Source organism: Callithrix jacchus, chromosome 17 (assembly GCF_049354715.1).
Source record: "Callithrix jacchus isolate 240 chromosome 17, calJac240_pri, whole genome shotgun sequence".
In the NCBI taxonomy this organism is placed as follows: domain Eukaryota; kingdom Metazoa; phylum Chordata; class Mammalia; order Primates; family Cebidae; genus Callithrix; species Callithrix jacchus.
Window position 1 is genome coordinate 76,209,228 of NC_133518.1, and position 142,572 is coordinate 76,351,799.

The 142,572-nt window shown below is 46.7% G+C and overlaps 2 protein-coding genes, 1 long non-coding RNA gene and 1 other non-coding gene across 13 annotated transcripts; 3 read left to right on the forward strand and 1 right to left on the reverse strand.

Annotated features, from left to right (window-relative positions):
* The first annotated feature begins 2,821 nt into the window (after window positions 1-2,821).
* XYLB (xylulokinase) lies at window positions 2,822-78,357 on the forward strand. Of its 10 annotated transcripts, XR_013528756.1 has the most exons (27): window positions 2,822-2,954; window positions 4,558-4,640; window positions 15,890-15,959; window positions 18,679-18,759; window positions 20,876-20,962; window positions 21,287-21,415; window positions 22,741-22,806; window positions 24,115-24,187; window positions 25,940-26,058; window positions 28,529-28,610; window positions 30,243-30,283; window positions 30,867-30,982; window positions 31,839-31,954; window positions 32,632-32,705; window positions 34,954-35,050; window positions 45,338-45,396; window positions 46,859-46,946; window positions 49,797-49,891; window positions 67,629-67,794; window positions 71,271-71,371; window positions 72,189-72,209; window positions 72,428-72,550; window positions 73,016-73,212; window positions 74,339-74,443; window positions 75,516-75,858; window positions 76,702-76,749; window positions 76,952-78,357. XR_013528756.1 is itself a non-coding variant. In XM_078354657.1 (20 exons), the coding sequence occupies exons 1-19, from the start codon at window positions 2,898-2,900 to the stop codon at window positions 67,779-67,781; spliced, it is 1,686 nt and encodes a 561-aa protein (XP_078210783.1). In that variant the 5' UTR covers window positions 2,822-2,897; the 3' UTR covers window positions 67,782-67,794; window positions 71,271-71,396. The 10 variants fall into 10 exon arrangements, 4 of the variants coding, with proteins under 4 accessions (XP_078210783.1, XP_002759782.1, XP_078210784.1 ...); XR_004736092.3 differs by lacking the exons at window positions 72,189-72,209; window positions 72,428-72,550 and having other exon boundaries at window positions 74,226-74,443; XR_013528757.1 differs by lacking the exons at window positions 72,189-72,209; window positions 72,428-72,550 and having other exon boundaries at window positions 28,556-28,610; window positions 74,226-74,443.
* On the forward strand, window positions 67,468-67,546 carry LOC118149057 (small nucleolar RNA SNORD45). The gene has a single exon (XR_004736223.1). It is a non-coding gene; the product is annotated as a small nucleolar RNA SNORD45 (small nucleolar RNA).
* Window positions 78,358-101,409: 23,052 nt separating the features above from the next.
* LOC108588886 (uncharacterized) lies at window positions 101,410-102,916 on the reverse strand. Its single transcript, XR_004735667.3, has 2 exons — window positions 102,704-102,916; window positions 101,410-101,686 (listed from the first exon to the last, which is right to left on the reverse strand). It is a non-coding gene; the product is annotated as an uncharacterized LOC108588886 (long non-coding RNA).
* A 4,563-nt stretch (window positions 102,917-107,479) lies between these two features.
* Window positions 107,480-131,832, forward strand: ACVR2B (activin A receptor type 2B). The gene is given in 12 exon segments (XM_078354663.1): window positions 107,480-107,753; window positions 125,716-125,923; window positions 126,294-126,403; window positions 126,573-126,724; window positions 126,807-126,950; window positions 127,528-127,671; window positions 128,062-128,210; window positions 129,721-129,835; window positions 130,590-130,728; window positions 130,822-130,952; window positions 131,528-131,645; window positions 131,648-131,832. Coding segments are annotated over 12 exon segments (1,629 nt in total). The 5' UTR covers window positions 107,480-107,638; the 3' UTR covers window positions 131,752-131,832.
* The last annotated feature ends 10,740 nt before the right edge of the window (window positions 131,833-142,572 follow it).

Genomic DNA, 142,572 nt, shown 5'->3' on the forward strand with positions numbered 1-142,572 from the left:
GCCACATGTGGCCCATGGGCTGCAGGCTGGACTAGCTTGTTCTAGTGGCTTCCACCACTATGCCCTTCTCAGGGTCTCTTCCTGTGTCTTTGATGTCCTTCACAGCTCCCTATGGGGGTTCATCTGTCTACTCTGAGCCCTTTCTGTGCAATCTAACCCACTCTTACTGGGGGCTGGTATCTCCTGTCAAAAGACAAAATTACAACAAATCTAGTTTAAAGATCCTAAATGGATTTTATTTGTGATTCTAGAATTGGGCAACACCTCATTCCGTACAAAAGAAGGAGTGTTCCAATGAGCTGAGCGAAGGAGGTATAAGCACCCAACAGGTTCACCTTGCCCACTGTCTAGACAGAGCCAATTTATCAAGTCAGGGGGACTGCAACAGAGAAAGAGTAATTCACGCAGAGGCAGCTGTGAGGGAGACCAGAGTTTTATTATTACTCCAAGCAGTCTCCCTGAGCATTTGGGAATCAGAGCTTTTGAGGATAATTTGGTGGGTGGGTGGAGGCCAGAGAGTCGGGAGTGCTGACAGGAATTTGAAGCTATCTTCTTGCGCTGAGTCAGTTCCTGGTTGGGGCCACAAGATCTGATGAGCAAGTTATGGATCTGGGTGGTGCCAGCTGATCCATCGAGCGCAAGGTCTCTAAAATATCTGAAGCACTGATCTTGGGTTTTACAACAGTGGTGTCATCCCCAGGAGCAATTTGGAGAAGTTCAAAATCTTGTAGTCTCCAGCTGCAGGATTCCTAAACCTTAATTTCTAATCTTGTGGTTAATTTGTTAGTCCTACAAAGGCAGTCTAGTCACAGGCAAGAAGGGGGTTTGTTTCGGGAAAGGGCGGTTATCATCTTTATTTTAAACTATAAACTAAGTTCCTCCCAAGGTTAGTTCGGCCTCTGCCCCGGAATGAGAAAGGACAGCTGGGAGGTTAGAAGCAAGATGGAGTTGGTAAGTCAGATCTCTTTCACTGTCTCAGTTAAAATTTCATGATGGCAGTGTCATTAAGCCGCATTAATTCACTTCTCTACCCCTCAGTTTCTCTCGCTGTAAAATGAAGACGGTAAGTTATACAAAGTTCAAAGTGAGTTTATACTGGTAGACATCAGAATAGTGATTGCCTTGGGAGTTAATGATTGGGAAGGATCATGAAGGAAACTTCTAGAGTGGTGGAAGTGTTCTGTCTCGATCTCAGTGTTTATATGGATATATACATACATTTTTAAAAAGTCATCAGCTGGGCGCGGTGGCTCACACCTGTAATCCCAGTACTTTGGGTGGCCGAGGTTGGTGGATCACATGAGGTCAGGAGTTTGAGGCCAGCCTGACCAACATGGTGAAACCCTGTGTCTACTAACAATACAAAATTAGCTGGGTGGTAGTGGCGTGCGCCTGTAATCCCAGCGACTTGGGAAGCTGAGGCAAGAGAATCCCTTGAACCCAGGAGGCGGAAGTTGCAGTGAGCTGAGATTGAGCCACTGCACTCCAGCCTGGGCGACAAGAGCAAAACTCAATCTAAAAAAAAAAGTCATCAAGCAGTTAACATTAGTGTACTTCATAAACTTTACTGTATTTTATACCTTCATTTAAAAGTTTTAAAACGTGTAGATAACAGTACCTATCTCCCAGATCATTGTGAGGATTAAGTGTGGTCAGCAGGTTGCATAATTGTTTCTGATCTCAAGAGTATCCAGTATTTGGCTACTGTCACAGGTGGTGACTGACGGAGGGGCTGTGTCCCCAGTATGCTGCGAATGTCTTGGAGGACAAGTATGTCGGCCCCTTCTTGTTCCAGCAATGAAGAGGATCACATCTAGACTCCGAGCAGCTCAAGTTCAGCAAGGGATACAGATCATTTCAAGTGCGTAAGAGGGGCACTCAGGTGGACTGGGAAGTTGGTCGGAGGGGCCTCTCACATGCACATGCTGGGTTTGGAAGGAATTCTGGAAAGCAGTCAGTCTCAGGGACAAGAAGGAGACCGCTGGTGGGACAAGGTGCCCTCAGCTCCGTGAATAAACGGAGTGGGTCTGACTTTGGTTCCCATTCCGCTTTACCACACCGGGAACACATCAGGCCATCAGTACCAGCTGACTCCAGGAATGAGGGCCCCTCCGGGGAGGCATCAGGAGCTCTGAGTTTGAGTACACATGTGGGATGCAACACACTGGCAACCTCTCAGATTTGCTGGGGGTTCATCTGTCCTCTCAGCCCTTTCTGTGCAATCTAACCCACTCTTACTGGGAGCTGATATCTCCTGTCAAAAGACAAAATCACAACACATCTAGTTGAAAGATCCTAAACGGCTTTTGTGATTCTAGAATTGGGCGACACCTCATTCTGTACAAAAGAAGGCGTGTTCTGATGTTCTGAGCAAAGGTATACGGCCCAGCAGGACAGGGCTTGTCAGAGCCCGGTGCTTCCAACCCAGGGAGCATTTCCCTGTGGTCCCTGAGTCAGCCGCACGGGTGGACAGCTGCTCCGGTGCCCGAGACACGGCCGCAGAGGACTGCAGGCCCAGGGCCTCCAGCGGGTTAGGCAGGGTCCCTGTGAGGGACAAGCCGGCTTAAAGCTGAAACCTCCGGCTGAGGGAAGCCAGGCCACCAAGGGGCAAGGCCCACGCAGAGAGAAGACGAGGATGGGGAGGACCCGAGGCGCTGCGCTTGGAAGGAAAGCGGGCGGCGTGGGGGCGCCGTTGATTGCGCAGGACGCGGTCCCGGCTCGCTTCGCCCAGCAGGTGGCGCCAGAGCGCAAGCCCGTCTCCACTCGGGTCCGCAGTCCGGCCGGGCGGAGCGAGGGGCGGGCCCCTGCGTCTCTGGGCGCTGGAGGGCGGTGACAGCCACGCTGCGGGGCGCACGGACGGACGGACGGACGGACGGACGGACTCACTCGCCAGGGCCATGGCGGAAAGCGCCCCTCGCCGCTGCTGCCTGGGCTGGGACTTCAGCACGCAGCAGGTACAGTCGCGCCGCCGTGGGGCCGGGGGCCTCTTCCTCCGCTGCCCCGGCGGTGGAGGGCGGTCTGTCACCCGGACGCTGGAAAACATGGGCCCAGCAGCGGGCGCGCCTCCCTCTCGGGCTTCCCTGGGACCCCCCGCCCCTGCCCCCCGCGCGGCCGTGGGGCGTCGGTGCCCTCGTCTAGAGATGCCCTGCCAGTGCCACCCGCTCGCAAGAGGCGACCTCGACCCCGCCTGGACCCCGCTACCCCGGGAAACTGCAGGCGCCCCTCGGCAGGACCCCCGTGCCCTGAGGGGCCGGAGGACTCGCGAGTTCATGCGCGAGTTCATGGGCACCGAGTGACGGGGACCCAAAGGAAGTCAGCTGCTGTTAAGGCTGGGGAACAGACAGGCGGGTAGCCGTGCGCACGGGCAACCAGTGACCTGGAAACAGATCCAAGCCCAGAATCTTTGCCGGGCCTGGTGGCTCTTGCCTGTAATCCCAGTGCTTTGGGAGGCCGAGGCGGGTGGATATCTTGATTCCGGGAGTTCGAGACCAGCCTGGGAAATGGAGAAACCACCGTCTCTACCAAAAAATAAAAAAATTAGCCGGGCATGGTGGCGCACACCTTTAGTCTCAGCTTCTTGGGAGGCTGGACTCTCGCTTCAGCCCAGGAGGTGGAGGTTGCAGTAAGCTAAGATGGCGCCATCACTCTCCAGCCTCCGCGACAGAGTGGGACCCTGTCCCAAAAAAAAAAAAAAAAAAAAAAAAGAAATGCGTACATTGTACAAATGGACTTTACCCTGTGACCGCCCTTTGTTGGCACCAACTTTCCAGGTCTACAGACCCAGGACTGCTGGCCAGAGGAGCGCTGTGCTGCTGCCAGGACCCCACAGGCGGGCGAGCCAATCAAAATTTGCCTTCAAACTGGGCATGGGGTGACCAGGGGCACCTTTTCCTTTAAAGTACTTGGGAAATATCCACAGTTGCAGTCAAACCCCTCTTCTCCAATGGGTCAAGGGAGGCAGGCCTCTGGCCAGTCCTTGAGGGGAGAGTCCTGTGGGACTCTGGCTGACTTGCATTGCCTTATTAGACCTCAGTTTCCCCATCTGTCCAGGAAAGGGGTTATACTCCCGAGCTTGGAGTTTGCTTCAGTGGGACATTAACGTCTCTGGACCGCAATCGTGGCCTGCGGGAACAGCCCATGGCCTTGCCTGGTGTCAGGTCCCTGCAGACATGGACCCCCAGAGATGTTTCCAAACCTTGCTTCCCATTCCTTCCTCTCTGGCACTTTCTCCCACCTCCTTGCCAGGTGCAGGAACCAGCTCATCTGTGAACACTTCCTCTAGAGGGTCTTGGCTTTGGCTGTTTGGAGAACAAAGATTCCTTGAGACATGTTGGTGTTTCTACTTAGCCTCAGTTTCTTCATTCTGCTAAATCTTTGAGTATCACCCCAGATGAGTCCTCTGTTACCACGATTACGGTGAGGCAGTCCTGCCTTCAAGGAGGTCTCTGTCTGAACTACTTCTAGGGTGTGGGGCCTCATGTTGTGATGTTAGTACCCCCTGGACCAGTGTAAAAGCTGAGGAGGATCCTACACTTCATTGTAAACAATGCCTTTCAGGTAAAGGTTGTCGCTGTTGATGCCGAGATGAATGTCTTCTATGAGGAAAGTGTGCATTTTGACAGAGACCTTCCAGAATTTGGGTATGTACCCGATGTGCATGAGTGTGTGATGGGGGTGTTAGTTTTGGGGTCCTCCTGCCATCTTATATGTTCACAGACTGCACTGTTCGGACTTCGCCAAACTACAGGAGTGGTGGTCTTGGCAGACCTTTCAAGCATCTTTTTTCCTGTACGTGAAGTGCCGTCTCCCTCACTTCTCGCTAATTCCTTTCATCCATTCATGCAGTAAGCATCACTTGAGACTTACTTTGTGCCAGGTCCAAGACTTGATGGTGAACCAAAGGTCCTTGCTCTCCCAGAGCTCCTACCGAGTAGAGGAGACTGGTATCAAATGAAGAATCTCACAGAAGAGTGTTTCATTATCAACTCTGAGAAGGCCTCTGTAGGAAAGGATCTCACTTCTTCAAGTGCTTGTTATAAAGGAAAGTGACTCAGACCTGGGAGGGGAAGTCCCAGAGGCTCTCTAGGAAAGTGGTGCTTAAGCTCGAGATCGGAGCGAGTGAAGTCAGCCAAATGATGGAAGGGAAGTTGGGCAGGTGATGGGAGCGCATTCCAGGAAACAACGTGTGCAAGGGCCCTGTGGCGAGAAAGAGCATGGTTCGTTCCTTCACGGAACTGAAGAAAGCCAGTGAGGCTGGGGAGCAGAGAGGGGTAGAGGCTGGGCAGAGCTTGATAGGCCATGGTGTAGAGTTTGTCTTTATTCTAAAAGCTGTGGTCTGCCACTAATGGCCATAAAGGGTAGGGGTGCGGTATGACAGGTTGTATTTGTGTTTTGAAATGATCTCTCTGGGGCCAGTGGGAGAGCGGAGTGGGAGCATGGCTGGAGTGGACGTGGGGAACTATTGAAGAGGTTGCTGCAGGTCATCCGGGTTAGAAGTGTTGGATAGGAAAGAGCTGGGTAGTAAAATGGACAGGTCTTGGTACAAAACTGAATGTGAGGTGTGAGGGTGGGACTTCTGGCTCTTCTTCGTGGTGGATGTTGGATTGTGGAAAAGAATGGGTTTTGGAGAGAAAGAAGATGCGTTCAGCTTGGGCTGCCATAAGAAGGTCCCACACACCGGGTGGCTTGAAGAGCAGAAGTTTATATTGTCACAGTTCTAGACGTTAGGAGTATAAAATCAAAGTGCTGGGAAGGTTGGTCTCCTCCGGTGCCTCTCACCTTGGCTTGTAGGTGGCCACTCTCTTGCTGTATGTTCACATGGTGGTCACGTCGTGCAGGAGAGCTTGGTGTCTGTGTCCTCTGTATGCTAATCTTACAAGGACATGAGTCATACTGGGTTAAGGCCCATTCTTATGGCTTCGTTTTAACTTAATTGCCATTTTAAAGTCCCTATCTCCAAATAATCACAACCCAAGGCCCTCGGGGTTAGGATTTCAGCATATGAGTTTTGGGGGCAGAGGGGGACACAATTCAGTCCTTAACACTGTGGACTTGCTGGTTTTGAGGCACCCTTATGAGGTCCTGGTAAAAGTGTCCTTCCCTGTCTGTTTTCACTTCCTCTCTGAAGCCTTCCCAGCTGGCCCTTTGTGCAGCCTCATTACCCATCACATTGTGTTGCCAACTCTTTCCCCCCAGCGAATGTGGCCCCTCAGAGCTGAGGTTGGAAGCCATCTTGCTTTCTCACATTTTTTATTATTGCAGGCCTTGCGTGTTTGCATTTTGGTAGTTAGTGTGTTTCAAGGAATTTTTTTTTTTTTTTTAAGAGGCAGAGAGAGAGAAGACAGCTCCTACGCTGTTGTGGGAGGGGAACCCAGAGCTTAGATGATTAAGATATTCTTTTCTAATATATACATGTAGTGCTATAAATTTTTCTGTAAGTCAAATGCTTTTTACGGGACACATTAGCAGCATCCCATAAATTTTGATAAGTCATAGTTGTTTTCTTTTTATTCAAAATATTTTTTAGTTCTCTTGAGACTTCTTTGACTCATAGGTTATTTAGAAGAATGCTGTTTAGGCTGTGTGCAGTGGCTCACACCTGTAATCCCAGCACTTTGGGAGGCTGAGTGGGCAGATCACTTGAGGTCCAGAGTCGGAGACCAACCTTGTTTCTACTAAAAATACAAAAAAATTAGCTGGGCGTGGTGGCAGGCACCGTGTATGGTGGTGCACAGCTGGAATCCCAGCTACTTGGGAGGCTGAGGCAGGAGAATCACTTGAACTCCGGAGACAGAGGTTGCAGTGAGCCAAGATTGCACCACTGCACTCCAGCCTGGGCAACAGAGGGAGATCCTGTCTCAAAAAAAGTAGTATGGAAGTCTGTTGTTTAATCTCTAGATTTTCCAGCTTTCTGTTATTAATTTCTAGTTTAATTTCATGTGGTCTGGGAACATACCCTATATGAATTCTAGTCTTTCAAATTTTTAAAATTTCCTCTCCCTCTCTTCCATTTAATAAGTCAGTCAGTCCTCTCCACTGGACATTTGAAATAAAGGTGTCCATAACCAAAATACAGGATTGCTTTTTTTCCATTATATTTTTAAGATATTTTAAACCAGATACCTGTAGATTTAGTTCGTTCATTCCCCATCACCTCAATTGCATTGTGGGTTTTTTTTAACAACCATATTGAGGTATAACTGATATACAATACTGTATGTATTTGAGGTATAACTGATGTACAGTACTATACATAGACAGAAGTTTTAACATCTGTATTTTTTCATGAAAATATCACTAAAATAAGATAATGAGTGTTTCTGTGTCCTAAACATTTCTTCCTGCCTCTTTGCAAGGCATCTTTCCTTCCCCATACCCTACCCACTGGCAACTGCTGATGTGTTTTCTATCACTAGTCTGCATTTTCTAGAATATTGTATAGATGGAATCATAATTACGTTCTCTTTTTACGAACCTTTAAAATTTCACATAACCATTTTGAGATTCATCCATGTTTTTTTTTAAATATATTTTTTTATTTTTATTTTTTATTTTGAGACGGAGTTTTACTCTTGTTACCCAGGCTGGAGTGCAATGGCGTGATCTCAGCTCACCGCAACCTCCGCCTCCTGGGTTCAGGCAATTCTCTTGCCTCAGCCTCCTGAGTAGCTGGGATTACAGGCACGTGCCACCATGCCCAGCTAATTTTTTGTATTTTTAGTAGAGACGGGGTTTCACCATGTTGACCAGGATGGTCTCGATCTCTTGACCTCGTGATCTACCCGCCTCGGGTGGCTTCTATTATTGCCAAGTAGTATTTTATTGTATGATGTTGTATGGATGGACTACAGTTGGTTTCACCTGATGAGGGATATTGGGGTTGTTTCTCTCTTCTTTTTTTTCTTTTGAGACAGAGTTTTGCTCTTGTTGCCCAAGCTGGAGTGCAATGGTGTGATCTTGGCTCACTGCAACCTCTGCTTCTCGGGTTCAAGCGATTCTCCTGCCTCAGCCTCCCGAGTAGCTGGGACTACAGGCCTGTGCCACCATGCCTGGCTAATTTTTGTGCTTTTAGTAGAGATAGCATTTCTCCATTTTGGTCAGGCTGGTCTCAAACTCCTGACCTCAGGTGATCCGCCCACCTTGGTCTCCCAAAGTGCTGGGATTACAAGCATGAACCACCACGCCCAGCCTGTTTCTCTTTTCTGCTATTACCAGCAATGGGCTATGAGAATCACGTAACAAGTCTTTTCATTGACATATGATTTCATTTCTCTTGGAAATGACATACCAGGAGTACAGTGGCTGAGTTGTATGGCAGGTACTTGTTTAACTTCCTAAGAAATTCTCGTCCAAAGTGGTGATTTTAATAAAAAATATTTTGTATTGTTAACAGGTATTACATTGCACTTGGTATGTAACTCAGATGAAAAGTCTTAATCCCACCTATGGCCTCATCTTTCCCCTGCGTCCCTTCTCTACAGATGACTTTCATTTGTTGTGTATCCTTCCAGTGTTTTTTTTTTTTCCTTTTTAGACAAAGCCTGGCTCTGTCCCTCGAGCTGCAGTACACTGGTATGATCTTGGCTTATTGCATCCTCCACCTTCCCGGCTCAAGCAGTCCTCCCACCTCAGCCTCCTGTGTAGCTAGGACTGCAAGCGCACGCCACCACACGTGGCTAAGTTTTGCACTTTTGTGGTGGAGACAGGGTTTCACCATTTTGCCTAGGACGTTCTTGAACTTCTGGACTCAAGTGGTCCACCCTCTTCAGCCTCCCAAAGTGCTAGGATTCCAGGCTTGAGCCACTGCACCAGGCTCCTTCCAGTGTTTTTACATGGAAATATAGGAAGATACGGATATTCTTATTTTCCTCCTTTCACGCAAGAAAAAGCGTAGTGTACACACTGTTCTGTACGTTGCTTCGCTCCCTCCACGGTCATGTGGCTGTGTTTATATGTCAACACATAAAAACGGCTGTGTTCTCTTTTATAGGTGTGTAGTGTTTTATTGTGTAGATGTACCATTTTCTAACGCAGGACATTGCCTTATTTGCGGTGAAAAATAATGTGATACATTACCTTACATATGTCACTGCAGATGTGTGCCAATTTATTTGTTAGTTAAATTTTTGGGGAATGGGATTGCTAGTTCAAAGAGCAAATAGATTTATAATTTGGGGAGATGTGGGCAGATTGCCTCCCATAGGTGTTATACTGATTTTCATCCTACCACTAACACGTGAGACAGCCTTGCCAACATAGCGAGATTATGGAGTTTTTGATTCTTTGCCAACATGATAGGAGAAGATGTTTTTTTCCTATGTTGAAGGGCTACTTGAATTAATTTTTCTGTGAAGTTGTTTTTAATGTCCTTTGCCCATTTTTCTGTTGGGTTGGTTATCTCTTTCTTATCATCTGTTGGGGTTGGTTGTCCATTTCTTGTAATTTCTGGGAGCTTTTCATATGTTGGAGGAATTCTCTCTCTGTTATTGAATGAATTGCAAATACGTTTCCCAGATTTCGTTTGATTTTCAACTTGCTCTGGGTTGTTGCTGTTATTGCCACACACAGATATTTACGTCATTGAGTGTCTCGGTCTCTTTTATTGCTTCTAGATTTTCAGTCAGTTTAAAAGGCCTTCCTCACTCCAAAATTATGAAGGAACTTACTTATGTTTTAATCTAGTTCTTGTAAGATTTCCGCTTTCTGACATAAAAATATTTGGAGTTTATCCAGGTACATAGTATGACATTTGTATCCGACTTTAATTTTTCCCAGATGTCTCTTCAGTTACTGTAACACCAACCATGTTTTTATTTTACTTATTTATTTGAGACAGGAGCTGGCTCTGTCACCCAGGCTGGAGGGCAGTGGTACGATTCAGCTCAGTGCAGTCTGTGCCCCCGGGCTCAAGCAATCCTCCCTCCTTAGCCTCCCAAATAGCTGGAACTGCAGGCGCACCCCCACCATGACCAGCTAATTTTTTTGTAGAGATGGGGTCTCACTCTGTTGCCTAAGCTGGTCTCAGACTCCTGAGCTCAAGCAATCCACCCACCTTGGCCTCCTAACGTGCTGGGATTACAGGTGTGAGCCACCACACCGAGCCCCAAGCGTGTTTTTAGAAGTCCATCTTTACCTTTGGGAGGCTGAGACAGACATATTACTTGAGGTCAGGAGGTCAAGACCAGCCTGGCCAGCATGATGAAACCCCGTCTCTACTAAAAATACAAAAACTAGCCAAACATGGTGGCGGGTGCCTGTAGTCCCAGCTACTCAGGAGGCTGAGGCAGGAGACAGAGGTTGTAGTGAGCTGAGATCGTGCCACTGCACTCTAGCCTGGGCAACAAAGCGAGATCCATCTCAAAAAAAAGTCCATCTTTACCTCCATGATTTGAGGTATGAGCCTTATCATGTGTTCACTTAGATCCGTTTTGGGGGCTTTTTCTTGTTCCATGGGTTGGTAGATCTGTTCATAAGCCAGTAACACATTGTTTCAGTTATCCCAGCTCTGTAATATGTTTGTTTACTTATTTATTTTTGAGATGGAGTCTTGCTCTGTTGCCCAGGCTGGAGTGCAGTGATGCGATCTTGGCCTGCTACAACCTCTGCCTCCTGGGTTCAAGCAATTCTTCTAAGCAAGTCTTCTGCCTCACCCTCCTGAGTAATTGGGACTACAGGCATGCACTACCACACCTGGCTAATTTTTGTATTTTTAGTAGAGACAGGGCTTTGCCATGTTGGCCAGGTTGGTCTTGAACTCCTGACCTCAGGTGATCTGCCTGCCTTGGCCTCCTGAAGTGCTGGGATTACAGGCATGAACCATTGCACCCAGACTGTAATACATTTTAATATCTAGAATTGTTGGTCTCCTCTGATTGTTCTTTTCCAGTTTTCATGGCTATTCTTTTTTGATCTTTTTAAATATGTATTTCAGAATCAGCTTTTCAGGTTCCAGAAAGCAAAATTGTTCTTTTTTTTTTTTTTTTTTTGAGACAATCTCACTCTGTAGCCCAGGCTGGAGTGCAGTGGTGCAATCTTGGCTCACTGAAACCTCCACCTCCTGGGTTCAAGTGATTCTCCTGTCTCAGCCTCCTGAGTAGCTGGGACTACAGGCATATGCCACTACACCCGGCTAATTTTTGTTTTTAGTAGAGTTGGGGTTTCACCATATTGGCCAGGCTGGTCTCGAACTCCTAATCTCAGGTGATCCACCCACCTCAGCCTCCCAGAGTGCTGGGATTACAGGTGTGAGTCACTGCTCCCAGCCAGTTGTTGATATTTTTAGTGAGATCATATTATCTTTATAAATTAACTTGGCAGAATTGACAGCTTGATGAGATTAAGTCTTCCGTCTGAACACGTTAGGACTTTCCATCTGTTCAAGTCTTTTTTTTTTTAATACTTCACATGTGTTTTAATATGTTTCACATAGGGATTTTGCCCATTTTGGTAGACTGCAAAAATGACCGAAATGCTTCACTCCTCCCTGTTCCCACACCCTTTGCAACGTGACTGCAGTTCCTTCCATTGAGGAGTCGTTTCCCTGCCTGTTGATTTGCTTTATCCAATAGAACAGGGGAACTGACATTGTGCCAGTTCTAAGCCTAAGCCTCAAGCAGCCTTACATGCTTCTGCTGTCATTCTTTGAACTCTGCCCAGCCACCAAATGAGCAAGCTTGGGCTACCCTGCTGGAGAGTTGGACATATGTGGCCTTTTTGCCCCAACTTCGCCTGAGAGCCAGCCAGCCCTAGCTACTGTTAGCTACCTGTGAAGCAGAGCCTTCTAGCTCCTGTTAGCTGACTGCAGATGCATGAGGGAGCCCAGCTGAGCCCCATCCAATGACTGGCAAGTAGAATTGTGAGCTTAATGATTTCGAGCCACTAAGTTTTGAAGTGGTTTGTCTTAATGATTTCGAGCCACTAAGTTTTGAAGTGGTTTGTAACAATGCAGATACTACCCAGTGTAGATAATTATTTTTAAGTTTATTTCTGTTTTATCCTTTTACTACTGTAAGCAGGGAAGGGATATTTCTAGCAGAAACTTTTCAGCTGTCTTCCGAACCCATTTCCCTTTCTTCCTAGCCACACGCCTGTCTTCCTTGTAGTTATAGTCAACCACGTGACTGTGTTCTAGCCAGTAGACCATAAGAAAATGTGAACAGTCCTCTAAAAGACCTTGTCCATCAAAACCTCCTGCTCTGACCTTTCTCCCATTTTCCGTCTGATGTGGGTACCCAGAGCAACCTTGGAAGCACATGTGGAATATGACAGAGCCACCTGGTTCCTGAATGACTGCATGGAGCAGAACTCCTCGCTCCCCACTTCTGTTCATCACCACCTATGATTGTGCTTTACGTGAGTGAGAAAGAAACTTCAGCTGCATGAAGCCGTAGAAATGTGTTTTTCCTTAACAAACATAATTTTTCCCCTCATATCTTTTTTTTAAAGAAAATACTGGCTCTATTGAAATATAATTCACATGCCATAAAATTAATTCTTTTAAAATGTACAATTTGAAGGTTTTTAGTGTATTCAAAGAACCATGCCACCATCGCCAGTCTGTAATCTTAGGATGTTTTCACCACCTGGAAAAGAAACATGTATTAATTAGCATCCACTCCATAGTCCCTCTCCTGCCAGTCTCTGGATTTGCCGATTCTGGACGTTTCATAGACATGAATATATATGATATATGGTGCCATGTGACAGCTTTCTTTTACTTAGCAGAATGTTTTCTTTAAAAACATTTTTGTAGCTTTTTCTTTATTTCAGATACCAACTCAAACCAGATACTTAGCATAGTGTTTTCAAAGTTCATCCACATCATAGCATGTCAGTACTTCATTCCTCTCTGTGGTTCAGTAATGTTCCCATGCGTTGATATATCACAGTTTGTTTATCCATCCAACTGATGGACATTGGAGTTGTTCTGCTTCCTTTGCTATTGTGAGTTATTCTGGTTTGAACATCCGCGTATGTTATGGAGTGAGCTGTGGCCCTCCAGAATTCCTGTGTTGGAAGCCTACCCTCATCATGACAGTATATTTGGAGGTGAGGCCTTTGGGTAGATAATTAAGATGAAACGAGGTTGTAAGGGTAGGGCCCTAGTTCGATAGGACTGGTTTCCGTATAAGAAGGAGAGACACAGGCCTGCTGTGGTGGCTCACGCCTGTAATCCCAACACTTTGGGAGGCTGAGGCAGATAGATCACGAGGTCAGGAGATCGAGACCATCCTGGCCAACATAGTGAAACCCTGTCTCTACTAAAAATACAAAAATATTAGTTGGGCTTGGTGGTGCATGCCTGTAGTCCCAGGTACTCAGGAGGCTGAGGCAGGAGGATCACTTGAACCTGGGAGGTGGAGGTTGCTGTGCGCCGAGATCTCGCCACTGCATCCTACGTGGCAACAGAGTGAGATTCTGTCTCAAAAAAAAAAAGAAAAAGTAGAGCCTCTTCATGCGTAGATGCGCAGTGGAAAGGCCTTGTGAGAAGATGGCTGTCTGCAAGCCGGGAAGAGAACCCTCACCAGAAACTGAATTTGCTGGCGTCTTGATTATTAGCCTCCAGGGCTAGGGGAATAGATGCCTGTTGTTTAAACCATCTAGTTTACGGTATTTTGTAGCAACCTGAGCAAACTAATGCAGTGTGTAAGTGTTTGTGTCATCGTATGTTTTCATTTCTGTTGAATGTTTCATTTCATTACTTCAAAGTGGAATTGCTGGGTCATGTGGTAACTCTTTGTTCAACATTTTGAAGAATTGCCAAACTGTTTTCCAAAGCGGCTGTGCTGTTTTCCAGTCCCTCCAGTGGTATGTGAGGGCTCCAGTTTCTCTATATCCTTGCTTAACATGTAGTGTTGACTGCCTTTTTAATTGCAAATGACAGCCATCCTACTGGATGTGAAATGCTATCTCACTGTGATCTTGATTTGCATTTATCTAATGATGTTGAATATCTTTGCCATTTGTATATCTTCTTTAAAGAAATGTCTATTAAGATTTTTGCCCATTTTTTAAAACTGTGTTATTTCTCTTTTATGATTGAGTTGTAAAAGTTTTTTTTAATATATATTCTGGATACAAGTCCCGTGTCAGATACATGATCTCACGATTTTTGTCCCATTCTGTGGGCTGTCTTTTCACTTTCCTGATAATCCTCGGAAACAATGTTTTTAATTTTGAGAAAGTCTAATTTTCCTACTTTTTTCCTTTTGCTATTTGTGCTTTGCTGAGGTACTGGTTAGGTTTTGATATCCACTTTATATTTACTTCACAAATAACTGGAAAAATTTTCTTTTTGGAACAACTTAAGTAGTACAGAAATACTCGCTATTTTTTCTGTGAAACCGTTTGGGACTGGTGCTTTTGGGGCGTGGGGTCGCTCTGGTCTTCCTTCTTAGCTAGAAGTGCCAGTTTCGTTTTGTTATTTTTTTTGAGATGGAATCTTGCTCTGTCGTGCCCAGGCTGGAGTGCAGTTGTGTGATATCAGCTCATTGTAACCTCCATCTCCTGGGTTCAAGCAATTCTCCTGCCTTAGTCTCCTGAGTAGCTGGTACTACAGGGCCCTCCACCATGCCCAGCTAAGTTTTGTATTTTTAGCAGAGACGGGGTGTCACCATATTGGCCAGGCTGGTCTCAAACTCCCGACCTCAGATGATCTGCCCACCTCAGCCTCTCCAAGTGCTGGGATTATGGGTGTGAGCCACCATGCCCAGCTGAAATGCCAGTCTTAAGTTATTAAATACATGGTAGAATGTCTGGTTACAGTTTTTATCAGTTTTGTAGAGGCAACCCTTTTTGGTGGGCTTTTTTTGTCTACAGTAAAATTTTGTTGCTCTCTTCCTCTTTTTCCCTGATAGTATCTTTTTAAAAAATCCCTGTTATTGAGTAAAATTTATGTACAAAAAATGACATCCATTAAAATATACAATTAAATGTATTTTGACAGATATAGACCTATAGCTATGAAACGACCACCACAATCAAGATATGAAATGTTTGTATCACCCCCCCAAAAATTCCCCACTAGACTTAGGCAACCACTGACCTCCTTTTCTCAGTATAGATGAATTTGCGTCTTCCAGGCTGTTCCTCAGTAAGTTATAATTGTGTGCATATCAATAGTTCGTAGTTTTTCTTGCTCTGTAGTATGATATTACATATTTACACCACAAATTATCTTCGCTTGTTTAGGGACACCTGGGTTGACTCCAGCTAATTATTACAAATAAGGCTGCCATGAACATTTGTATACACATCTTTCTGTGGACTTAGACTTTCATATCTCTTGGCTGGATACTTAGGAATTGAAAGGCTGGATCACATGGTTATCTAATAGCATCCTGGTGTAGATTCTGAGCTTGGTTTTCTCTTTTTTAACACATAGTTAAAAGGGTTGGATTTTATCAGGTCAGCTCTTTGCAGTGGGGTCTTACAGGGGTGAGGAGGGTGAGAAGAGGGGGTTCCAGGCAAACTTCCAAAGCCTGTAGTCCAAGGACGCTTGGTCTGTTGTGACTAGAGGTGTTCTTCCCTCCGACGCACCATATCTGTGTGGCCACCCCTCCTCTACCTCTCCAAACCTATGGGGCTTGAGAGGGCTTTTATAGTCCAATCCTGCACTCCCCCAGGGTGAGCCTTTCTTGCATCTAGAAGGCTTCTTTAGAAGGTGCTGTCTGAGAATTGCCACCTCTGGGTCATTCTGGGGCAATATGCCTGTCTTCTCTTTCCATCTTAGCAGCCCTCGTGCCTGTTCGGTCAACAGTTCCCACTTGGGGTTGGGGAGGATTCTTCTTCATATGGACATTTCCAGGGTTATGTACCACAGGGCCTCTCCTGGCTTTGCAGGCTCTGCCTGCCCTGAGGCTCTGGCCTGCATTCTCTGTTGTTCTTGCAGGACTCGGGGCGGTGTTCACGTGCACAAGGATGGGCTGACGGTCACTTCTCCAGTCCTAATGTGGGTCCAGGTAAGTGTAGGGATTCCTGTTCTCTTTCTGTCCCCAGCCTGTCTCACTGGGAGACTCAGTGATTTGCTAGGAAGCCCAAAGGTGGCAGCTGATGAGAGCCTCTATTGAGACCAGGTCCTCATGGGAAAGTGGAGTTGGCATGGCTCCTGGGACCAGGCTCAGTCTCAGCTGGTGCCAACACTCCCAGGCTGAGAGGACTCACAAAGGACTTTCAGGTACTGGAGCCACAGCAGATGGCAAGTCCTGCTGTAACCACTTTAAAATACCACAGAGCAAATTGTTTCCCAACTCTGCAGTCAGGCCCTGTGGCCTCCCTTGTACCATGAAATACAAACATAGGCCGGGCGTGGTGGCTCACGCCTGTAATCCCAGCACTTTGGGAAGCCTAGGCGGGTGGATCACTTGAGGTCAGGAGTTCAAGATCAGCCTGGCCAACATGGTGAAACCCCATCTTTGCTAAAAATACAAAAAATTAGCTGGGGATGGTGGCACACACCTGTAATCCCAGCTACTTGGGAGGCTGAAGCAGGAGAATTGCTTGAACCCAGGAGGTGGAGGTTGTGGTGAGCTGAGTTCACACCATTGCATTCCAGCCTGGGCAACAAGAATGAAACTCTGTCTCAAAGAAAGAGAGAAAGAAATACAAACCCATTAGGGTCTTAGTGCTCAGCCTCCGAGATCCCTTAGCTCCCTGCTCACTCAGAATGGTGAGTTATGGCCTGCCCAGTCAGACTCAGCTCAATCCCAAGCCAGGCCTCCCTGCTGAGGATCAACAGGAAAGGAGAATCCCTGTGGCAAGATCTGGTGACCTAGGGGGCCACTGGAGGGGATGTGGATAGCACAGACAGGCATGGTGGTGCCAGGGGCTACCTGAGCACATGCTGCAGGGTCCCCAAGTCCCTGAAACTGGAGGCCAGCCAAGTTTGTGTCTGCCAAAAGCTTTTTTCAGTCCTCCAATACCTATCTAACCAATTCCCTGTATTAAACTCTTTTTGTTAAAAATAACTAGTACGATTTTTTTTTAATGGTGTAACCCTGACTCATACACTGTAGAATTAGGGTGGAGGATGGATTTTCTCCAGACAAAGCAGATAGACTGCACTCCGGAGGGCTGGGTTAGACCAAGGGGCAGAGTGGGAGGGTTCAGGGTTAGAGGCAAGGGTCAGTGTCAAGAGGTCCCAGTGATATCAAGGGCATCTGATAGGCCAAGGCCTTCACCTGGGGAGGTGAGCAGTGGGTGAGAGCCAGGCTTGGGGTGGGGCCAGGGTGATTTCTGATCTGACGCAGCCTTGTGGACCAAACTTGATCCTGTCTCTGCCAGCCCGTGCTCCAGCTGTGCCCCACTCCCTGCCCAAGGTCTGGTGGGCGTGGATAGAGTTGGCAGCCATAGCCAGGGTTGCAAAGGCTGGGGATGGTAGAATCAGGCAAAAGTGGGAGAGGCTTCTCTGCCCTCAGGAAAACACAAGTCAGAGTGAATCTCTAAGTCCTGCCATGAAATCTTAGGAGGGGTGATGTCAAAGTCTGCTGGGCACCACCATCCATTCTCACTCATTGGGTTTTGCTAGAAAGAAGAGTCCAGCCTACAGTGGAGGCTGGAATAGGGGCCTGGAACGGGTGGCCACCATCTTTACCCACTCCCTCCAGCCTCCAGCTCCTGGACACAGGGAGTCTGGGCCTGGTGCTCTGCTGTCATGGGAGCTCTCTACTTTGCTGTTCACTTCCTGTTGCAGTGAAGCCAGATCACTAATATAGTGGGTTGAAAATGCAAATTCAAGAAGCCAAAAGTTGGCTGCCTTATTTTGTTGTTTGTTTTTGAGATAAGGTCTCTTGCTGTTGCTCAAGCTGGAGTGCAGTGGGGTGATCGTGGCTCACTGCAGGCTTGATCTCCTGGGTCAAGCATCCTCCCTCCTCAGCCTCCTGAGTAGCTGGGATCACAGGCTTATGCCACCACATCCTGCTAAATTTTTCATTTTTTGTAGAGATGGGATCTCACTATGTTGCCCACGCTGGTCTTAAACTCCTGAGCACAAGTGATCCTCCTGCCTCGGCCTCCCAAAGTGCTGGGATTACAGCTGTGAGCCACCTCGCCTGGACTGAGCTACCTTATTTATGCTCTTCCTGAGTGTTTGGAAGTCACAAACTGGGGAAGCAGGGCTGCGTGTGGTGGCTCATGCCTGTAATCTTAGCACTTCGGGAGGCAGAGGCAGGTAGATTTCATGAGCCAGGAGTTTGAGACCAGCTTGGGCAACATGGCAAAACCCCATCTCTACAAACAAAGAAACAAAACAAAAGAAACTCCCAAAAATTAGCCGGCACCGATGGCATGTGGCTGTAGTCCCAGCTACTCAGGAGGCTGAGGGGGAAGGATCACTTGGGCCTGGGAGGTTGAGGCTGCAGTGAACTGAGATTGTGCCACTCCATTTTAGTCTGCGAGCCAGAGCAAGACCCTGTTTCAAAAAAAATGGGGAAGTAAAATTTGAAGATTGGTTGTTTTTGACTCCATTTATTTAAAATATTTTTAGCATGGTTGACCTGATTCGACTGATGCCTGTTTGTTTAATTAATGTCCTCTAGCGCTCACACCTCCCGAGTCATCAGTTTCTTCATCATCTGCCCAGTCCTCTGCTGCAATGGCAGGCACTTGCCTTTCAGTTCTGAGGCTTGCGTGTCTGATCTGGTGCTTCTGGACAGTCACGGTGGGTTCTGCTTCTCTTCTCAGGCACTGGATATCATCTTGGAGAAGATGAAGGCTTCGGGCTTTGACTTCTCTCAAGTCCTAGCTTTGTCCGGGGCAGGCCAGGTTTGTCTGCAGCAGGGTCTGCCTGCCATGTGAGGGGTGACCTGGGCAATGGTGCGGGTGTCGAGGAGATGGCTCCCTTTGGAGGGGGGAGGCTCATTCTTGACAGCCGCGGCACAAATTTCACTGTGAGTAAAAATCCCTACAACTGTTTTACCTTGGAGACTGTATAGCTGTCTTATACAGTTGAGATCACAGGCTTATGCCACCACACCCTGTTAAAGCTGAGATCGTGGTGAGAGAATGGAGGAGAGGTCCTCTGAAGGGCATGGAGGAAGCAATTGACCTGGATTTGTTATGACTGCTTGGGGGCACCACAGTTGTTGCCTTTCTATTTCTTGAAAGTAAAAGCAAAGTCAAAAATGATACTAATAGTGATAGTGGTTTTAGCAGTGAAAGAGTATTAATAACGATATCAAAAGACCTTGACCGAGCGTTTAGTGCATGCCAGATGCAACTCTGAGGGCTTTCCAGATGTCGCCCAGCTCAGTCCTTAGGATTCTCCAGGGTGGTGCTGTGGAGGGCTAGGTACACACTCAGGGCGTCCTGCCTGGGTTTATCCTTGGCTCTGCCATTTACAAGCAGTGACCTGGGATACATATTCTCATCTGTCATAGGGTCATTGTGAGTGTAAATACATAGCACAGTGCCTCCTATTAATACGCGGTAAACCTTAGTAAAGCTCGGGCTACTGTTATTATCACTGATGTTTGCGTGAGGCACGGAGAGGTGATGCCACTTGCCCAAGATCACACAGTGTTGGGAGTGGGAGTCGGGACTGAGTCCATCTCATCCGGTCCCTTGGCTGTGCTGAGATCACTTTTCTCCATGCTGGATTACCATCTTTTCATATCCTCCCTGGAATACGACTGGTTTTTCTGAAGCTGCTTCTTCCTCCGTGGCCTAACAGGAATTTATTGTTCCGGTTCTTGTTAAACACAACAGAGATTCCCTGGGTGATCTTGTCCACTTCTCTCACCTGAACCCCAGGCCTGGGCACCCATCTCCTTCTTAGATATTCCCTGACCCCCTCAGCTGGATGTTCCACAAATGCCTCAAGCCTAGCATGTCCCAGACTGAGTGCTGTCTCCCTTCAGACCTCCTCCTTTCTGGGTTCTCTTTCTCAGGGAATTCTCCCCATCCACCCAGGGCATACCTCAAGCATCATCTCTGACTCCTCCACCTTCCCACCCCACACCCAGGGGTCTTCATGTCTCACTGATTTGCCTGTGACTCTTGACTCTACCATCTCTTCTCCAGCACTGCTTCTGTCCCCCAGGCCACCTGCTTGTCATTCTTCTCCAGGTCTCTACCACAGCCTCCCCACCTCCAGCCTGCCTTCCCCGTGACTCCCACAAGCCTTTCATACGTTCAGCTCCGTCCTGGTAATCCAGGGTTCCCGCCACCTCCAAGATGAGCCCTGGCCTCCTGAGCATGGCTTCAGGTTCCCAGTGCTCAGGCTGCCCACTCTCTTTAGCCCATTACCCACCCCCGACCCAGGCTTAGGCCCACTGCTTAGAATGCCATATAGATTCTCTGCATGCAGCACACACTGGGACCCTTTCCTGATACGACCACTTCCACCTATCTGTACCCAGTCGGTTAGGGGCCTCTGTTCCCACGGCCCTGTTGCTGCAGCTCCATAGGGTTTTGTAATTGTACATTTGTGTCCCTTTCCCTGACTCAACTCCATTAGCCTGAAGAATAGGGGCAATATCCTATTCATCTGCCCCAAGCCTGGCATGACCTATGTGCTTAATAAATGTTTGCTGAATGAATGAATGCATGACTGAAGGCAGTGAGTGAATAAATAAATGAATTTCAGATAATATTACGAGCAATGTGTTTAAATGCAGTTTACAAAAGCCACCAAAATCCAGAACAATAATTTGTTCTTGGACCTTTTCTCTAAGTTGTAGGGTAGACAGGGCAGACTTCCTCCCCATTTTCTTGAAGTGGAAACCGCGTCTCAGGAAGGTGATGAGCTCTGTGACTAGGAAGTGGCAGGGCAGGTGGTGGAGCCTGCTTCTTTGGCATGTGGTCTGGGGTCTTCCTGTGTCTCCAGGAGGCTGTACTCTAGTGTGTGGTCATGTGAACATGCTATTGGGTTTCCCAACAGCAACACGGAAGTATATACTGGCAGGCTGGAGCCCAGCAGGCACTGAAAAGCCTCTCACCAGACCTCCCGCTACACCAGCAGCTGCAGGTAACTGTGGCCACATTGTGTGATTCTGAGAAACTTCTGCAAAGCGGGGAGGAGAGTCCCAAGTCCTGTGGGTCCTGAGGCCTGCTCGACTCAGTGTTGGAGCTGTGCTCGGGCGCCCTCAGCAGAAGAGCCTTTCAACCTCAGGCGTTTGGGGAGAGGCCCCACTGGGCCAATTCTAGCTTACAGCATAGAGGGTTGGCCCATGTGTCTCCAACCAAGGTTACCTGGGAAGAAGTGTCACGACTGCTATGATGGGCGGTGTGACCAGCAGCTCTCCAAGTCAGCGGATGGAGCTCAAGCCAGTGCCTTTGCCCTCCTTCCTAGGCCTGTTTCTCCATCAACGACTGCCCGGTGTGGATGGACTCCAGCACCACAGCCCAGTGCCGCCAGCTGGAGGCTGCTGTGGGCGGGGCTCAGGCTCTCAGCTGCCTCACAGGCTCTCGAGCCTACGAGGTATGCTGGGGATGGAGTTGGGTGCAAGGGGTGGTCTGGTTGCAGGCTCTGGAGGCATAGTGGGTGACCTGCCTCTGTGGGGTTCCTGCAGAGCCAGGAACAGACACTCTGGGCCCTGGGTCCTGATCCAGGCTGCCTGCCACGCTATGTGTTCCCAGACCAGGCTGGGTGTGCACGTGACTATGCTCCTGACACGGAGTTGCTGTGCATGGGGGTGGGGAGGGCACCTCCTCTCATTGTCTGTAACCTGGGGATTATAACAGGATTACGTTTTGGGTAGGTTTGAAGCTAAAAGAAGTCAGTGCATATAAAGCACTTAGTGCAGTGCCTGGCAAAGTTTTTTTTTAAAAAAGAATGTTGGGCCAGGCGCGGTGGCTCATGCCTGTAATCCCAGCCCTTTGGGAGGCTGAGGTGGGTGGATCACGAGGTCAAGAGATTGAGACCATCCTGGCCAACACGGTGACACCCCGTGTCTACTAAAAATACAAAAAAATTAGCCGGGCATGGTGGCACACGCCTGTGGTCCCAGCTACTTGGGAGGCTGAGGCAGAGGAATCGCTTGAACCCAGGAGGCAGAGGTTGCATTGAGCCGAGATTGTGCCACTGCACTCCAGCCTGGTGACAGAGCAAGGCTCCGTCTCAATTAAAAAAAAAAAAAAAAAAAGAAAGTCTCTGTTCTGCTGGTTCAGTCATGTCCCCAGGGGTGACTGTGATTAGGCCAGCCTGGATCACATGACCTCACTGGAGAGGAAGCTTGGGGATATGGCCAACCCTACTTGGGCCCCCTGAAATACGAATATGTGCATGAGGAAGACACCCAGATCCTGCCTCTAGTGCCTCGGTCAGAATAGTCACCATGCTGTGTGAAGAGCGAGGGTTATTCACTCAGCATTGTCCAGTCCTGATGTGGGAGAGGCCCTCCAGGAAGGCCCAGAAGTTTCTCATTTCTCTGTCCTGTGGGTGCAGAGCCATTGTTTACTGCCTGGGTCTTTGATTGCTAAGGACATTTTAAGGATTCAAAGGCCAAATTCGCATTGTTCAGTAGATATGAAACATTTAATGCTGACTTTAAAAAGACGCATTTATTAGAGGTGAGGTCTCACTGTGTTGTCCAGGCTGGACTCCTAGGTTCCAGAGCTCCTCTCCCTTCAGCCTCTTGAGTAGCTGGGGTTACAAGCACTACTGCCCCCGGTTGGGGCTTACTTTTAAAAGCTTTTATGATAACTGCTCCTATCCAGAGCATGCTACATTAAACTCACTTTATGAGGGTGATTATTCATTCTGTGTAGGATTTGGGTTCCTAAGAATTTATATTCCTTTTCCAGCGATTTACAGGAAACCAAATTGCAAAAATTTACCAGCAGAATCCCAAGGCCTACTCACACACAGAGGTTGGTTAAATGTTCCTGTTTGATTGAAAGTCACAGTTGAATTCCTTTCCTAATACGTTAGAATAGATGCATCTTATGTGCAGTGGCTAAAAACATTGATAAGCACACACTAACAAATGGTATATTCAATTTGCTTTTTTTCTCATTGTCGGGACATTTCCAAAGAGGAAGGGAAGAATGGAATGTGGGAAAGAGAAACGGGTTCTCCTGACCAAAAGGGCGAGGGTGAGGGTCCAGGTGGGAGCACTGGGGACTGACATGTTCCTGAGACCACCTGAGGAGAAGATCTGGGCGTCTGAGCAGGCTGTATCTGCTCACTTTCCTATGTGGTTAACTCAGGAGGACTGCCAGGCACATGATTGACATGGATTCAGTGTTTTCTTTGGAATTGTATAGGGCTGGGCCTTTGTGTCCCCAGCTGTGGCCCTTCAGCCAGAGCCTCTGTCACAGGAACCCAGGTTCATTCCTGGCTCCACTGTTGCTGAAGCCAGCCCTTAATGCTGCCTGAGAAACAGCCCCACACCCTGGCTAGGGATTTTCATCTTGTGATAAGAAAATAATCAGCTCACTTTAAACCAAAGAACCTTTTTAATCTTAGAAATTATTTTTCAGTGATTCGAGGTTCCAGATTACTCTGTAGCATTAGCTACATTAATGAATATAGGCTTTGGGTGGAGCGGTGAAAACCCTCCCCAAATTCTGTATGTGGAATGAAGTTGGCCTGACAGAGGACAGGAGCTGCTAACAGTCTCTCCATGGTTCCAGAGGCCCACGATGCTCATGTGGAAGTACAGCCCCTCAGGGTGGCATTGAAATCCATCCTCTGTTTCTCTGGCTAGTGCTCAGAGTCTGTGGCTTCTGAGGAGCCAGCTTTCCTGAACTCCTCAGAGTGTCCTGGTTAGTTCTGAGGCCACACATCCACTTCCCTTGTGACCAGAAGTAAATGCCAGAGAAATAGAGGAAGGAAATGAGGGCACACATTCCCCAGAACGTTGATTCTGGATGGAAAGGCAGCTTCCCTAAGCCCTTTCTCATGGGGCTTTTGCTTTTTGTCTCTTCTGAACTTGACCGTTTTATGGCTCATCGGAAGCTGCAGAGAATGAACGCTCTCCTGAGGAGTCTGTTCGTGGTATTCCTGCTGCCCTTATCCGAGATGCATAGTCTCCACTATTACTTGGGCCTTTTGCTCAAAGTTTCCACTTCCCTGTCCAATTGGAAACCTTTTTTCTGTGTTGTGTGTGTGTCAGAAGCATTCAGTAGCGTAGGGTGTGTGGAAGTGAGTTGCCTCACTGCTTCTTTCTTTTACAGAGAATTTCTTTGGTCAGTAGCTTTGCCGCTTCCCTGTTCCTTGGCTCTTACTCCCCTATTGACTACAGCGATGGTGAGCCTCGGGGTCTCGGGTGGGTCCCTGGGCAGCGTGCATGTGGCATGTGGGCATGCAGGCAGCGGGAGCCCCATCTACCCCAAGTAGGTGCCAGTCTTGTAGCCCTGTCATCTATTGCCAGGAAGGGAGTGTATTCATTATTTTTTGCCACATAACAAATGACCCTAATACTTAGCAGCTGAAGACCACTGTGTTTATTTTCTCACCTGGTGTTGGAGAGCCAGGAATGTGGGGGCAGCTTAGCTGGGAGATGCTGGCTCAGGATCTCCCACAAGGTGGCAGTCAAGCCAGCAGCCGGGGCTGCAGTCATCTGAAGGCTCAACTGGGGCCGAGGATCCACTTCCAGCATCACACACAGGACTACAGGCAGGAGGCCTCAGTTCCTCACATGTGGGCTTCTTTATGAGGCTATTAGTGACACTTCAGAGAGGGAGGGAGGAGATGGGGAGAAGCCATGCAGAAGCTGCCGAGTCCTATCTTACTAGTCACACACTAGGTACACTTGAGCCAGTATGGTGTTGTGGGGAACCTCACAAGGGGTGAGCACCAGGAGGTGGGTATCAGCAGGGGCAATCATGGAGCCTGGCTCCTGCAAGGAGCTAGTAAAGTTTTTGTGTCACATTTGGTGAACTCCAGAGATTTGTGAGCTTCTAGAATCAAAACCCCGAAAAAAACAAATTGCAGATGGTGCCAGTGAGGAGGGAAAGCTGGGAGGAGGTTGCTTCAGGAACTCTTGGATGAGTCTAAGAGTGAGAAGAGTGTGGATAGAATGTGGGTGGAGGATGCAGGGCTGGGGCCCAGACCCGTGGATGTGGCTTTCAGAATGGAGCCCGGGGTGCTCTGAGTCTCGTGGGAGCTCATGGGAAGTTTTTGAGAGCTGGTGTATGCCAGGCATTATTCTGGTTTCAGGAGAGAAAGTGGCTAAGGAGCGGTGCTAAGCTTCCCTCACCGTCTGGAGGAGGCGACAGGGCTCCCTACAGCTCGCTCCATAGAACAGTAGACTTGGAGTAGGCTGCATGTCCACCTGTGTTCTACACACCTGCCCCAGGACTGATCACCGCAACAGCTGCTCCAGGGGGCATGGCAGAGGTTCATGTTCCTCAACCACAGCTGGGCCCTCCACTCTACTCCCCTTCACTCACTTGAGACGTCACCTCCTAACTTCACCTGGGCAGGTGACACCATCAGCATCCCAGTCCACCTCTGCCTGCCTCCACCTTGGCCCAGTGGAGGAGGAGGTCTCTCCACCAATACTCTGGATTTTCTCTCCTTTCCCATCCTTAGGGAAGCCTTGGGAGAGGGAGGATGTTTTGGGAAAGAGCTAGCAGGTTGATCTCAGTGACCAGGAGGAAGTTTAGAGGAATCTGAGAGCTTTTTTTGGAAAGTCAATTAGACCGAGAAATCCCTGGGGGCTGACTTGGAAATCTAAGGGACATGGAGAGTGGTTCCTGGTCAGTGTGTAGTTCCAGCCCCGCTGGGAGGTCTTTGAGCAGCAGATTTCCAAGCTGACTGTAGTGTTTGAGCCGATGAGGAATATTTAGAGGAGGTGCGATGCCATCTGTTGCCAAGAGCCTCTCTGGCCTCTGGTTCTCTGGTTCCAGAAAAACACAAGCGTGCATACATTCCATGAAGGGAGAGCTCCAGGTACAAGTTGTGGCAAGATAATTATCTGCCCTCTGCCAGATTTGTGCATTTTCACAAAAGGTCCGTTTTCAAGATGTGTCTATCATCTGTCTCCTTCTTCCTCAGGATCTGGAATGAATTTGCTGCACATACAGGATAAAGTCTGGTCCCAGGCTTGCCTTGGCTCCTGTGCACCTCATTTAGAGGAGAAGCTTGGCCCACCAGTGCCATCATGCTCAGTTGTGGTAGGTCTCCTTTCTGGTGATGTGGCTGATTTAAGAGTAGGCAGCTACCTGGGAAGCACTGTAGCACACACGTGCACACACACACAAACACATACAGGCGGCACACTCCCTTGTTTGTTCATTCACCCACAGGCATACACATGCAGGGTCTTCAGTTTAGCCTAAGATATAAGTCACTGTCTGGATCAGTGCCTTGCACACAGTAGGTACTCAGGTGCATGTATAGATATGTATAGATTACTGTCTTATGGTCGGGGAGACTTTGGAAAATTCCTCTAGAAATTTATTAGAATAGGGATAAAAATGGCAAGTGATGGCACAGCTAAAGAAAAAATGCAGAGTGCTGAGGTTCTAGGACTAGGGACTACCAGTGAAGCTTGAAGGAGGCAGCCTTGGGGAAAATAGAAAGAAATAACAGCAGGGCTGGTGCAGCACAGACCCTGGCACTGGACCGCCTGGGACTGAGTCCTGTTTCCACCAGCTCTGTGACTTTGTGTGATTTGCTCATCTGGATCAAAGGGAATGATGCTATTCATCTTATAGGGCTGTTGTGCAAATTAGGTGAGTTAATATGTCTAAAGCCCTTAAGACAGTGCCTGTTCCCACGGGTAATGGAAAAACACTTACCCATCACAGCGGCCCCATCCGTTTGCAGTGGACACGGGCTGTGAATGTCCTGGTGTATCCTGGTTGGCCAGCCCTGTTCTTGGCTGTCCTGTGGGGACAACGGAGTGGAGACAGAGAGAGACCTGGGTCCTGCCCCTGGGGCCCTTTGGTGGAAAATGCTTGCCACAGAGCCAGAACGACCAGAAAGAACTCTGGGTGGGACAGAGTGTTGGTGTGAAGAAGGGACAGGGCACCCTGAAGCCTGGAGGGAGTCGTGGAGCTGGGAGTCTTGGGCCATATGGAGGAGGGGCTGCTGTGAGTACCCTGCATTGGGAGTCTCAGCCACGGAAGCACTTTTGTTTTCTTATTAGAGGCAGAGTCTCACCCTGTCACCCAAGGAGTGCAGCGGCATGATCATAGCTCACTGCAACCACCAAATCCTGCGCTCAAATGATCCTCCCTCAGCTTCCAAGTAGCTGGGACTACAGGCATGCACTAGCATGCACGGCTAATTTTTTTATTTTGGTAGCGACAGGGTCTCACTATGTTTGCCCAGACCGGGCAAATCTCCTGCCTCAGTCTCCCAAAGTGCTGGGATTACAGGTGTGAACCACCACGCTCAGCCATTTTTCTTGTGTGATTCACACTGACATGCTGAAAACTGCCTTGGCACCATGCGGCAGAACATCAAAGCCAAACCATCAGCATCCAAAGTGTGCCATGAGGCCAGTGCATGGAGCTGGAGGAAGAGCCACGTGCCATCAGCATCCAAAGTGTGCCCTGAGGCCAGTGCATGGAGCTGGAGGAAGAGCCAAGTGCCATCAGCATCCAAAGTGTGCCATGAGGCCAGTGCGTGGAGCTGGAGGAAGAGCCATGTGCCATCAGCATCCAAAGTGTGCCCTGAGGCCAGTGCGTGGAGCTGCAGGAAGAGCCACGTGCCATCAGCATCCAAAGTGTGCCATGAGGCCAGTGCGTGGAGCTGGAGGAAGAACCACGTGCCATCAGCATTCAAAGTGTGCCATGAGGCCAGTGCATGGAGCTGGAGGAAGAGCCACGCGGCCCTGTGGAAGCTGACAGCGCAAGACCCAGACGGAGGACAGCTCAGAAAGACAGAGGAAGGGCAGACAGAAAACAGCCAAGCCACCGGGACTGGCAAGTCCACACATGGCTTTTAGTTGAATGTGAAATTCAGAGCAGGCTTTGCTTGCCTTATGCAAGAACACATGCCTCCAAGAAGGAGCCTGTGCAGACAAGCAGCGCTGACTCTGAAAAGGCATTTTCATTTGTCACACAGGTGTCGTGTGGGGGGACCAGGCAGGACCCATGTTCTTCGTCCTCCCTCTTTTTGAAGGTGGTACCCAGATAGCACTCCCTGCACACCGCCTTTTCGGTTACTTTCCTTAGAACACTGTTCTCTGCACTTCACGCCCGATTGTTGTTAATCCAGGCGCGGGGTGATAGACCGAGTGTGCGAGGCGTGATCTGCTCCCATGAGTTTGCTTACTGGTGTCCTGTTACCTATTTTTTTTGTTTAATGCTATATCTGGAATTTGGAGCTTATAAAGCAAGCACAAAGTTGGGGTTGGTCTGTCCCTACTACCTGAAATCTCAAGATCAGCAGTTTTTGAGAGGAGCTCATGCTCATGGTTCCAAACCTGCCCTGGGCTCCTCTGGCGAACTGTGAACAGGAGGGACACTCCCAGTTCATGACAGGGCGTGATGTGACTCCTGGCTCTGCAGAAGATTCCTTCAGCACTGGTGGCCTGGAGCCTGTAACATTCTCGTGGCCTGAGGGCTGGGTGGCTGTGCTGGGCAGGCAGGGTTCACCTCAACAGAGCACCCTCACTTTGTCCCCGTCCCTCAGGGAGCCATTTCTTCCTTCTACGTCCAGCGCTACGGATTTCCTCCAGGATGCAAAGTGGTGGCTTTCACTGGGGACAACCCAGGTGAGTATCTCGGGGAGTTTCCCTCTCCAGGGAGCCTGACTGGGTCAGGGCTGGACGATTGAGAGTTCCAGTCCAGCCTCGTGGCGAAGCCTTCTGTGGTCATCCCCACCACCGCACCCTGCCATCTCACGCCTTGTGCCTGCCCCTGCTTAGCTCTGACTCTGCCCTCAGGAGCTGGTCAGCCTGCTCTCTCCGGGTGAAAACTGCTCAGTGATTAAGGAAGGCAGTCATGCCCACCCCGCTCCTAACCTGTCTTTTCTGTTCCATAGATGAATAGCTCAGTTCCTCCAACCCTTCCTCTAGGACGTGGTTTTAAGTCTCTGCCCTGTCATTTGATCTGCAGCAATGGCTTGTTTCTCATCTAGACACCTCATCTCCTTCCCTAGCCTCTTCTCTTCCTCCTCCTCTCCTCTGGGTAGTCCTGAAGCCACTCCTGGAAGGGCCCTCGGATCTCTGAAGGAAGGCCAGGTGGGCTACACTGAATAACACCTTAACTGCTGCCTCTCAGCCCTGCCCCAGGAGAAGTCAGTCTTTCAACTCCACCAAGTAGGGTAACATTTAACCCTAACTAGAAGGGTGAATTTTAACGGTAATTAGAAAGGTTAATTTCTGTCCTTTCAGTCTTCTTTCTGTGCTCATAGTAAGCATTGTTTCTTCTAATCAACATGGGCAGCACCTTCCTCATTTTAACAGTTGTCTAGAGTTCCGCCATCCCAGCATTATCTCACTGGTCCCTTACGGATGGCGGTTGGTGTTGCTTCAGTGTTTGGGTAGTGCAGACAGTGTCGAGATGCACATTCGGTCTTGTCTCTCTGTTGTTACAGGGTAGGTTCTCAAAGGTGGGATCTCTGGATCCAAGGCTTCTGACACACACGCTGCTGATGGAACCTCAGTGGCAGTGTGTGAGTGCGCCTGTCCTCACTCCCGTTTCACCTTTGCTCACATGATTAGTCACTCGGCATTTAGTGAATGCCTCTTATGTGCCAGGCCTTCTTTCGGCGCTGGGGCACTTCAGCAAACAAGGCAGAAAGAGATTGCTGTTGTGAGCCAGGTATGCTGGTGTGCACCTGTAGTCTTAGCTACTCGGGAGGCTGAGGTGGGAGGATTGCATGATCCCGGAGTTGGAGGCTATGGTGAGCTATGATCATGCCACTGTACTCCGGCCTGGGCAGCAGAGTCAGACCTCACCTTTATATCTTTTTTTTTTTTTTTTTTTTTAAGACTCCTGCTGTGGGCCTCGTGTCTAAGGCAGGGCACAGACAGGGAACATAAGCTAAGCCCCGGCTTTTCCATCACCACCTTTATCTTTTCCTGCTGTGTATATCCTTGGGGTCTTGGCCTCCTTGGTTCTCTACTCCCGGGAGTACCTGACAGTGGAGGGACGTTTGGACCCCTTCAGGGAAGAGACTTCACAGCTCACATCAGAGGCCCTGCTCACAGAGACTCCACCCCCTGACCTCTGTGACCTCTTAGGGCCTCCGGGGCGCTCAGCTCCCCTGCTTCTGCCTCCACCCTAGGGTGTGGGTGGGAGTTGGAGGTGGAGGCTGTGCTCCTGCCTAGAGAGCCCTGTGGTTTGCTTTGTGGTTCCCACGTGGCTCCCCAGCTAACCAGGAGCTCCCCTCCCATTCTCAGCGTCGCTGGCAGGCATGAGATTGGAGGAAGGCGACATTGCGGTAAGTGACTTCCCATTGGCTCTTTCGGTTTCCACACTCACACCCACACTCTGAAAAGTAGCACCAGGATCTGGGTCCCAGCAGCATGTCTGCTACTTATCAGAGTGTCTGCTGGCCCCAGAGGCAGGGGAGGGAGGGGAAGGGGGTGCACATCTTTCTCAGAAGGTCATTGTTCTTTGCTGCATGGGCAGGACCCCTGCCTGCTTCACAGTGGCCAGTCTTAGTGAGTGCAGCAGCAGAGGGTCAGACGTGGGGCCAGAGGGCTAGGAGCAGCCCAGATTAATAAGGAAGACATAACTCAGGCCTTCCTACTTCTAGTGGGAAAGTCGTGTGGGGAGCCAACTATCACCCAAATCGTTATTTAGATGCAGTTGTGAGATCAGCACAGGAGACCCATGGGATCTGCACCTGGGGAGCTGGCTCCTGGTTCCTCTGGTGTGGAAGGGTCAGAAGGGGCTCTGAGAAAGTGGCCTTGCATCTGAGGTCTGCAGCATGAGGAGCGAAGTGACGGGGTCAAGGTGGGCAGAGGGCAGCATGTGTGGGCAAAGCCCAAGGCGCCTCAGCTCTGCCCATCTCTTTCCAGGTCAGCCTGGGCACCAGTGACACCCTGTTTCTCTGGCTCCAAGAGCCCATGCCCGCCCTGGAAGGCCACATCTTCTGCAACCCGGTTGACCCCCAGCACTACATGGCGCTCCTGTGGTGAGTCTGGGTGTTAGCTGGCACCATTCACTGGGTGAGGAGATGCAGGCAGATCTGGCGCCATCTTGAGGACCCCAAGTCATTCCACTAAGCTCTGGAATGACTCCCTCCACTTTTCCAGGCTCTGTTGGGCAGCTGAGACCCCCAGGGACTCACTGACTCTTGCTGACAGCAGAGCTGCGTGAGGAATAGTCCAAGACCCTGAGTCCTCCCAACCCAGGTTCAAATCCTATCCTCACCACCAATACCTGTGTGACCTTGGGCCAACTCCATAGCGTGGCATGTCTGAGCCACACTTTCCTCATGAGATGGGGGGGGTAAGAGCATTTACCTCACATTGTTGCTGTGGCCTGTCTGCCATGTGGTGGACCCTCAGCAAATGGCGGAGAAGACGTCCTGCCTTCCAACGGCTCTCATGGAAGGGACATGCTCTGTGCTCTGACCACAGGCCTTTGGAGACCCATTCAAAGCTCCTGAGGGAGATGGTTTCTGAGCTCCTACGCCCTAAGAACTGTTGGCAAATGTGGCTAGTTAGTCCAGCCTGCCCTGTCTCATTGTGCATATGGTAGAATGTGCAGAACCCAAGCTTTCTGTCCCTACCTGGGGCTCCTCTATGTCAGCTTCCTCTGTAAACAGCCCAAGACAAGGATGTTTTTGGCACCTCCCAGGGACATTCAGGGACCTGGAATCTGAGGAAGAGCCTTTGATGCCTAAGTTTCAGAGCCTGCTGTGCACTGCCTGGGGGTTGTGGTCCAGCCTGACCTGCAGTTCCTCTGCCTGGGTCTCCTCACTGAAACTCATGGGTCCAGTCAGCAAACACCAGCTCCCTTACTCAGAGCTGTGCCCTCTTCTGCAGCTTTAAAAATGGCTCCCTCATGAGAGAGAAGATCCGCGATGAGTTCGCGTCCTGTTCTTGGAGCGAGTTCTCTAAGGCACTGCAGTCCACAGAGATGGGCAACGGTGGAAACCTGGGTAGGCTGGCTGGGGATGCCCAGGCCTGTGAGGGGTCAGCAGCTACTGCTCGAGGTGCCTGGGGCCCCATGAGCTGGGGGAGAGGAGGGCCATGGAGAAGTCCAGCGAGTTCTGTCTGTCTGCATTGCTGTTACGCAGGTCCTACAGTCTGGTATGGACCCTGTGCTCTGAGCGAGGGTGGGGCTGTACGGCTGTCCTTGGCTTCCACTCTGAGCAGAGATTAGGCCATTGCTGTATCTTCTGTCCCCTCCCAGCCCCTGGTGACAGCATCAGAGAGGGCAGCCTCTACCCTGGTGCATCCCCGTTCACAGCCCTCTGCCCCAGGCACAAGGAAAAGTGCCCAGTGTCTAGGCAGGCCTGAGCAGGGAGGGGCCGTGCCTCCCTTGGTCAAACCTGTGTTGGACTTTAGGATTGGCTGGGCAGCTGCTTCTTGTTCCAGGCTGCCAGGTGAGAGCAGGAAGAATTGTCTCTGAGAAAAGCTAGCTCAGGGCTTTCTGGTTCCCTTCTATCCTGTTGGAGAAAAGGAACTGGGAATATTCACAGGTCTCATCGGGGGATGAAAGAGAGCCAGGCAACCCAAGGATATGGGGTCATTTAGCCCTGTTCTAAGTCTGTTGAAAAGCCGATCTTTTGTTTTTTGACTAATGACAGCTGATATCTTCCTGGTTTTATTTCAGGTTTTTATTTTGATGTAATGGAGATCACCCCTGAAATTATTGGACGTCATAGGTTTAACACAGAAAAGCGCAAGGTACGTGTGCTGTTGGTATTGGAGTTACATTGGCTCCACTTGTGAGGTTGAATTTAACAATTGCCTATCAAATTATGTTACTTGTAGGGACTTCATTCATTCACTCATCCACTGATACACACACTTGTGGTGTGCCAGGGTGCATTCCAGAGCCTGGGGGGCCTTCAGCAACTAGGATAGGCACTGCCCTTTCCCTCAAGGAGGGATGCAGAAAACCTGAGAGTTCTCTTCAGCTTAACAAATGCTAACGCTGAAAGAGCTTATTTCCTTGGGAAGTTTTATCCTACACCCATAAATAACTCATGGATTTTGAGATCCTGAATTTCCTCCTGGTTGAAAGAGCCTCTGGGACTGGGAGGTACTCACATTTATTGAGGCCTGTTTGGTGCCAGGCATTGTGCTCGTGGTTTTCTATACCTTCCTCATTTACTTTTTTTTTCTTTTGAGACAGAGTCTCGCTCTGTTGCCCACACTGGAGTGCAGTGGCACAATCTCGGCTCATTGCAACCTCCACCTCTCGGGTTCAAATGATCCTCCTGACTCAGCCTCCCAAGTAGCTGGGATTATAGATGTGAGCTGCCACGCCAGCTAAATTTTGTATTTTAGTAGAGATGGGGTTTCTCCATGTTGGCCAGGCTGGTCTTGAACTCCTGACCTCAAGTGATCCGCCCGCCTCAGCCTTCCAAAGTCCTGGGATTACAGGTATGAGCCACCATTCCCAGCTGTCCTTTACTTTTCAAAGCAATTCTTTGAGGTAGGCACTATTGATCCTCTTTCCAGACAGAGAAGTCGTGATACAGAGGGTCAGGCTAAACAATTTGCCCAGAGTCACAAGGTCATAGGTGGTGGAGGGGCTCAACCCAGTTCTCTCTGGCTCTGAAGCTGCTGTTTTCTTTCTCCTCCATCATGCGACCTTTCCCAGGAAGGATTTAATTGGTTCTTGCTGCTCAAAATTGACATTGCTGTTAGGTAGTCACTGGAGAGTCATCACCACGTTTTGGGTTGTACCTGAGAGATGTTTCTGACCCCAGGAAATGGGGGATTTATGTAAGACCCTCTGTCTAGGAACTGTGACCGTCAGAGTTGGCGTTGGATTCAAGGGCAGATGATGGCACTACATGTTGGATTTTGAATGAAATGCTTTGTATAAAGTAGGAAGTTCGTCTCAATCTTCTGATGGGGGACCAGTTTGCTTTCTTTTGTTAGAGTGAGAAGCAATGCCTGCTCTCTCTTTTATACATGTGAATCCTAGATTTGTCAAGGAGAGAGTAGTGTTCTTCATTCATTCATTCAACCAACAGATATGTATGATTGGTGCCAGTCACCAGGGACACAAAGGAGAACAAGACATCAGTGGCCTTGCTCTCCAGAGCCTGCTGTCTAGGAGGGAGAGGGACAGTGGACAGGGGAATGAGCACGTACATGAATGGAGCAGGTGCTGAGGCTAGGGAGCAGAAGAACAGAATGCCACAAGGGAAAGCGGGGGTGGGCAGGCTGGAGACATACCCTGGGTGAAGGGTGGTCAGGCCTGGGTCTCTCTGAGAAGGTGGTCTTTAGGTTGAGACCTGAATGTACTCAGCATCTCACCATGGAAAGAGTAGGATGGACTTCCAGGCAGGGGGAGCAGCTTGGGAACTAGAAGAAGGTCAGTAAGGTTAGAGTGCAGCTGTTCATGAGGGGGCAGTGGCAGGTTCTGGCATTGGTCTCAGGTGCCAGAGAAGCAGGGGTGAGCCTGGCATTGCTGGTCATCAGTGCTAGCTTGGGGGACATGCCACAGGGGTGAGATCTCAGGATACGCTCATGGCTCTCACTTATCTATATGTACTGCATTTTCCAGGCTCTGTTGTCTAATCTGATCATTATAACAACCCTACAAAACAGGCGCCACTATTACCTCTGTTTTATTGAGAAAAAGAATGATAGTAAGACTAATGTAACTTACTGAAGATTGCAGAGCTGAATGGTAGACAGAACTTGAATCCTCAGCTGCCTAAGACTGAATTCTGTAATGTCTCTGATTCTTCAAAGTGACAGGCATGTGAGGCTATGAGCTGTGTGCTTGGGTAGTGTGTTTGTGTGAGTGTCTGTGACAGGCAAAGGTAGTGGTTAGAGAGCCCGGCTGTGAGTTTCAAATCTGGGCTGTTGTTTAAAAAGATCATATGCGTGCATGCACACACACACACACACACACACACACACACAGATAATGAGAGTTCCTTATTCTGTGCCCACCTTTTCCTGGAGACAGGTCTCAGCATTCCCTGGGGATATGGAGGTTCGAGCACTGATTGAAGGACAATTCATGGCCAAGAGGATTCATGCAGAAGGCCTGGGCTATCGAGTCAGTAAGTGAGCCACTGGCGGCGTGTGTCCTGGGATGGCGGCTCAGGACCAGCTCACACCGAGGGGCCAGGGCTAGCGGGGCAATGTCTACTGAAGTTTTCTTCCTGGGGACCTTGTGCAGGAGGGAGGTGGAGCCTGCCTTGGGGGTGGGGTGAGAAAGCGCAGGCAGGCATAGACCAGCAGGCAGGTTGTTCCTGCTTCTCAGCTGTGTCCACAATAGCCTGACCTTTTGACTAGGACCTGAAGGGCTTGGGAAGCGTCTCTCTGTAACCCTAAGCTCCAAGCTGCAAACAAGCTTTTCTGAGCTCTGGACTCCAAGGACATAGGCAGTGGAAGGTCTGGGGACATGACTGAAGCTTGGCCTTCCAGCCTGACCACATTCCATTGCCTCTGGGACATACTGTAGGTCTTTTAGCTTGGACAGGGAAGAAGGTGAGGGCGATTTGGTACGACTGCCAAAACTCAGGAGACTGATGTCTTAGTTAATTTTCTATTGCTTATAACAGAATACCTGATCCTGGGTAATTTATAAGAAAAGGAGTTTATTTTTTACAATTATGGAGGCTGAGAAACCCAAGGTTGAGGGGCCATATCTGATGAGGGCCTGCTTGCTAGTGGGGCTCTCTGCAGAGTCCTGAGGAGGTACAGGGCATTGCATGGTGAGGTACAGGGCTAGCTTAGGTCTCCCTTCCTCTTCTCATAAAGCTACCAGTCCCATTCCCATGATAAGCCGTTAATCCATTAACCTATTCATCTGTTGACCTATGAATGGATTAACCCACCCATAGAGCCCTCGTGACCCAATCTCCTTAAAGGTCCCATCTTTCAATACGCCACATTGGAGATAAAGCTTCAACATGAGTTTTGGAGGGATACATATTCAAACCATAGCAGTGGCACGGAGAGGGCAGACCCACGACTGGGGGAGGCAAAAGGAGGAGAAAGGGATTTCTGAGAACTTGAACTATAGAATAATCAGCTTTAGGAGGTCAGTGAGTTCCCCTTTCAGATGGCGTTGGAATGGTCTGGGGATCTGTAAGGAGTTTGGACTGGCCACCCATAGAGTCCAGGTTTCTAAGATGTATTTGTCCCTCTGGGATATAGCTGTTGTCACTAGAGAAGATAGTGAAGCTGCTTTGCTTGAGGGCCTTCCTATGATACTATATGGACAATCCAAGTTCTATGTAATATATTTTTATACCTTTGAATCCACTGAGTAAACAGATACTGTAAAAGTACCCATTAGGCCGGGTGCGGTGGCTCAAGCCTGTAATCCCAGCACTTTGGGAGGCCGAAGCGGGTGGATCACGAGGTCAAGAGATTGAGACCATCCTGGTCAACATGGTGAAACCCCGTCTCTAAGAAAAATACAAAAAATTAGCCGGGCATGGTGGTGCGTGCCTGTAATCCCAGCTACTTGGGAGGCTGAGGCAGGAGAATTGCCTGAACCCAGGAGGCGGAGGTTGCGGTGAGCCGAGATCGCGCCATTGCGCTCCAGCCTGGGTAGTAAGAGCGAAACTCCGTCTCAAAAAAAAAAAAAAAAAAAAAAAAAAGAATGTTTTCTGTTGTGGAATTCTAGGTTGGCACTTTTTACTTTCAGCACTTCGAAAATGTCATTTCATTGTTTTCTAGTCTTCTCATGTTTCAGATGAGAAACATTAGCCGTCATTCTTAGTGTTGTTCTTCTCAATGTAATGGAGTTTTCTTCTCTGATTTAAAATTTGTCTATTTACCTTTGATTTTCAGCAGTTTGATTATAATATACCTAAGTATGGGGTGTTTTAAATTATTTTGAATTTTTCCTCCTTGTGATTCACTGAGTTTCTTGGATTTGTGAGTTTATGTATTTCATCAATTTTGGGCAATTCTTAGCCATTAGTTCTTCAAATATTTATTTTTCCCTCTTCCCTCTTTCCTTTCCTCTGGACGTCAGTTACACATTTGCTGTTGCCCCATGGGACTTTGACTCTCTGTTCTCTTATTTTTTAAATTTTTTCTCTCTCCCTGCTTCAGTTGGACTCTTTCTCTCTCTCTCTTTTCTCTTTCTTTGTTTCTTTTGTCCTTCCTTCCTTCCTTCCTTCCTTCCTTCCTTCCTTCCTTCCTTCCTTCCTTCCTTTCCTTCCTTCCTTCCTTCCTTCCTTCTCTCGCTGTCTCTCTCTTTCTTTCTTTCCCAGGATGCAGTGCAGTGGCGTGATCTTGGCTTACTGCAACGTCCGCCTCCCAGGCTCAAGTGGGATTCTCCTACCTCAGACTCCTGAGTTGCAGGGACTACACATGAACACCACCACATTCAGCTTATTTTTAGTATTTTTTCTAGAGACCAGGTTTGACCATGTGGGCCGGCTGGTGGTCTCAAAATCCTGACCTCAGGTGATCTGCCTGCCTTGGCCTCCCGAAGTGATGGGATTACAGGCATGAGCCACCACACCCAGCCTTCAGATGGACAATTTCTATCACACTTCTTTTCATTCATGCTTCTGCTGTATGCAGTCTGCTATTAAGTCTATCTAACAAATTCATTTTGGATATTATATTTTTTCTAGTTCTAGAATTTCCATTTCATTCTTTTATATTTTCTTATTTCTCTGCTGTAATTTTTTTGTATTTTAACCATTTTGTCCATCTTTTCCTCTGACTTTATATTATAATTAATCAGAGGTCTGCTTCCATTTACTATTTTACTTCCATTTCCTGCTTCTTAAAATGCAATTTAATTTTGGTCGAATGCTGTACATTGTGTTTAAAAGTACAGTGTTGACTAAAGTGGCTAATTTTCAAAATTACAGATTCACATGCACTTGTTAAATAAATAGCCAATGTTTACCTGCAGGAAAGGCTTGCCCTTCTATCAGGAAGTAAGGGTGAGGTGTTGGTCTTTTTTGTTTAATCAGGGGTTGGATCAGTACTGGGTTGCCACTCTAGTTAGGTTTTTTTTTGAGATGGAGTTTTGCTCTTGTCACCCAGGCTGGAGTGCAGTGGCGTGATCTCGGCTCACCGCAACCTCCGCCTCCTGGGTTCAGGCAGTTCTCCTGCCTCAGCTTCCCTAGTAGCTGGGATTACAGGCACGCGCCACCTTGCCCAGCTAATTTTTTGTATTTTTAGTAGAGACGGGGTTTCACCATGTTGACCAGGATGGTCTCGATCTCTTGACCTCGTGATCCACCCGCCTCGGCCTCCCAAAGTGCTGGGATTACAGGCTTGAGCCACCGCGCCCGGCCTCTAGTTAGTTTTAGTTCAGCAGCTGCTGCAGTGTCTTGAGATCAGGATCAGCAGGATCAGGCCCCTCCCTCCACCAAGTCTTTGGGACCTAAGCACTGAGAGTACAGAGCTTTTTCCCTGTTTTCCAGCCCCTCCCGCACTTCTACATCACTGCTTCCACCGTAGGTCATTGGAGACAATCGGTGGGTGAAGGCACTAGCTCTATATCGGGCACTCTTCCAGATTTCAGTCCTCCACGCCAGCCTAAACGTGGTTGCTTTTCTTTTCTAGAAAAGTTTATCTGCCCATAGAGTCTTACTTCTTCATGTCTCCCATGCTGCAGGTATGAGTCAGCACTTAAGGGCTCGTCTCATTCTGGAATGTATTTTATTTAGACTTCCTGAATTTATAATTTTTTGATACCTTCAAACAAAAGGATGATGCCTGGGTTGTGGTTTATTCCATTCTGTCACTCTTACAGCTCAAGTGTGTTCTTTCTTGACCACCACCACCTTAGCTGGAAGTGGAACTGTCTTTTATTACACTAAGGTTTACTGTTATTATTTTACTATTTATTTTGAGATGGAGTTTTGCCTGCTCTGTGGCCCAGGAGGGAGCGCAGTTGTGCATTCTCAGCTCACTGCAGCCTCTGCCCTTGGGGCTCAAGCAATCCTCCTGCCTCAGTCTCCCGAGTAATTGGGACTACAGGTCCCACCATCACACCTGGCTGATTTTTGTATTCTTAGTAGAGATGGGGTTTTGCCAGGTTGTCCAGGTTGCTCTCAGACTCCTGACCTAAGGTGATCCTCCCACCTCGCTTCCCCAAGTGCTGGGATTACAGGTGTGAGCCACTGTGCCCAGCCTTATATATATATATTTTAGAGACAGTCTCACTTTGTCAGGCAGAAATGCACCCAGGACAGAGTACAATGGAGTGATCATGGCTCACTGCCGCCTCGACATCCTGGGCTCACGCAATCCTTCCACTTCAACCTCTCGAGAGCTGGGACCACAAGCATGCACCATCACGCCTGCTAACTTTTGTAGGAACAGGGTCTTACTATCTTGTCCAGGTTGGTCTCAAATTCCTAGGCTCAAGCAATCCTCTTCCTGTCTCGGCCTCCCGAAGTGCTAGGATTACAGGCACGAGCCACTATGCTTAGTCAGTTTATTGTGAAAAATATCATTTATACCGTAGAATATATGTATCTGACAGCTAATTATAAAACAGATCAATAAATCAACATTTGATGATTAGCACTCAGGTTAAGAAATAGAACATCAGCCAGGCACTGTGGCTCACACCTGTAATCTGAGCACTTTGGGAGGCAGAGGCAGAGGCAGGCAGATTGCTTGAGGTCAGGAGTTTGAGACCAGCCTGGCCAATATGGTGAAACCCTATCACTACTAAAAATACAAAAATTAGCCAGGCATAGTTGTGGACGCTTGTAGCCTACTCGGAAGGCTGAGGCGGGAGAGTTACTTGAACCTGGGAGGCGGAGGTTGCAGTGAGCCAAGATCACCCCACTGCACTCCAGACTGGGTGACAGAGCAAGACTTTGTCAAAGAAGAAAAGAAAAGAAGAGAAAGAAAGAGGAAGGAAGGAAGGAAGGAAGAAAGGGAAAGAAGAAAAAGAAACGAGAACATTGCTAGAACTAGAACCTTAGAAGCTTGCTGTGCTCCTCTTCCACTGTATCCTCATCTTCTCCTCTGCCAATATAATTTCTATCTCGATTTTTATATTATAATTTCCCTGGAGTTCTTTATGGTTTTGCCAGCTGTGTATACATTCCTTTAAATACATTGTTTCATTTTGCCCTTTCTGAACTTCATAATATATGGAATTATACTACATGTGTTGTGACCTGCTGCTTTAGCTCAATGTCATGTTTATGAATTCATCCATGTTAATGTGCCTAGCTGTTAATTTTCATTGCACCATGGTATTCTATCACATGATTATATGACAATTTATCCATTTGCTATGGCCTGACCGGGTCTCCGCAAATTCACGTTAGAAACTTAATCCCCAATGTGACAGTGTTGAGAGATGGGCCTAACAGAAGCTGTTTAGGTCATGAGGGCTCTTATGTATTAATACCACAATAAAAGTGCTTTCAGGAGTGAGTTCACCATTTTCTGCTTTTGAGCCATGTGAGGACATAGCATTCCAGGGATGCTGCTGAAGATTCCACAATATGCGGAACAATCCCTCATGAAAAGAATCAGCCAACCCAGAATAAGCAGGGTTTTAATCTGGTTGGAAGAGGAATCCAGCTTTTCCTGTGATGAGTGGAGCTACTTTCCATGTTCGTCTCCATGCCTGCTGTGGGGGCTCTGTCATTTCAAGTTCCTTTCTCTCAGCCCCCCATGCACCCTCCGCAGCTAGTAGCTCACTTTCGCTAATGAGCAAGTCTTTACTTTAGCCTGGGGACAAATTCTGCTGCTGCTCCAGTGTCAGGGATGGAGGGAAGGGGCTTGAGACCTGTACCCTGCTGTCCTAGAGTCAGCCGTGTACTCTTAGCAGCACTTCATGAGGGTTTCTGTTTTCCCATATCCCCACCAACTCTTCACAGAAACCACCTTTAAATCTGTTGCCAATCTGATGGGTGCAAACTGGCATCTCAGTGTCAGTTTAATTTGTGTTTTCTTAATTAATGATGATTTTGTTTTGTTTTGTTTTGTTTGAGATGAAGTTTTTCTCTTTTTGCCCAGGCTGGAGTGCAATGGCACAATCTTGGCTCGCTTCAACCTCCACCTCCCGAGTTCAAACGATTTTCCTTACTCAGCCTTCCTAGTAGCTGGGATTACAGGTGCCCACCGCCATGCCCAGAAAATTTTGTATTTTTAGGGGAGACAGGATTTCACCATGTTGGCCAGGCTGATCTTGAACTCCTGACCTCAGGTGACCCACCCGCCTTGGCCTCCCAAAGTGCTAGGATTACAGGCATGCACCACCGCTCCTGGCCAGTTAATAATGATTTTGAACAGCTCTTTGTAACTCTGGTTTCTTCCTCTGTGAATTGGCAGTGCACATCCTTTCCCGTTTTTCTGTCTTTCTCTTATTGATTTGCAGGACTTTATTGTAAACTTTGGATGTCAGGTTTCGACAGTTCTCTGCGTTGCAGCTATCTTTGTCTCTCATTTGTCTGTCTCATTTCTCTATCTCTCATTTGTCTGTCTCATTTCTCTATATCTCATTTGTCTGTCTCATTTCTCTACCTCTCAGTTGTCTGTCTCATTTCTCTACCTCTCAGTTGTCTGTCTCATTTCTCTATATCTCATTTGTCTGTCTCATTTCTCTATCTCTCAGTTGTCTGTCTCATTTCTCTACCTCTCAGTTGTCTGTCTCATTTCTCTGTCTCTCAGTTGTCTGTCTCATTTCTCTGTCTCTCATTTCTCTGTCTCATTTCTCTACCTCTCAGTTGTCTGTCTCATTTCTCTATCTCTCAGTTGTCTGTCTCATTTCTCTATCTCTCATTTGTCTGTCTCATTTCTCTATCTCTCAGTTGTCTGTCTCATTTCTCTGTCTCTCATTTGTCTGTCTCATTTCTCTACCTCTCAGTTGTCTGTCTCATTTCTCTATCTCTCATTTGTCTGTCTCATTTCTCTATCTCTCAGTTGTCTGTCTCATTTCTCTGTCTCTCATTTGTCTGTCTCATTTCTCTACCTCTCAGTTGTCTGTCTCATTTCTCTGTCTCTCATTTGTCTGTCTCATTTCTCTGTCTCTCAGTTGTCTGTCTCATTTCTCTACCTCTCAGTTGTCTGTCTCATTTCTCTGTCTCTCATTTGTCTGTCTCATTTCTCTACCTCTCAGTTGTCTGTCTCATTTCTCTGTCTCTCATTTGTCTGTCTCATTTCTCTATCTCTCAGTTGTCTGTCTCATTTCTCTACCTCTCAGTTGTCTGTCTCATTTATCTGTCTCTCATTTGTCTGTCTCATTTCTCTGTCTCTCAGTTGTCTGTCTCATTTCTCTACCTCTCAGTTGTCTGTCTCATTTCTCTGTCTCTCATTTATCTGTCTCATTTCTCTACCTCTCAGTTGTCTGTCTCATTTCTCTACCTCTCAGTTGTCTGTCTCATTTCTCTACCTCTCAGTTGTCTGTCTCATTTCTCTACCTCTCAGTTGTCTGTCTCATTTCTCTACCTCTCAGTTGTCTGTCTCATTTCTCTATCTCTCATTTGTCTGTCTCATTTCTCTATCTCTCAGTTGTCTGTCTCATTTCTCTACCTCTCAGTTGTCTGTCTCATTTCTCTACCTCTCAGTTGTCTGTCTCATTTCTCTACCTCTCATTTGTCTGTCTCATTTCTCTACCTCTCAGTTGTCTGTCTCATTTCTCTATCTCTCAGTTGTCTGTCTCATTTCTCTACCTCTCATTTGTCTGTCTCATTTCTCTACCTCTCAGTTGTCTGCTGCTTATTTATAGTGTCAGCAGTTTAACAGGATTTAGATTGAATTCATCAATTTTTCATCTTATATTTTATGCTTTTGAGGTATTACTTAAGAGATTTCCTCCCTGCTCCAGGATCATAGAAGTACGGTTTTATGTTTTCTCCTGTTAATGTTATAATTTTACCTTCCACATTGAGGACTTTAATCCATCTGGAGTCTTGTGAATGGTATAACTTGGGATCCAATTGCATTTTTTTCCACATGTTGATCCAGTTTTCCAAAAACTGTCTACCAAGTGGCCTCTTTTACCCCTTCACTTATAGTGCCCCCTTTATCATTTATCCAGTTCCTGTATGTACAGGGGTCTTTCTCTGCACTCCCTTTCGTTTTTTTTTTTTTGGACAGGAGGTCTCACTCTGTTGCCCAGGCTGGAGTGCAGCAGTGCGTTCTCAGCTCACTGCCACCTCCATCTCCTGGGCTCAAGTGATCCTCCCACCTCAGCATCCTGAGTAGCTGGGACTACAGACACATACTACCCTGCCTGGCTAATTTTTAAATAATTTTTAAACAGAGTCTCGCCATGTTGCCCAGGCTGGTCTCAAACTCCTGGTCTCAAGCATTCTGCCTGCCTTGGCCTCCCAAAGTGCTGGGATTACAGGCGTGAGCCATGGCACCCAACCTGCCCTCCCTTTTCTATTGTGTGGGTTCATTGGTCTTGTTCTTGGGGCAGAAAAACTGTTATATTATTGTGGTTTTGTAGTATGCTTATATTAGTCGGCAAGGGCTACCATGAGATCATGCCACAGAATGGGTGGCTGAGACATAAGGTCTGAGATCAAGGCGTCAGCAGGGTTGATTTCTTCCTAGGCCTCTTCCCTTAGCTTGTCGACAGCACTTTCCTCCTGTGTCTGCACATGGTCTTCTCCTGTGTGCCCCTGTGTCCTCCTTTTCTCTTCTCATGAGGACATCAGTCATACTGGATTAGGGCCTGTCCTGATGACTTTATTTTTACCTTAATTACCTTTCTAAGGAGGTAATATCTGTCTTTGTCTTTATCTTCAAATACACTCACGTTCTGAGATACTGGGGTTTAGGACTACAACATATAAATTTAAGGTAGACAGAGTTCAGCCCATAATAATGTTTTACTATTTAGCATAGCAATTATCCCCTCCTTGCTTTTCTTTTTAAAATATTGTCTGAGCTGTTTAAAGATCCTCATTTTTCCATAAATATTTTATAAGAAATTGGTCCAGTTCCTTAAAAGAGTCCAGTTAGAATTTATATTTAGGTCGAATAGGATTTATACATTAGTTGGAAAAGTGGACATGTTTATAATGTCAGTTCATATTCACTCAAGACCCTGGAATAGCTTTTAATTTATTTATTCTCTTTTTGTCCTTTAACAACAGCTGGCACTTTTTCTTCAGAGAGACTTTTGAACTGTTTTTTAAGGTATGCCCTTACATGTAAGGCTACCTTGCATTTCTGGGTGCCATCATGAATGACAATTTATTTTCTGTCACATTTGCAAGTTGGTTATTATTAGAAATGTCTTGGATTATTATAAGTTGATTTTGTATCTGGCAACCTTATTAAACTCTTGTTAGTCTTATTAGTTTGCTTACTGTTTATTTTTTCCAAGTAGATGGACTATTGTCTGCAAATGACAGTTTTCTTTTTTTTTCTTTCAATACTTAAACATTTCAGTTGTTTTTGTTGTCTTAGGGCATTGATTGGTAGATCTAATACTGTGTTAAATAGTGACTGGATACTGTGAATCTCTGTTTTGTTCCTAGTTATATTAGCTATCTATTGCCATGTAACAAATTATCTCAAAATTTAGCAGCTTAAAACAATAATAAATGTTTACTCTCTTATACAGTTTCTTTGGGTCAAGAATTTGGGATCAGCCTAGGGTGATTCTGATTGAGGATATCTCCTGAGTTTGCAGTCAAAATGTCATCTGGAGCTGCAGACATTTGAAGGCTTGACCGAGGCTGGAGGATCTGCCTCCAGGCTGGCTCACTCACGTGGCTTTTGGCAGGAAGCCTCAGTCCCCTGCCATGTAGACCTCTCCCTAAGCCTGCTTTAGCGTCTTCAGGATGTGGCACTTGCTTCCCGCAGAGTGAGTGATCCAAGAGAGAGTGACCTGTGTCAGAGCGAGGTGGAAGCCTCAATGTCTTTTATCTTCTAGTCTTAGACTTCATACTCCATCATTTACACAGGGTTCTATTGGGTATACAGATCAGCCCTATTGGATGTGAGCGGGGACTACATGAAGCTGTGAGTATCAGGAGGGAGGGATTATGTGAAGGCCATTTTGGAGTCTGGTTGGCACAACAGTCTGAAGAAAGTGCTTCTAAATCTCTGTTAAGAATGATGTTTGTTATAAATTGTGGATATGTGGCTTTTATCATTTAAGTAAGTTCCCTTCTGTTCCTGTTTTGTTGAGATGTTTAAAACAAAAAAATTATTAAAGGCAGTTAAGGGGGTTGGAAGAGCAACCTCATGAGCAAATGAGCATGACAGGCCTGCACACACAGAGCCAGCTCTGGATCTCTCCCATAGTCCTGAGTGATAAGCAGGGGGCATTGGCCCCTCACAAGCCCTCTGTAGCTGAAGAACTCCATAGAAGCAGCCTTTTCTGCCTTGGGAGAATTGGCTAGCTATTTCACTTTTTCTCTTTTCCCTTTCAGTGTCCAAGACAAAGATTTTGGCCACAGGAGGAGCATCTCACAATAGAGACATCTTACAGGTAAGCGTTTGTAGTGGGCCCTACACCATGGCCTCTCCCATGTCTGTTGCATCTAAGAGCCAGAGATTCGATGGAAAAGACAGCCTCCATTCCCACTCCTGCAGGAAAAGTGAGCTCTTAGCTCATACTCTCCAGGAAGCAGCTCTGTTGCCTTACAGCTCACACTGTGAGTGGGGTCTGTCTCACATGCAGGTGAGTTCTACTGCCATGTACAATCCACTTTCTGATACCAGCACTGGCCTCTGGAGTCACATGGAAAGTGCCTGCTCTTCCTCATGGCAGACCTTCTCACATCTAATGCCAGTGTTCTTGACTTCCTCAAGGCCTCTGCCTTCCAATTTAACTGTCACCAATTCTCCAGCCAGTCCTCTTGTAACATGGTTGTCAGACTGTCACTGTCCTTCTGGTCCTTCATTATGCCAGAAACATGAGTGAAAGTAGAATCAACCTGCAGATGTCCGACACTCAGACTGTCACCTTGTGGGGCTGTCAGATCCTATTATGGGACATTGTGCATTTCTGGGTGTAGCCTGAGGCTGCCTTAACTGTTAGAGTTACTGTATTAGCTGTTCACTTGTGATTACCTGTCTTAGGTAAGACTTTCAAGAAATAGAGCCTGCAGTGGGAATTCTTCTATAAGCAGCTTGTTGAGAGAGGAGGACTCCCAGGGGAAGGAAGTGAGGGACTCAGGGCAGAGCAAAGGAAGAAGGATAAGTGAGACTATGGCCTTGCCCGGAGTCTGCTTCAGCTCCCTCCCGGGGGGAGATGCTGCTCTGGCACATGAATCACACCACAGAGCTGGTTTTACCTTGGGACAAGGGGCCAACGGGTGAGTGGTGGCCTGTGCTCAGCCAAGGTCAGTTCTCTTGAGGAGGTAGTGTTGCAAGCCATTAGTAGCCAGCACTCAGCAGCTGGGGTGGGGCACACAGTGGTCCAGTGAGGGGGATCTAGGTAGGTATCAGTGGCACCTACTACACTATCTCTGGTCAACTAAGACCTCCCCCTGGTTTTTTCCATGTGAACTCCTCTTAGTACAGGTCCTCCATTTGAAATGTATGCAATTTATTTTTGAACCTAAATGGGAGACTTCACCATTATCCCCATGAAACATGACCTTGTTAGTTTGCGTTTGTTTGGGCTTGTTAATATTAGTCTAATACCCAACTGTCTCCAGCCCTAGGTCAGTGCCATTTGCTCAGCATAGTTTCTAAATCTTCTGCCTTGTCTTTGGTGAAATGGCTAAAAAGCACAGAGACAGCCTGGGGAGCTGTGGCCCAGGTCATCTGACTCTATTTAATCACCTTGGTAGCATGACCAAGCGTACTCCCCTTAAGGCAGTCAAGGTGGACTGGAAGGGGTCAGAAGATATATGAGGGAGAGAGCCTGGAAAATACATCCCACAATGCCTGTGTTCCCTCTGAGGAACAGGCTCACCACAGTAGAGCCTCTGTATCCTTTCCAGGTGCTTGCAGATGTGTTTGGTGCCCCGGTGTATGTTATAGACACTGCCAACTCGGCCTGCCTGGGTTCTGCATACCGAGCTTTTCATGGTAGGTCGATGGAGGGGGACAGCTGTCTCCAGAAGTGGCCAGGGCATGGGGTGGGCTGAGGAGGGGAAAGGGGAGACTGCTGAGGTGTTCCAAATCTTTGGGTACATTGGAGTCTTGGGGACTTCAGCTTCATTGTTCTAGTTCCCAGCAGGTGAGAACCAACCCGTACCCTCTGTTCCTTCATTCTCTGCTTAAAATGGAGAAAAAGAGGCTGGGTCCTAACTGAATGACGTCTGCTCAGAGTCACGGTCAGCACAGGAGCACGGGAAAAGAACTCAGGGCATGGTTGAGGGCATGTGGGCATGGGTCTGGATAGCTAGAGGGCAGGAGAGGTGGACAAAGTCCAGATCCGTCTTTTCATCAAGGACAGAAGTTGAGACAAACAGGAAGACTTCAGGCCCAAACAGTCCAGGACCCTGGACAGCTCCGTGGAGCCCTGATAGAGGCCTCACTGTAACTCTGGATATTAAGGGAAGCTCCCTGCTCTAGGCAAGTTCTGGCAGGAGCAGCACATACCGCCAAGGGCATTTGTCCTTCAAGTTGGATCAATTTGCCCTGTCTCCTGCCTGCTTAGGGAGCTGCTGTAGCAGCCCAGGTGGTTGTATTATTTTCATGTTCACTCTTAACTTTTAACATACCTATGTAAGCTTCTATTTCTCTGTCAACATTGAGAATTAATCAGGGAACATATCCTTCTCTTAATAATTAACCTCTTACTCTTTTATTCTCTCCCCATCCCACCTCCTTACCCCACCTCCTGCCACATCCTGTATCAAGATCACTTGGGAATTTATTTTCAGATTCTTGTATTAAGTACATTTAACATCATATTGGCTTTTATTTGCACTTACCTGTGAGTCTGCCTTCCTCCCTCTCTCTTTCCCTCCCTCTCTCCTTCCCTCCCTACGTCTCTCTCTCTTTCTTTCTTTCTTTCTTTTTCTTCTTCTTTTTAAACTTCCTGACATTTCTTTCTCCTTTATTTCTATGCTGAGGTTTTTGTATTATTATTATTTTTTTGAGACAGGGTGTCTGTTGTCCAAGCTGAAGTGCAGTGGTGCAGTCGTGGCTCACTGCAGCCTCGACCCCCTCAGCTCCAGTGATCCTCCCACCTCCACCTCAGTCTCCTGGATAGCTGGGACTACAGGCACACATCACCATGCCTGGCTAATTTTTGTAGAGATAGGGTTTCACCATGTTGCCTAGGCCAAACTCAAACTTCTGGGCTCAAGCGATCCACTCACCTCAGCCTCCCAAAGTGCTACGATTACTGTGCCTGGGCTGTACGCTAGTTTTCCTGGAATATACAACCTAAATAAATATTTTTAAGAGAATTCAATAGGTGATTATTTTGAGGCCTGAAATGCCCAACAAGATCTTTGTTTCACTCTCCCAAAGACCGGCTGGGTAAAAGACTCTATGTTGTAAATACTTTTCCTGAGAGCTTTGAGGATACTCTTCCCTAATCTTCTGGCCTTCAGTGTTGCTGATGTGAAGTCTTCGGCCTGCTTCATAATCCTTTTGAAGAAGTTGGGAAGGAGTTACCCGTTAGGGACTTCACTGCTGTGCTGCACTGTTTTGTTTTGTTCTTTTCCCCTTTCCGTGCTTGCCAAAGGATTCCTGGGTCACTATCCTTCTCTGCCCTCCAAAACCAAAGCCTGAGTCAAATCCTAGCTCACCAGTCCCCACCAAGAGGGATACTAGCTACTTCATTTGGAGATCCCTTCTCCCCAGCTAGTTCTGGGCATGACTATCTTGTGTAGCCAGTCTGCAAGTATGAGTGGAGATGGGACCAGCGTCTTTTGATTAGTTTCTCTGCTGTCCACACCACCACCATCCCAGTCCCTCTTCATTCTGCTCTGAGCTGGCATTTGGTTGGGAAAACTGGTTCTCACTTCTTCACGCCGGGTGGTGCTGTGTTTCTCTGTCAATCTGATGCTATTACTTATCTTGCCTAGAAATTGCTCATTGTTTCTTGCTCACCAATGGCAACCCTCTCCCTGCCACTCATTTGCTTGGTGAGTAATTACTGAGTGCCTTCTATATGCCAGATGGTGTGCTAGGCACCCTGGTTATAGCACTGACCCAGAGAGACACAATGTCTGGCCTCATGGACTCTACAGCTCAGCAAAGGAGGGATCTTAAACCAAGAACCACTGAAATATACACAAGTTGGGAAAAGTGCTCTGGGGAAAAGCAGATGCTGCTGAGGGCTAGGGAGGGCCGGCCTCCCGCGCAGGTGATGGTCCTAGGTGCAACTTAGCTGAGGAGACGGGAGAGCATCCGTGCAGCCATCACTAGAATCCAGTTTAGCACAGCTTGCCACCCAGGGAGAGTGTCCATGCAGCCATCACTAGAATCCAGTTTAGCACAGCTTGCCACCCAGAGAGAGCGTCCGTGCAGCCAACACTAGAATCCAGGTTAGCACAGCTTGCCACCCAGGGAGAGCGTCCATGCAGCCATCACTAGAATCCAGTTTAGCACAGCTTGCCACCCAGAGAGAGCGTCCGTGCAGCCATCACTAGAATCCAGTTTAGCACAGCTTGCCACCCAGGGAGAGCGTCCGTGCAGCCATCACTAGAATCCAGTTTAGCACAGCTTGCCACCCAGGGAGAGCGTCCTTGCAGCCATCACTAGAATCCAGTTTAGCACAGCTTGCCACCCAGGGAGAGCGTCCGTGCAGCCATCACTAGAATCCAGTTTAGCACAGCTTGCCACCCAGGGAGAGTGTCTGCAGCCATCACTAGAATCCAGTTTAGCACAGCTTGCCACCCCAGTGAGAGCATCCCTGCTGTTACGGTCAACATCTTCGTTTGCAACATGTGCTAATGTGAAGCGACTTTTCCCTTCTAGGTCTTGCAGGTGGAACAGATGTGCCCTTTTCAGAGGTTGTGAAGTTAGCTCCAAATCCCAGACTAGCTGCTACCCCAAGCCCGGGAGCTTCTCAGGTGAGAGACCATCAGCATTTGTAGCATTTGCATTATGAAAGCCGGCTACGGTTTTTTTCCCGTTACCAAAAAGCTCACCTACATTGAATTTGATGTGTTCAACTAAAGGAGAAATTCTGCTTTATTGAAATTATCAAGAAAATGGAGCAAAAGAGCCAGGTTGTCAGCTGTGAGTCACAGATACTGCTGATTTTATAGCCAGGGTCAGATGGATTGCTGGGCATTTTTTTGTTTTGAGGTGAAGTTTCACACGTCACCCAGGCTGGAGTGCAGTGGCGTGATCTTGGTTCACTGCAACCTCTGCCTCCTGGATTCAAGCACTTCTCCTGCCTCAGCCTCCCGAGTAGCTGGGGTCACAGGCAGGCGCCACCACAGCCAGCTTTGTATTTTTAGTAGAGATAGGTTTCTCCAAGTTGGTCAAGCTGGTCTCAAACTCCTGACCTCAGATGAGCTACTGAGAGGGTGTTTGAGGTTATACTTGTATCCAACGGTAAAGGGTTCCATGAGCTGTCAGTGATTCGGCTGCGGGCAGGTCAGGGAGAGTGACGGGCACGTACAGCTCAGAGGATTTCACTCCATACTCTACCTGGGGCAGACGCTGCTGTGCTGCCCTAAGACTTTCCCCAGTTATCTTCCTCCCTGCTGGCTTTCTTCTAGATAGACTGAAAGAGCCAGACCCTACCCTAGCCTTGGCCTCCCCCAAAGTGCTGGGATTACAGGCATGAGCCATGGCACCTGGCCCTGCTGGGCACATTTTTATTGCTTCATATGCCTCACGGTGGGCTCTTCCATGTCACTGGGCTATAAAAGCTACTGAAAGAATCTGTCACTGAAGCTCAAGACAAGCACTTCAGTACTCACATCTCAAGTCTGGATCCAATAGAGCTGTGCCGTCACCCAGGCCAGGAAGTCCCTGTGAAGGCAGACCTCACTTGTTGCAGGTTGGGTCAGAAAGCAGAGTGTGAGATGGCAACTAAGATGCATAAGGTTTATGGGAATGGGGGAATCCCACTCCCTCTTGGAATCTTCAACTATAGAAAGGAAAGGGAGCAGGCAGGATTGGACGGAGGGAGAAGGGGAGCGGCAGTGCAGTATCTGGAGCCTAAGCTAATCCCACGGAAGCTCCGAGATGACCTTTAGGGTTTTACCCATTTGGGCGAAGGGGCTGGGCCTTTATGCCCCATGTCAATCAGTCATGGCATGTGGGCCACCCCAGGCTAGGGTGAGGCAGCTCTTTATAGCTAAAGCGGTCTCCAAAGGGGGCTGTCAGCTGAGGGCTGTCTGCCAACAGCACTCCCAGCAGTTGGGAGAATAAGTTCTTCGTTCCCAAGGTGAATCTGGATGGCACACACAGCACCCACGACACCACTGTGCCTGTTTGCAGGAGGTTCTTGCAGCCCAGCAGCAGGGGTGGGTGGATCTTGTAAGGGCTTTGAAGGTTCTGAGATTTACCTAACTTGCAAGCTAAGAAATGAGCCTGCCATAGTTTCCTAGGCAGGTAGAAAGCACAGTACTCTTGGATCAGAGACAAAAGGCTTTCTTGCTCATAGTACATCAGGAAGCAGGAGCTTCATGCTCATCAGTTTCCCTTGGCCCCCAAATTCCACACGGTGTTGCAAAGTGGGCCCAGGTGGTTACTCCGCACGTAATAGTCTGTGATAAACCAAATGATCCCGAGCATAGAAAACTCTCAACCTTTTAAAGGAACTGCAAGCAAACCTGCCCAAACTTTGCCTCCAAAGGGGACATTTTCCTTATTTTTCCTGTCAGCAAACAAATTTTCCCTCTACCCTGGAGAGAGACAGTATCTCTGTGTCTCTGTGCTTTACAGACACCCTTGAAGAGATAGTATGAAACAACAGCTGTCACAGACATGTAGAAACACCATGGAGAGCTGCCTCCCGGCACATCCTGGAAGCAGGAGACCAGACAGACCACACACACAGGTGTGCCCGAGCATCTGTAATTTTTCTGTGTCAGAGGCCATGTTTCTCTTATGTTTGAGAGGCCGCCTGATACACTGGAAAGATTCTATGTTGAGACAAAGGCCATTTATGTTCTGATTCTTATTCTGCTTCTACTTCACCATGTGAGCTTAGGCAGTGCTCCTTGGCTCCAGACCTCTGTTTATTTATATGTGAAGTGGGTACAGCATCTGTCCTGCCTCCTTTTAACCTGCTAACTGTGAGGCCTAAAAGGAATCCTTGACCAGAATGGCTTTAGAGTGTAACGGGAAATCTGGAGGTAGAACTGGTTCGGTGGTTCCACAGAAGGGCCCCAGTCATGTTCCCTGCGATTCCTCAGGCCAGCAGTGGGCAGTGGGAACATAATGTGAGTCACATACGTCATTTCAAATTTTCTGCTTGTCTCATTTTTTAAAGTAGAAATAAACAAAAAGAAATGATTAAAACTAATATATTTTATTTAATCCACTATATCTGAAATCTTGTCATGTCAACATATAATAAATTAGAAAAGTTACTAGTGTGGGGCCGGGCACAGTGGCTTATACCAGAATCCCAGCGCTTTAGGAAGCCAAGACAGGCAGATTGCTTGAGCCCAGGAGTTTGAGACCAGCCTGGGCAGCATGGCGAAACCCCATCTCTACAAAAAAAAAAAAAAGAAAATTAGCTGGGCATGGCAGTCCACACCTGTAATCCCAGCTACTCAGGAGGCTGAGGTGGGAGGATCACTTGAGCCCAGGAGGTGGAAGTTGCAGTGAGCTGAGATCACACCACTGCACTCCAGCCTGGGAGACAGAGACCTTGTCTCAGAAACAAAGTTACTAATGTGATATTTTACATTGTCTTTATTGCATGAAGCTTTTGAAATGTGGTGTGTATTTTCTGCTTACAGTTCTGGGCATGTCTCCAGTGCACAAAAGTCTGCATGGCTTGTGTCTACTGTACTGGATAGTGCAGCTCTGGGTGTGTCCACATGGGGAGAGGATGCTGCGGCTGCCCCAGACACCATGTCCTCCCAGCCCTATTCAGAGGCAGGGGTCAGCGGGTGGCACTGGGCAGACAGTCTCTCCTCATACACCTCCTGCTCATCAGGGAGAAAAATACTGGCCTATCCCCCCCTGCCTCACGCCCCCACAACAGGCCGTCACTTGGTCATATGGTCAATTCTAGTTGTAGGAAAGGCCAGGGTAGAGTCTGGCTCTTTCAGTCTATCTAGAAGAAAGCCAGCGAGGAGGAAGGTAACTGGGGAAAGTTTTAGGGCAGCACAGCAGCGTCTGCCTCAGGTGGAGTACGGAGTGAAATCCTCTGAGCTGTACGTGCCCGTCCCTCTCCCTGGCCTGCCCGTGGCCGAATCACCGACAGCTTGTGGAACCCTTTACCGTTGGATACAAGTGTAACCTCAAACGCCCTCTCAGCAGCTGTTGCAAGCGGTGACCATCTATATGATTGTCAGCATATGTGACTTACGTGCAGCCTGAATTTGTGGTCTGGAGTTAAACTCCTCGAGAGCAGGGCCACATCCGTCACGCTCTGTGTCGCACCTACAGCAGTGCTTGTGCTCAAGGGGAAACTCCAAGCAGTAAGAACGTTTTCTCCCCTGGCTCAGCTGAACATTGCAGTTTTCTCCATTAGGAAAAATCAAAGCCCTTTACCTTTGTTCTCTGACTCCTGAATGTCCAATACAGGCTAGGACAACCTTAGGCCCCTTACTGTGGGCCTCTTTATAAAGGGTCACCTGTTATCTTCTGCTTTATTTTACTCATGGGGTCTATTCCCAAGTACTTCACAAAGGCATAGTTCACAGAGTAGAACCAGAAAGAACATTGGCTGTGTCACCCTCATTTGGAAGAGGAAAGGAATTTATCCCCCTAAGCCCTTCTAGATAGCACAGACTCGTGGATTTAGAAGTCAGCAGGCTCCTGTCTCTGGCTCTGACACCCCGTGCCACTGTCCCTGAGCCTTCTCAGACAGAGCTGCTCCAACTGCATCAAGAGTAGGCCCCGGTTGCATACACTGTTGTTAAAATACTTGATTTCCAGCCAGGTGCGGTGGCTCACACCTATAATCCCAGCACTTTGGGAGGCCAAGGTGGGCAGATCATAAGGCTAAGAGATCGAGACTATCCTGGCCAACACGGTGAAACCCCATCTCTACTAAAAATACAAAAAATTAGCTGGGTGTGGCAGCAGGTGCCTGTAGTCCCAGTTACTCGGGAGGCTAAGGCAGGAGAATCGCTTGAACCAGGGAGGCAGAGGTTGCAGTGAGTCAAGATTGCGCCACTGCACTCCAGCCTGGTGACAGAGTGAGACTTCATCTCAAAAAAAAAAAAAAGTACTTGACTTCTGGCTGGTGGTGGTGACTTACACCTGTAATCCCAGCACTTTGGAAGGCCAAGGCAGATGGATCACATGGGGTCAGGAGTTCAGGACCAGCCTGGTCAACATGGCAAAACCTCATCTCTACTAAAAGAAAAAAAATACAGAAATTAGCCGGGTGTGGTGGCACGCACCTGTAGTCGCAGCTACTTGAGAGATTAAGGGATGAGAATCACTTGAACCCAGGAGGCAGAAGCTGTGGTGAATCAAGATTGCACCATTGCACCTCCAGCCTGGACAACAAGCAAGACCCTGTCTCAAAAAATAGAAAAACAAAACTTAACTTTGGAGCAAATTAAACAAATTAAGAAGGAATGGGGTTGGCCTGAGCTCCTACTTGTGTTTACTTGGACGAGTCCCAGGAAAATCCAGGTGCCTTGGTCTTCAGTGTTATCTGTGAGACAGCATGTGCTCACCTGCAGTGCATCTGCATTTCTCAGGTGAGACGGACAGCCCCAGGGGAAGACTGTTTAGAGTGATAAAATAAGGGTCAGAATTCAGGTTGTGTTTCTTTCTGGTCCTTTTTCTCTGTTGGGCTCTTTGCTTGTTTTGGCTTATTATATAGCATGCTGTATGTATAATTTTGTAGCTTGTTTAAAATTTCTACAACATAAATATTTTCATTCTAAAAAATGTATATGCATGTCATTTTTAATGACTGTATAATATTCTGTCTGGCTAGACCAGGCACAGTGGCTCATACCTGTAATCCCAGCACTTTGGGAGACTGAGGCGGGAGGATCACTTGAGGCTGGGAGTTGGAGACCAGCCCGGCAAATATGAGATCTTGTCTCTACAATAATAATAATAATAATAATCTGGCAAGTGAACCACAGTTTACTTGAGCATTTCCATGTCTTAGTGCAGTTGCTTTTTGTTTTTCAATTATAATTAAGTCTTTGTAGATAAATGATTTTTATTTTTTTAACCCTTTCCTGTTCTACATGAGAATTTGACCTTTTCTAGCTCTGTTTCCCTTGCGATCTCATAAAAGTGGAATATCAACAGTTTTCCTGGGGCAACATCGCTTATGGAAAAATGGTCTTTGCTTGGGAAACTGCATCTGAACTCAGAAGACTGTAACTGCCTGGTGAGAAGCCTTCCTCAGGGCTTCATCGGGCACAGTGACTCCTCCTGGGCATGCTTCCTGCCTGCTGAGTTGTTACGGGAGATACTTTTGTGGGGCATGAGGTTCTGGAGCCAGGGTCATTCTTGCCTCTGTATGATGTAGATCTCAACTCTGTGCCTAGGCTGTAACCTGGTTGGGAGGCAGAGTGGCCCCCTCCTGGACAACTGTGGAACTGCCGTGTGGACCTCTCCATGGTCTTCCATTGGAAAGGAGCACCTGCCGGCACTGTGTTCTCCAGGCGGTCCTCTCTTAGCTCATGGTGGTCTCATACATCTGAATGTTTAGTGGTATCAAAGAAGACCCTTGGTGGATTTGGCATCCTACATTCAGGATCATTTCCTTAGGAGAGCTTCAATGAAGAAGAATAACTGGGTCCCACACTATGGCCTCCTTAATACAGATATAAAGTCAAGTCTGGCCGGGTGCAGTGGCTCACGCCTGTAATCCCAGCACTTTGGGAGGCTGAGGCGAGTGGATCATGAGGTCAAGAGTTCAAGACCAGCCTGGCCAAGATGGTGAAACCCTGTCTCTAATAAAAACCACAAAAATTAGCCAGGCACAGTGACAGGCACCTGTAATCCCAGCTACTCAGGAGGCTGAGGCAGGAGAATCACTTGAACCCAGGTGGTAGAGGTTGCAGTGAACGGATCGCACCACTGCATTCCAGCTTGGTGACAGAGCGAGACTCCGTCTCCAAAAATAAAAATAATAATTTTTAAAAGTCAAGTCTATTTCCAAAAGAGTTGTGCCACCAACTTTCACCAGCTATTTCTAGGTACTTTCACCAGAATTTTTTAAAAAATTGTAGATTTGATCATAAACATTGGTTTCTTGTCATAATTCACAGTTTAAGAAGTATAAACTATACGTTTGAGAAGTACTAGCATTTCTTCTTTTGTGAATTGATGCTTGCTTTCTTTTGCCCAGCAAAAAAGTTAAATTGCAAGTAAATAAGATTTAAAATTTTTAAATTGCAAGGTGCAACCAGATGTAAGAGGCATTTCCCGCCTCCCTGTTCTAAACTGCTTTTTCTGCTCTTCTAGGTCTACGAGGCCCTCCTCCCCCAGTTTGCCAAACTTGAGCAGAGAATCTTGTCTCAGACCCGGGGGCCTCCGGAGTGAACAGGCATCCATCCTTGTTGCCCCTGCCTGCCCAGATTTACTGACCCCACTTGGAGACATGGCCTGCACAGCAGGGCTCCCTTCCCTGCTCTGAACAGCTCCTCCTGCCCATGCTGACTCCTTGGAGTGTCCGGCCTCAGCACATCTGCCTGAAGATAGATAGCACTTGCGTCCTTGTGCCCTTGTGTCCCAGGGCAGGAAAGCATCTCTCTTTTCCATCGTTTATCCCAGGAGACAGGACAACACTGAGACTGGGATATGTCCAATAAAAACTATGACTTTTCCCCTTGAAGAGGCAGAATTAAAGCTAACCTAGGGACTCAAATCAGCAGACTGGGGGAGACAAAGCCCTCTCTCACCCCCGACCTCATCCTTTCTCTTTCTCCAACCCTGATTCTCTGCTTACTCCTCCCAAACCGTGACCCACAGCCACCCCCACCCCATACATTGATCCTACTGTCCATCCTCTCCCCCAGTCCAAACCCCACAGCCCCTTCCTTCCCGTGCCCTGCCCTCCTCGTTTCAACTGTCTGAGATGCCTCCCAGGGCTTCTCTTACCCACCCATGCTCACCCTCTCCATGCTGTTCCCATTTTCTCCTTTCAGCATCTCTTCCTTCTCCCTCCTACATCCCTCCTCCCTCCCCACACTCACCTGGCTTAATTCACCACCTCCCACTCAAACCATGTACCTGGTGGATGTGCTTCCTGCCCTCCCTTCAGCTCTACCCACAGATCACTGAGGGGCCATCTCCCAAGTGGCACAGTTCAGATCGCTGAGAGGGGACGTCTCCCAAGTGGCACAGTTTAGATCGCTGAGAGGGGCCATCTCCCAAGTGGCACATTTTAGATTGCTGAGAGGGGCCATCTCCCAAGTGGCACAGTTTAGAACTTCTCTCCCTTTTTCTCCCTCACTCCCCATCTCTCTCTTCTTGCAGTCCGCTTGCTGAAGAAATTGTGTCATTTCTCTGGAAGAATTTCCCAAATTCTGGATTTCTTTTTTATTCTGGAGTATTTCGTCAGCTGAAAAGTGATTCTCACTTTGAGTTTTCTTCCTGTATTTGTATCATGAGTTCCTTTTTCCTTCCTCTCAAACCTGTCTGCAGGATTTTGCCACTCCGGGTGAGACCTGGTGGATCAGAGCAGGAGCTAATGAGGAGCTGAAAGGAAGGGGCTTAGAAATTGAGTGGGACAGAGGCGAAGTGTCACTTCTGATGGGGATGACACCATCTTGAAAGGGAGTGGTGTCTTTTGGAGGCATGGTGGATGAAAGGGGGCAAAGGAAGAAAGAGATAACAGCCCATTAGATACAACAGTGAGCCCAAATTCTGAAGAAAACAGGCAACTCCTCCAATTACCACCTAGACATTACTTTTTAAAGACATTTCTCATTATTGACCAGGAGAAGAAGGCCGTCTTGGACCGTGAAACACTAAACTGTAACAAAACGCTCCAACATGAATTTGAAAATAAAATAATTGTGGATGTAAAAGAACACCACAGATCAGAAATTCAAAAACTCAGAATAAAAATGAAAAAGCTACAAGCATATGTGAGAAGAGAACTGACTGAACTTGGGAAATAATTTGAACAAAAAGACCAATCATCACAGATATGAAGTTTAAATTATAATATATCTTAATGAAAATAGATATGGCCACAAGTACACTATGGCACATAGAAGGTAGGAGTAAGAAAACCTATGAGAGCAAAACAAACAAAAACAATATTAAAGGAAGAGCCAAAAAGACTCAGAAATAAAATGATAAAGAAAATGGTCAAAGCAAAGATGATTCAGATAAAATTGGAATTCCTGAAGACAAAAGATAAGACTGTAGAGTGGAGTTAATATTTAAAATTCAAATAAACCCAAAAGAACTTCCTGGAAACAAAAAAAAACCTGAAACTGTATCTTGAATCTTGTTACATAGAATATTGATGCAGAATTATCAGCTCTGAGACATATCCTACCAACTATACTTTGAAGGCAAAGGAAAAAAACGAAGCTTCTAGGCCCAAAGACCTAGTCTCTTACAAAGGAAAGATCTGGTTGGCATCAGACTTCTCAACAAAGCAGGATAGCAACGGGGCAACCTTTTCAAGAAACTCAAAGTATGAACTAAGGATTTTGCATCCAGCCAAGCTGTCCTTTAACCATCAAGGGTATAGGAAGAAGTTTTAATTATGCAAGAGCCCTGGGAATATTATACTCACAACTTCTTCCTTAGGATTCTACTAAAAGACAAACTTCATCCAACTAGGAGATGATTAGGGAAACTTGAGCAAAAGGACTGGAGATGACCATTAAATATCTTTTTTTTTTTTTTTTTTTTTTTGGACGGAGTTTCGCTCTTGTTACCCAGGCTGGAGTGCAATGGTGTGATCTCGGCTCACTGCACCCTCCGCCTCCTGGGTTCAAGCAATTCTCCTGCCTCAGCCTTCCGAGTAGCTGGGACTACAGGTGCGTGCCACCACGCCCAGCTAATTTTTGTATTTTTAGTAGAGACGTGGTTTCACCTCGTTGACCAGGATGTTCTTGATCTCTTGACCTCGTGATCCACCCACCTCGGCCTCCCAAAGTGCTGGGATTACAGGCATGAGCCACCACACCCGTCCTTGAATATCTTTTGTTGTAGATCTGAGGCCAAATGGGAGTGGGGATAAGGATGGAAGAACAGTATTAGTCCATTCTCACACCATTATAAAGATAGAACCTGGCTGGGCATAGTGACTCACTCCTATAATCCCAGCACTTTGGGAGGCCGAGGTGGGAAGATCACCTGAGGTCAGGAGTTTGAGATCAGTCTGGCCAACATGGTGAATCCCCATCTTCACTGAAAGTACAAAAATTACGAGGATATGGTGGTATGTGCCTGTAATCCCAGCTACTCGGAAGGCTGAGGCACTAGAATTGCTTGAGCCCCTGGAGCAGAGGTTGCAGTGAGCCAAAATCATGCCAATTCACTTCAGCCTGGGCGACTGTGTCAAAAAAAAAAAAAAAAAGTACCTGACACTGGGTAATGTATAAAGAAAAGAGGTTTGACTCAGTTCCACATGGCTGGGGAGGCCTCAGGAAACATAATCATGGTAGAAGGAGAAGGGGAAGCAAAGACCTTCACACGGTAGCAAGAAAGAGAGAGCATGCACACACAAGAGAGCGAGCAGGGAAAACTTATAAAACCATCAGATCTTGTGAGAACTCACAATCATGAAAACAGCATGGCGGAAACCACCCCCATGATCCCGTCACCTCCCACCAGGTCTCACCCTCAACACCTGGGGATTACAATTCAAGGTGAGATTTTGGTGGGAACACAAAGCCTAATCATATCAAATAGTATCAGATGGTATATGCTTTGACAAGGCAGAAGTAGCGGAACAAAAAAGAAGGGAGAGAAGAAGAGGAAAGTACAGGGAGCTACTTGTTGCTTAGGCGATAGGCGGAAGTCAAAGAATATTAAAGTTGACAAACCAAATATATGAAGTGTAAATAAGGAAAAAGGGTTAGAGTGTTCAAGGTGTGCTATACTGTTAAAAATAGTACGGAACACATGGTATAATCACTAGAATAAAAATGTACATCTCCATCAGTGCTCAAAGAAACAATAATAAAGGCAGTAGATCACAGAGAAATACATGCAGTAAATGTACCATGATACAGTAAATATATTAAGTCCAAGCATGTCAGTTAAATCAGTGCATGTGAAAGGACTTACGTATTAAAAGAAAAGGAACTTCAGATTGGCTTACAAACCAGCGTCCTACTATCTGTTATTTATAAGAGACACATTTAAAATAAGTGATTCAGAGAGGCTAAAAATAAAAAGAGAGATGGACAAAAATAGACCAGGCAAGTAGGACCACAAAGGGCAAAGATTACGGTATCCATATCTGGCAAGGTAGAATTCAGGAAAAAATAGGCAAGACAATGACGGATACATTAAAATGCCAAAAGCCACAATACGCAGTGAAGTTATACTATCATGAGTGTTACAGCTGCAGTTATCTGGTTTGTCAACTTTAAATGGTGTTCTTTGGCTCCCACCTACTTCCTGTACAACTAAGAGTTCTTTGTACTTTTCTCTTTCCCTCCTTTGTCATTGTTTCCGTTGTGTTACCTCTGCCTTGTCAAAGCACGTAATATTTGCATAACAAATTATGCGAGGAAAAATGAATAGAAACCTAGAAATAACAGAAAACTTTAACACACCACACTCTCATCCAAGACTGAAGTTAAGGAGACAAAAAAGATATATAAGGATATAAGTGATCTAAATAACAGTATCTGTAAAGTAGACCTAATGAATGTATGTTGAACCTTCTACCTTGATAACTGTAGGCCAAGCGATGGCTCACACCTGTAATCCCTGCATTTTGGGAGGCTGAGGTAGGTGGATCGCTTAAGCTCAGGAGTTCGAGACCAGCTTGGGCAGCATGGTGAAATCCCATCTTTACAACAACAACAACAACAAAAAATAGACAAATTAGCCAGGCATGACAGCAGGAGCCTGTAGTCCCTAGGAACTTATGTTTCTTCTAGGAATCCTAAGATTGTTGTCTCACGCAGCCTGGCACACCTGGCATGTCAGTGATTAAACCCATGGGGAGCAATCTCAAAAATAATTGTGAGTGAGGCTTTTGGTACCTAGAGCAGACTCCAGTTAGACACGTAAAACCCACAGTACACCTTAGGAAGCCATACTAATGGCATTAACCTGGATTAAAAGGGACTAAATGTTCAAAGACTCTAGACCCCCAACTTTGTATGGGCAACAAGCAGGTATAGTTGCTCAAAAGGCAGTTTCTAGTGCCCTCTTCAGAAGTGGTCAAGGAAGCCAGTGGAAAGGGAAAGATGCTGTAGAGGGTGAAGCCAAAAGTCAAAGAGAGCAATAGATGGGCATGCCACTCCCAGCGTGGCAGACAAACTCTAGTGTTGCCTCTAGTGATCCCTGCCTCCTGGTATTCGCACCCTTATGCAATCCCTTCTCTTGAGTGAGTGGGACCTGTGACTTTTTTCTAATAAATGGGATATGACAGGTGATTGGACATGATTTCTGTAATTCCATGACATGGGATTATAACTTCCATATTCCTAGTAGACGCTAATGGCTCTCCCCTTGCTGGCTTTGATGAAGTAGGCTGCCCTATGGAAGGACCCACATTGCAAGGAACAGAGGGCAGCTTCTGGCCAATATCCATCAAATAACTGGGGCCCCTGGTCCAATATGCACAAGGGACTGAAGCTTGCCAGCAACGATGTGAGCTTGGAAGTGAATATCTGCTCAGTCGAGTCTTAGATGAGACCCCAGTCCTGGCCAACACTTTGACTGCAATCCTGTAAGAGTCTGAAGTAGAGAACCCAGCTAAGCTGTGCCTGGATTATTGACCCACAGAAACTCAAATAATAAAAAGGGTGGTGTTTTAAGTCACTATAATCGTAGTGATATTGTTCTGCAGCAATAGACACTTGATACACCAAGGGAACAGAACTGGAGTCTAGTAACAGAACATTCCCCATCTACAGAGCGGGGGCATTTGTTACTAGTGGGATTTGGGGATTGCTACGGGCAAGTGACTGCTATGTTTTTCCCATTCTTATACTTTGCAAATGATAGTGCTTTTGTAGTTACCTTGTCCTTGTTTCACCCACTTATGTTAGGTATATGGGGTACAGATAATTTGACTTTTAGTTCATATGTCTTTGGATCATGAGTAGCAATGGGTCATGAGATCTTGAATTTTGAGCCTGATGTTATGTTTTGAGATTCTTCAAGGACTCTGGGATGGGAGTGTGGATACTTCACATGTGAAAATGATGTGAATAATTTTGGCCATGAGGTTAAACTGAGGTAGTCTCAAAAAATGACCCCAAATGTTTCAAACCTAACCCTGTCCACACACTTTGATGCATATCTTTGCCATACCCTCCCATTCTGACTCTTGGTTGACGTGTGACTCTTTGGCCAATGAGCTGTCTGGAAATGTGATACAAGCTGAGCCTTGAAAATAATTTTCAACATTGGGTGCAGTGGCTCATACCTGTAATCTCAGCACTTTGGAAGGCTAAGACAGGCAGATAGTTGGATCCCAGGAGTTTGAGACTAGCCTGAGCAACATGGTGAGACCCCGGCTCTACAAAAAATTAAAAATTAGCTGAGTGTGGTGGCACATGCCTCTGGTCTCAGGTATGTGGGATGCTGAGGGTGGAGGATCACTTGAGCCCAGGAGGTTGAGGCTACAGAGAGCTATGTTGGTGCCACTGCACTCTAGCCTGGATGACAGAGCAAGACCCTGTATATAAAAAAATTTGGTATTGGTTCAAGAATAGACAAATCAATAGAATAGTAAATCCCAACATAAAAAACTATATGTGGACATGTAGTATTTGAGAAATACTGTTTTGAAACAGGAAAAATATGGACATTTTAATATATAATATTAGGAAAACTGGATAGCAATCTGGAAAAATACAGACGAGTCATGTCCCATACACAGTAAATTCCAAAAGGATCAGAGGGCTAAATGTGAAAGAGTCAGACCATACGAGTCCTAGGAGAAAACATGGAAGAATTCATTTATAGTCTGGGAGTGGGGAAAGCCTCTCATGGCTCAAAATCCAGAAGCCAAAAATATAAAGATTCATTTATTTGACTACATAAAAGTCAAATTCTATTTTTGTCATGGTAAAAAGAAAAAGGTTTAAGAGAAATCAAAAAACAAATGGCAAACTGGGAGAAAAAGTTGCAATTTACCTCAAAGACAAAAGACTAATCTTTCTAACTTATAAAAGACTCTCAAAAAGGTAAAAAGAAAAAAACCAGAAACTCAAAAGAAAAATTGTCAAAAACAAAAAAAGTGGGGATGAGCAGGGTGCAGTGGCTGGCACCTGCAGTCCCAGCCTCAGTGAGACGATTGCTTGAGCCCAGGAGTTCAAGACTAGCTTGGGCAACATAGCAAAACCCATCTCTACAAGAAATGGAAAATATTAGCTGGGTGTGGTAGGGCACACCTGTAGTCCCAGCCACTTAGGAGGCCAAGGCAGGAGGACTGCTTAAGCCCACAAGTTTAAGGCGGCAGTGAGCTGCGATCACTCCACTGTACTCCAGTCTGTGCAACACATGAGACCCTCTCTGTAAAAAAAAAAAAAAAGTATATAAAAAGTATGTGTATCAGGCGGGCGTGGTAGCAGACACCTGTAATACCAGCTACTTGGGAGAGGCGCAGCTTGCAGTGAGCTGAGATGGCACCACTGCAATCTAGCTTGGGTGACAGAGTGACACTTCGTCTCAAAAAAAAAGTATATGTATCAGAAAAAATGCAAATACACGTTAAGCATATTTTAAAATGCTTACTGACAAAAAAAAGTTTGATAAAAGTCTGCGTTACCATGGCTGTGGAGCAATAGGCATTCATGTATATTTCTGGTAGGAGTGCAATTTTGTGAAACTGCTAGGGAGGGAAACGAGGCAACATCTAACAAAACTAAATATGAGCATGACTTACCCATTCCAATAGGGATCTGCACGAGAGACAGTTCCAACACGTAAGACAACGTATGTATGAAGTAAGTTATTGTGAAGTTCTTGGTAATAGCAAAGTACTTGGGGAAAAGCAAATATCCATTAATACAGGACAGATGTAATAGATTATGATGCCTCTACATGACAAAAAAGAATGAGGAAGATCTCTATGTACCAATGAGGGTAACTCCATAAACACAGGACAGTGCTCTACTTAGTTCGTTTTATTCCCCTTAGCAAAGTTTTGTAGTTTTTAGTGCATGTCTTACACGTATTTTGTTAAATTGTTTGATTAAAAAAAAAAAAAAAAAAAGTTTTGTGGGCCGGGCACAGTGGCTCACGCCTGTAATCCCAGCACTTTGGGAGTCCGAGGCGGGCGGATCACGAGGTCAATAGATGGAGACCATCCAGGCCAACATGGTGAAACCCCGTCTCTACTAAAAAATACAAAAAATTAGCTGGGCGTTCTGGTGTGCGCCTGTAGTTCCAGCTACTCAGGAGGCGGAAGTTGCAGTGAGCCGAGATCGCGCCACTGCACTCCAGCCTGGAGCCTGGTGACAGAGTGAGACTCTGTCCAAAAAAATAGTTTCGTGATAAAATGTAGGACATTTATCATTTTAACCTTTTTTTTTTTTTTTTTGAGATGGAGTTTTACTGTTGTTACCCAGGCTGGACTGCAATGGCGTGATCTCGGCTCACCGCAACCTGTGCCTCCTGGGTTCAGGCAATTCCGCCTCAGCCTCCCGAGTAGCTGGGATTACAGGCACGCGCCACCGTGCCCAGCTAATTTTTTGTATTTTTAAGTAGAGACGGGGTTTCACCTTGTTGACCAGGATGGTCTCGATCTCTTGACCTCGTGATCCACCCGCTCGGACTCCCAAAGTGCTGGGATTACAGGCGTGAGCCACCACGCCCGGCCATTTTAACCATTTTTAAGTGGAAAAACGTTTCATTCTTTCAATTGTTTTTACTAGCATATAGGAATATTCCATGGTATGCCGAGTTATTTGTTGCTAACATACAAAGATCAAATTCAGTAGCATTAGGTATATTCACAGTATGATGCTACCATCACCACCACACATTTCCAAAACGTTTTTATCATCCTAGGCTGAAACTCTACTCACTAAACAATAACTCCTGTTCTCTCCTCTCCCCAGCCCCTGAAAACCACTATCATTTCTGTCTCTATGAATTTACCTATTCTAGGTTTTTCATATAAGTGCTATCATACATGTGTCCTCTTGTGTCTGCCTTATTCTGCTTAGTGTAATATGTTAGTAGTTAATGTTTTAATGCTTTTAATTTAAAGGTTCATTCACATTGTAGCAAGGCTGAATAACGTCCCGCTGTGCTTATATACCACATCTTTGTATCCATGCCTCCAACAATGGACATTTGAGTTTTCTTTTGGCGATTGTAATTAATGCTGCTATGAACACTGATGTACAAATATCTGTTTGAGTCCATCCTTTCCATTTTTGGGGTATATACCTAGAAGTAAAATTGCTGAATCCTATGGCAAGTCTGTTTTCAGGATGCACCACGCTGTTTTCCACAGTAGCTGCACTATTTTACATTCCTGGCAGTAATGCACAAGGGATCGGGTTTCTCTACATCCTTGTCAACACTTGCTATTTTTATTTTCTCTTCTCTTCTTTTCTTTCCCTTTCTTTTTTATGATGTGAGTGAAATTTCATTGTGGTTTTGATTTGTGTTTTCCTAATGACTAGTGATGTTAAGCACTTTTCATGTACTTATTGGCCATTTGTACACATTTAATTGTTTTGATGCTGTTGGAAAAGTTCTTCATATTTTCAATTGTTTTTACTGGCATATAGGAATAGTCTACAGTATATGGAATTTTTCGTTGCTAACATATAAAAATGAGTCTTTTTTGAGACAGAGTCTTGCTCTGTCACTAGGCTGGAGTACAATGGCACCATCTTAGCTTGCTGCAATCTCCACCTCCCGGGTTCAAGTGATTCTCCTGCCTCAGCCTCCCAAGTAGCTGGGACTACTGGCATCTGCCACCATGCCTGGCAATTTTTATATTTTTAGTAGAGGTGGGGTTTCACTGTGTTGGCCAGGATGGTCTGGATCTCCTGAGCTTGTGATCTGCCTGCCTCGGCCTCCCAAAGTGCTGGGATTACAGACATGAGCCACCACACCCAGCCATAAAAATAAATTTTGGTTTGAATTTTGTGTCTTGCAACTTTATTAAATGCACTTACTAGGTATGGTAGTATTTTGTACTAGCAGGATATATAGGGTATCTATCCATCATGTCATATCAGCTATAAAAACAGACAGTTTTTCCTCCTTTTTAACCTGTAAGCATCTTATTTCATTTTCTTGCCCTACTGCAATGGCTAGAATGTCTAGTATACTGTTGACTAGAAGTGGGGAGAGCAATAATCCTTGCCTTGTTCCTGATCTTAGAGTCAGCTTTTTATCACTAAGACTGTGTGTGTGAATATGCCCTCCATCAGGCTAAGAAATTTCCCTTTCATTTCTCGCTGGAGGTGGGGAGGAATATTTTAAAGGAATGTGCAGGTTTGTCTTGAATTTTGGCAAATGTTTTACATGCATGTTATGGTTTTGGTATTATATGCTCCTGAAATATTTGATCAAGTTCACCAGTGAAACCATCTTAGTTAGATGTTTCCTTTGTGGAAATTTTAAGTTAAAATTCAATTTACCTAAAAATATAGGGCCCTTCAGATTTAGTACTTCTTTTTGTGTCAATGTTAATAATATGTCTCTTTCAAATAATCTTTTTTTTTTTGTACAGATGGGGTTTTGCCGTGTCGCTCAGGCAGGTCTTAAACTCCTGCAATCCTCCCACAAAGTGCTGGGATTATAGGTGTGAGCCACTGCACCTGGCCAGAATCTTCCTTTTTAACTTGTCAAATTTATTATCATAAAATTGTTTCAATATTCCTTTATTATCCTTGCATGTCTGTAGTACTTGTGGTGAAAGAATTCTCTTTCATTTCTGAAACTGGTCACTTGCAACTTTTCTCTTTTTTCTAAATCAGTCTACCAGGAGGTTTATCAATTTTATTGATTATACTTTTTTATTGATTTTCATTCTTTATTATTTACTTTAGGTTTAATTTTCTCTGCTTTTCATAGCTTTTCTTTTCTTTTCTTTTTTTGAGACAAAATCTTGCTCTATTGCCCAGGCTGGAGTGCAATAGTGTGATTTCGGCTCACTGCAACCTCCACCTCCTGGGTTCAAACGATTGTCCTGCCTCAGCCTCCCAAGTAGCTGGGATTATAGGCATGTGCCACCACACCCTGCTAATTTTTGTATTTTTAGTAGAGAGAGGATTTCACCATGTTGGTCAGGCTGGTTTCAAACTCCTGACCTCATGATCTCCTTGCCTCTGCCTCCCAAAGTGCTGGGATTATAGGCATGAGCCACCACACCCGGCCAATGGCTTTTTAAAATCCCCAGCTACAGGGTTGATGATGACCTGGCATATATTCTGAATCTTAAGTTTATTATTACTACTGCAGCTCTAAAATTACTGTGATACCTAGAAAAAATAAATTGAAAAATCCTTGACTAAAGGCTTCAAGATGACTGACTAGAAGCATTTTTTTCCTGCCTCCCCCATGTAGAAGAACAAGATGGTGAGGAAACAGTCACACTTCAAATACATAACCCAAGAGAGAATACTGGAATTCAACAGAGAAGGGACAGGAAACACTGTCAGTGAAGGAGAAGGGAGAGACGTACGCCACTGGTCAGGATCAGCTGTGAGCCAGGAGTGACTTCCCAGCATAGGTGAGTGAGAGACAGAGCAGCTCACATCTCCTCTGTGGAATCTTGCTGTCCCAGCCACAGGAGAACCCTGAACCCTGCCAACCCCTGAGGCTAACATAGGCAGCTAGTGTGAGACCATGGGACAGAGCTGCCCCGGGGAGGAAGCTTGAGCTGTGTTCCATACCCTTTCTGAAAACTAAGCAGCTACAGCAAGCTGCCACTTTCAAACCCAGCCTTTGGGAGACTGCATGCTATCCTGGGGCCCAGTGCACCAGGACAGAAGCATTTTGGAAATTTGGGCTGTCATTGTTGGGCCTGCAGAGTGAGCTGAGAATGCTCCTACAGCCAGGGCTAAAAAGTGAGGCTGCTGGTGCCAGGAAGGAAATACCACTGGAATGGAGACTGGGACATGAACTAGGCACGGGTTGCCACTGAGACTTGGTTGCCAGCTGGGTGAGGGTTCTTGCAGCTGTGGTAAGGGTGGTGTGTGGACTGCCACTGCCAAGGGCTGGGGGCAAGCGCTACCAGGAAAAGGGTATGAGACGGATGCTTGTTCCTCACCTGCTGGCCCGGGCTGCAGGCCCCCGAGGAGGGCCGTCTTCCAAGTCTCAGGCTCACAAAACCTGGGTGGGGACTGAGGCTGGGAAAGTGAGGGGGTGGTTCAGGAGATCACTCTCCCCTGCTTGTACCTCTTACCTCAACCTCACCTTCTACTGCCCATGGACCCTGCAGACCACCAGCCACCCTGACCATGACCTTGGTCTCACCATGTTCTTTTAGTGGAAGACAACCACAGGTCAACGGGGTCAGGCCAACCTATAAAAACATCTAGCAAGCACTATTCCGTAAAAACAGCACGTGGGCCCTGTTCTGTTTAATAGATGGGGGAGTGAAATGAAAACAATAAAACAGCCTTGGGTTTACAAGACTGCCCAAGATAGGTGGTCAGTTCATGTTTTCAGGAGCTACACGGAAATCATTCGATCACTTGGAAACAGCTCTGTGGTACTAGCAGGACGTCCGTAACTGACTAGCAGGAAATGGAGTGTTTAGAGACATTAAAACAAGCCAACCCACGCAGAGGGGAAGAGCTTCAGAGGGAGGGATGTCAAACGGGTCTTAGGCATAATGAAAAGCCACATGCTACCCCAGTAGTGGGAGTCAGTGTAACAATGGGATGGCACAGAAGAGTGCTGAGACAGAAAACATTCTGAAGATGAATTATTCACTCACGTAGTATTATATTCTGCTATTGGTCCTACACCTTTTAGAGGATACAGAAGAAACTGCAGAAGACCCAGAACAGAACCTCATGGCAGCTAAAAGTTTGACATCTTCCAATTGTAGAAAAGCCTTCAGATCGGTTTTTTTTTTTTTTTTTTTGAGACGGAGTTTCGCTCTTGTTACCCAGGCTGGAGTGCAATGGCGCAATCTCGGCTCACTGCAACCTCCGCCTCCTGGATTCAGGCAATTCTCCTGCCTCAGCCTCCTGAGTAGCCGAGATTACAGGCGCGCGCCACCATGCCCAGCTAATTTTTTGTATTTTTAGTAGAGACAGGATTTCACCATGTTGACCAGGATGGTCTTGATCTCTTGACCTCGTGATCTACCCGCCTCCGCCTCCCAAAGTGCTGGGATTACAGGTGTGAGCCACTGCACCCGGCCCGAGATTTCTTGTCTCTGAAGCTGCTGCCTACTGTCTGGCCAACCAGCTAAAGAAATACAGTAAGTTCTCTAGGTTCACTCTCACCAAAGTGGTGAATGATCACTGTCTTCTCTCTGGGAAGGTAAACACTCTTTAGACCCGATTCCTTTCTTCTCTTCATCAAAATACACTTCATCCTTCCCATACTCCCAGGAAGGTAGAAGTAGATATTTTAATCTCGTTTTGCTGAGGATTGAAAAACTGGAACAGACTGTGTAGCGGTTTATCCACATTTGCGGTGAGGTGTAGGGTGGGTTAGAGTTAAAACCCCAGTTATTGATGCCTGATGCGGGCACAAACTTCCTGTTTTTCTCCGTAACAGCTGAACCATTTTTACCGGGATCCTTTCTGTACCATATAAAATCCTGCAGAATTTAAGCGTCTGTTGAGGCCCAATAGGCAAAGCCCTGTACTGGCGACACTGGGGGACAGATGGTGATAGTTCACAGTCTCTGCTTTCCAGGAGCTCAACAAGGAGTCTGCTCTGAGTAGAACCTGTGGCATCTGTAAGTGATGGCATCAGGAGCAGGGGCGGCCCTGCTAAGAGGGAAGTCCTGCTTCGTGGAGAGAGAGAGTGGCCAAGACTTTGCTGAGGTCAAGCGCAGTGTGGAGAGCAGGGACCCCAGGCTCGTCTCCTGGGCTCCAATCCAAGTTGTTTGTCTTCTCTTTGCCTCAGTCTCCTCATCTGTTAATAGGGTACTATAATTCCTACCTTTGCAAATTGCTGCCTTAAAGTACAGGACCTTGTTCTTTTAAATCCCCTAGAACAGTTCTTGGCACAGAGCAAAACCTATTTGTTAGTTCTCCATTCTACGATTTCTAATTAACAGAAATTTTACTAGCATTTGGGCATGTTTCCTTCAGGGCCTTATGGTCTTAGGCCTCATATTTTGCTTAACCTAATCCAGATATGATTTTTTTTTTTCCTGAGATGGAGTTTCACTCTTGTTGCCCAGGCTGGAGTGCAGTGGCGTGGCCTCAGCTCCCTGCAACCTCCACCTCCCAGTTTCAAGTGATTCTCCTGCCTCAGGCTCCTGAGTAGCTGGGATTACAGGCGCGCACCACCATTCCCAGCTAATTCTTGTTATTTTTAGGAGAGATGGGGTTTCACCATGTTGGTTCGGCTAGTCTCAAACTCCTGACTCATGATCTGCCCACCTCAGCCATCCTAAGTGCTGGGATTACAGGCGTGAGCCATCGCACCCAGCCTGATTTTTTTAAATCTTGGTGATATTTGTGCTTAGAATTCCCAGTACAAGAGAACCATGAGTCCTGTATTAGAGGCCTTCTCGATGGTACAGTTAATCACTGCTTTATGTTTCAGCCCAGTGTTTCACAGGAGAGGCCGCAAGTCTTGGTAAAGTGGCCCATGATTCAGGGTCGCACCATAGTGGATGTGAATTCTGACTCTGCCTCATTCCGGTTGCGTCATGTTTTCTAGTTACTTTAGGTGCCTTTGAGTTTCTCTTTCCTCGTCCGTAAATTGGGGAGTATCAGCTGCCTTGTATTTGGGAGGCTGGTAAAGTTGTGGAGGCCCACTAGGCAGAGCTCTGTGCCGGCTGCACTGGGAGAAGCGATGGTAGCACAGAGCACCTGCTTTATAGGAGCCCAAAGAGGAGGCTGCTCCTGGCAGAAACTCTGGTACCCATAAGTGACAGCATCACGTGCCGCCGAGAGCCTGGTACTGGGATCCTTGTGTCCTTTGGGTGGGCCCTGCCTCCTCCCCTGTAGGCAGTGGCCACAGCAGCATGTCCAGCCTCCCACCGAGACAGGTGTGTCTGTCTTTTCTCAGAGTGTGAGAAGCACAGACATCACAGAACCTGTGCTGGGGGAGAAGACGCAGTTCAAGGCGGAGAAGCTGGCAGAAAAGTCGACACCAGCTGAGGAGCTCCGGTGCGTGAGGCTCTGTGTGGCAGGGCAGGGAGGTGGGAAGGTGTGTGAGTCTCTGAAGGGGGGCAATTCAGCTGGAGATCTAGCTGAATTGAATTCTCCTGGCTTACCTGGGCCAGGAGAAGGGCAGGAATTTACATAGCAGGCACATGTCACACAAACATTTATACAACATTTAGAGAACAACAATACTAGTAAATTATGGGCTATACTTGTTATTCAAAACAAGTCATTACAAGGCAAAACGTGCATAACAAACTTAACCAAAGGGAAGTGAGCACTCAGCAGCATTTAGTACACTCAAAATGTGTAATCACCACCACAATTTCTCTTTTTGAATGTTTCCTTTTAATGTTTGTGTGTACACAGTAGGCATATATATTTGTGGGGTGCATGAGATATTTTGGTACAGGCGTGCAATGGGCAATGGTGACATCATGTAAAATGGGGTGTCTATCTCCTCAAACATTTGTTGTTTATGTTGCAAAGAATCCAATTATACTTTTCATTATTTTTAAATGTACAATGAAATTATTAGCAATAGTTACAGTGTTGTGCTGTCAAATACTAGGTCTTACTCATTCTACTTTTTTTGCCCCCATTAACTATCCCCGTACTCTCAACCCACTGCCCTTCTCCATCTCTGGTAACTATCCTTCTACTATCACCATGAGTTCAATTGTTTTGATTTTGAGATCCCACCAATAAGTGAGAACACGTGATGTTTGTCTTTCTGTGCCTGGCTAATTGTACTTCACATAATGACCTCCAGTGCCATCTATGCTGCAGCGAATGAAAACATACCATTCTTTTTTTACAGCTGCATAGTACTCCATTGTAAGTAAGTACCACATTTTCTTTATTCCTAGAATCACCTCCTGACTTACTGGCTTCTCATTCTTTCATTCAAAGAGTGTTATCTTCTTGACCCTGTCATTCTTTTATTCTTTTATTTCTCTGAATTGCCTCAACTGTACCTGGCCACATTTCTGTGTGTGGCTTTGTGTCCAGTCACTGCATAATATACTGTGTGTATTTTATTTTTTATTTTTTGAATAGGAATCTTGCTGTGTTGCCAAGCTGGAGTGGTGCAGCGGCGCAATCTCAGCTCACTGCAACCTCCGCCTCCCAGGTTCTTAAGTGATTCCCCTGCCTCAGCCTCCCGAGTAGCTGGGACTACAGGTGCGTGCCACCATGCCTGGCTAAATTTTTTATATTTTTAATAGAGACGGGGTTTCACCATGTTGGCCAGGATGATCTCCATTTCTTGACCTCGTGATCCACCCACCTCAGCCTCTGAAAGTGCTGGGATTACACATGCCTGGCCATGTATTTTTACATGGAAATGTCCATGGCCAAAGTGAGAAACTAAAGGGACATCTTTCTGAAACAAATTTGGTAAGGCATCTGGATTTCTTTACAGAGGAAAATGAGGAATGGAATTTTGAAGAACCTTATAGAAGCACTTTAATACAGAGAAAGCCTTTAATTAAAACTTTTTTTCCTTTTCAGGGGCATTTCACCAAACAGGTGCTAAAATTCTGCTTGGAGGGCTCCTTGAGGATATTCTCACAGAAATCTGTTGCAATTCTTAGTACTGATCACTCATTCCTCTGCACTCATATTTTCTCTACTATCCTACCTTAGGTGATACAAAGCCCTCGTTCACTCTTCAGGTAAGGACCAGGTTATAGGACGGAAGAGATGCCTCCCTCTTACTCACTCAGCATCTGAAGGCCCTACTCACTGATGATGACCCTGACAACCAAGAGGGGCAGGACCTCCAAGAACAGCTGGCTGAGGGGTACAGGCTGGCAGAGTGTCTTGTCCGCAAGCTCAGCCAGGTAAGGTGGTCACAGGCCCTGATGATGCAACGTCCCAGGCTTGTGAGAAGACTCCAGACCTCCACACCTGCACAAATGACAACTATGTTGGTGGTCTTTCTTTCCACTAAACCTTAGTGCCATGACATGACCAGGACTTCCTGTGTAGGAAGAGAGATGAGAAAGCCAGGGTTGGAGGTGATGGTATTGCTAAAGCATCTTTTCTCCTTGATAGAACTGGTCTTTGGAGCAAGAGGCAGCATCCATCCAGTTTTAAAGGACAGGAAGGAGGATGTGACAGGAGGCAGCTTGTTAGAGTGAAGAGAGCCCTGGACTAAGGATGGAAGTTCCCAGGTTCTCTCCTCAGCAATATCTCAGTAACTGTAGGCCAGCCATTTATCCTTCCTGGATGTCTGTCTAACTGGAAAAGGGGACAAAGTATCTAATGCCTGGTAGATCTAGCATTCAAATGTGGGAACATGCATGAGTGCATTTCAGAATAAGACAAAGCCCCTCACTGTGCGATGTTAGATAAGGTGGTTGATGTGGTAGCATGTGGTTTTGGGAAAGTTGTTAAGACTGGAATGCTCTGTGGAGAGAATTTCCCAGGATAACCACTTGGAGGTAGGGACCGGGGTTGTTTGTCCTCTCCTAAGGAAAGAAATTGGTTTTAGTGAGAGCTGTGAGGGGACAAAGAGACTGTTCCTGGGAATCAGATCTATGTCCAAATGGTGGAGACAGCTGCCGAAGTCCAGAGAGAAGCTGGACAAGCCTCCAGTGATGGAGGGGAAAAGGTTGTTTTAATTTTTGGCCGTGTCATGATGGTCACTCTCCAGATCAGAAACCCATTGCCTGATGGATCAGGAAACCACGGCAGGGCAGAAAACATGGGACGTAAAGACAAAGCACGAGAGCTTTCAGTGCAGCACTCACTTGTACATCGGTGTTCACGTCCCTGTGCTCACTCAGCTCACTGTGTTTGCAGTGGGTGAAGTGGGAAGTATCTGAATGGATGCTACTGCCTTTGTTTGCAGAAAATGAAGTTGAGGATGAGGATGCTACATGTCTCTGTGCTCATACAGCTCACTGTGTTTGCAGTGGGTGAAGTGGGAAGTATCCGAATGGACGCTACTGCCTTTGTTTGCAGAAAATGAAGTTGAGGATGAGGATGCTAAAGATGAGGAGGCTGAAAAAGTTGAAGAACCACTTGCTCCCAGGGAACAACGAATAATCAGGAGCCAGTAATGGGAAGGTAAAATATGGAAACGATCTCAGAAAGAACACAAGGGAGGTGATGGTAGTCATGGATTCCAGATACAAGGATGAGCAAAACTGTAGATTGCAGTGATCTGATGCACTCATTCAACAATGAAATAGCCCTGTTAACATGGTTGTCTGTTTTCTCTGTGGTATGTGTAAGCATGACCTTAAGGCGAACTTACTAGCCTTAGGGGTTTCCTGCACACACTGACTAGGACTATTCTCTTCTGCAATGAAAACTAGAAGAAGATGTTTATCTCCTTCCTACACAGTTGTCATTTAGGTTCTTGTTAAGTAAGATAAATAGCAAAGAGTTAACAAGGAGAGGATTTAGGAAGTAACTAGCAAAGTTACACACCAAGAAAAGGACCTAGACCAAAAGTACTCACTTTTCATTTCACAGTATTAGAAGACCTTGAAGGCAAACCATCTTTGGAGCCTACAGTGGCTCAGCCTGTATTCCCTTGGTCACAGTATGTTAAATTCAACCCAATTTAGCCACATGGTGTAGCAGCTGTCAGGGTTCCCTGTGTGTTCTGTGTGTCACATCTGTACCATAAAGGGCTAGCTGAGTCTCCTCCCCCACAGATCCTACTGCCCAGTGGGGTGAGCTCCAGCTGCTCTAGCTGAGTCTCCTCCCCCACAGATCCTACCTGCCCAGTGCGGTGAGCTCCAGCTGCTCTAGCTGAGTCTCCTCCCCTACAGATCCTACTGCCCAGTGGGGTGAGCTGCAGCTGCTCTAGCTGAGTCTCCTCCCCAACAGATCCTACCTGCCCAGTGCGGTGAGCTCCAGCTGCTCTAGCTGAGTCTCCTCACTCCACAGATCCTATTTGTCCAGTGCAATGAGCACCAGCTGCTCTCTTCTTCTCTGGACCCCATGGCAGCCACACTCTGTTGCAGAGAGAGGAGGATTGCCTGTTCCCTCTGAAAGGGAGCTGTCCCTTGCTTTTTTGGGACCACTCTCTTATGCCTCCTGTCAAAATCCTCTAAAACTCCCTGGGGTCCAATCCATCTTGGTTTAATTTTCTGTCACCTCTGTCGTCTTTATCTGTCTGGCTCATCAGGGAGATACAGGAGGCTGAAGAAAGGAAGTCCCTCAGAACTGGCTGGAGGAATATTCTACCACTTGTTCAATTTGCCATGATCCTTCTGACTCCGACCAGCCTCAGAGGAGAGCCAAAATCACATCTGATGAAGAGGAAGTCAACTCTGCTCTGGATGTAGGCAGTGAATCCTCACATTACGAAGAGGAGGAAGAAGCACTAAGCATTCTGCCATGTAGCCTCTATATGCTTTGTCCTTTGTACTTTTGCCTGGGCTGAGAAAGGTCAACTCTGAAGACAGGCCCTATAGATACATATTGGTTTGAATCAGGAAGTAGGATTAAATATTAAACACAGATATCAGGTGAGTCAGGGAGTTTCCCTCTCATCCTCAACTCATGCCCTGCCTTAGTTTCCCTGGCCCCTGTATCAGGTTATTGGACCCCAGGCAGGTGTGATAAACTCATACCCACCTATGTACAGGAGGTATACAGAAGGCAGCTGTCAGACCTCTGGTTTTGGATCCGATGCCTATTGTGCCCTGCGGGGATGTAATTTATGTATCTGAACAATGTCCTTGGAGTATCTATGCCTGACCAAAGCCATTGGCAGCCTTGCCTATAGATTTGGAGATGTCATTATCCTGGTTTCACTGCTGTCAGCCCCGGTCTCTATCTCCTTTAAGTTGGCTCGTGTTAGGTTAGCACCTCAAAACCAGGACATGAGCACTTCAGGCAGGGCTCTGAGTTCTCCACCCCACTCTTGGGCAGTATTTCTGTGTAATACCGCAGAATCCTTTTTATGCGAGGGTTTTTAGAATATTTGCATTAGTTCAGTCTCGTGTGTAAATTCCTCTAAATGTTCAACAACCATGACATCTGATGAGACAAGTCAATATCACAGCAACACCTTAGAAATTAGCCCAATGTCTAAGATCTTGGGGGAAAACTTTTGTTTAACAGACTCAGGTGAGAGGATATGGAATTATGATGAACCAGAAGAGGAAGATTCGGCCCCATAGATCTGGAAAGTCGGCCCATCTGCTTCTCCCAAGACTTAACCTAGGGCATCCTAGACTCTTCCTGTGAGAATACCATATTCTTATGCTGAGAATGTTTATGTCCTTGTGCTGTGATTGGGCACTGATTTGGTCATGTGTGGAGTATGATTTGCTTAATGTGACCTGCTCTTCTGAATTTATTTGCAGAAAATCAAATGATAATGAAGAGCAAGGGAAGCCGCCAGTGTCTCCCAGGTAACTCTGATTTGTGGAGTGTTAGTTTTAGTTCAATAGTGACTTCTGGAGGCTAAAGATCCAGTGAAAAATAGGAAATTATGAATAGGAGTATTTTATCCATTCAGTCATCTACAAATTATTCTTTTGAACACTGTTTTCTCTTTTACTGTAGTACTCATACAGATTTCAATTTCTTTCTTTCTTTTCTTTTTTGGGACAGGGTCTCACTCAGTCATGCAGATGGAGTACAGTGGTATCTCATCATGGCTCACTGCATGAGCCATGCCGTGACCTCCCTGGCTCCAGGGATCCTTCTGCCTCAGTCTGGTTTCAGTTGCTTAATCTCTCTCAAGCATAGTAACCTATGATCAGTTGACTCGAGAACTCACCAAACTCATGGATTTCCTTATATCACCTGTCTTCTTCCACGTGGTTAAATCCAGGCTGAGATACCTGTTTGGTGTTGGCATGTTGCCAACTATTTGATCACAAGAGAAGAAACTTAAGAAAAAAAAACCCAACTCCACATTATGTCAAGATACGAGAGTTTTGTTTCTCTTTTCCTGTGAGTTTCTAATCTGGGCAATTCACCGAACACAAGCTATCTCTGTCTCTCTCAATCTTTCTGTCTCTCCCAACATCTGATGGCAGCCACACTCTGTCATCCCACCAAGAAGAGAATAATGTGTACCTTTTGTTTTTTTGAGATGGAGTCTCGCTCTGTTGCCCAGGCTGGAGTGCAGTGGTGCAATCTCGGCTCACTGTAACCTCCACCTCCTGGGTTCAAGTGATTTTCCTGCCTTAGCCTCCTGACTAGTTGGGACTACAGGTGCGCAGCACCATGCCTGGCTAATTTTTTGTATTTCTAGTAGAGACAGGTTTCACCCTGTTAGCCAGGATGGTCTCAATGTCCTGATCTCATGATCCACCCGCCTCGGCCTCCCAAAGTGCTGGGATGACTTGAATTTGTACCTTTTATTTGGTCAGCCCCTTTGTTTTCTGCAACTGCTGCCTTATGCCTTCCGTCAAATCCATCTAGGAGTCTGTGGTCCCTGACCCCCTTGGATCAACCTTAGACCTTCAGTCTAACCTACCCCACCAGTCTCAGCAGGGAGGTGCCACAGGTGGCAGAGCAGTAAGTCCCCTGAAAGTCATGGGATGGATGTTGTTTGACTCCTTCAAATCCTGCTGACCTGTCTAGCTCCCATCTGTCTTAAAGAAGCACCTTGTAGTCATTTGAGGAACAAGTCCGCTTGGCTCCTGATGAGGGAGAAGTGCTCCACAGTGAATGTGGTAAACATCCCAACAATGTCTCAGGTAGACCTCATAATCCTTGTACTCTGAGCCTCAGAGTGGGCTAAGAGATGTCATCAATGTACCCAGGAATCATAGACACGTGTTGTTTTGAATCAGATTCTAGAGTGGAATTTGAAACACCGACATGGGTTGGGTCAGTGAGCTTTGCTCTGTTCCTTGCCTCAGGCCATGCCTGTGTCATCCTGGGCCCACTGTCAGGATACTGGATCCAAGACAGATGGGACAAATTCACACCAACCTGTGCAGCGTATTTCCAAGAGGTGTCTGTGTGAGATGTCTTAATTCGAATAAAATTTGTCTTGCCAGCTATTATTGTGTTCCTTGTAAATTTCTTTCCCTGACCATGTCCCCTGATGCTCTATGACTACCCAGGGCCAGCGGCATCTTTGTCTCCCTTTCTGTGGAGGATGGTACCAAGGTTTCCATTCTCTATGTCTTCAATGTTGGCTTGTTTTAGCTAAGCAGGTCATTGCCTTGCTGGTATGTTTCTGGAAGCGAGACGGAGCACTGTCACTCCAAGATGCCACAAATAGCCAATGTTACTGTGTAGCACAGAGATTCATTTTAATTAGAGGGTCTGTAGATTCCCTCCATCCTTCCCATTTCAGTGTCTAAAATGCTGTAAACTGCGAACCACCTGGGTATTTGATGAGAGAAGGCTACATATTGCAGTTTCCTTTCTAGAAAACATCTGAGGTATTGGCTTTGAATTGGCATGAAAAATATTGCTTAACTTTTTGCAAAGTCTCAGGAAAGATCATATTGAGATAATGATCTATGAGAAGAGGGAGATTTTACCCCTCAGCTCAGGGAAATCCAAGGCATTTCTATCATGACAGGACCTCAGGCCTCCCAAAATAGTTCTCCCAGCGTCCTGTTCTCACACGGAGGAGACTGATGTCTTTATGTTAGGATTGAATGGTGGATTGTGCATGGGTGTAGTAGGATCTGCTTAATATGTCTCTCCTTGTCTGAAATTATTTATATGGAACTTAAAAATGACCAAGAGGAGGTGAAAGAGCATCATGCCCCTGGTAACTCTGAGGAATTGTGGACAGTAAATTCAGTGTGGATATCTGGAGGCGCCAGATGCAGGGAAAGCAGAATGTGCTAAATGTTTGCTCCATCTGCTCAGACAGTCATGAAAGATTTGTATTATTAGCATTGCCTGTTTTCATTGTATAGCTGTGTTTGTATTATCCCCTCTTATTGGTTCATCTCAATTGTACTAATCTGTCTCCAGTTGACTCAGCTGAACTGATGATCTATCACAGATATTTTCTGCAGTCTCCTTTTCGATTCTTACTGCTTAATGTGAATTGGAGATGCGTATGTGATGCCTGTGTCTTGGCATTACCACGTGTGCAAGCAAATGATAGCATGAAAGTTAATGAAAAATTAGTATCATGCTACACCCTTGAGAAAAAGAGTTGTTGCCGGGCGCGGTGGCTCACGCCTGTAATCCCAGCACTTTGGGAGGCCGAGGCGGGTGGATCACGAGGTCAAGAGGTCGGGACCATCCTGGTCAACAAGGTGAAACCCCGTCTCTACTAAAAATACAAAAAATTAGCTGGGCATGGTGGTGCGTGCCTGTAATCCCAGCTACTCGGGAGGCTGAGGCAGGAGAATTGCTTGAACCCAGGAGGCGGAGGTTGCGGTGAGCCGAGATCGCGCCATTGCACTCCAGCCTGGGTAGCAAGAGCGAAACTCCGTCTCAAAAAAAAAAAAAAAAGAAAGAAAAAGAGTTGTTGAGGGTATCGTATCTCTAAGATTCTGGGATGACTCAAGAGCCCGTGTTTATATGGCCACTGCATGGTGCTTTCAACACAATTTATGCAACAGTGCTGAACGCACCATGATATCTCTCCGTGTGCACTGTGTGTCATGGCCATTTCATACAGGCATTGTTCCATCTCCTTCATCCTCAGCCCACTGTCTGCCCAGTGCATTGAGCATCTGCTGCTCCCTCTCTTCTGCCCCATACGGGGAAGGATGGTTCTGTCTCCCTGAGGGGCCCGCCCTTTCCTTTCTCTGTCCTTTCCTGGAGCCCTCCCTTTAGAGCCAGCTGGGCTCTGTGGTTTTGTTTCTCTCTACTGTTTATCTTCAGTCTTCTCCACCCCCCAGACTCAGCAGGCTGCTGCTGGAGGTGGAAGAGCTCGATGTCTCTGAGGACTCACTGGACGAAGGTTATTTGACTCCTTTGAACATGACCTGTCTGACTGCCACCAGCCTTATAGGAGCATCTCCACCTGCTCTGCTCTGGATGCAACCTGAGAGGACTCCATCCTGAAGTTCATAAAGCTCCACTGGTCTCCCTCCCAGCCAACCTCTATATTTTTTGTTTCTGTAATTTGTGCAGGCTGAGGCATGACATCCTGGCACTTAGATTCTTTTGAGTCTGGCTCTTAGATCTAGTTTTAAACACAGTCATCCAATGTGTGGAACTTTCCTCTTCTCTTGTCCTAGGTGACTCTTCTGTCACCCAGCCCCTTCGCACAAGAGTGGGTTGAGGGCATCAAGACGGTCAGAGTTGGGGAATGGTGAGGGACAGTTGTAAATGCTTGGCTACCAGTAGCTCAGCTGAAAACTTAAAAAATTTTTCAATTTTTAAAAATATATTTTATGGCCAGGCACAGTGGCTCACGCCTGTAATCCCAGCACTTTGGGAGGCCGAGGAGGGTGGATCATGAGGTCAAGAGATTGAGACCATCCTGGCCAACATGGTGAAACCCCGTCTCTACTAAAAATACAAAAATTAGCCGGGCATTTGGCACGCACCTGTAATCCCAGCTACTTGGGAGGCTGAGGTGGAAGAATTGCTTGAACCCGGGAGGTGGAGCTTGGAGTGAGCCGAGATTGCACCACTGTGCTCCAGCCTGGCGACAGAGCAAGACTCTGTCTCAAAAAACAAAAAAGTGTTTTACTTTAAGTTCCAGGATACACGTGCAGAACGTGCAGGTTTGTCACACAGGTACAGGTGTGCTGTGGTGCTCTGCTGCACTTATTGATCGGCCCTCTATGTTCCCTCCCCTCCCCCACCACCCCTCAACAGGCCTTGATGTGTGATGTTCCCCTCCCTGTGTCCATGTGTTCTCATTGTTCAACTCCCACTTATGAGTGAGAACATGTGGTATTTGGTTTTCTGTTCCTGTGTTAGTTTGCTGAGGATGATGGCTTCCAGTTTCATCCGTGTCCCTGTAAAGGACATGATCTCATTCCTTTTATGGCTGTGTAGTATTCCATGGTGTATATGTGCCACATTTTCTTTATCCAGTATCATTGATGGGCATTTGAGTTGATTCCATGACTTTTCTATTGTAAATAGTGTTGCAATAAACATAGGTGTGCATGTGTCTTTATAGTAGGATGGTTTATAATCCTTTAGGTGTATATCCAGTAATGGGATTGCTGAGTCAAATGGTATTTCTCATTCTAGATCCTTGAGGAATTACCATACTGTCTTCCACAATAATTGAACTAATTTGCATTCCCACCAAAAGTGTAAACGCATTTCTATTTCTCCACAGCCTTGTTAGCATCTGTCGTTTCTTGACTTTTTAATAATTGCCATTCTGACTGGTGTGAGATGATATCTCATTATGGTTTTGATTGTATTACTCTAATGATCAGTGATAATGAGCTTTTTTTTCCATATGTTTGTTGGCTGCATAAATGTCTCTTTTGAGAAGTGTCTGTTCTTATCTTTTGCTCACTTTTTGATAGGGTTGTTTGTTTTTTTCTTGTAACTTTAAGTTCCTTATTAATTCTGGCTATTAGACCTTTGTCAGATGAGTAGATTGCAAATTTTTTCTCCCATTCTGTAGCTTGCCTGTTCACTCTGATGATAGTTTCTTTTGCTGCGCAGAGCTCTTTAATTAGATTCCATTTGTCAATTTTGGCTTTTGTTGCAATTGTTTTTGGTGTATTCATCATGAAGTCTTTGCCCATGCCTATGTCCTGAATGGTATTGCCTACGTTTTCTTCTAGGGTATTTATGGTTTAAGGTTTTACATTTAATTTTTTAATCCATCTTGAGTTAATTTTTATATAAGGTGTAAGGAAGGGGTCCAGTTTCAGTTTTCTGCATATGGCTAGCTAGTTTTCCCAGCACCATTTGTTGAATAGGAGATCCTTTCCCCATTGTCTGTTTTTGTCAAGTTTGTCGAAGACCAGATGGTTGTGGATGTGTTATTTCTGAGGTCTCTGTTCTGTTCCATTGGTCTATATGTCTGTTTTGGTACCAGTATCATGCTGTTTTGGCTACTATAACCTTGTAGTATAGTTTGAAGTCAGGTAGCACGATGATTCCAGCTTTGTTCTTTTTGCTTAGCAGTGTAGCTGAAGACATTTTTATGATAAGACATCTTTCTTTGATGAAAGTATGTTGCTAGTTGCATTTCCTGAACAGTGCTCTTCACTATACTCTGGTTGTCCACTTGTGCTGGAAGTTTTGCCCAATTATTTTGGAGGTTTGTTTTCATGGTTTCTATGTCCCAGGCCAGATTCCTGACTTCTTCTGAGGTGGCTGCCCTTCAGCTGAAGTAAGCTAGTGTCCCATCCTGCATGCATGGCCACGGCTTTCATTCTCTGTAGAGCACCCATGACTTTTTACATGTGTGTGTTTGTCATTTCAATCATGTGTCTGGTCTCAGTGTCATAATGTCATGTAAACCATCAACCACTACTGTCCCTGACGATGTGCTGGCCTAACTGATGAACAAAGCCCAGTGGTTCCCATCCCCACGATCTCCAGAAGATCCTTCCTGTCGAGTGGATGCCCCATGGGGCAGCAGCTTCAGAGGGTGTGTGGAGAAAAAAACCAATTTTTATTTCTTCTTACTCATTTGACTTTTTGGACTTCTGGGAGTTACATGTGGATTGTGGGGCATTTTACCCATCAAATCATCTTGTAGTGAGAGCAAGTAACTCTGTGATGCTCTCCAATATATCTCAATATATTGTAATGAAATTAGCAGTTAAAACCTTGGTCCTCCATCCTATTGTGGTGGGCAAGTGTCTTTTGTGCTGGGACTATTCTCTTTTCTGTTTCTCCTTGAGGTTCAAAGAAGCAAAGGCTTTTCTCAGGATCACAGGGACTCATGAAACGAATGAAGTACACATTTACCTTGTCTCTGTCACGTGCTGTGCCCCTTGCTAAATGAGCTCTGTTTATGTTTGCCTCTGGTCCATTCAGTGTTCAAAGGATGCCACACTCCTTCTAATGGTAGGGCCTCTCCATGGATGCTACTGTCCCTCACCCAAGCCTTGAGTCTGAGAATAGCTCTGCCCCCATCCACTACAGCTGGTGCATGCCCTCACCATTTCAGGGTCTGAGCACAAGCCCACTTACCCTGGCTTAGCCTTCCCCCTCAAGACAGAGCACATGGCCCAGAAACCTATGGATTGCCTAACCCAATCCACCCACTTGGACACTGGATCACTCCTCCTGGGGGCCTGAGGTTGGGCCTAAACTCCCAGCCACTACCACTTCAGCTAACAACTACCTGCAAGAGTCACCTGTGGGCCTGAAGAATAGCCCACCCAGCCCACTGCAGTCACTGCAACATCACTGCACACTGCTCAGGGTGCAGAGAAGCATCTTGCCGCTGCTACTGCCATCGCCCATGCCATGCCAGCTGCCCAAGGGCTCAAGAACCCACCCACCCATCCAGTCTTCTGCTTCCATTACTTGCATTGGAGCAAGCCAATTAGAGGCTCAAGAATTTCCCTGGTAACTGCTAAAAACAGGTGCCGGTATATACTGCTCTGGGGCACAAAGATAGGCATGCTAGCCAGGTTTGGTGGCTCGTGACTGTAATCCCAGTGCTTTGGGAGGTCGAGGTGTGAGGAAAACTTGCAGCCAGGAGTTTGAGACCAGCCTCGGCAACAAAGTGAGACCCCGGCTATACAAAATTTTCTTTTTAAAATTAGCCAGGCGTGATGGTGCACACCTGTAGTCTTAGCTATTTGGGAAGCTAAACTGGAAAAACTGCTTGAGTCCAGGATTTTGCAGCTTCAGTGAGCTATGATTGCACCATTGCACCCCAGCCTGGGTAACAGACAAAGAACCTGCTTCTAAAAAAAAGATAGGCATGGCTCACCACTGCCAACACAGGGACCTGAAGACTGGCCCAACTGGCATCCCACTCCCTATCACAACTTTACCACAGCGTTCACTAATAACCACACCTGATACTACTGGAGAAGTCACAGTGGCACTGTTTATAGCCTAAGAAATAGACAAAGACTACACTACTGCATGCACCCAGAATCAAAGCCAAAGTACCCGACTTAGCAAAAGTCCATAGACACGTAGTGAGGAAAATGTCTTCCCATCTGAAAGTAGATGCAAAAATCGGAAGAAGCGACCATTAGAACAGATGCACAGATGTCAATATAAGGAGGCAGGAAACATAACAAAGCAAGGGCATATGACACTTTCAAAGGAACACAATAATTCTCCAGTAATAGACCTTAATCAAAAAGGAATTTTTGAAGTCTCAGATAAAGAATTTAAAATGTTTATTTATTATTATTATTATTTTTTGAGACAGAGTCTGGCTCTGTCACCAGGCTGGAGCACAGTGGTGCAGTCTTGGCTCACTGCAACCTCTGCCTCCCGGGTTCAAGTGATTCTTCCACCTCAGCCTCCTGAGTAGCTGGGATTACAGGTGGTTGCCAACATGCCTGGCTAATTTTTGTATTTTTAGTAGAAACAGGGTGTCACCATGTTGGCCAGGATATTCTTGATCTGTTGACCTTGTGATCCACCTGCCTTGGCCTCCCAAAGTGCTGGGATTACAGGCATGAGCCACTGTACCTGACCTAAATATTTATTATAAAGCTCAATGAGATATAAGAGAATTCTGAAGAATAATACAAAGAAATCAGAAAAACAATTCAGGACAATAATAAATTTACCAAAGAGATGGATATTTTGAAAAAGAATCAAATAGAAATTCTAGAAATGAAAAATTAATTGAAGGAAATACAAAATACATTTGAAAGCTTCAACAATAGCCTAGATCAGGCAGAAGAATATCAGAACTTTAAAGGAGTTCTTTTGAAATAATCCAGTCAGACAAAAATAAAGAAGAATTTTTAAAAATGAGCCAAGCATTCATGACATTTGAGACAACACAAAATGATCAAATATTTGAATTATAGGTGTCTGTCTCCAAGGATGAAGAGGCAAATAAAGAATTAGAAAACCTATTTAATGAAAAAATAAATGAAAACAACTTCCTGTATTAGGGTTCTCTAGAGGGACAGAACCAATAGGATAGATGTATATGTGAAGGGGAGTTTATTAAGGAGTATTGACTCACATAATCACAAGATGAGGTTCCACAATAGGCCATCTGCAAGCTGAGGAGTAAGGAAGCCAGTTTGAGTCCCAAAACCTCACAAGCAGGGAAGCCAACAGTGCAGCCTTCAGTCTGTGGCCAAAGGCCTGAGAGCCCTTGGCAAACCACTGGTGTAAGTCTAAGAGCCCAAAATCTAAGGAACTTGGAGTCTGATGTTCAAGGGCAGGAAGCATGAAGCACGGGAGAAAGATGAAGGCTGGAAGACTCAGCAAGTTAAGTCCTTTCAACTTCTGTCTGCTTTATTCTAGCTGTGCTGTCAGCTGATTAGCTGGTGCCTACCCAGGTTGAGAATGGGTCTGCCTCTCCCAGTTCACTGACTCAAATGTTAATCTCCTTTTGCAACACCCTCACAGACACACCCAGGAACAATGCTTTGTATCTTTCCATTCAATCAAGTTGACACTCAGTATTAACCATTACACTTCCCAAGTGTAGTAAGATAATTAGACATTCAGATACAGGAGGCTCAGTGATCCCCAGGGAGATACAATGTAACAAGGTCTTATATTATTAGTCCATCCTCAGGCTGCTATGAACAATACCCAAGACTGGGTAATTTATAAAGAAAAGAGGTTTAATTGACTCACGGTTCCCTAAGGCTGGGGAGGGCTTAAGAAACCTGTAATCATGACAGAAGGACCCTCTTCACAGGGCAGCAGGATAATCAGCGCTGAGCGAAGGGAGAAGGCTTTTATAATACCATCAGATCTCGTGAGAACTCATGAGAACAGCATGGGGGAAACTGCCCCCAGGATTTAATTATCTCCACCTGGTCTTGCCCTTGACACATGAGGATTTTTACAATTCAAGATGAGATTTGGGTGATGACCAAATCTCAGCACCCAACCAAGCCACATCATTCCACCCCTGGCGCCTCTAAAATCTCATGTCCTCACATTTCAAAGCACAATTATCCCCTTCCAGCAGTTCCCCCCAAATCTTAACTTATTCCAGCATTAACCCAGAAGTCTAAGTCCAAAGTCTCATCTGAGACAAGGCAAGTCTCTTCCACCTAGGAGCCTGTAAAATCAAAAGCAAGATAGTTACTTCCTAGATACAATGAAGGTACAGGCATTGGGTAAATATACCTGTTCCAAAGGGGAAAAACTGTCCAAAACAAAAAGGTTACAGGCCCCATGCAAGTCCAAAATCCAACAAGGCAGTAATTAAATTTAAAGCTCTGAAATAATCTCCTTTGAATCTATTTCTAATATTCAAGTCATGCTGATGCAAGAGGTGGGCTCCCATGGCATTGGGCAGCTCCACCCCTGTGGCTTTGCAGGGTACAGCTGCCCTCCTGGCTTTTGTGGGCTGGTGTTGAGTGTCTGCGGCTTTTCCAGGTGCACAGTGCAAGCTGTTGGTGGATCTACCACTCTGGGTTCTGGAGGATGGTGGCCCTTTTCTACAGTTCCACTAGGCAGTGCCCCAGTGGGGACTCTATGTGGGGGCTCCAACTCCACATTTCCCTTCTGTGCTGCCTTAGCAGAGGTTCTCCATGAGGACTCTGTCCCCACAACAAACTTATGCGTGAACATCCAGGCATTTCTATACATCCTTTGAAATCTAGGCAGAGGTTCCGAAACCTCAATTCTTGACATCTCTGCACCTTCAGGCTCAACACCACATGGAAGCTACCAAGGCTCGGGGCTTGCACCCTTGGAAGCCACAGCCCAAGCTGTACTATGGCTGGAGCAGCTGGGATTGAGGCACCAAGTTCGTAGGCTGCACACAGCAGAGGGGCCCTGGGCCTGAACCACAGAACCATTTTTCCTTTTAGGCCTCCAGATCCTTGATGGGAGGGGCTGCTGTGAAGTTCTTTGACATGCCCTGGAAACAGTTTCCCCATTGTCTTGGCGATTAACATTTGGCTTCTCATTACTTAGGTAAATTTCTGTGGTAGACTTGAATTTCTCCCCATAAAAATGGATTTTTCTTTTCTATTGCATCATCAGGCTGCATATTTTCTAAACGTTTGTGCTCTGCTTCCTCTTGAACACTTTAGCAATTAGAAATTTCTTCCACCAGATACCTTAAATTATCTTTCTCAAGCTCAAAGTTCCACAGATTTCTAGGGCAGGGGCAAAATGCTGCCAGTCTCTTTGCTGAAGCCTTTGCTAAAGCATAGCAAGAATCAACTTTATTCCAGTTCCCCAAAAGTTCCTCATCTCCATCCAAAACCACCTCAGCTTGGATTCCATTGTCCATATCACTGTCAGCACTTTGGTCAAAGCCATTCAACAAGTCTCTAGGAAGTTCCAAACTTGTCCACATTTTCCTGTCTCCAAACCATTCTGACCTCTGCCTCTTATCCAGTTCCAAAGTTGCTGCCTCATTTGTGAGTATCCTTATAACAGCACCCCATTTCTGGTACCAATTTACTGTGTTAATCTGTTCTCATGCTCCTATGAAGAAACACCTGAGACTAGGTAATTTATAAAGAAAAGAAGTTTAATTGACTCACAGTTCTACATGGCTGGAGAGGCCCCAGGACACTTACAATCATGGTAGAAGGCACCTCTTTACAGGGCAGCAGGAGAGAGCATGAGTGCTGAGTGAAGGGGGAAGCCCCTTATAAAACCATCAGATCTTGTGAAAAGTCACTCACTATCACGAGAACATCATGGGGAAAACTGGCCCCATGTTTCAGTTATCTCCACCTCATTCTGTCCTTAACGTGTAGGGATTATTACAATTCAAGATGAGATTTGGGTGGGGACACAGTCAAACCACATCAGATCTCTTTCACAGTACGTTATAGTCAGATTGTCTAAAGTCCAAAATTAAGAGTGATTCCTAAAAACAGCAGGAGAAAGGCATCTATTACCTATAAAGGAAAGCTCGTGAGACTAACAGTGGATTTCTCAGCAGAAACCTTATAGGCCAGAAGAGAATTGGAAGATAAATTCGAAGTGCTGAAAGAAAACAATTGGCAGCCAAGAATACTTTATTCAGCAAAATTACCCCTCATAAATGATGGAGAAATGTCTTTCTCAAATAAGCAAATACTGAGGGAATTTGTTACCACTAGACTGGTCCTACAAGAAATGCCCAAGGGAGCCCTAACTTAGAAGCAATAAGCAATATGGTTTTTTGTGTCATGAAAACACATAAAACAATACAATTCATTGGTAAAACAATCACACAAGGAAGGAAGAGAAAGAACTCAAATTAGTAACACTACAGAAATCCACCAAGCTGCAATGACAATAAGTGAAAAAGAAACAAAGAATATGTATAACAACCAGGAAACAATTAACAATATGGTAGGAACAAAGCTTCACATATCAATAATAACCTTGAATGAAAACAGTTTAAATTCTTCACTAAAAAGATATAGACTGGTTGGGGTTAGGTGTGGTGGCTCATGCCTATAATCCCAACACTTTGGGAGGCCAAGGCAGGTGGATTGTTTGAGGCCAGGAGTTCAAGACCAACCTGGCTAACATATCAAAACCCCATCTCTACTAAAATACAAAAATTAGCTGGGTGTGGTGGTATGTGCCTGTAATCCCAGCTACTCAGGTGGCTGAGGCTAAGAATCACTTGAACCTGGGAGGCAGAGATTGCAGTGAGCTGAGATCACACCACTGCACTCCAGCCTCGGTGACAGAATGAGACAGACTGATCGAATACACTTTTTTTAAAAGGTGATCAAACTGTATGTCGCTTATAGGAAATTCACCTTACCAGTAAAGATACATATAGACTGAAAGTAAATAAATGGAAAAAGATATTCCATGAACACAGAAACCATATGTGAGCAGGAGTATCTATGCTTATCATATTAAATAAAACAGGCTTTAAGTCAAGACCAGTAAAACCCAAACACACACACGTGCATGTACACATGCACAAACACACACAGTCATTTTATAATGATGAAGGAATCAATCCAGCAATAGGATATAACAGTTTTAAACCTATATGCACCCAACACTGGAGCACCCATATTCACAAAGCAAATATTATTAGATTGAAATAGAGAGACAGCCTGCAATGCAATCATAGTGGGACTTCAACACCCTGCTTTCAGCATTGCATCATCTAGACAGAAAATTAACAAATAAACACTGGACTTCAGCTGAACTTCACACCAAACAGAGCTTATGAACACTTACAGAACATTCTACCCAACAACTGCAGAATATAGATTCTTTTCATCAGCACACAGAACGTTCTCCAGGATAGACTGTATGTTAGGACACACAACAAGCCTCAACAATTTTTTAGATATTAAATTTATGTCAAGTATCTCCTCAGACCACAACGGGATAAAACTAGAAATCAATACCAAGAGGAACTTTGGGAACTATACAAATGTATGTAAATTAAACACCATGTTCCTGAATGACAATTAGGTCAATGAAGAAACTGAAATAGAAATTTAAAAAATTCTTCAAGCAAATGGAAATGGAAATGAAACGTATGAAAAATCTGTGGGATATAGCAAAGTTAGTGCAAAGAGGGAAGTTACAGCAGTAACTGCCTATGTCAAAAAAAAAAAAATAGAAAGATCACAAGTTAACAATCTAACAATGTATCTCAAAAAACTAAAAAAGCAAGAACAGACCAAACCCAAAATTAGCAGAAGACAAGGAATAAAGATCAGAGCAGAACTGATTGAAAAACAGACTAAAAAATACAAAGGATAAACAAAACTAAAAGTTTGCTCTTCAAACAGGTAAACAACATTGATAAACCACTAGCTAGACTGACCAAGAAAAAAAGAGAGAAGACCCAAATAAACAAAATCAGAAATGAAAAAGGCACTGTTATAACCAGAAACACAGAAATGCAAGAGATCATCAGCAACTATGATGAACAATTATACACAGACAAACTGGAAAAACTAGATGAAAGGGATACATTTCTGGACACATACAAACTACCAAGTTTGAACAAGGAAGAAATAGAAAAACAGACCAATAATGGGTAACAAGATTAAAACAGTAATAAAAAGTTTCTTAACCCTGTACTGGATAGAGTTACAGCTGAATTCTACCAAATGTAAAAGAACTAATACCAATCCTCCTAAAAAATTCTTTGATTCCAAAAAATCAAAGAAGAGAGAATTCTCCCTAACTCATTTGGTATCATCCTGATACCAAAACCAGAAAAGGCCACAACAAAAAAGAAAACTACAGGGCAATAAATCTGATGAACATTGATGCAAAATTCCTCAGCAAAATACTAGCAAACTAAATCCAACAGCGCATCGAAAAGATAACACACTACAATCAAGTGGGATTTAGGCAAGGGGTGCAAGGACGGTTCTACATATGCAAATCAGTAAACACGATACATTATATCAACACAATAAAGGACAAAAACTGTATGATCAACCCAATCGGAGTAGGAAATGCATTTGGTAAAATTCAACATTCCTTCATGATACTTTCAAGAAGCTAGGCAATGAAGGAACATACCTCAAATCAAAAAAAGGCATATACAACAAACCCACAGCTAACATCATGCTGCATGGGGAAAAGTGGAAAGCCTTTCCTCTAAGAACTGGAACAAGACAAGTCACTTTTACCACTCCTATTCAACATAGTACTGGAAATCCTAGCCAGAGCAATCAGGCAAGAGAAAGAAAGAAAAGGCATCCATATTGTAAAAGAAAAAGCCAAATTATCCCTGTTTGTTGATAATATGATATACAATCCTAGATCCAGAAAAACCTGAAGACTACATCAAAAAACTCTTAGATTTGATGAATGAATTCAGTAAAGTTGCCAGATATAAAAATCAATGTAAAAAACCAGTCGTGTTGCTGTACACCAATAATGATCTAGCTGAGAAAGAAATCAAGAAGGCAATCCCAGCACAGTGTGGTGGCTCATGCCTGTAATCCCAGCACTTTGGGAGGCTATGGCAGTAGGATCGCTTGAGGCCAGGAGTTCATGACCAGCCTGGGCAACATAGTGAGACCCTGTATAAAAATAAAAATAGGCTGGGCACAGTGGCTCATGCCTGTAATCCCAGCACTTTGGGAGTCGGAGGCAGGCAGATCATGAGGTCAGGAGATTGACACCATCCTGGCCAACATGTGAAACCTCTACTAAAAATAGAAAAATTAGCCAGGTGTGGTGGCACGTACCTGTAGTCCTAGCTACTTAGGAGGTTGAGACAGGAGAATCACTTGAACCCAGGAGGTGGAGGTTGCAGTGAGCTGAGATAGCACCACTGCACTCCAGCGAGACTCTGTCTAAAAAAAAAAAAAAAAAAAAAACAGCCAAGTGTGGTGGCATGCACCTGTAGTCCCAGCTATTCAGAGGCTGAGGCAGGGCAATTACTTGAGCCAGGAGTTCAAGGCTATAGGGAGCTGATTGCACCATTGCATTTTGGCCCAGGTGACAGAGCAAGACCTTGTCTCTATTTTATTTTTAAGGCAATCCCACCTACAAGAGCTACAAAAAATAAAATAAAATACCTAGGAACCCATTTAACCAAGGAGATGAAAGACCTCTACATGGAAAACTCCAAAACACTGATGAATGAAATTGAAGAAGACACAAACAGAGGAAAAATATCCCATGATCTTGGAACAGAAGGATTAATACAACTGAAATGACCGTATTGCCCAAAGCAATCTACAGGTTCAACACAATAGCTATCAAAATACTAACAATATTCTTCACAGAATTAGGAAAAAACAATCTTAAAATTCATAAGGAACCAAAAAGAGCCCAAATAGCCATAGCAACCCTGAGCTAAAAGAACAAAGCTGGAGGCATCACATTACCTTACTTCAAAATATGTTACAAGGGTATAGTAACGAAAATAGCACCGTACTGGTATAAAAATAGACACACAGACCGATGGAGCAGAACACAGAACCCAGGAATAAAGCCATATTTATAGCCAACTAGTCTTTGACAAAGCTGACATGCATTTCTATCGGAGAATGGAAACTCTGTTCAATAAATAGTTGGAAAATTGGGTAGTCACACGCAGAAGAATGTAACCAGACCCTATCTCTTACCATATACAAAAACCAGGTAGGGTCACAGCTCTACAGGGTCGTGGGGTGTCCCCTATTGCTGTGCTGAGGTGCAGGATCCAAGAAGTAAAGAGACAGGACACAGAAGGACTGAAAAAGAGCAGCTGCGCTCAGGGGGCCATACCACCTATGAGCGGAGACAGGAGAGGCCCCAAACGTCCAGGAGCATCTGTATTTATTGGGTACAAGACAGGGGAAAGGGTAGTGAGTGAGGTCATCTTAAGGACAGTAATAGAGTCAAGACAATCACGTGAGCAATAAACAAGGGGTCCACTTCCATTAGGTCACCTAGGCTACGAGGTGGGCAGTGCACAGCAAGGGGTCCACCCCCCATTAGGTCACCGAGTCTAGGAGGTGGGTTGCGTGCAGTGAAGAGTGCAGTGCACAATATCTCTTGTCTGGGGCAGGCTGCTTCTAAGGAATTCTGTAGCAGGATGCTCTTGAGTCAGCATTGTAGCAGAGGTGACCAGGTCTTCAGCCACCTGCTGGCAGCTTCCGGTGATTTCTATAGGAGGATGCTCTGAGCAGCACAGTAGCTCAAGAGCTGACAAGTTACACAGTCACCAAAGGGTGATTATACCGGAGGGGTCTTAAGCCCTTGGATGCTCACGGGATTGCTGGTCTGAGGGCAGCCTTCCACAAGAATTGGACACAAGGTACTACAACTCCTTATCAGGAGGAGAGGCTCTCGCTCCAAGCCTGCCACACAGCGGGTATCTTTATAATACTGAACGCTGCCGCCTGGGCCATGTTCTTGTCCTGGTGTAACTGTTTTTCCCTTAAATCATGCTCTGCACTGTGTCTGCTCTAGACATTCCTCCAACAATAAGCAAGATATGTTTATATATGTATAGCTGTTTATCCCTTAATTCATGCTCTGTACCATGTCTGTTCTAGGCATTCCTCTGACTATGAACTAAGATATATTTGTATATATATGTGTAATATGGAAATAACTGCATAGTAGGATATTCTTCAAGCATTAATTCTTTTTTTTCTTTTATTTATTATTATTATTTTATCTGGCTCCCAAGTCTGAAGTGAAGGCATCAATTCTATAAACTAATATATGATTATATATAAAGGATTATATAAAGGAAACAACTGAGTAATAACACTATAAACTAAGATATGCTTCAGGCACTAATTGTGCCAGGGATCTGCTTAGCTCTCCTTCCTCGGTGCCCAGATGGGGGGTTACCCACAAACCAGGCCAGGCATGGTGGCTCACATCTGTAATCCCAGCACTTTGGGAGGCTGAGACGGGTGAATCACGAGGTCAGGAGATTGAGACCATCTGGGCTAACTTGGTGAAACCCCATCTCTACTAAAAATACAAAAATTAGCCAGGTGTGGTGGCATATGCCTATAGTCCCAGCTACTTGGGAGGCTGAGACAGGAGAATCGGTTGAACCCAGGAGGCAGAGGTTGCAGTGAGCCCAGATCACGCCACTGCATTCTAGCCTGGGTGACAGAGTGAGACTCTGTCTCAAAAACAAAAATGAACAAAACAAAAAACACAAAATAGATTACAGAGTTAAATTCAAGATCTGAAACTATGAAAACACTAGAAGAAAACCTAGGGAAAACTGTCTTGGACATGGGTCTAGGCAAAGAATTTATGACTAAGCTCTCAAAAGCACAATCCATAAAAACAAAAACAGACAAATGGAACGCTATTGAACAAAAAGGCTTCCGTACAGCAAAAGAAACATCAACAGAGTAAAGAAACAACCTGTTTGATGGGAGAAAATGTTTGCAAACTATTCATCCAACAGGGGACTAATATCCAGCATATACAGGGAGCTCAAACAACTGAACAGGAACAAAATCCCAAATAATCCCATTAAAAAGTAGACAAGGGACATGAATAGACATTTATCAAAAGAGGACATACAGTGGATAACAGCATATGAAAAAATGCTCAATGTCACTTATCATCGGAGAAATACAAATCAAAGCATCAATGAGATAATTATCCAGCCAGAATGGTTACTATTATAAAGACAAAAAATAACAATGTTGATGAGGATGCAGAGAAAAGGAAACCTTTTTTTTTGAGACAGGGTCTCACTCTGTTGTCCAGGTTGGAGTGCAGTGGAGACTTCATCTCCTGGGCTCAAGTGATCCTTCCACTTCAGTCTCCTGAAGAGCTGAGACCACAGGCATGAGCCACCACAGCTGGGTAATTTTTTGATTTTTTTTCTGTAGATATGGGCAGAGTCTCCCTATGTTGGTCCAGGATGGTCTTGAACTCTTTCGTGAACTCCTGAACTCCAGCAATTCGCCCTCCTTGGCCTCCCAAAGTGCCAGGATTGTAGGCATATGCCACCATATGTGACCGTAAAGGGAACTCTTATGCACTGTTGGTGAGAATATAAACTAGCACAGTTATTATGGAAAACAGTATAGAGTTTTCTCAAAAAACTAAAAATAGAATTACCATTTGATCCTGCAGTCCCAGTACTAGAGAGCTACCCAAAGGAAAAGGAATCAATATATCAAAGGAATACCTCCATTCGTGGTGGTACTCTTTTTTTATTCTTAAAGACCCTATTACTGTCCTTAAGATGACCTCACACACTACCCTGCACTATTCTCAATAGGGAAGATACAGAATCAACCTAAGTATTCATCACTGGATGAAGAGATGAAGGAAATGCAGTATACATACACAATGAAATACTATTTGGCTATTAAAAAGAATGAAATTGGCCAGGCAAAGTGGCTCACGACTGTAATCCTAGCACTTTGAGAGGCTGAGGAAGGAGGATTGCTTGAGCCCACGAGTTTGAGCCCAGCCTGGGCAACATAGTGAGACCCTGTCTCATAAATTTTAGTTAAAAAAATGAAATCCTATCATTGGCAGCATCATGGATGGATCTGGATATATCTTGAGTGAAATAAGCCAGGCACAAAAGACAAATATCTGTGTTTTAAATTTTTATTTATTTATTTTTAAATTTTTAGTATTTATTTATTTATTTTGAGATGGAGTCTCACTCTGTCACCCAGGCTGGAATGCTGTGGTGCAATCTCGGCTCACTGCAACCTCCACCTCCTGGGTTTAAGCGATTCTCCCACCTCAGCCTCCCGAGTGGCTGGGACTATAGGCATGTGCCACCATGCTTAACTAATTTTTGTATTTTTAGTAGAGATGGGGTTTCACCATGTTGGCCAGGATGGTCTTGATTTCTTGACTTCGTGATCTGCCTGCCTCGGCCTCCCAAAATGCTGGGATTACAGGTGTGAACCACTGTGCCCAGTCTTATTTTTATTTATTTTTAACAAACAGGGGTCTTACTATGTTGCCTAGGCTAGTCTTGAACTCCGGGGCTCAAGTGATGCTCCTGCCTCAGTCTCCCAGTGTGCTGGGATTACAGGTATAAGCCACCATGCCTAGCTGACTCTGTGTTTTGATATGAAGATTTTGAAAGATTCAAAAACAATGCAGCCAACAATCGCACCATCATCTTCCCAGAATCTGGCAGAAGTTTTAGGAGCCAGAATGGAATTTACCCTGGTCTCTTTCCCACACCTCTGCAATAGTAGAAGCATTCATCAAAAGGTAGCCCTCTTAGTCTGAGTCCCTGAGTTATCACAACGAGTAGAGCTTGTGTGTTGACCTGCAATGGACATGTATCTCGAGAAAGAAATAAATTTCGAGTTTTAAGCCATTAAGATTTTGGGATTTTTCCATTAGTATAGCACAATCTAATCTCTCTTGAGAGCTAGGGAGTGTTAGCTTTCTACCCAAGCTAATTAATTTAGTTGACCTCAAGTAACCACCATTAAGAGAAGGGGACAGGGAGAAGTACGAGGTCCAGGAAGAAAATAAATAAGGCAAAGAAATAAAGCACTTTGAGAACTACGTCCAGGAAATAACAGACAGCTTATTAAGTCTGGGGAGAATTATATTACCAACGAAAGCATGCACTGCCCACCCCTCCACCACAATTATACGCTGTGAATGGTACTATCATGTAATTGTTTAATGCAATATTGCTATGCCTGAATTACCCTTTACAGTGTATGTCTAACCAGGGCCTCTCAGAAGCTGAGAGAGGCTGAGGTCACTTATATTTTCTGAAATGAAGAAACCCCCAAATAACATTATAAAAATTGTGGTTACTTTAAAAGGTTGTCTTGCTAATGTATTTAACCCCTGAATAGAATCCGTTATAATTCAATAGATACCAAGTCTTATTATAATGCTACAGTTTTCCATCTTCGTCCATGAGCTTGATACTAAAGAATGTAATGCTGGCCGGGCGCGGTGGCTTACGCCTGTAATCCCAGCACTTTGGGAGGCCGAGGCAGGTGGATCACGAGTTCAACAGATCGAGACCATCCTGGTCAACATTGTGAAACCCTGTCTCTGCTAAAAATACAAAAAATGAGCTGGGCATGGTGGCGCGTGCCTGTAATCCCAGCTACTCAGGAGGCTGAGGCAGGAGAATTGCCTGAACCCAGGAGGCAGAGGTTGCAGTTAGCCGAGATCGCGCCATTGCACTCCAGCGAAACTCCATTTCAGAAAAAAAAAAAAAAAAAAAAAAGAATGTAATGTTCAACTGATTCTTCTCAATTCCCTGGTTTCTGGTCTTGATTGCTGAAGGGTGGGGACGCCAGGGAAGAGGGGTCCTCACATATTGAATGCCTTAGTGCAGAGCTCACTGACGTAAATTCTACAGAAGACATTTGGGGTTTTAGGCTTTTTTTTTTTTTTTGCCTTTCAGTTTCTGGTCACCCCATGTCTGATATCAAATGTGGTATTCAGCAATTTTGTAGTTGTTCAAAAGAATGGAAAACCCACATCGAACTTGTTTTTCCGATATCCATTATCACCTTTTTCAACCAGCCTAGTATTTGCTTGATGAGCTCGTGATCAAAATGGCAGCAGGGAATTCGCTTCGCTTGTATATGGAAGACTTATTTAAGGCAAAAATGAATTCAGAGAACCAGTTAAGATCCCTTCTAGTTCACTGCGATTGTAGCAGTCCAGATACGACAATGTTGTAGTAATGTACATGGGAAAAAGTAGCTGGTGGTGGATACCCTTTTGAGGCCATTTTGCTGATGGATTGGATATAGGAAGGATTGAGTATTGTTACTGAAACACCAGGGGTTTGGTCTAGGTCCTGCTGCTGGGTGCACAGAAAGCCAGTCGGTGAGATGACAAGGATTGCCAAGAAGAAGGCTTTAATCAGGTGCTGCAGCCAAGGAGATGGAAGCTCAGTCTCAAATCCATCTCCCTGACGACCAAAACCAGGGGTTTATATAGCAGGAAAGAAATGTAACAATATGCAAGAAAACAGGAGCATGGGAGGGGCAAGAAAGCGATCATGGTGACTGAGGGGCCCAGCGTCTATGAGGGTGATCTGGTTTCAGTTCTTTGATAAATACTTTTTGTGAGAGGCCTGAAGGTCCTTTCCCGAGGAAGGAACTCAGATAAAACGAATATGTTTCAAGCTTTAACCACAGAAGGGTCAACATCTATAGTCCAGCACTTTGGGAGGCCAAGGCAGGTGGATCACCTAAGGTCAGGAGTTCGAGACCAGCCTGGCCAACAGGATAAAACCCCATCCCTACTAAAAAACAAAAATTAGCTGGGTGTAGTGGCATGCCTATAATTTCAGCTATTTGGGGGCTGAGGCAGGAGAATTGCTTGAACCCAGGAGGTGGAGATTGCAGTGAGCTGAGATCATGGCACTGCCCTCCAGCCAGGGCAACAAGAGCAAAACTCCATCTCAAAAGCAAAAACAAAAGCAACCGTCTGTGGGACTCTTTGGCCGGTTTCAGTAGGACTCATAAGGTTCTGATTTGAGCAGTGGGGTGGTTGCTTATGCCATTGCCTCAGACGGAAAACTGGGGAGTAGATTTATGTGGAAAATGAGGAATTCTGCTTTGGCTAGGTCACATTTGAGATGCCTGATAGGGTACCAAACAGAGTTGTCAAGTAAGCAGCTGGATATAAATCTGGAGTTCCCAGACAGGTCACAGTGGAAAACACACGTATTTGGGCAGCTTGGACTCAGCCCTCGTTGTGATACCGGACCTGGCATGGAGTAGAAGGGTGGAACCAGCCATCTAATTTTGGGCACATGGATAAAAGTCGATACTTCCAGTCCATATTGGAATGAAGATAATGATTTATGCTCCCTAGAAAAGACACTTAAACTGGATATGGACTTACTTCCTAACATTGAGGCCTCCTGTGGCATTACAAGATACCTTGTACACAGCGAGGGTGTCCCATACAACACTGCTTCTTGCTTGGCACACTGTCTCATAACATTCAATCCTGTATTACAGGGCTTAGATAATAGGTCACCTGTAGGGATTTTAGCAAGCAGAGGCCATCATTTTTCACGTAGGATTTCCCATAACTGGAAGGGACTTTTACAAACTCAGAAATCTTTCTGGGCAGTGCCTTCAAAGTGTGGTCCCTGAGGTATTCCTGGTGCTCTGGTGACTGGGGGTAGTTGCCCCTATTTCAATGTCAATCAAAACAATATACATTCCATAGTAAACTTTTGTGTTTTGGGGAGAGAGTCTTACTCTGTCACCCAGGATGGAGTGCAGTGGCCTGATCTTGGCTCACTGCAACCTCCACCTCCCTCCCAGTTTCCATGGATTCTCCTGCCTCAGCCTCCTACCAAGTATTTGGAATTACAGGTGTGTGTCACCATGCCTAGCTAATTTTTGTATTGTTTAGTAGAGACGCATTTTCGCCATGTGGGTCAGGCTGGTCTTGAACTCCTGACCTCAAGTGCCTTAGGGCCTCTAAAAGTGCTGCAATTGCAGGTGTGAGCCAACTCGCCTTGCCTATAGTGAACATTTACAAAAGATTTTGTTTGAATAGGTTTCTGCCATTAAGAAGATGCAAAGCGCTAAGGGAGTCTGAGGGTAACCCCCCATATAGGCACAAAGGAAGGAGAGCTAAGCAGAACCCTGGCACAGTTAGGGCCTGAGGAATATCTCACTTTACAGTGTTACTACTCAGCTATTTGCTTTTACATAATCCTTTACATGATCATATATTAGTTTATAGAAATAGGGCTTGACGAATCCCTTTATATAATCCTCTACATATAATCATATAGTAGTTGATAGTATGAGTGCCTAAAGAATATTTCCCTACATATATACCTATAATATATCTTAGATCATAATCGGAGGAATGCCTAGAGTGGACACAGTACAGAGCATGAATTAAGGAATAAGCAGCTTATAATCAGAGGAATGCCTAGAGCAGACACAGTGCAGAGCATGATTTAAGGGAAAAACAGTTATACCAGGACAAGAATCCATGGCCCAGGGAGGCAGCGTTCAGTATCCTAAAGATACCTGCTGTGAGGCAGACTTGGGGCAAGAGCCACTCCTCCTGATAAAGGAGTTGTAGGACCTCGCTCCAGTTCTCGTGGAAGGCTGCCCTCAGACCAGCAATCCACGTTGGTGACTGTGAACTTTATCAGCTCTTGCTACTGTGCTGCTTGAAAAGCATCTTCCCATAGAACCCATTGGAAACTGCCGGAAGGTGGCGGTAACCTTGACAGCTCTGTCACTGCGATGTGACTTAAAGCATCTTCCTATAAATCTTCTTAGCATTTTGGGAGGCTACAAAGAAGCACTTTTGGGAGGTGGGTGGATCACCTAAGGTCAGGAGTTCAAAACCACCCTGACCAATGAGGTGAAACCCCGTCTCTATTTAAAAAAAAAAAACAACTTAGTAGCTTGCCCATAGATAGATATATTACACACTGCACCCTCGTTACTGCGCACGGTCCACCTTCAAGCCTCGGTGACCTAATGGGGGTGGACCCCTTACTGCACCCTAACCCTTGCCTTCATGGGAATGGGCCCCTTGCTAGGCACTGTCCACCTCCTAGCCTAGGTGACCTAATGGGGTGGACCCCTTGTTTAATTGCTCACGACCCTATCGCTATCCTTAAAGATGATTTCACTCACTGTCCTGCCCCCTAACCTATACACAGTAAAATACTCATGCTTCTGGACATCTGGGGCCTCGCCTGACTCTGCTTATAGGTGGCGTGGCCCCCCAGCCCAGCTGCGTTTTCCTTGTACTTCTGTGTCCTGTCTCTTTATTTCTCGGATCCTGCGCCTCAGCACAGCATAAGGCTCACCCCACGACCCTGTGGGGCCCTCAGCCCTACAGGAGTCTAACCTCTTCACTTTGCATATGGGAAAACTGAGGCTCAGAGAAGTGAAATGACCTAGACCTCCAGGTGCCACCTCCCTTTCAGTGGTCCTGCCCTGCTCCGAGCAAGAATGTGGCAAGTCAAGAGCAGACAGAGGATTATTAAAGTTATCTGAGGATCTCGGAGCCTCATCCCTGAGCTACGATAGTCATGCCCTCTTTAGCTGGGAGCCCCATCACGACCTTCCAAAGCTCTGGTTTGATAAGGAGGGTGGAATCTGAGACTGAGAACGATGGTTTCCCAAGGAGGGAGTTGGAGGTGAGGAAAACAGCAAAACCATGTGCTAGACAAGATCTCCAACTGCAGGGTTCTGGAGGCAGTTAAGAAGTTTTGAAGGCGCAGACTGAAACTCGGGGCCGCTGAGGGCGCGAGTCCGGAACTGCTGAGGACAAGATGGGGTTAGGGAGGGCAAGCAGGTTGCCCGACGCCCGTTTCCACCCGCTGGGCATGGAGGGGCGGGACTCCGCCCCCTCCCTCACTTGATTAGGTTTAAATCACCACTCCCAAGGATTCCTAGCTGTGCCTTTGAGTGTGTGGCAAGGGATTGCGGACGGGGGACCGCTTGTCAATTCAGGGAAGTCAGCCTCTTTCTGCCACTGAATTCGCCCATCAGTAGAGATCCGACTTTCCCACCGTTCACTGTGACTCTTACTGCATAGGTGGGGAATCCAAGGCGCGGAGGAGTCTGGGCCAGAGTCCCGGGCTATCCACTCATTCCGGGGTTGTAGGGTGTTAAAATGCTCGCTCTGAATAAAGAGACTCCCGAACAGGCTTTGTGTGAGCAAAATGGTTGTTTATTCACCTGGGTGCAGGAGGGCTGAGGCTGAAAGGGCCTCAGTGAGGGGCGGTGGGAGAGGAGTTGGTTTTACACGTTTGGGGTGGGCAGCGGAGAGCTACAGAAGTTACAGCTAGTGGTGTTCTGCAAGCTGGAAGGGGGTCCTAGGGTGTGGAGTCAGGAAGTTGGCAAAGCTGGGAGGGGGTGGTGGAGTCTGGAGTCACGAGTTTGGCCAAGCTGGGTTACAAAGTCCAGTGGCCTTGTCAGTTGAGGCCTGAATCAGAAACAATAGAAGAACGTCTCAGGTTAGTTAGGCGCCCGCTGCAGGGGTTGATCGTTTCTTCCAGGAACTCCTCTGGGGTGTACATGCAGGTCACAGATTACCATGCCGTTCTCCGCGCGGTCAGACCTTACATAGGGTAGCAGGTGTGAGGAGCGTGGGCTCCAGCGTGCCGGGCACTAACTGCGAGCGTAATGGCCACAGGCTCCCAGCCAAAGTGGTCAGGAGCCCACTCCCAACACCTCTTTCCGCGCGCCCCGCCTCGCCCTCCAGCCGGGTGGTGCGCGCGTCCTCCCACACTGCACGGGCTGGGGGCGGGGCCTCCGTGTTGTTGTTTCTCTGGGGCCCCGCCCCTCAGGGGGGCGCGGACCACGCGGCCGGAGGGCCCGCCTCCCCTCCCCCTCCCCGCCCAGCCCGCCCGCCTCTTTGTATCCAACATCCGGGTTTCCCCGCTGGCTCGGCTCCGTGGCCGCCGCTCCGGAGCCATTTTGGACTCGGTTCAGCTCCCCTCCCCCCACCCCTCCCCCCGTTCATGGCCCCTCCGGACTCGGCCCCTGCGCCGGGGGCCCGGGCCCAGCCCCGCCGCGCTATGCCTGAGTCGGGCGCGCCCCGGCCCGTGCCCCGCCGCCGCCCCCCGGCCCCCACGTCGCCCCGGAGCCCGGGCCGCAGCCTGCACCGCCCGCAGCTGCCCTGAGCCCGGCCCCGCCGACCGGCCCTTGGAGACCGAACGCTGCTCGGGGACGAAGGCGCAGGAAGCGCACGGGGAACGAGACCGAAGGAAGGAGCGGGAAGGAGAGCGCAGCCGCCGCCCGGCCCTGCGCGCCCCGGGAGCGCCGTGCGGCCCTGCCCGCGGGCTCCGGGTGTGCGCGGGGCGGCGCCGCGGAACATGACGGCGCCCTGGGCGGCCCTCGCCCTCCTCTGGGGATCGCTGTGCGCGGGTAAGAACCGGGCGCGGCGCGGGGACGCTGAGAGGGCGCGCGGGGCTGGCCTCTGGCGCCGCGCGGTGTTTACCAACAAAGGGCGGGCCCGCGGCCTCGTCGCCGCGCCACCTGCATTCAGCTCGCAGCTCCCGGGTGCCCCGCTCGCAGGTCTTGGGGGCACGATCTTGTCTGTTCATTCTGCGGGGTTCTGGTTCCTAGACGCGCCCCTGCGATGGGGGCCGGGACACGGAGCCTCAGGGTCGGAGTTCAGGCTACGCGGGCGCGTCGAACCCAGGGAGAGAGTGAGGAAAACCTGAGTGTGGGGAAGGCGGCCAAGCGGGTGGGCATATCTCATGGGGGCGGCAGGATTGTAGGTGCAGCAGCAGCGGCATGCGGGGAGGGTTGCACGTCCCTCAGAGTCACTAAGTGTAGTGAAGCGAAGGGGGCGGCTTCGCGCAGCCCAGGCAGTCCCCTGCATCCCAGACCACCAGTCTGCGTCGCGTTCCCGGCCCGGCGGGCTGTTGGTGCTGGCTCCCACCTGCTCCCTCTTTCCCTGCCTTTGGCCCGGGTTGGGGAGTGTGGTCGCTTCGCGGGTCCGCTTTGTTTAGGCACTTGGGAGGGGAGAGGGGGTAAGATGGAAAACCAACAGGTCCCTGTTCGCTCGGGCCTTCGGGAGGCACGTGGCGGGGTGGGTGACCGCGCACTTAGTTCGCCGGCGACCACGGGCGTGGGGTTGGAGGTGTTTGGCCAGCGCTTGTGTGCTTGGGGGTGTGTGGGTGCTGGCGTAAACAAGCGGAGTTCCGCTTGGAAAGCTTTTTTTCTCCTAAGGCCCAAGCTCCAATTTCCCTCTCCTAGTGGTGCTGGGGTACCCCAAACCCGGCGGGCGCGCCAGGACGGTCTTTTGGCCAGTCCTGGGAAGCGTGGGGAGCTGGGCATTGAGGCGCTGGCGAGAAGGTCGGGGCTGCTGGTACCCGGCCGCCGGGTCCTGCGCGTCTTTGTTCCCAGCCCCCATTACACATGCAGCGCGGGTCCCCCGCCGCCCACGGTGGCAGCAGCCTGGAGTCTGGGAAACCCGTGAGGGGCGGGGCCGGGCGTGCAGGGGCGGGGCAGGAGTCCCCACGCTGCTGCGGGGGTGGGGATCTGGGATCTCCGTCCCATTCCTACCGCAGTTCTGCCTCCTTTGCATCGTGGTGAGGCTTAGTTTACACCGAAAACAAGTGAGGTCTGTAGGGTAGTAGCGCTCTCGAAGTCTGAGTGCGGAGACCAGAAGACCGGTTGGCACCTGGGCTCCTATGAAAGGGGGCATTGCAGCTCTCCTGGAGCTACTTCCTGTGTGCTGGAGGCAAAGTGGTGGTCGTGTTGGACTTTATGTTCATTTTTTCCCTTCCTGCTCCCTTTGGGATGCCTTTTCCCCAAGAAGGAGGGCTCTGAGGTGAAAGGGGAGGCATTGGTCTGCCAGAGGCAGGGCTGCAGGAGGCTGACTTGATAGGCACACAGCAGACCACCTGGCTGCCTCCAGACCCGCTGGGTGCCTGATCCCTGCAAGTGCTGGGGCTCTTCCAAGTCCAGGCCTTTAGGAGCGCTTCCTCCCGAGACAAGACAGCTTCAGACCTGGAATCTGAGGAGCGCTGGTCTCACACTTCCCTCCACTTGGCAGGGCAGGGTGGCATCAGGGCCCTGGAAGGACTGTGTTTCCTTTCTTTTTCCTCTGCATCAGCCTCCCAGCTTGGACAGCGCTGAGCAGTGTACCCTGCCAGGGCAGTCAGAGGCACACTATAAGGACCTATGTTCCTGCCCAGGGATGAAGGCGGGGGCGACTAGGTGTTTCTTGTGGTCACACCAGCCAGTCCCTGACCTGTGAGGAACTGTGAAAAGCTGCCCCAGGCCCAGTTTGGAGCAGACCTGACCCTCCTGTTGCCTTGGCTTCAGGAATGCCGTTTGTTTCAAGCTCCTGGCTTGCCGTTTGGAATAACCCCTATGCTACGCAGCACACAGTGCCCTGGTAGAAGGAGCATCTAGAAGAGTGCTGACAGAAATATTACATGAACTCCATGTAGACGTAAAACTTAACATTTCCTAGTAGTCATGCTAATAAAAGGAAGAAGAAACAGTCTTAGCTCAAGCTGCCATAACAAAATACTATAGACTGGTGGCTTAAACAGCAGGAATTAATTTTCTTAAAGTTCTGTAAGGCTGAGCCTAGGGTGCAGCATGCTGGTATGGATGGGTTCTGGTGAGGACCCTCTTGGCTTGCAGACATCTGCATTCTCACATGACCCGGGTGGGGAAAGGCAGGGGGTGCTTTCCTCTTTTTATAAGACCATGAATCGTCTAACCTGATCTAACACTCACTACCTCCCAAAGGTTCCATCTCCAAATGCCATTACACTGGGAGTCAGAGCTTCATTGTATGAATTTTGGGGGGATTCATTCTTTCCGTGACATGGAATGAACTTTAATAGTTTATTTCATTGGCCGGGTGTGGTGGCTCACCCCTGTAATCCTAGTACTTTTGGAGGCAGAGGTGGGCAGGTCAGGAGGGCAAGAGATTGGGACCATCCTGGCCAACATGGTGAAACCCATTCTCTACTAAAAATACGAAAATTAGCTGGGCTGCTGGTGGCGCCTACCTGTAGTCCCAGCTCCTTGGGAGGCTGAGGCAGGAGAATCACTCAAACCCAGGAGGCGGAGGTTTCGGTGAGCTGAGATCATGCCACTGCCCTCCAGCCTGGTGACAGAGCAAGATTCTAGCTCTAAATAAATAAATAAATAAAATGAGACACATTCCATTTTTGTACTGTCTTCAAAAAAATCCAGTGTGTATCTTACAGAAATCTCAACTCCAACATTTCTAGTGCTCTGCAGAACATTTGACTGCTATGCTAGTGGCTACCATATTGGACAGTGCCTTCTCAGAAGGAAGGCAGACTTTATGCTGTAATAATGGCACATGGTGCTTGTCACAAGATGAGTCAGTGGTCAGTTGTTCTTTAATAATTCTTTAAGTCTTTTGGGGCCTGTGCTTGGCTCAGCGTCCTTGGGAAACAAGCCATTGGGCTCTTGCATTTCGCTGGACATCCCAGACACTCACCTTGTAGCCTGCAAGAGCTCCTGACACCTGTCTCTGTACTTGGAGTTCAGATCACAGGGCCTGTGGGGGTGGGATGAACAGTGCTCTGAGTGATGTATCCAGAGCTCTTGGAGAGGGACCTGCCCATCAGGAAGTACAGGCCCTGACTCATACAGGTCCTCATATGCTGACCATTCTTTGACCCAAAGGTATTTCTTGGCCACTTCCTTGGGGGAGGGCAGGCAGAGTGAGCAAGTGAAGTGAAGTGACCCTCATCCCTCAGGCCTAGTGTAGTGGTAGCTGCAAAGGACATGGGCTCCAGAGCCATGGGCTGTGGGTGGCCCTCCAGGGAAGAACGTTTTCTGCTATCTGTCCTTGTACCTGCTGGGCACTCGAGGAATGGGTACCCTCCCTAGCTCTTAGGGGCCCTTCCAAGACAGATGAAGTGAGAAACCTGCCCATCTTCCCAGACCCTACAGCTGGATAAAACATAAGATCTGAACCCCATGGCCTTCCATTGCTTGGGTGGGCCTCTGTGGTGTACTACTCTGTGGGTCTTCTGGGCATCAAGAATCTCCAAAAGCACCTGGACCTCTGCTGGCATTTCATCTAAGGAGCTCCCATTACAGGGAGCCATTGAAGAGCCCACATTCTATGCAGTGATCTTTGATGTCATAGCCCCTCCTGAGAATCTGATGAAAGTTGTGGAGCCTTTGCCCAGGAAGATGTAAATCAGTATATATGTGCATGTGTGTGTATATTGCATGCCCCCACTCTGTTTTGCACAGATACAGGGAACCTGCTGCCCCCTGATTAGACTCCTTGAAGTCCTGGCTGCCCTGCACATACCCACTGGAGCAGTCTTACAGGGCAGCTTGTCCTGGGGGTGAGGGGTGCTTGTTCCACCTTGGTACCTCACTTATTCTGCCTTTTGTGATCCCGCCGGATGTTCAGATTCTAGCCCTGGTCACTCTTTCCAGAAAGCTGCCCCCTGAGTGCCTGCTATGCGCTTAGCCCTTCTGCTTGGGAGCTCAGGGTAGTGCAAATGAGAAGCAAGGAGTACTGGGTCAGGAGTTTAGATCTACTCATAGATACTGACCTGTGACTATGGAATGGGATCGGGTGAGGACTGGGTCTGGATAATGCTTTTGAGGGTGACTCCAGACAGACTCTAGGTAGTCCTGAGGCAGGGTCCTGGCTGCATGGGCCTCACTCCAGAACAGGGTTTCTCAGCCTTGACCCTATTTACATTTTGGGCCTAATAATCCTCTATTGTGTATGGGGGTTGCAGGTAGCGGTGGGTTGAGCTGTTCTGTGCATGTGTAGGTTATTTAGCAGCCTCTGCCTACAAATTCCAGTAGATCCTCTTTAATCATGCCAACCAAAAATGTTTCCAGATCTTTCTAAATATCTCTGGCAGAGGTGAGGGCAAAATCATCTCAGATTGGGAACCACTGATCTAGAGTGTTCTCATGCTTTCGAAGAGGCACACAGTTGTAAGAAGTAGGGGTGATGGCTTATGAGTGCATATCCATCCCCCTTCTCTGGATTCAGGGTTGGAGGTTAGGTCTCCTCAAAGCCTAGGAGATTCCTGCTTAGTTGAAATCTACTCAGCACGTGACAGTTCGGTTCAAAATTAGTGGTTCTGGTGTACAGCTTGCTACTGAGGAGAATCCTGGCGTCCTTGAGTTTTCCCAGAAGTGGTTCGGGTTTCAGGGAGGCGGAGGCTGTGGGTGGCTGGGCAGCCTGCCTGCCCGCACCCGCCCACTCGCCTCTGACCGTTGCCTTAAGGCTGGCATTCAGCTTCTTCCTCCTGTACATGCAGAATGTCAGGAAGTTCCTGTTGCTGGCGACTCTGCCTGCCTAGCACCGCCTCTCTGCTCACCTGGGAGCCTTAGGAGCTGAGGCTAGCCCTGTCTGCCTAGCGGAGCACAGGGGTTGTAGGAGGCCGTGGGCATGCCTTTTCCCCTGAGCGGGCCTGCAGTGTGGCACTCCGGGGAGCCGCAGCGGCTGTGGGCCTGGAGTCCCCAGGCTGGGGACACCAGGGCAGGTGGGCAGCCTCTCCCCAAAGGTATGGGTGCAAGTCTCTCCCCTCTCCTCAGGGTGTGGTGGCCAGATGGGAATCTGAGGGCAGGGCCAGCCTTCCTCCTGTGGACCTGGGGAGGTGTGGGCAGTGCTGCTTAGACCGGCGGCCAGCACTGGAGGTGCCGGTGGAGCGGTTGGTATCTGTGGAGGCCTATCTGTTGGGCTTGGCAGGCTGGCAGCCCCCTGTGGCTGCCCCCATGTTTATTTTCTACTCCTCCCCTGGCCTGGTCTGAGCTTGGCTAGGGAGCGCTTTCTGTGGGACTATGTCTCTCTCATCTTGAACTCAGTGAGACACAGTTTGCTGTACTGGGAAGTGATTACAAACTGGGCTGTTAGGTGGAGGAGGCATTTTCAAAGCCCCGGTTTCCAAGTGCTCTACAAAGTGCTTGCTGGGGTTCAGACTTCTTACTTCCATCTGTCTTTGGAGTCTTTACGAAGAGGACTTTATTTCCTCCTCAGAATTCTTTCTCTTCCTTCCCTCCTATTCTGTCACCAACTTTGTGTTCCAAAACAGACACCCACCCCCTTGTTCTGGGCTTCCTTCTTTGGTCTTTCGCTCTCCACCAGACTTACGGGTCCATCCTAGCCCTAGAGGTGCCTCTTCCTTGTGGCCCTGGGGATACTGTTCCTGGATGCCCAGGTTTTCTGGTTGTGGAAATGCTGCTGCCTTCTTCTGACCCTGTTTATGACGTTGGTCAGTGGTGTCTCTCACTAAGACGATGGTAGGTACTGGACATCAATGGATAACGCAGGCTGGGATTGTTAGGCGTCAGCCATGCCTCCTCCCGACCCAGGACCAATAATGGCTTCCCGCCTTTGGAGAGCCCCATGCTTTCCCCTGGTTATTCTAGGCTTGCTGTACACATGCATGTGCCTTTTTCAGATTCTTTCCGGGACTGGCAGCTCCAACTGGGTGTTTTCATTCATGGACACGTGACCTCTGGAAGCGGGTGTGGAAAGGAAGCCTGCTCCACTGCGTAAATGTGAGGCCCTCTTCCCAGGGGAATGTTTTCTTCAGGGGTCTGACCTGCTGGACAATGGGGCTTCTCTCTGACGAGTTTCTGGGCTGAGCTGAGGTGTTTCGTGAGGGAAGCTCATGCTCTTTGCATGTGTTCCTCTGCCGACTATTTCAGCTCCACTCTGACAGCCGAGGAGGCTAAAATTAGTTCTGGAGAAGGAAAAGGAAGGCTGGTTAGAAACCCAAGCCCTTGGCTGGAGAATGGAGGAGGCTGCTTCCCAGGTTTGTGCCTGAACGTTTCGGAGGATGGGACTAGACCAGCTGTTATCTGTCCATCTGAGGAGGGGGGGGGGGTCCCTGTGGCCTCGCAGACCTGAACCAATTAAAACAGGAGACTAACTTGGAAGCTGACTCTCTGGAGTGTTGATGCCAGGATGTTTTTTCCTTCTGGCTTGTGCAGTGGTGCACAGTGTTTTCAGGTATGAGGACAATGCCTTAGAATGAATGTCCAGTGTCATTGACAGCCGTCCTCCCTCTCCACCTCCAAATGGGTTACGATGCGTCCGCTGTTTGAGAAGGCACGCGTGAGTTTTCCCAGCCCGGGCTGGCAGCCATGGTTTAAGAACTCTTACTTCATGCACTTTTTGGAGATTTCCTTCTCACTGAAGTTTGATGTTGGGTTAGAGGGGAGCCCTGTGGCCCAGGGCTCATATAAGACGTCCAGCTTCTCTGTGTGCTGGGGATGTAGTGAATCAAGGCTCCCTCTGGCCTGGAGCTGAGGTGTTTCGTGAGGCAAGCTCATGCTCTTTGCATGTGTGCCTCTGCTGACTATTTCAGTTCCACTCTGACAGCCAAGGAGCTCTGGGGCTTGGAAGCTAGAGGAGCAGAAGGGTTAGAGAGATGAATTCCGGTTTCTCTTCCCACCCGGCTAGTTCCTTGCCTGAGGGTGAGACCTGCAAGTCAGTGTGGGAGGAGAAGGAGAGCGCAGGCAAAGCAGTCCTGTCTCCCCTACCCTGAGAAGCTGCATCCAAACCTCCCATCACTGAGAGGTCAGCCGCCCTGGGGTGTAGTTGTGGGAGTAGAGGTCACTTTAGTCCTAATTTTCTCATTTTTAAAAGTTTTTTAAATTTTTAAACAAGTAATATACCTACATTATATTGCAGGAATTTAGATGTTACAGATAAAAGCAGGGCCTCCTTTATCACCTCTGTTCCCCACCTGAGGCCCCCTCCAAAGGTAACCATTTTAAGGTTGAGGTATATTCTTCCAGACGTTTTCACTTGTGTGTGCATCTATAAAGTACTTATAGAAATAGAGGCTTTTTTCCACCTAAAATGGTATTCAAGCATTTAATTGAAGTATAAAATATATGCAGAAAAATGTACAAGTAGTTACCGTGACAGCTGAGAAGCATTTTCACAACTGAATACACCAGTGTAGGCAGCATCCAATTCAAGAATCTGAAATTTTCTAGCTCCCCCATCCCCAGCGAGTCCTGTTTGGTTCCATTTCAGTCCCTACTCACATTGCTAAGGTTAACTACTATTCTGACTTCTAATAGCATAAAGTAGTTTTGTCTGTTTCTGTGGTTGGTATGAATAGAACCTTATAGAATAAACTGCTTTGTGTCCATCTTTTCCTCACCCTGTTTGTGACTTTAATCTTTGTTGCACGTCATGGCTTTTTTAACTCGGAGATTTGTTTTGGCAAACTTTCTGATACATATGTATCTTTTAAATAACTATATAATATTCTAAAGTTTAAAAATATAGACCACATTTTATCTAGTTTTTATTGATGGACTTTGTGATTGTGTAGAATGTTTGCGTACTGTTTCTCAAGGATAAATGAAAAAATAATTTCTGGGTCATAAGACATGTATATTAGTTTTAGTAGATGCTGAAAAATGGTTTGATTTATTTATTGATTGAGGCTACCCAAGTGATGGCAGTGGGGGTAGAAGCTGGGTGATATGGCATTTGGTTCTGTGAAATGCTTAATTACAGAGATTGGAAATAGCCTGGCTTCATGAAGGGTGCCCTGACAGGGAAAGGGCTCAGTTCCACTGGCTTGATTATGAGGAGACCTGGAGACAGCTTCTAGGGCCTGTGTCTCCTACCTTGTGCCTGAGAGTCTCCTGGGTAGTGTGCTGATGACGGAGGTATCAGTGGACCAGCCAGGATGTGCTGGTCTGGGTTTGGGATGGAAGTGCATATGTGTGTTTATGTGTGTTCACTTACGATGCTCCATGCTGCCTGCAGACTCTGAAGAGACTAAGGCGCTTGCTGAAGATTGCCGAAGAGCTCTTGGTAACAGGGCACTACTGGCGAGCCCAGTGCATTTGGCAAAACTGATTTCATATGTGGTGATAATGATGGTGGGGATGTTGGAGAAACCTGTCGCAAAATATTGTAGAGTCTGGTGAGAAGCTTTTCATGACTGAAGGAACTCTGGTGAGTTTTTGTTCCTGGCCGAGTGTATGCCTTGTTCCCTGTAGAACTCTGTCACAATTGGCAGAAGATGTAGGGATGACAGTTTGGGGTGACTTGTTCTCCAAAGCCCTTGCTTCCCAGTCTTGTTCTTCAGCTCGCTGGCTGCTCTTTACCGTTATGTTGGGATTCTTTATGTAAGTCCGCTTGCAGGCCCTGCTATTGGATTTAGATGATGCTCAAGTTTATGGAACTGTTTCTAGTACAAATGATACTCCAGTCAGCTTTTCCACATTTTATGTATGATGTGCACTGTTTGTGACTTAGTCTGCTCAGGTTGCCATAACGGATACCATAGACTGGGTGGCTTAAACAACAGAAGTTTCTTTTCTTACAGTTCTGGAGGCTAGAAGTTAAAGATGAAGGTGCTGGCCGGATTGGTTTCCAGTGATTGCTCTGTCCTTGGCTGGCACATGGTAGCCTTCTCACTCTGTCCTTTTCGCTGTGTGTATCCACTCCAGGCATCTCTTTTTGCAAAGATGCCAGTCCTGTTGGACTGAAGGCCCACCCTTATGACCTCAGTTAGCCTTAATTACCTCCTTAAAGGCCCTATCTGTAAATATATTAATGGCAAGACCTGCAGTTACATTTGCACCAACCCAGTAGTCACATTGGGGGTTAGGGCCTCAACCTATGAATTTTGGTGGGACTCAGTGTAGTCTGTTACTGTCTGAAACAGTAAAGTTTGGTTGAAAGTGAATTCTCTTTTCCTCTTGAGAGACATTTTGGAATGGAAGTTACTTTTTTGGGGCTTTACCGTAGTGTTTCTTTTGCTCTTGCTTAACACTTTGAATGGGCAGTCTTATCTGCACTGGTGGGCTTAATTTCTGTGTATGTGTGCACGTTCCCTTGCCTTTGGGCATGCTCTGATCCTGAAAATATGTCTAAAATCTGGGTAAAAAGTAGTTATGGAGGTGCCCTTTTCTGATAATCAGGATCAAATCCCTTTCTGAGGGTAACTGGAGAAACTGGAAAAAATAAAACTTCTCTGGTTGAAGGCATTATATAGTTAAGAAGATACTGAAGGCGTACCAGGCCAGTATGCATGAGAACAGAGGTCTCGGGTGATGATTTTGGTAACTGGGTCTGTTTTTAGTCAGGGGGCAACTGAGACGTTGATCATTGCATTTGATAGCTTTGTGGGGCTAGGAAGGCAGGAATTGGAGTTCTAAGCAAAGGATGGGCAGAGTTAATCACTTCTTTGGGCTTGATATCCCAAAGATATAGGAATGAGGGGGACCCATATGTGACAGACCCTTAATTTGAAATACTCTGGGACACTGGGTGTGGTGGCGCACACCTATAATCCCAGCTACTTGGGAGACTGAGGCCGGGCAGATCAGTTGAGCTCAGGAGTTCAAGACTAGCCTGGACAATATGGTAAGAACTCATCTCAAAAACAAAAAAATTAAAAAATACATTTTCTGGGATTAATGGTACTTTTAGAAATGTTAATTCTTTCTGGAGGATTTATATCATCCTAGGCCTCAAATTAGCTTTACAGTTTTGCAAATACAATGACTGGCTGGTAATTTTAAATAGCCAACAGAAACATGACAGTTGATGCTGACCTGGGGGACCTACACATTGGAGTTGCCACATACATATTTAAAAATAGTGTCCACTGTGGTCAAGCAAATGAGAGTGGGAATTTCAGTGGATAGCTGAAAACTATAAACCAAAAGATCTGTTAAAGAATTGTTCTGCATGATAACAGAAATTAATAAATCAGTGAATAATTTTATCACGGAATTAGATGAAACTGGATAGAGAATTAGTGAATTGGATGATAGATCAGAAGAAAATATAAACTGAACCGTGGACAGGCAGAAAGATGGATAATACAGAAGAAAGAGAAACACATAGAGGAAGAAGTGAGAAGGTCTAAGATTCATGAAATCACAGCCACAGAAGTAAAGGAGAGAGAATGAGGCAGAAAAGATAATAGCTGGGAACTTTCTAAAATGAATGAAAGACATAAAGTCACAGATTCAAGAAATCCTGTAAATCTCAGGTAAGATAATAAAATTTAAAAATCCACATCTATTTCCATCACAGTAAAAATTCTGGAAACCAAAGACAGAGAGAGAATGTTGAAAGCAGCTAGAGATAAAAAGGCATTACTGTCTATAGTTTTACTGAGAGCTGACTTCTCAGTAGAAACAGTGGAATCCCAAAGACAATAGAATGATAGCTTAGGTGCCAGAAGACACAGTTGTCAACCTAAACTTCTGTATCAAGTGAAACTATCTTTCCAGAATAAAGGTGTCATCATGTTAAGTGAAATAAGCCAGACACAGAAAGACAAATACCACATGATCTCACTCATGTGTGGAATCTATAAAGGTAGCTCTCATAGAAATAGAGGGTAGAATAGTGGTTACCAGAGGCAGGTGGGAGGTCAGATGGGGAGCAGGTGGTCAAAATGTACCAAGTTACACTTAAAATTTAGGAATAAGTTCTGGTCTGTTGCACTGTAGGGTGACTGTAGTTAGAAGAAGGTAAGGTATAGTTCAAAATAGCCAGAAGAGAGGGTTTGGAATGTTCTTACCACAAAGAAATGATAAATGGTGATAGATTTGCTAATTACCCTGATTTGATCATTACACAGTGTATACATGTATCAAATCATATTGTATGCCGCAAATATGTACAGTTATTATGTGTCAATTTTAAAACAGAATTTCTTAAAAAAGAATGAACATGTCAAGGAATGGGCTGTTCTTCAGACGGAAGGAAGATAAATCCAGATGGAATGTCAGAGATGAAGTGAGGAATGAAGAGCAATGAAAATGATAAATTTTCAGGCATTTATTGTGAAAATGTGTTACTGAGTTTGAAATACCACAAAAACAAAAATGTGTGGCAACAGTGTTATATGTGAGAGTGGGGTGGAAATGAATTTACATTGTTCTAAAGGTTCTTACAATGTCCAGGAAGAGAGTGGAACTATCAAGTAATACTGAATTTTGATAAGGCATGCTATCATCTCGAGGGTAACCAAAGGGTAGATTATGACTTTCAGGCTAACAAAGGAGACAGATAGGCCGAATGCAGTGGCTCATGCCTGTAATCCCAGTATTTTGGGAGGCCAAGTGGGGAGGATTACTGGAGCCCAGAGTTTGAGACAATAATGAGACCCCCATCTCTACAAAAAAAAATAGCCAGATGTGATGGCTACTTGCGAGGCTGAGGTGGGAGGATTGTTTGAGCTCAAGAGTTTGAGGCTGCAGTGAGCTGTGATTGAGTCACTGCATTCCAGCCTAGGTGACAGTAAGACCTTGTGTCCAAAAAAAGGAGACATGGAATAAAAGAGAATTCTTCAGTTGAGAAGAAAACAATCAAGGGTACACAGACCAGCTGAGATAAATGCAGCTAATATTCCTAATAAACTTATGATGTGAAAATTATTATTTTAAAGACAGGGTCTTGCTCTGTCACCCAGTCTGGAGTGCAGTGGCATGATCTCAGCTCACTGCAGCCTCTGCCCGCCACCCACCCTGGCTTAAGTGATCTTCCCATCTCAGCCTTTGAAGTAGCTGGGACCACAGGTGCAAACCGCCACACCTGGATAATTTTTTGTATTTTTGTAGAGATGAGGTCTCACCATGTTGCCCAGGCTGGTCTCAAACTCCTGAACTCAAGCAGTCTGCCCTCCTTAGCCTCCCAAAATGCTAGGATTATGGGCATGAGCCACCATGCCTGGCCTGATGTAAAAATTCTTAATAAATACTTAAAGATGGACCTGAATACTGATTAAAAACTCCATCCGTGGGTGGAGCTGGCTTAATCTAGGGTGATGGGATTGGGCTGTTTGGGAAATTAGTTGGATTCCCCTGAGAAATATCCTCTGTTTTCTGTTGGAGGGTGCAGGCCTGGTTGCCAACATCCTGGAAGTCAGGGGGATGAGAACTAGGGATTCTGTATTTGGTGTATTTTTGTGTATTCCTCTTGTTTCAGTGGGATACCTGTGTCCTCAGATTTGCCTGCTCCTTTTGTCGAAGAGACTCTGTTTAATTTTCTTTAGAAAATAAACATAATCTCTGCTGGGTTGGGGAGGGGCAACCATGATGAGTGGTGCTGGGATCTGAGGATCTGACTGCACCTTACCAACTAACTCTTCTGTCTTCAGACTCACCTTTACCCCATTCCTTCAGAGGCATCTGGTGCCACAAATTGCTGAGTTTCGAAGGGTTCTGTGGGGAAGTTACGTTGCTTTTCTGCTTTATCCAGAACAAGCTTAGGAGTCTGTGTGATCAGTTACCATTTGTGTTAATAATGCTTTCCAGCTTTGAAATGTCATTTCTGTAGTTCTCTTCTGTTCTCTTTGTTCTTATAAGTTTATGCCGTAAAATACTTTACTGTGGGTTTAGTGGGACTACAGGAGGCAGCAAAAAAAAATGTTTGTATGTAATCCTTGCCCTTTACCTGGACGCTCTCCTTCCAGTGTTCTCCAGGAATGACGGGTCCTGGAAAAGGCATGTATTTCAGAGCTGTGGGAGGATGGTGCCAGGGCCTTGTTTACCAAGTCCAAGTTGGAAGTGACTTGAGGTGACCTGGCTTGGTTCCTCGTTCCTAGGTGGGACTTCTGAAGGCAGATGGAGCTCCTCCTGTCACCTTGGAAGGTGCTCCTGGACTTACATTTCTGGCATTTGTAGTGAACAAAACAGTGGAAAATCCTCGTGCAAAGTATACAGAAATGCTGGAAAAAGTATAATAAACAGAAAAATGATAAGAAACCCCCTTTTAAAATGCACATATGTAGCTGCATGTGTAAGAAGTAAGGGCATGAAGGGGCTGGAAAGTAGAGCTGTATGCCTTCCCTGGCTGAAACTGCTGATTCTCTGGGGACTTTGCCTGTCTTTATAATTTAGAGATACGGGTTTAGTAGCAGTATGGACAATAGGAGACAAGATGTGGAATTGAGACTGAGGCCTTTGCATGGCCTCAGATTTCTGTGGGGTTATACCTTCAGTGAAAATGTGGGCTAGAAGAAACATTCTTTGCTGAAAAGGAGACTAAATAATGAAATTGTCTGGGACTAGGTGGGGGTTGGGGTGGGGGTAGTTTCCCCTGAGGATTTATAACCATAGGCCTGTGCTCACATGAGTTTGGGGTTTATACCGTCCTGTTCTCTGGTAAATTGAGAGATTAAAGTGGTTCCAAATAGTTGATGTGCTAGGGAGTTTGGCATAAGCCAAAAATATGTTACCTTTGAAAGATTGCCCCTTTAAACTATGCACAGGTTTTAACAGTCGAATTGATCAAGCAGAAGAAAGGATATCAGCGGTCGAAGACCAACTTAATGAAATGAAACGAAAAGACAAGATTAGAGAGGAAAAAGTAAAAAGGAATGAGCAAAGTCTCCAAGAAATATGCGACTATGTGAAAAGACCTAATTTACGTTTGATAGGAGTACCTGAATGTCATGAAGAGAATGAATCCAAGCTGGAAAATATTCTTTAGGATATTCTTCAGGAAAACTTTCCTAACCTAGTAAGGCAGGACAACACTCAACTCCAGGTAATACAGAGAACACCACAAAGATATTCCTCAAGTAGAGCAACCCCAAGAATTGTTAGATTCTCCTTGAAATAAAGGAGAAAATTTTAAGGGCAGCTAGAGAGAAAGGTCAGGTTACCCATAAAGGGAAGCCTATCAGACTTACAGCAGATCTCTCAGCAGAAACCCTACAAACTAGAAGAGAGTGGGGGGTCAGTATTCAATATCCTCAAAGAAAAGAATTTTCAACCCAGAATCTCATAGCCATCCAAACTAAGCCTTATAAATGAAGGAAAAATAAATTTTTTTGCGAACAAGCAAGCACTCAGAGATTTCATCACCACTAGGCCTGCTTTACAAGAGCTTCTGAAAGAAGCACTACACACAGAAAGGAACAATCAGTATCAGTCATCCCCAAAACTTACCAAAATGTAAAGAGTATCTCCATAATGAAGAATCTATATCAACTAATGGGCAAAATAGTCAGCTAGCATTAAATGACAATATTAAACTCACAAATATCAATATTAATCCTAAATTTAAATGGATTAAACGCCCCAATCAAAGACATAGACACACAAACTGAATAAAAAGTCAAAACACATCGACACTCTGTATCCAGATTCATCTCATAAGCAAGGACACACAAAGACTCAAAACAAAAGGTTGGGGAGGACTCACCAATCAAATGGAGAGAGAGAAAAAACAGGAGTTGTAACTTTCGTCTCTGACAAAATAGACTTTAATCGTAACAAAGACTAAAAGAAACAAAGAAGGACATTACATAATGATAAAAGGATCAATGCAACAATAGGAGTCAATGATCATAAATATATATGCACCCAATATAGGGGCACCCAGATACATAAGACAAGTTTTCAATGGCTTATAAAGAAACTTGGACTCCCGCACAATAACAGCGGGAGACTTTGACACCACATTGTTAATATTCGACAGATCAATGAGATAGAAAGTTAACAGGGACATCAATGATTTGAACTCAGACCTGGAACAAGTAAACTCAGTGAATATTTATAGAATTCTTCACCCCAGGTCCACAGAACATACATTTTTTTTAGTATCACATTACATCTATTTTGAAAGTGACCACATAAATGGAAGCAAATCACTCTTCAGCACTTGCACATTTCACAGATTTAAATGAAATATTGGTTGGTTGTTATTTTCTTTCTTTATTCCTTCCTGTCTCTGCTGTTAAGCACAATTATTGGCATAAAAGAGGTTTTAAATACCTACTTTTAGATTGCATTCCAGCCCGGGCAATAGAGCAAGACTCCTGTTCTCTATCCCCCTTTTCTCTTTCTCTTTCTTTCTTTCATTAAAAAAAAAAAAAATATATATATATATATATATATATATATATAAATTTAAAAGAAAAAAAAAAAAAAAGAAAGGTTGCCCCTTTAAACCTGGCCTCAAAGTATTCCAACAGAAAAGGCTCCACTGAAAATAAGCTCAGTATTCAAAATTCTAAAGTCACATGAGGAAAGAGTACCATGAGTAAAGTCAGAAATAACAAATGACAGAAGCAGACTTTCAAGAAGTTAAATTACAGAATTCTGAGAGGGATTTGGAAGTATGCCAAAGTACAGAAGTACCAAAATTGACCAGGAAGACTTAAAAAAAAAGAATTTCTGGAAATGAAAAAATAGATAATTGAATTTATAAATTGAGTAGAAGAACTAAACAACAGATTAGACATAGCTAAAGAGAGGATTAGTGAATTGCAAGTTGACCTTCAGGAATTATCTATAATGGTGTTTAGACACAGAATTGGAAAACACGAAAGGAGGGTTAAGAGACTGGACAGAATGAGAAGGTCTGATATGCTTGTAATAGGAATTTCAGAATCATAGACTATGAAGATGTAATATTCAAGCTGCTAATAGCCAAGAATTTGTCAGAATTGACAAAAGACACAAATCATTAGACTCTAAAGGCATAGTGAACCCTAAGCAGTATGATTTAAATACTTACTTAGATGCATACCTTGTAGTGAAACTGTAAAGAGAAGACGAAAGGCATGGCAAACTCCAAGTACTGTACATTTAAATATATACTTAGACACATATTTTGTAGTGAAACTGCAAAGAGAGAAAGCAGCCAGAGAGAAAAACAGAATATCTACAAAGTCAAATGAATAGCAGACTTCAGCAACAGTAGTGGAAGCTAGAAAATAATGGAATAATATTTTCAGAGAGCTGAGATAAAATAACTCATCAATCTAAAATTTTATGTTCATCTAAATTGCCACTCAGGAAGGAAGAAAAACCATTTTGAGAAAAGCAACAAAGGCTTCTCCACCAAGAAATTGCTACTGAAGCATGTTTTTTCCCAGTAAGCACAGTAATCTCAGAAAGGACAGAGATACAGGGAGAGACGACTGAGCAGACAAGCTGATGACTGTATGGACGCTTAGAAAATATAGACACAAATAATGTCTGAATTGGGAGCTGGGTAGTGAGAACAATGACATTAAATACTGAACACAAGCAATATGTTAAATTAGATGTACGTTGGAAGAGTCATTAGAGTTTAAAATATTTAAGTTCCAATGAGGGATGGTGGAGATGTTGATTTAGGCTTTTAGCGTAAATGTACCCATTAAAGTTTATAGGCCTAGCTTACAATGGAATAGGAAGGAGACGTATAACTTCAAAAATGACTAAAATACGAAATTTTAAAATATAATCTAAACAGAGGTAGCAGTAGAGAAAAATCAGATTTAAACATAACCAGTAATCATACATGTAACGGGACTGCACTCTAATTAAAAGACAGTGTGAGATAGAATTAAGGAGAGGGAAGAGAGAAAGATTTCAGTTGGAGAAGAGAGTTTTCCCAAATATTAACCACATGAAATGTCATAAAGCTATGTTAGCATTAGATAAAATGGACTTTTTGACAAAGAGCATTACAAATAAAGAGGGTTACTATACAGTAAAAAAAAAAAGTTTTCTTACCAAGAATATATCAAATAATTCCTGCAACTCAAAGGAAAAGCAATCCAGTAGAAAAGTGGGAAAAGGGACACACAGGCAGTCCTTAGAAGGAAATGTTAATAGTCACAGGAAGATGGTCATGCTCACAAGTAACCAGGGAAATACAGATCGGAATTGTGTACCATCTCACACTCAGCAGCTGAACCCCAGGCGGGGCTGTCTTCTGTTGGGAACTTAGATGGGCGCCTCCATTTTGGAGAACCGTTTAACAGTGGTCTGTTGATGATGTTGTGACCTAGTGAAGACACACTCACACATGAGCGCACACCCAAGAACGTAAAAAAGGAATTCGTGAGGGCGTTGGTTAAGAGTCTGGTAGGTGAGTGGACACTTAAAGTTACGCGAGGTTATCTAATGGACTGCTTCTGAAGTCAGTGCACTTGAGAGCCGCAGGAGAGGCAGTAGTGTGTAAAGAACATACCCTCCGGAGACAGGCTGCCTGGGTTTGAAACCCGATTTTAACTCTTAATAAATGACTTGGGTAAGTCTCTTAGTGCCTCAGTTTTTATAAAATGAGGGCCTCCTCAAGGTTATCATGAGTTCTTACTTATTATTTGCAGAATGCTTAGTATAGGGCCTGGGATGTGTAAGTGTTAAATAAATGTGGGCCAACCTGGATGGCTTCCAAATATATGGATGAAGGAGAAAAAGCAAATGTATTAGAGATTGTATTCGGCTGCTAGAAACAAGCAGTCATTTATTCTCTCAGGCAGATGCAAAGACACAATGTTGGAATATTTTGGGTTTTTCCCTCCCCTACTGTATGTGCCATTCCACAACATGCATGCATGTGTGTGTGTGTGTTAGTGTCTGTCATACACTCTAGCCTTCCTCCCTGGCCCCTTCAGTCTCTTCAGATTGCCTCCATCTCTATACCCTGCCTGGCCTTACTCTGGTCCTGGGGAGGTGGTGCAGATGCTGCTTTGTGGAACTGGGCGGGTGTGGAATCATAACATGGATGAATCACTGCTCTTGGCCCTCCTTGGGTCTTATGGAGGGACCTACTAGGGCAACAAAGGCGGCTGAGCAGACTCAGGGCTGCCTTTCGAGGGGTGCTGTCTACAGGGAGAGCTGCCTCTCCTCTCTGGGCAGATGTGAAGGCTGGACACCAGAGGGAGAACACTGGCCCTCCTGAGACATTCTGACTTGTCCTCCTCTTGGTCATGGAGGCTTCTGGGAGGGTTTGCCTCAGTGCTGGCAGAAGCAGACCTAAGTAGATGCAGTGGTGAGTGGCATTCCTCACCACTACAGTGCCCACAAGGTAGGGCTGGGCACCTGCTCCCTGGAGTAGGCAGCTGCGAAGGTGCTTCCAGGAGCCAACTGTGCAGTGGTTCTGCTGGCTGCTGGGGTCACAGTTCCTCTAGGAGATACTGGCTGGACTCGGGACACCCAGGTGAAGAGCTCAGGGACTCCAGGGGAGGTGGGTATGGACGCTGCACCTCTAAAGCATCTCCTCTCCTTTCTCTCCTCATTGCATTTTGAGCCCCTCAGAGGCAGGACCCTGGTGAGATTTTCCCCTTTTCTCCCCAGGACACAGTGGGTATATCCAAGGCCAGCTGGACTGAGCTGCTTCACAGGAAAGTGAACTTCCCAGTGTTTGACCTCCTGGTGCCTGTCTTCGAGCATCACAGCTAGCCAGTTTAGGTTCTGCTACTGGGAATGTTGGTTCTGAGTGTAGCCTACATGTACTGTGTGTGTGCATGCACTGCGTGTGTGTGTGTGTGTGTGTGTGTGTGCGCTTGTGTTTGTGTGTATCTGGGAGTGGCATCCTGCCAGGTTTGGGGAGCACCGGGTGCTTTCTTTTCACTGGGATCAGGCCCCTTGGAGCATAGGGACTGCCCGTCAGGGGCACTGCCTCTTGTATACCAGCTTCCTTTGGAGGCCAGCAGTTGGTATGGCTGCGACTCAGGGATGCAGCAAGCTCCTCGACCTGGCGTTTGGGTGGCATGCTCACTCACTTCAGGGCTATGAGGCAGCAGGCCTACAGGGGTACCACAAGCACCCCCTTCCAGGGAGCATGGCTTCCCCTCCTTCCAGGTTAGGCGAGTGGGCTGGGGTCGGGGGGAGCCCCCTGTGTGTGGATGCCCTGGCTTCCTCGGTGTGGGCGGGAATCTGTATGTTAGAAGGTGGAGGTGGCCTGTGGTTGGAGTATTGCCAGGAGCTATTAATAGCTGAGTGTGTAAAGAAGCAGAGTCTGGGAAAGAGAGGAATAGGGGAGGCCCCTGGGTCTGCAGCTGGCAGCAGAGCCCTGTGGTGAGGGAGGCCATGGAATGGCACATAGGGCTCTGAACACAAAGCTCTTGTAGGCATGGTGTGACTTGATGGGCTGGGGGTCATACTGGAGACTTGTGTTACGAGGAATTGTCATAGGCAGTAGGGGGCAGGTGTGGCTCTAATGTAATAGCCAAGTGTGCCAGGCATTGTTCTAACCACTCTTAAAGTGCATTAACTCATTTAGTTCCTGCAGCTACCCTCGGATGTAGGTGCTGTCATTACCCCTTTCACAGATTGGTTAGGTAGCTTGCGTAGGACTTGAAGTCTGGCAGACTCATGGCTGCCATTTTTCTCTGGGTTGTCTGTAGGAGGATCTGGTCAGATGGTGGTCAGGTGACATCTTTTTGTTTTTTTGAGATGGAGTCTCGCTCTTGTCGCCCAGGCTGGAGTGCAATGGCATGATCTCGGCTCACCGCAACCTCTGCCTCCTGGGTTCAAACAGTTCTCCTGTCTCAGCCTCCTGAGTAGCTGGGACTACAGGCACCCGCCACCACACCTGACTCATTTTTATATTTTTAGTAGAGACTAGGTTTCACTACATTGGCGAGGCTGGTCTTGAACTCCTGACCTCAGGTGATCTGCCCACCTCGGCCTTCCAAAGTGCTGGAATTACAGGCGTGAACCACCGTGCCTGGCCCAGGTGACATCTTGAACCCTTGGGTCCTTTGAGATTTGGAACTTTCAGCCTCTTCACTTGGGTCCTGCCCATGGTAGTGGCAAAAGGGTGGTCTCTGCCTTATCGGCTTGGAGAGAGGAGGTGGCTCTGTTGGCCTCCTTGTTTGGACTCCTAGCTCAGCAGGCGGGCTTGCTGCTTGTCTGAATGGAGATGGAAACTCTTTGAGGACCTAGGGCTTGGGTTGCAGGCTGAGGCCATCCCTCCTTGTCCCTTCTTTCAAAATCCAGCTCTAGCCCTGATACCTACACCCTTCTGTCTGTCTGTCTGTCCATCCATTTGTGATCTGTTTGGAATGATTCTGCCATGTAGGACAGCAAAGGTCCTGCCTTGGTCAGCTTTCCAGGCTTGTGGAGAAACCTGACATTTAGAAAGCAGTTGTCGAGTACATGTATAATGTTTTATTTCTCATACAAGTGTTTGTTGTGTTATTTCCTCTTGGAGATAAGTTTTGATTATGTTATCCTTTTTGGTTATGGTACACTTTTTGGATGTCTGAAATGTTTCTTTAAGCAACAACAGGCCATTAGTCAAGGGTGGTTAAGTTAGGCGACAGGGAAGCACAAGGGCCAGTGGAAGTAGAGAGCTTGCCTGGTCTCAGGGGAGAGGGAAGAGCTGAAATCCAGAGAAAGGTGGGGAACGTTACAGCCAGAGCTGGTAACTTATGACTTACGCTAGGCCTAGAAGCCCAGCTCATTCGAGGGTATGACATTATGGTATGGCTGCAGTGAGGGGAGGAAGGTAGGGGAGTGCCCAGCTCCCCTGTCTGCAGTGCAGCTTCACGGCTGGCCCCACAAGTCTCAGGCCTCCACGGACCCCACTAGAACTGCTGCCGAGGATGCAGTGGGGCCCAGCCTGGGGAGGGGGGGGCCCTGTGGCCTCTGGACAGGGTGCTTTGAAAAACCCTGCCATTGGATGCTGCTACAGGCAGACAGGGGCATCGTAGGTGCAAGCCTCAGACCTGGCCCTGGTGTGCTTGCTCTCCCTTTGGTCTGCTACCTCCACTCCACCCTCTCGGGTTCTCCCCCTAAACCTTAAAGCCACATGCTTGATGAAGGGCCTGGCTGGGGAAGCCAGTGTGTATCTTTGTAAGCCTCTCTGTGGACCCTGAGGCCCTTTCTTTGGAAGAGGCTGAGTCCCAGCTGACTGACTGGTCAGGAGGCCGTGTGTTTTCCTTTCGCAAGTGTCAGAGCCTAGGCCGTACGGTGCAGGATGGCCAGAGCTGTGGCTGGGCACTACCATTCTGACTGGGGGATATTTCGGACCTTGGGTGCTACCTGGATCCTTGAGATTCGTTGCTTGCTCCTGCACCTGGAAGAAGCATCCTGTCACTGCAGGGAGATGCCGAAAGGGGCTGGGTTTGATAGGGGAATGGCCGCTCCTGTTGGGGGGCTTCTTTCACCTGACAACCAGTCAGTGTCCTTCTCCCTGGGGTATACCCTGGGAAATCATGCTCTTTCCTCATGAAGGCCAGCAGTGCGGGTGGAGAGGAGAGTGAAGATGTCCTTGGGCTACGCTAGTATTCAGGTGCTTTGTCTCCCCCAGGGTCAGGGCAGGATCCGTGATCTTGCCACTACAGTCAGCCTTTCAGGCTGATGGTGAAGTAGGGCTCTTGGCTGCCGGTGGGCTGGCTGGCTGGTGGGATTGACCCTCACCCCTCTGTCCTTCCTGGGACAGAAATAGTGGTAGGAGAAGACCAACCAGGGGTGGTGCCAGGTCACTGGCTTACAGTGGGCCCAAGAAGTGTGGACAGGGTGGCTGCATGCTCAGTGCTAGTTCCCTGTCGGGTGTCTGCATGGGGTTCTGGCAGTGAGGTTGTAAACACCATCACCTCCCTCTATTGTGGGCGGCCTATAAAGGAGTGATGGCAGAGCTCTCAGACAGAACCAAACCTCCTTTGGCATCTCCATACTCTTTTCCATCTCAGGGCTGTGTGGTTCCTGGGGGTCGTAGGGGTAGGTGGGGCGGGGACTGGAGATTGTTTTGTAGGGGATGGTGAGGAAGATGGATTTGGGGAATGTTCGAAACCAAGTTTGAAGGAAACTGTTTGAATGGGCAGGTGGGGGTTGAAGTGGCTGTGCACCTGGATGGCACTTCCTGCAGCAGGTAGAAGGGGTTCAGCAGTGATGAGGAGTGCGCTGGGGTCACCAGGAGCCCAGCAGGAGAATGATCCATGATTGTAGGTTGGGCCACCAGCTAGCCCTTTTCTGCCCGAGGCACATATTCCCCTTGGTGACTGTGGGAGGCTTACCCTGCACATGCAGGCCTCATTCCTTATGTTCTCCAGCCTGCCGCGTACCAGGTGGGGTTGTTGGGTTTGGAAAGGACGCGTGGAGGGTCCTTGCTTCCCATTCAGTATGGGTGGGGAGTTGTGGAGGACCCACTGGCATGATTTCCCTGGAACACTGTGGTGAGAAGGGGACAGAGACAGGAGCAGCAGGAAGCAGCTCCCCTTTGCATTTTCCCAAGTGGTCCCTGAGATCTGTATCACAATCACCTGAGACGGACAGGGGTGGTTAAAAGAACATATTGTGCCCCCATTCCCATTGAGATAGTTCTGGATTGGGCCTGGCAATATGTATCCCCTCCCCGACAGCTCCAACATACAGTGATTCTGATGTGCACTAGGGTTTTAAGGACCCCTTCATCAGTTTCTGCTGCAGCCATGAAGTAATGCTCACCCGCTCCAAGGAGCCTCAGGTGTTGTTGCCCTTTATGTGCATGTTGCCTCTGTCTGTCTAGCTGATTATCCATCCTTCTGTGGCATTTGGTTTCCTGCCTCCTCCCTTTTGCTTAGGCCTAGGGGCAGCTGCGATGGGGTGCAGAATGAGATGGGGGCTGGTGCTGGCTGGCCCACATAAATTAAGAGGTGTTGGACGAATGGGTGGTCCGTGTCCAGGGGCGAGTGTAGGGGTGTTGGTGACCCCAACCCACTACCCAGTCTTCCTCCCTCAGGGTAGCCTGACACCCGGGGTTTGGGTGGTGGTCCCAGGGGCACGCTCAGTGGTTCTCTTTTCTCTGGGGCACAGGCTCTGGGCGTGGGGAGGCTGAGACACGGGAGTGCATCTACTACAACGCCAACTGGGAGCTGGAGCGCACCAACCAGAGCGGCCTGGAGCACTGCGAGGGCGAGCAGGACAAGCGGCTGCACTGCTACGCCTCGTGGCGCAACAGCTCTGGCACCATCGAGCTCGTGAAGAAGGGCTGCTGGCTGGACGACTTCAACTGCTACGATAGGTACCCCGTCCTCCCCCCTCCTTTCCTCTTGGGCCCACCTGCACTTACACTGCCCGCTGGGCCGTTTGGGTCTCAGGATGCGCTGAGCGGGAGACGAAGGACCAGAAAGGGGCTCTTGAGATGGGAGCCAGGGCCCCACGCCCTTCCGTATCCTATTTGTCCTGTCCCAGCCCTGAGGAGGGGTCTCAGTGAGTGTCAAGCCCTGGCTGTTCTCCTTGGCTTTGGGTCTCCTATAGGGGAGGTGGGTTCACAGTGTCCCTCTGATGTTTCCCACGAGGTGCTCTGTCTGTGAGGAGGGGTTGGCGGGGCAGACCTGGGGGAGTCTTGCATCCCCCAGGTGACGGGTGTATGGAAAATTCTGTGCCTCCAGGCAGGAGTGTGTGGCCACTGAGGAGAACCCCCAGGTGTACTTCTGCTGCTGTGAAGGCAACTTCTGCAACGAGCGCTTCACTCATTTGCCAGAGGCTGGGGGCCCAGAAGGTGAGAGGGCAGTGGGAAGTGGGGCCCTGAGTCGGCTGACCTGGGCCTCTTTGGATTGGAGCTCTTGGCTTCTCTGTTGGGTGGGGAGTGCCTAAAGGGCCCTGTAGTCTGGCTCTGGAGGTGTGAGGGTGGGCGGGCTGTTTGACGCAGGGCTCCGTGTGTCCCCTAGTCACGTACGAGCCACCCTCGACAGCCCCCACCTTGCTAACGGTGCTGGCCTACTCACTGCTGCCCGTCGGGGGCCTTTCCCTCATTGTCCTACTGGCTTTCTGGATATACCGGCATCGCAAGCCCCCCTACGGCCACGTAGACATCCATGAGGTGAGACAGTGCTGGCTTGGGGCAGGGCAGGGTAGAGGTGGGGAGGACAGGCCAGACCTTATTAAGCTTTGCTCTCCCCCAGGACCCTGGGCCTCCACCCCCATCCCCTCTGGTGGGCCTGAAGCCACTGCAGCTGCTGGAGATCAAGGCTCGGGGGCGCTTTGGCTGTGTCTGGAAGGCCCAGCTCATGAACGACTTTGTAGCTGTCAAGATCTTTCCACTCCAGGTGAGTGAGTGAGGGGCTCCATCCAGGTCCTATACCTCCACTGTAGCTTGAACTGGAGCCTCTCCTGCCCTGGAGCAATCCAAACCCCGATTATCTTGTGGTATGAGAGAAAAGAGCCTTACTGGGCATAGTTACTCATGTTACACTTGGCTCGTCTGTAGGTTTCATGCAACTGTGGGATTTTATCATAGGACTAGGGTAGGGCTTTGCAAAACCTTGATTTACCCCGGTTTCTAGGGTTTTGTTTTTTATATCAGGTTCTTTCCAGAGGCCCTGGACACCAGGTCTGGCTCTGTCATTCCTTGAGTGATACTGTGTCACTCCTTATCTGTGGACCTTTGATTTGTAAATCAAAGTGCTAGCCTTACCTTAAGTCATCTTGGGGTCACTATTGGCCTAATGCTCAGGGGCCTAACTTAATACCGGTCCTCTCCTGGTCCCCTTACAAATGCTGAAGCTGGTAGGATGGGGGTTGGGGAATGGGGAATAGGGAATGGCTTTTCTGCTGCAGGGCACTGTGGCTGTAGCAGGGCTAAGTCAGCCACCTGTCCCCCCAACCCCTCGCCCCCGACCTCAGGACAAGAAGTCGTGGCAGAGTGAACGGGAGATCTTCAGCACACCTGGCATGAAGCACGAGAACCTGCTACAGTTCATTGCTGCGGAGAAGCGAGGCTCCAACCTTGAAGTAGAGCTGTGGCTCATCACGGCCTTCCATGACAAGGTGAGCCACATGCCTCAGAATGCACTCTGAGAGGAGATGGAATGTCCCCTTGGTATCTCTCCATAAGACCCCTGCCCTGTGGAGGTGTCCATGACCCCATTAGCACTGTCTGTGATGAGGTTAACCCTGCCATAGGTGTGGACATAGGTGCCCCTGTGATAGGAACCTCCCACCCTGGGATAAGTTCTTATTGATAAAAGCAGTGGCTGCATGGTTCCCAGCCCCTAGCCCTCCCCGCCTCCGGGCCTCATCTGTCTTCCATGTCAATTGTAGTAGCCTCCCAGGAATGCAGCCTAGCCATTGGCCCACTGAGACTTCCCTGCCAGGGCTGGTCTGGATCCTGTCCTGTACCCAGAGCCCTTGCTCAAGTCCTGTGCTGCCTTCTCTCAGGGCTCCCTCACAGATTACCTCAAGGGGAACATCGTCACATGGAACGAACTGTGTCACGTAGCAGAGACAATGTCACGAGGCCTGTCATACCTGCATGAGGACGTGCCCTGGTGCCGTGGTGAGGGCCACAAGCCGTCTATTGCCCACAGGTACCTGAGTCGGGAGGTGCCTTTCCTGCACTTGGCCCAGAGCTGTAGGGAGGGTTGGTGGGAGCGAGAGCAGTGTCTGGGATGTCTTAACTTCCTACACATACTTACTCTGCTTGCTGCTGTCCAAGGCAGCTGGGCACAAACCTGGCCTTCCTGCTGTGTCCTGGGGATGGCATGGCCTCCCAAGCTGGTTTTTGGTGCCCTCTAATGGCCACATGAAGTGCTGATTCCATTACTTTGGTTGGAGAGTTGGCTCAGTAATTCTGAAATTTTCTAGTTTAGGACCCGTGTATACTCTTAAAAGGACTTTTGTATAAGTGGATTATGTCCATTGATACTTGCTGTATTCGAGCACATCCACACATCCTATTAGCTGTCAGAGTGATGACATCACATCTCATGTAGTCTCTGGAAAACTCTTTATACTCCCAAGAGAATGAGCCTTAAAAAAGCAAGTAAATGAAAATAATTTTGACTTTATAGATTCCTTTGGAACAGAGTCAGAGCTCTTCTGGGGTCCCCAACCATACTTTAAGAAACGCTGGATGAGCTTATCACTGTCATGCTTACTAAGTGGCAGGCAGCGCTCTAAATAGTTGAGAAATACCAGTTCATTTAACCTTCATTACCACCCATTGAGACAGGTACTGTATTTCTCAGCTGTGACTTACAGATGAAGGAACAGTAGTACAGAGAAATTGAATGACTTAGCCAAGGTCCTGTAGCTAGTTGAGTCTGGTTCTGTGACTGTGAGAGAGGGGACTGAACCTCAAATTCCAGCATGCAAAGCTGAAGGATCCCTGATGGTAGTAACAGTAATGACATAGAAGGTTGACTGTATGAAAGTGCAGTTTTTGTAGCTCAAAAGGTTGGATGTTGTCTCCACTGTATGGCTCAACCTAATAGGAGTACCTAGTAAGTATGCCAGCCGTGGCCCTAAGAATTCACACTTCTCGGTCGAATCCTCACAAAGCCGAGGCAGCCACTGGGGAAATTGAGCAGCACAAGTGGCTTAGCTTATTAGAGGTGGACCTGGGTACACACAGCAGCACCCCGTTCCACTCCACTGTGGTGGTGAGCTCAGGGCCCTAAGGGGCCTCTGCAGGATCCTAGGAAAGGTAATACTAAATTCCTGTTCTCGTTCACATGCCGAACACTGTAAATTCTTCTCAGAACACTCACATTCTAGGCCAGTGTGCCTGTCCACACCGCTCTGAGAACACATGGGCTGCCCTTTGATAGTGTGCGGACTGGGCCAGGGTGTGCCCAGCCATTAGGGGAGGTATTGCTTTGCCAACCCTGGTGGAAGCCAGCACCTCCATCTGAGGTGCACAGAGGGATTCTCGCACCCATGCGGGCTCCAGTAGTGGCCTGCCTGTGCTGCTTCACCTCTGTGCTCCATGACTTGGTCTGGGGGCTGACTCTAGGGCATAGACCCTAGTACCTTTGGAACCAAGGTGGGAGTTGGATCCTGAAGTTCAGCTTTATCTCTGCCCTCTTGTCTCCATAGGGACTTTAAAAGCAAGAATGTATTGCTGAAGAGCGACCTCACAGCCGTGCTGGCTGACTTTGGCCTGGCTGTTCGATTTGAGCCAGGGAAACCTCCAGGGGATACCCACGGACAGGTAACAGGCCTCACAGGGCAGGAAGAGAGGGGCAGGCCCCGGGAAGACGCTTTGCCCTTCTGTGCTCAGCTGGTGAGGTACAGGGAGAAGGGTCACTGCATGTGTTCAGAGCTGTCTGAGAACTCAGAACAATGCTCTTGTTTGACCAGTGGAGAAACCAAGACCAGGAGGGCGGTGTAGCGTAGCTTCCCCAGGACAGTCAGCTGGGAAACGTAGAGATTTCCCCTTGGGGTTTTGACCACTAGGGCTCGTAATCTTAATGTTTCTCTCACTTTTTTAGTTTTAATTCTTGAGATAAAACAGAAAGAAATGTACTAAGGATTCAAACAAAGAACCTGGAAAAAGTAACTAAAACTTCAATTTAGGAAATCACTCCTAAAACAATCACTATTATTTATTTTTAAGTATGCTCCTTCCCTGTTTTTTTTTGTTTTGTTTTGTTTTTGGGTCTTAACCTCAATAAAATACACATCATTGTATTTGGTAACAATTCCATTTTTAGATTACTATTATCTCCAGGATATGGTATTTAAAAATTATCATCACCCAAGTGTAGTTGGTCCTGTGACCTCTTGTAACTGCTGTGAATGTGGTGAATCGAGGTTTGCCATCATTGATAACCTGCCAAATTGCTCTGTTTTGCTTCCATCTGGTGCACAGAGGATGTAGCTCCCATGTCCCAGCTGTGTGTGGCCAGTCACTGTATGTGTATGGCCAGTCACTGTAAACCCCGCCCTCCTCTGTCCCCACATAGGTAGGTACGAGACGGTACATGGCTCCTGAGGTGCTCGAGGGAGCCATCAACTTCCAGAGAGATGCCTTCCTGCGCATTGACATGTATGCCATGGGGCTGGTGCTGTGGGAGCTGGTGTCTCGCTGCAAGGCTGCAGATGGTAAGTAGGATGGCAGCCCTGGGCATTCTAGGTTGGGGGATAGAGAGCAGTGGGACCTTGGAGTGATCCTGCCAGGCTCTCTCTGACTCCTAGGACCTGTGGATGAGTACATGCTGCCCTTTGAGGAAGAAATTGGCCAGCACCCTTCATTGGAGGAGCTGCAGGAGGTGGTGGTGCACAAGAAGATGAGGCCCACCATTAAGGATCACTGGTTGAAACATCCGGTAAGGGGCCCAGCGCAGGCGACTCTGCAGCGGGGTGGAGAAGGGAAAACCCTTCACATGCAACAGGAAGCTGAAATCTAGTGGGAATGGGCAGAGAAAGTCTGCTACGTTCCCTGGATTCTAGGGATGTGTTCCAGGGGCTGTGGGGAGTAAGGTAGGGGGATGATCTCCTTCTCCAGATCCCTGCTTTGACTGAACTGCTGCCTTTTGGGCCCTTGCATGGTTTGGGCTTTGAATAACATTTCGATTGAATATCAGTGCTTACAGGCAAGTAGCCATGTCTGCCCCAGTAGGGGCCTGGATGTCTCCTTCTCCCTCCTATGTATGTTGAGGTTCAGTGAACCTTTCCTAGGGCTGTGGAGGGTAGCCAGTAGGCCAGGAAGATGACTGCCATGAAGGCAGGCATGCTGATTCCTGAAGTTTTCCCCAGGCCCCTGCTGGTGGACCTGCTGCTGTGGTTGGGGCTGGTGGGCTCTGCCTGATCCTTGGGAGCGTCATGTTTACTGTCCCCCAAGCTTTTCCTCATTGAAGGGGCCTAGCAAAGCTGTCTTTCCCGTCTCTCCTCCGCTGCTCAGGGCCTGGCCCAGCTCTGTGTGACCATCGAGGAATGCTGGGACCATGATGCAGAGGCGCGCTTGTCCGCGGGCTGTGTGGAGGAGCGGGTGTCCCTGATTCGGAGGTCGGTCAACGGCACTAGCTCGTTTCCCTGGTGACCTCTGTCACCACGGTGGACCTGCCCATAAAGAATCAAGCATCTAAGCCCAGGACGCGAGTGTCTGTCCAAACTCAGTGGATCTGAAGAAAAAAGGAAAAAAAAGTTGTGTTTTGTTTTGGAAATCCCATAAAACCAACAAACACATAAAATGCAGCTGCTATTTTACCTTGACTTTTTATTATTATTATTATAATTATTATAATTATTATTATTAATATTATTTTTTGGATTGGATCAGTTTTTACCAGCGTATTGCTCTACTGTATCACAAACAGCGGACACGTCAGCAGGCGTTGAGGTGCTGAGCTGTGAATGCAGAACCAGTGCCGTGCTGAAGAGCCTCAGCCACCTCGTGTCCCTTGGGATTCATTTTTCCCGCTTTCTCTTTGTTCGTCGTCTCAGTATCTGTGACACAAAGAAACCCATCTCCTGTCTTAGGAAACCTAATGCTGCAAACTCTACCTAGAGGAACCTTTGAAGACTGTTACATAAGAACATACCTTCCTCAGAAGAGGAGTTTCCTCTGCCCTCTGCCCTCCTCCCCTCCCTCTTCCCTACCCTCCCTTTCATTTTGTTTTAGTGAGCTTAAGAAACAGCAGATGCGTCTTTCACGGATCTAACGGGTGTTGTCCTGAGCGAGAAGAAAACTGGGATGAGAATGGTTTGGACTGGAGTTGGAAGGGGAGGACAGTGCTGGGGTAGGGTTTGGGACAGAGCTACACTGGACTCGGGCACATTTGGAGCAGCATCCTTTGCTATGGAGGCTACTTCTCAGGTAACCAGGAATCGAGGGGAAGGACCTTGTGGAGGCCGAGCATTAGCAGTCAGAGCGGGGTTTGGAGAAAGCCTGAGACTCGGGGCAGCCCTGACTTATCTGCTGGCCCTGACCAGTTTCTTTTCACTAACTTGGCCTTGGGCATAGGATGAAACATTTTTTTTCTGCCCTAATTTTAAAATTAGGTGAGGGTAGAATCATCACAATGTAGTGAATACATTCTTCATGAGACACAATGCTGTAAATACCCTTGATGAAGGAAAAGCTGAAATACTTTTGTTTCCTCTTGGAGCAGTTCAGGGAAATGCCCACAGGGGGTCACCCCGCACAGACAGGGCAAGAGGATTCCTGGGTGGAGTCTGCCAAGGCCTGTCTGTCTGGAGACCCCAGAGTCCTGCAGTTCTGGTTCCACCCCAGGTGGTGACATTACTGTCCCCTTTCTGTGGCTTGTGGACAAGATTTTCTCCAGACCCCTTAAAGTGGTACATATTCTAAAAAACGGTTTTTCTATTATGCCATACTTTGCTCTAGTCAGTGAATGTTCCTAATGCTGCTGTTTCAACATTGGATTTTTTCTTTAATTTATGAAACATGCTAATTTTTTGTTTTTCAAACAAAACACACATCCACATATACACATGCTTTGTTATGTGGCTTCCAAGGTTTAAATTTTGAAAAGTAAAAGAATTAAAACTTCACGACCACAGATCACCTCAAACCAGAAATACCTCAGAATTTTCTACCTGTGTAAGGTTTATTATATATTTTGTTAGTTGTGTTGTCTTGTAGTGAGTATATTTTAATGTAAGTTGGCTTTTATGACAAGGAAGTTTAAAAGAAATAGAGAAAAAGAAACAAGTTTGCATCTTTTAGGAAGTGCTACCATTTTTGTTGGAGAACGCCCTCTTGTAAATAGTTGCCATCAGCTGTAGGTTGGCTGTCCGGGCCAAGCCTGGGCATTCATCAGTCTTGTTTGTGAAGGCTTTTCCTAATGGTTTCTTTAGATCATTTTATTTAAAAGTAGTCCATCTCTTCATCCTGAGGGTAGGCTAGGTGGGGGCCATGGGGAGAGGTTGACCTGGTGAGAACTGAAAAGGCCTCCCCCACTTGGGTTGTTGGGAGCTTCACATGTAATACATGTGATCGGTCAGTGTTCAGAATGACAGGTAACTCCACTTAAACTTGGTAGAAGGATGGCCCTTAGACCTGCATGGGGTGATTTTACTTGAGATTTGACTTCTTCAGCAAATTAGCAGCAACGTTGGAAGAGATGTGTGGCGACTCTGTGAAGCACACCGTGGCTCGGGCCAGTCGTCTAGCGCAGCGTGTCTGGGAGTGAAGGGTTTCGCCCTGGCGGGTCTTGGAGTCCATAGTATTGGGGGGACTGTACACGCCAAGTCATCTACCTGCCATGCTCTGTGCAAGGTCTGGGGCTTGCTGCCCCAGGCCCTTTCCTGGGTGTTGGGGCACAGGGGGCTGTGTGAGGCCCATTTGCTTCCCTCTCAGAGCTCAGTTTTTGCTTCATGGGTCAAAACGTGGGCTGGCCAAGTAGTTACAGGAACAGGGTTTTGGTAAGCTATGTTGTCTTTTTTTTTTTTTTTTTTTTAATGGTTTGATTTTGTGCTGTGGTATTTTCTTCCCTTGGAATAATTTTTAATGGCAAAACAGGCCTTACAGCAGTTGCTTTTCTTTTCCACTTATTTCATTAAGAAGCTTTAAATATTGATTGAAAAGTGCCATATCTAATTTCTTCAGCTTTCTCCTCAGGCACTGCCAGCATCTTTACTTTTCATCCTCAGAAGAAACAAACCACTAACAAATGTAGCAAATTCACTGCAGGAGAAGTCAGATGTGATACTGCCTGAACACTAAACCCCAGCCTCGGTTCGGTTTTGCTTCCTCTGGGGGGTTTTTCTTTTGGGTGCTGGCTTGATTCTTGTGAGAAGTTCTAACCTGGCCAAGCAAGGGTTGAGCCATGGTTCTGGTGTGGGACTTTGTGGTCGGGACACGGTACAGACAGGTCAGGCCTGCATGCCTTTTCCCTGGGTGGCCTCCCTGTAGGCCCACCCCACACTCGGCCACTGTGGTGTCCCTGTGGGGCTTTGCCATCAGATGGTGTGTCAGGAGATGGAGCCTGTTTGGTGTGGCTGGGGAGGGGGCAGTCCATACCAGTTCTCTGGGCTTTAGGCTGCTCTTCCCCTCACTCGTGGTGTAGGGTGCACCCATCAGGCAGTGTATCTGGCTGCTGATGGCAAGAAGAAGGTGGGGGATCTTCTTACAGGGCATGGCTCTTGGAGCACAGGTGGGCCTTTTGCTCCAGGTAAAATGATTGTTCGCTGTCGTGTGTTCTTTGAGGAGCAAGCCATCTGGAGCTCTACTTTTGAGTTTACTCGGCCATAGAGCCTCTGCCTGTGCTCTTTTCCATAAAGACTTCATGTGACCTGCACTTTTGGGGAGCTCAGATAATTGCTTTCTTTTTGTTTTTGACCTCAGGCTCTGTGAAAGACTGGGGAAATGGGGCCTGGTATCATTTTCCCTGTCAGTGGAAGGGGCTGTTCCATGCAGGGTGGGAGGGGACCAAGTTAGCAGAGTATAGCCAAGGATCCTTGCTTCTTCCTTTCTAGTGTGCTATCATCGAAGCAGTCTCCTGACTGTAGGGATGGGCCTTGGGGAAGAATCTTCTCTGAAAGTGTCTGTGATAACTGGGAAGTCATCCTAAGCTAGAGAAATCCAGCAATGAGCAGGAGGAGGAAGAAAGTGATGGCAGAGGCCATTGTGTTACAGTGTCCTGCAGAGGGCTGTCAGTGATGGGGCGTTAGGGAAGGCCACGACATAGTAATCACAGCTTCCTGGCTTGCCATATGCTGGCTTTTCTCCTGGGACCATTGGTCCACAGCAGGAGCTCTTTGCTTGAGTTGCTTGGGGGACATGGGCTCTCCTGGGGAGAAAGTCACACCTGGCCATGAGGGAAGATGCTGAGCATCATTAGCCCTCTTGTCCTGTCTGCTCTGGAGAGGAGCCTGTGGGAATAGTCCTGTCTGGGGAGGGCATACCTACACATGCCAGCTGATTCTGACTCTGATCCTGTCTGGACTTGCGGCGGGGGCGGGGGGGGGCGGGGGGGGGGTTCTGCAGAACAAGTAGGTTGTCGTCCAGACTTGAACATCTTCAGGAAGATAGAGACTTCTGCTCACGTAGGCTTAGCAAAAGGAAGGGTCTCTCATCTCCAGGCCACATTGATAGTTCTTCCATTGCCCTAAGAGGCTAGGCTGACCCTCTCGAAAGAACTTAGACAGCAAAGCACTTCCTCCTGTAGTTGGGCTCTGTCACTTTTCTCTTCAGTTGGCCGCATTCTTGTTTCCTCTATCCTGCTCCTGTGCCCTGTGTGCTCGGGCTGTGTGTGTGGGTCTTTCCCTGGTGGAAGGAAGCCCAGCTGTGTATTGAATGTTCTTCATGTGCTGTGTGTGACTCAGAAAGCCTGTCACATGCCCCCTGTGCTCTGAGCCTTGAGGGCGGGGAGGCGGCTGTTGCATTGGAGTGCGAGTATTGGATGGCCCTCTTGAAAATACAATTTTGCCTTTTTGAGTATGCAGTATAAAGTTCCCAGCACCTATTGGTAACACAGGGTTTGCTGGTTTTTAAAATAATACAGTAAGCAGAAATATGTAAGGTTTTAGAATTGGTACTAGAAGTTGGACGGCTAGTTATTATTCTCGAGAAGTTGATTTCACTAGAAAAATACACTAATTGGAAAGCAGTTTTCAGGAGTTTGATTTTCAGTCTGTTATTTCAGCCTGTTGAGTTCTTGATGGCACACCTTTGGAGAGATGGCCAGAACCTCATACCCATTTCAGGGGCATCAGACTGTACGTTTTTCAGAAGCTCCGTAGATCTGTTCATCTACCTGCCATCCTGGTTGAACAGCCAGAAAGAGAAGGGGACAAGGTGTCTTTTTCTACTTCTCACTGGGGTGACATGAATTCTTTTTAGTGAGTGGCTGTTTGCAAATTCTAAACTAATAAATAACAGCTAACATGTTCAACCTAGTAGTGATGAGTTTAAATCTCAGTTGACAGGAATATTTTAGATAAACAGGCCCAGTGATTCAGTCGGTGAACTGTGTATCTCCTTAGTTAGATTTGTAAATGTTGAGTGAATTCAGGGTTATATGCATAGTTCTTTAAGTAAGATTCCGGGTAGTTGATTTGTAACCAGCAGTCTACCTATGAATGTATTCCAAACCTTTAGAAGGTTGGAAAAGTTTTTTGAAGTAAGGATTTAGTTTTGTAGGAAAAAAACCCCCTTGGAAATTAATTCAGTTGACCCAATAATATTTTTTTTAAACGATTGGTGGGTCCAAAAGGCCTGTCAGCAAATAGAAGTCCAGATTATCTAGTGGGACATTTTGAAGGTTTTATGTTGATTTCGGGTCCACTGTAAACTTTGCTTTGAACAAGAATTCGAATTTAAAGAATTTACCATGACTTAAATCTTGACCGAGTTTTTGCATTTTCATGGTGGTATCTTCCAGGTATGAACGAAGCAAGACTTTTTGATTGTGGTACTTCCCGCACCCCTGTAGTGCCAAAAGCAGTGATACTTTATTTGCTCCTATGGCAGCTCATAGAGATAACCGAAGTGATGTTTCTTCAGTAGTTGAAACACATAATCTCTAAATGCCAGTGTGTGGCGACGGGCCCTGCACTGCCTTCCATTTCTCCAGGGCAGTGTCTGGATTGTCCAGGGCCTAGGCAGTTCTGATAACTACTGTAAACCAACCACAGGACACTAAGGCAGTGTACACACAGCTCTGTGTGTGTATGCAGTGGGCTATATAAACCTGGGCTATGCTGGACGTCTGTAGAAAAGTATTACATTCGCTTGCACAGTTTACATTTTTGAGCTCACAGTTATGAAAAATACGACCCACGAGTTAGTTTTTCAGGCAGGCGAGGTCGGGTCTTCTTGCAGATGCGTGAGTTCTGTCCCGAGTCCTCGGAACTTCTTGTTGGTTGGGTGTGGGCTCATTCCCTGACTCTCCTAGTCACGTTCGCATCGGAATGTTAGCATTGTAAATAGAAGAATAGGTTGTATAATACACAACACTTGAACTTTACTTTAAAAAAATCGATAGTTCTACATATATATTTAGTTATATCACCTGACAGATTTCTTCTACACAATGTGGAGATTGTTTTATACCACAGATTATTTTTATAAAGTTAGTGAATTTGAATGATTTTGTAATCAGAGCTGATGAGCTTTACCTTTCAAGAGAAACATACACTGGAGCATGAGTGGTGTGGAACTTTCACTTAGCGCTCATATGGATTCCTGCGATACACTGGCAGACTGGAGTCAATTTGCGGGTCTCTTCTGGCCAAAACTCCACTTGTGGTTGTGTAGGACAGTGATACTTCAGCTCAGCTTGTGGATTGGGAGGAGAGAGGGCCAGCAGTGTTGTACATTGGTGCTTCTTCCTGAGGTTTCTGTTGAACAAAGGGTTCCGAGGTCAAAAATTAGTTTTTAAGCTCCTGCCATAGGACATAGTCACGTGAGAGTGTTTGGGGGAACAGAAATTGTGTAGGGGTGCAGATTGGGGTGGGGTGGGATGAGACGTGAATAAGGTTCGGCTACAAAAACTTTGAAATGGGAATCTGTGGTTTGAGGAATCCACCAAAGTGGATTCTCTAAGGTCACATTATCTAGGGTGGGGGACAGAATTACCCAGTTGAGTAATTGTTCAGAAACGGGGAGGGCGGTGTGTGGATGCAGTGATCCAATTCGGTGGATGGCTGCAGTGATCCAATTCGGTGGACGGCTGCAGTGATCCAATTCGGTGGACGGCTGCAGTGATCCAATTCGGTGGACGGCTGCAGTGATCCAATTCGGTGGACGGCTGCAGTGATCCAATTCGGTGGACGGCTGCAGTGATCCAATTCGGTGGACGGCTGCAGTGATCCAATTCGGTGGACGGCTGCAGTGATCAATTTGGTGGACGGCTGCAGTGATCCAATTTGGTGGACGGCTGCAGTGATTCAATTCAGTGGACAGCTGCCAGGCACCTTTTGTCCTCGCTGGTCAGGGCTCTTTTGGAGGTGAGAATGATTGGGTTGGCTTGCTGCTTCCATCCATGCAGTCGGCCAGGAGTCCAGAGAGGAAGCTCAGAACCCGAGTAACAGCAGGACATCTTTCAGATAGCACCAGAGTTTTCCTGCTTTTCTTAGGAAGTCCAGCATCACTGCCACAGTATGGAAAGTGCTCTTCATTTTAGCCTATTTATTGTTTGGCAGAGAGTGGATGGTTATTTGTGTGGGACTTTTGGTGGTGATATATTATGAATAATTAAGTTAATGTCTCATATTGATAATGGCCCGTCCTGAGGCCCAGCTGAAGACCTGTCCCCCAGACCCTGCCTGCTGGCTTCAGGCTGCTGCTTCCAGACAGAGGTGCACTGGATGGGAGGGATGGTTTTATCAAGAGAATCCCTAATGTGTCATTTTAAACCAGCTGTGTTTTATTCATTCTGGTTAAGCGTATAGGTTCACACTTTGCCCTTTTTATACTTGGAATGAATTTAGTTACCGCAGATCTAGTAGCACCCCAGAAACCAACCCCATCTGTTTCCCATAAAAAGAACATGTTTCTGCTCTCCAGCCACGTGTCTTGGGATGTAATTCTGCTGTGCCTTTGTTTTTGTCACTCTTTCCCCCAAAAGCAACTGCTGTAAGCTTTTTTCTACTTGTCTTTTCTAGTCCCCAGCCTCTACCTTTTTTCCTTTTTCCCAGCTCTAATTTCTGGATGCACTTCTGTGGTCCAGGTATTTTAAGAACCAGTTACCTCAGACCTCATGTTGAACAGTGTCGCCATCTGGGTCCTCTTGATACTGCAGACTTTTAACGTACATATGCAGGAACCCTGCTGAGCGTGGGCACTTACTTGTATTAAAGCAAAACTCTTCCCAAGGAATGAGGAAAGGGCTTCTGGCAAGCTCGTCATGGCACTGTGGTGGGATGGGTCTAGAGTGCTGTCTGAATGGTGCTTCCTCTGTTCCTCTTTGAATTCTGCCATTTTCAGTATTCTCGTGTGTCTGAATAGGCAAAGCGATTTAATTGGCTGGTCTTACACGCAAATTAGTTCCAAAGATAAGCTCTTTGTAACACATTTCCAGTCGCTAATGCTCAAGTGTAGAACATTCCTTTAAATGGCAGGATAAAAAACCCACCATCCACCATAGTGCATTTTGGGAAGATTTCTGTAGCATATGTTGCTGTGAAATTAGGCCTTGCGGGATATGGCTGTTTGTCATTTTGATGTATTTTAAATAAATATATATATTTTTTAAAGAGCCTTTTTTACCAGTTCAAAAAGTTTAATTAACCAGCAGTCACCACATCTGAATTTTTGTCTCTGGGGCATAGATGGCAGACCAAGATTAAAAGTGGTAACTCAGCCATGTGAGCGTGGGCTACCTTCCTGGACTGTCCTGCTGTCCTGCAGACCTGCTGTTCCACAGACCACGGGACACAGGGTCAGTGTGTTCCCAGTGAGGGGCCCAAGTCAGTGCTCTTAAGTGTTTGGTCTCTGCCCCATTCCGTGGACTGTTGACTTCAGTCCCTGCAAGTGCTTTAGCCCGAGTGGGGTTTTCTCAGAGCACTGCCGCAAGTTAAGTGTGTGTTTAGCCAAATAATTTCTCCATAAGGGAAAAATGCAATCACCCAAATTTTACCAACAATGACAGAGATGAGAGTAGGAAAGATGAGGCAACATCTGCGTTTTACTTTGGAAAGTGTCCAAGTCATCATGAAAGGCCGTCTGGAAGCAAGTGATTATTAGAGATTCTTTGGGAGACCTCATCTGAAAATGTTAAGACTGCCAGTGAGGGAAGGAATTGTTAAAATGCCAGCGGCTTTTTTCCTCTTTTTTTCTCTAATCTGTAAAAATGCAGAGAAAGTTGAGTGGTACTTCAGAATTGAGGGAGAGGGTTACCGCAGAGTAGAAACATATTTCTAGATTTCAGTTCCACACCACAAATCCACAACAATGCCATTTTTCAACTGTACAAAAGAATCTGCTTATGAACTTGACATGATCTTAATGGTAGTGTCAGAGGCCAAATTTTTCACCTGTTAATATTTTTCCACATTTGTCCTTGAATCTGAATATACAGTACTGTAAATTTAACTTACATCGAGTTTGATGTCAATTCTTATGAAAAGAGCTTTCTGCATGTGACACACATACAGTTAAAGAACACAGCAGAGTACAACATTTGCAGGCACAGGTTTGCAACCAACAGAAAACGTCACCTTTTATTTGCCATCTTATATATATATCAGTTTTACCAGCTACTTCTAAATTTGTACATTATTTGTAAGGGAAAGAAGGAAAACCCTAAGACTTGTCTAACTTAGTGGAGAATGTGTGTGTTTGGGCTTAGGATGGATAGCTAAGTCTTATTGAGCTGTGTTACCTAACTTGTATATAAAAATTGTAATTAAAAGTTTGGGTTCAGCTGTTTCTCACAGTTTAAAATGATGAGTACTTGCAAACTCTGGAAATGTGACTAGTGTATCATTTAAGGCTGTAGAAGCAAGGAAGCTCTTTCAAGTGCTAAAACTAAAGACTTCTAGTTTTTGGCTCAAATTCAGTAAGTACTGTTTGCATACCAGGATATGTGAGATGTAAATGTAGTAGGTCACTTTCCACCCTTGTAGCTATAAAATAAAAATTTTGTAGAACAGAAATAGCTTGTACTACTGAATTAACAGAAGTTATACTAAAGTTCTTGTTTTAAAAAATATATATATACAGAGTTAAGCTTGTTGCTGTTACCCTGTCTGGATTTGAAAAGTGTGCTGATTTATATATATATATATATATTACACACACACACACACACACACACGCACGCACGCACACACTCTAAAATGGCCTAAAGCAGACATCCATGTAATTACAGTTGCAGAATGAAAACATTTTGGAAAGAACATTGTATCATAGTTCATTCATTTGCAGTGGATCTTTGTTCCTTTTTACTGTGGTAATTTTAGAAATGAGTGTCAAGTTTGAAATTAGATCTGCCAAGTTGGGGTTTTGCTGCTTGAACTCTGCACTGGGTCCTCAAACCGATGTGAATGTAGTTTTTTCCCCCTGTGTGAAGAAGCAGTCACACCCCAACAATAGGAGGAAAAATCTAGAACTATTTCAAGTTTTATCTTTTTGTATATGAAAATAAAATAATAAAACAATCCTTGTCTCTCTTAATTATATGGCAGGGGACTGGAGTTTCCTTTCATGGGAATTGGAAATAAAATGGTGTTCCGCTGCTTGTAGGGCTGACTCAAGTCAGTTCCTCTTTGGTGTGTGTAACATTAACAGATGCTTGGCTGGACGCGGTGGCTCACGCCTGGAATCCCAGCACTTTGGGAGGCCGAGGCAGGTGGATCACGAGGTCAAGAGATCAAGACCGTCCTGGTCAACAAGGTGAAACCCTGTCTCTACTAAAAATACAAAAATTAGCTGGGCATGGTGGCACGTGCCTGTAATCCCAGCTATTCGGGAGGCTGAGGCAGGAGAATTGCTTGAACCCAGAAGGCGGAGGTTGCGGTGAGCCGAGATCGTGCTATTGCACTCCAGTCTGGGTAACAACAGCGAAACTCTGTCTCAAAAAAAAAAATAAATAAAATAACAGATGCTAATGGCCGAATGCCTAGCCTGCTATGGTCCTATGGGGTTGGAGCTGAGCACCACGGGTCTCCATTTCTGCCATTCAGAAGTCCAGGGTCTAGTTGGGGATATTATGAATGGGGACTAGTCTGAAGGAACTGTTCCGGGATTTTGGGTAAGTTTCTGCAGGGTAGCATATTTTCCAAATGTCCAAGACGCTCCCCTGTTCCCCTGTCCTTTGCAACCAGACCTATACTTTACAGACCACCCTGAGTACTATTGTTTTAAGTGGCACAGGGAAACCTTGAAAATAAGTTGTATTCAGGACTGTTGCAGATGACAAGCTCTGCCATTCCCACATGTTGCTGAGTACTATTGTTTTAAGTGGCACAGGGAAACCTTGAAAATAAGTTGTATTCAGGACTGTTGCAGATGACAAGCTCTGCCATTCCCACATGTTG

What these genes read in the sequence shown, in the direction of transcription:
- XYLB (XM_078354657.1), top strand. Translation starts at nt 2,898, where the DNA reads ATGGCGGAAAGCGCCCCTCGCCGCTGCTGCCTGGGCTGGGACTTCAGC. An exon ending in TTAACACAGAAAAGCGCAAG is followed by an intron (nt 32,706 to 34,953) that starts GTACGTGTGCTG and finishes TCCTGGAGACAG; the next exon opens with GTCTCAGCATTCCCTGGGGA. An exon ending in AGGCCTGGGCTATCGAGTCA is followed by an intron (nt 35,051 to 45,337) that starts GTAAGTGAGCCA and finishes TTTCCCTTTCAG; the next exon opens with TGTCCAAGACAAAGATTTTG.